The 144,179-nt window shown below is 33.5% G+C and overlaps 1 protein-coding gene across 1 annotated transcript in view; it reads left to right on the top strand.

The window, feature by feature from the left end:
* The first annotated feature begins 144,164 nt into the window (after window positions 1-144,164).
* Window positions 144,165-144,179, top strand: part of LOC145276657 (uncharacterized) — a 5,202-nt gene continuing 5,187 nt past the window's right edge. Inside the window, exon 1 of the mRNA XM_080127847.1 lies at window positions 144,165-144,179. This exon is cut by the window's right edge and continues 5,187 nt beyond it. Within this exon, the coding sequence (XP_079983973.1) occupies window positions 144,165-144,179 (15 nt within the window).

The following is a 144,179-nucleotide window of genomic DNA, read 5'->3' as shown; positions in this document are numbered from 1 at the left end:
GGTCACGAATAGGCTCCTATATGGTTGACTATTATAGAAAACTGATCACATATAATGATAGAAAATGTATCGAGACACAGGAATGGGTATGTTTGATCTGGCATAATGATGATTCATTAAAATTTAGGGGTCTGTGTACGCACCTGGTCCACAAAGTATAGAAATAAAAAATTAAAAAAAAAACGTTTACAAGTGTTTTGATATAGATGTTAAGAATACTTTGATAAGTATGTTTTAACTTAAATAGGGATGGTATAATAAAATTGTGAGGTCTGCGTTCGCACCTGGCCTCCATAGAATGGAAATAGGTACAAACTTTAATAAAGACTTTTCATATCTATCTGCGTAAGTATACTTTGATAATTATGTTTCAGTTTGAAGAAATATGGCATAATAAAATTATGGGGTGGTCGTTCGTGCTTGACCTCCATAAAATGGAAATATGTCACAAAGTTTAACAAGGTTTTTTAATATAGATCCACAGAATATTGTGATAAGTGTTTCAGTGTAAATAGGTATGGTATAATAAATTATGGAGTTTATCAATTTTATTTTTACTTTCATCATATTTTGCTTTGGTTTTGATACCCCCAAATTCGAAGCTATCTCTTTACAACCCTTCCGTTTCATAAACTATCATACTTTCATAAATCAGAGTCCATTTTCTGTAGGCTGTTTTTGAACACAATCAATGACGGGTACTTTTGCTAGTATATATATAAATATATATATTTATATATATATATTTCGGTTAGAAATATATTTTTCTTATTATATATCAATCCTTATATAAGAAGCTCAATGAGATTACAGAGCAATATATAGAATAAATGACAGAAATATATATATATATAAATATGTAGGAAATGATAATTACTGCTGGTCGCGATGATTATATATATATTTCTGTAGAAATATATTTTTCTTATTATATATCAATCCTTATATAAGAAGCTCAATGTGATTACCGAGCAATATATGGAATAAATGACCAAAATTTATATTCCAAAATTCATGATGTTGAGAATCTTATAAATTATTCCTTTAAGTCAGTTGATTTATACAGTTCCCGACAGTATCTCTTTCGTAGCACAAAATCAATAACTTCATTATATATATATATATATATATATATATATATATATATATATATATATGTTAAATACAATAGACGTTTATTTTTTTATTTGTCTATTAATTAGATTTTTGATTCTTAACAACTTCCAAGTACTTTCTAATCTTTCTGGATTCATCACCAGGGATAGATTAATATAATTGGTTTTGAACAATTTATATATATATATATATATATATATATATATATATATATATATATATATATATATGTGTGTGTGTGTGTGTGTGTGTGTGTGTGTGTGTGTATTATTTTTCTATTTATCTATTCTTGAACAGACCAATAATAAACGAAAACTTGAAATACTAGAACCTTTACAAATAAAAACTAAAAAGAAAAAAGCTACTATTAATAAAATAAACTTTACCATACATAGTAGCATCCTGAAATGTTTGTAAAGTTATGAAATAATTAACCAATGAAAAAATATACACATTATATATAAAAAAAGAATTATATAAATTGATAAAAACTAGTAAAATTAATCTATCCTTGACGATGAATCCAGAAGGATAGGAAAGTACTCAGAAGTTGGAAAGGATCCAAAATAGAATTAATAGACAAAAAACGTCTATTTTATTTAATGAAATATGCTTCAGAGGAAAAAATGCTGCCTGAATATATATACTAGCAGGTCGCCTGACATTGCCCGGTCATAAAATACGCTTAAATATGATATTTTGGTTAATGTAGATTTCGTATTTATTATTATATCATATTGGACCCAATATTGTAATAATTTAAAAAGTTAAAAAAAAATGACTTGTGCGACACCACCGAGAATCAAAAGCAGAATTTATAAGACAAAAGCTTATATATATACATACACACACACACATACACACACACATATATATATATATATACATATATATATATATATATATATATATATATATATATATATATATATATATATATATATATATATATATATACTAGCAATCGGTGCCCGGCGTTGCCCAGGTGTTTTGAAGTGTATGCTGAGGAAAAAAAAACGGTCAATTTTTTTAAACTTTGACCCCTATTATGACCTCTTAACATTTATCGTTTAGGGATCAAGTAAAGTTAATAAGTTAGATCCATGTCCAAGGAATCTATATCTAAAATATCACGTGTTCAGACCTTAAATTGTAGGAGGAGTTTGGTAGAGTTCTTAAAGGTCTAATTGTTGAATATTGACCACTTAATCGCCAAATTTCTGTCGAAAACCTATCACATCGATTTTACCAAATCTCAGTACCCTGTATATCAAATTTCGAATCTGTAGGCTTAAAATTGACAGAGTTTTAGCGTAGGGAAATGCACACAGACGCACAGACACACACAGACACTATCACTTATACATATATATAAAAATAAACATCATATATATAAGGATAATAGTACGCCATATATATAACAAAAGACCATTATTTACTGAAGTGAAAGGAAAACCCGGAGGAACTTTACCCAAAAATAAATCTATATTTTTTTGTGTGTATTGATAGTCTGGTACTTATACAGTTTAGTGACGACATTAAAAAATGGAAATATTGAAAAAAAAATTTTATTGTACGTAACTGTTATAGACTGAAGTTCTCCGAAAAAAATTTCACTTCATTTGATCAAGTAGTTTTTTTTTTACAGCGAAAAACAATGATTTATCACGGCTACGTCAACGTGGCTATTTTGGAAATGTTATTGCAGGCCCAGGAATTCCCCAAGGGCAGGTAACTGCCGTACATAGCAGAATACCTCCATTTTAGGCCAATCTAGCCCTTTTTCCCCCCACCAGAATGAGATTTTTTTTTTTTTTTTTGCGAAGACAGATGCCAGTTTTGGGGTGTTTTTTTGTTTTTTTTTAAATTTGTAACAGAAGTAAATAAACGAAGTTTCGAAGTTATCCATGCGTGTCCAACTGAGCATGTTTCGAAAATAATCTCGTATAAAAATTCTTCAATTCTTCAATTTCTTTGCATATTCAATAGTATTCTTATTTAAAAAAAAAAAAAATACGCAAAAAAATTGCAGATTTAAAAAAAAAAAGAAAAAAAACGTAAAAAAATTGCAGATGTGTTGTGCGCATCTCAATATGGCGAGAAAAAAAAAGGCTAGATTGCGAAATTTGGCCTAAAATGGAGGTATTCTGCTAGGTACATTTCCAAAATGGCCACGTTGACGTCGTCGTGATAAATAATTGTTTTTTCGCTGTAAGAACAAAACTACTTGGTAAAATGAAGTGAAATTTTTTTTCGGAGAACTTCAGTCTATAACAGTTACGTACAATAATTTTTTTTTTCAATATTTCCATTTTTTAATGTCGTCACTAAACTGTATAAGTATCGATAGTCTTATCAACACCCCTTTTTTCTATTTATTTAAAAAGAAAATACAACTTTATACAAATTCCCTATTAGTTTTTTTTTCGGTTTTCTTATACGATGATCATCTGTATTTAACTATTACGTGTAATTATATTCATACAGATATTCTATATGATTTATATTTGCGTAATATTTGCGTAGAAATGAAGAAAATCAAATTTACTGTGTATTCATCGTGTTGCCATAACAACGTGACGTAGCCAAGGACGGTAGTTGACGTGAGTGTGTGTGCGTGTGTGCGCGTGTTTTCCTGCTGTATTGTTTGTAGTAGTAGTAGTACTAATAATCTGTCCAGCGTTTGCTTTCAGAATGGCGGACGTTGAGTCGGAGGTTGGATTGTGATGTCTGTAAGTTTCGTATTTTTCTAATTTGTAAATGGCAAGTTAGAAAAAAATTAAACCCTTCCAAGATGGACAATAAATAAGACCAAAATATTTTATAGTAAAGTTAAGAGCGTAAGAACTATACTTTTTTAGGAGATGTGATTATTGGATTAACCAATCAGAAATCGTCTGTGGCACACACATCTCTGTTTTTATAGATATATAGATAGAAGATAGATAGAAGATAGATATAGATATATGGTCCAAAAGTAGGTTTACAGTTATTTAATATTTGAAATTCTTTAATTAGGTTATTAGAAAAACTTCAAATAGTTTAAATATTTGAAAATCGACACCAGAACAGCGGGAAATTCATTATACCTGTGAACATAAAACCAAATGATTTTATCTCTCAGATGCTCAAAATGTCCTTTAACATTGCAACATTCTTCAAATCTCTCCAGGACACTCTGACACAAAGTGCAACACAAATTCCGATCTTCATCAATTTCTGTGAATGTAACATGAATGTAATCTTTTTAATCATTTATTGTTTTTGGTTTCTTCTCATAAACGTGGTGGCCATTCGATGCTGCCCCTTCTTCCGAACCAACGCTGTGGAAAAACTTGGCTAAGGTAGTTTCTTACTCTAAACACATAATATGGTGATGCTCCATCCTGCTGAACGAAATGTTCATCAAAGTCAGGTTTAGTTCTGAGTTGTGGTACTACTACTTCACGAAGCATGTCCATGTAGTTCTCCCCATTTACAGGTCCATTAAAAAAAACGGGCCCAAGCTGTTTATGTAAATTAGATCTATATTCTGTGGAGGATTTATATTGCTTGTACATTTTAATTAACAGGTAACTTCAACCATATAAAAGGTAGTTTAATAACTGTAAATCTGCTTTTGGGCCACCCTATATATATATATATATATATATATATATATATATATATATATATATATTAAACATATATATATATATATTAAACATATATATTTTATTTTTATGATTTAATTTTTCCTTTGACGTTAATGCCTAAGCTATAAAGGCATGTTTGCTACAAGACTAAAAATCAAAACATGAATTAATAGCTACTACGTATCTACATATTTGTAGAGCAAAAGCTGACAGAGGAGTTTGGTAGGCAAAATTTTTTAAACAAATATATATATATATATATATATATATATTTTTTACACAGTGATCACCACTTATCAAGGCCTGGAAGCCACTCAGGGATAAGGGTTATTGCAAGTACATTACGTTAGTGTGGAGATTTGATGAAGTGTTTACTTAAGGAGGCGGTTCATTAGGAATTTGTTAACGTTGGACTTGAACACATCCAAGTTGTAGTTCGGTGGGAAGCAGGCAAACGGAATAGAGTTCCACAGGCGTGCAGTTCTAAGAAAGAAGCTTTGTTCATGGAATCCACGTTTTGATTTAGGCACAGATATAGAGTGGGGGAAATTTTTCACAGTGGATTCAGCTAGACGGGTGTTTTTCGTGAAAGATTGGCGAGGGGGGACCAGAGATTGGAGTTCAGACGAGCACCTGCCATGGAAATAACGATAAAACAAGGATAGGCTCGCAACGTCTCTTCTGTGGGAAAGAGGTTGCAGGGTAGAGAAAAGGGCATCTCCCACTAAGCCACGAAGTCTATTTTGTACTCTGTCAAGGCAGAATAGGCTGTTTTTAGCAGATCCTGCCCAGGTATGGCAACAGTATTCCATCCTTGGACGTACTTGGCTTATATATATATATATGCATACATAAGTATATATATAGAAAGATGTTTATGTTTACACAAATATTATGCAAGTATAAATCATGTAGAGTACCTGCATGAATATAATTACACGTAATAGTTTACTAAAGATGATCATCCCATAAGAAAACCGAAAAAACTAATAGGGAATTGATTAAAATGAATGTTTAAAAGAATATGCAAATTAGCTAGATCTTTTACAGATGAATGCAGTTTCACGACCCATATATAACAATATTGCATTTTCCTTTGAAATAAATAGAAAAGAGGGTTTTTAATATGAATATCAATACACACCCACAAAAAACTTGTAGGAGTATATATACATATATATATATATATGGGGGGGGGGTCATTCCAAAAGTAAAGGCTGCTATTTTTTAACTCAGAAAGTTAAAGAGCCGTGAAGATGGGAGTGGTACCATTTAAACGAGCGATCTCTTGTGCTCCAAAAATTTATTTTTCTACATAGTCACCATCATTCTCAATGCAGTTTTTCCAGCGATGAATGATGGCTGTGCATGGGCGTCCAGAAGTCAGTTCAGCATATGAGGGTCGTTACAAAACAAAGCCTCCTATTTTATTTTTTTTAACTCAGAATGTTGAAAGTTTATGAAGACAGAAGTGGTACCATTAAAACGAAAAATATTTGTGCTTGAGAAATTTATTTTTCTACATAGTCACTACCATTCTCAATGCACTTTTGCCAGAAATTAAATGACGCATCTCTGCTTCTGACGCACGTCCATAACAGGTGTTGTTTCTTAGAGTCTCACATCGTCAATACCTGCGACTGGGACATAAAAATTTCAGGTCATGAATGCATAATTTCAGTCATCATAACCATGCAATTTGCAATCCGTTCTAAACCATTCAGGTAGAATAAGAAAATAGGTAAGCTTTTTGATCAACGTTTATGTGCTCTTCTCAAGATTACATGATTATAAAACATAACTAAATTTTATGTCTAGAATCCTTATTCCAGTTTTGATGTAAATCTATTACATGATTTTGATTCTAGAAAATGTTTGAAATGTAAGGCTTAGGCTATATTACATTTTTTTTTCAGTATCCACTTTAACAGTACTCAGTATGTAAATAGAGGTAAACTTACCTGCATTTGAAAACTGAAATATTTCAGATTTGCATTAAATCTGATCTATTGTCATTAAACATCATTTAAAAAAATTATCTGTATTTCAGTTTCTTCCTAAGACTCCTTAGTTTTTTTAGAAAGAATTAATATTTAGAGAATTTTTCAGAAGTGATCTTAAATTACTATGGATCAAATTTAATTCAAGTCTGAAATCTTGCAATTTTCAAATAGGAGGTAAGCTAAACTAAGCTCTACTTACATCCTGTATACTGTTAAATGAGAACTGAAGTATGTAATATATGATTTTAGTATAGTGTACCTCTATAAAATAGTAATTATATATATGAAAAATATCAGTCGGATTTTTCGCCAGCAGACGTAAGAAGCACAGAATCTGCCAAATCGATATTTGATTCCGTCCGTCAAGTGAAGCACAATTTTTTTTTTTTTTTGCATAATTTTCGACTATGCTGAATACGGAAATCGCATTGAAATTTTATCGAAATATAAATAGTTGTTTTATGCATTGTATTCTTTGGCGGCCATCTTTTTTACGCGCGTAGATTTGTTTATGACGCGCGCACGCGCGTAAAAAGATGGCCGCCAGAGATTACAATGCATTATACAACTTTTTATATCTCGATAACTACTTATTTCTGCATAATTTCAATGCGATTTCCATATTCAGCATAGTCGAAAACCTGTACAAGTCGTTATTTAAAAATAAATTGTGGATGTGGACCTAATCTAGAAATTACCATTTTTTTTATTCAATTGTAAGGTTAAAGTACAGAATAGGTACAAAACACCCTCCGCTCTCCATGTTAAGAATGACTTTTTAAATAATAACGTTGTTTCAGCACGGATAAATAAATGCATGAGTACCCAATTTCTTTAATAAAGAAAAAGCATTCATATCTTCTTATGTAAAACCAACTCCTGTAAAAAAAAAAAAAAATCAAAGAAAAAAGTGTACTTTCAATTTTGTCAAAAAGGTTTTCTTAAAAAAAAACTACCGTAAAAAAAGCAAAAAAAAAAAACATTAATCGGTACTCATGCAGAGAGTGATCCGTGCTGAAATAATAACGTTCTTACTTAAAAAGCCATTCTTACCATGAGGAGGGGAGGGTGTTTTGTACCTATTCTGTACTTTAACCTTACAATTGAATAAAAAACATATCATAAAACTTTAATTAAACGTGGAAATACGATTTAAAAAATAGCGCGGATCACTCTCTGCATTAACACCGTTTTTTTGTTTAAGAAAACCTTTTTTAACAAAATTGAAAGTACACTTTTTTTCTTTTTTTACAGAAGTTGTTTTTACATAAGAAAATATGAATGCTTTTTCTTTATTAAAGAAATTGGGTACTCATGCACTTATTTATCCGTGCTGAAATAACAACGTTATTATTTAAAAAGCCATTTTTAACATAGGAGGGTGTTTTGTACCTGATCTGTACTTTAACCTTACAATTGAATAAAAAAACATATCATAAAACTTTAATTAAACCTGGAAATACGATTTTAAAAATAGCGCGCATCACTCTCTGCATTAGCACCAAATATTATTTAACCACGTTACCAATCCGTAAATTTTCTTCGCGAAAGCCTATACTTTTACCTAACAAGTTATAGTTTTAGTATTTTAGTAATAAAAAGTTCATACTTTCTCATATTGAAACAACTGTTTAACAAAACAAAACAAAAAAAAACAACTTCGACTTTAACTTTTATGCTTCAACTCAAACGTAAGCGAGCAACTTTTTTTTGCCTGATATAATAAAGAAAAAAAATTTTAAATCACAAATTTGGAAGATAAAAAATGAAGTTAAAATTTTAAAATAGGGAATGTTTTTTTTTTTTTTACTTATCGAGTAAACAGAAAATGAAATCTAATTCGCCTCGTCAAATCGTGGTGTATGAAATGAATTGAAACGGAAGTTTAGTTTACCAACAAAAACAGGTCGGCAGTCCGAAAAATATTTTTATTTTATTTAATATTTTAATATTTTTATAATTGGTGATCTTTATTTATTTTAATAACATAGAAACATCCCTCGACTTTAAAGATGGATTTGTCTAAAAATTTCAAATAAATTGGTAATGTAGAAATATGGTTTTATCGACTTTGAACGAACCAAGAATTACATTTTTATATATATATAGATTATAGTGAGATAATATTTTCAAGGCAATCCAAGCCAAAAAAGGTAAAGCTCAATATATAAAAATAGAGCAAAATATAAATGTAGGAATAATATTTAAATTCTTTTGATAAAAATATATTCAAGTTAAGAATTTATTGTTTGAAACAAGGGATATATGGAAAAAATTATATTTATTTCCTTAATATATGGATTTTAAAGAATGGCTTATATCATCAAAGGAAAAGAAATGCGGTCAGCAAAATGATCAGTTATGAATAGACACATATTTTGCTTTTCAGCGAATATATTGAAAATGTTATTAAAAAAACATTTAAAAACATATATATAGGATATCATACGGCCTAGGCAAGCTAACGTTGAAATAAGTTCAATTATTTGAGGGAAATTTCTGCCAAGTCGGTCGAATAATAACCCAAGGAAAAGATTGAAAGCAATAGAGCAATCCATAACATTTGAAAACAAAAATCCAAACGGATGTAACATCCAACTAATTGCATTTCATTTCCTCTCCTGATATAAGCCTTTCTTGAAAATGGATTAAGGAAATAAATATATTTTTTCCCATATATCCATTGTTTCAAGCAAACAATTTTAACTTGAATATATTTTATATATATTTTAATCCAAAGAATTTAACTAGTATTCCTGTATGATCGTAGAAATCTTATACAAAGGCTCAGAATACTTGTTATATATTATTAATTAGCTTGAAGAAGCTGTCGAAAACCCAAGAATTACTGTCTTGACTATTAAATATATTCAGCCAATGCTCAACTTTAACATCCTAAAGTATATTCTCAACCTTAGTGGACCGTTAAAATTATTGAGGAGGTGATCGTTAGTATCGATTTGTGTTGTTTTATTTCATTGATTACTTATAGAGGTTCATCTCCATCTGTGCATCTAGTTTGTATAAAATGATGCATGATCCCCAGTCTGTTCACACTCGGAATTGTTTTACCATTCTTAGCACGGACCGTTATTTATTCTATCACCAGATTTGTCTAAACACACACACACACACACACACACACACATATATATATATATATATATATATATATATATATATATATATATATATATATACATATATATACATATATATATATATGTATATATATACTTCATTTACTCACATAAAATTAATAGACAAAAGTATAAATTTATGCATAAAATTTAAGTATTTACTTCAAAAGTGCTCAATACGTAGATAGAGCTAGTTAGTATGTTATAAATATATATATGGCGATTAAGCTACACTGAATATTCCGCGTTTCATCCACTCTAGGACTCTTCAGGCTTATGCACGCATTTTGTGGTTGTCTGTCGTTTTTATATAAGCACCTTCTATTGAGATTTTAGATAGTCAATCAGCTTTCTAGTATCCACCGCGCCCTTCCTATCAGCCAATGAACATGCACTTACTGGACAAAGGCCTATTTGACCTCTGGTTGACCTGTTCCTTTGTGTGTGCTCTATTTAGCCTCGATATCTAGTTTCCTGACTTGTTTTAAGTCTAGGTTAGGGTTTTTTATGTTAGTTTATATATATATATATATATATATATATATATATATATATATATATATATATATATATATATATATGTGATAGTTTATGTATATTCATGTTTATTTAATTCATTTAGTTGTTTATTTTCTTTTGTTTTTGTTAGGTTTAAAATTATTTTGTGTCGCTATCCTAGAGTAAATTTTATCTGTGGAATATTCAGTGTAGCTTAATTGCCATATATATTTCATAACTTTCTAAGTAGCTCTGCCTACGTATTGAGCATTTTTTAAGTAAATACTTAACGTTTACACATAAATTTATACTTTCGTATATTAATTTTATGTGAGTAAATGAAGTAGTTATACTTAGCTCCTGAAACAGTTGAGCACTCTCAAAATAATTTATTTCACCACATTAAAAATAGATATGGAAAGAGTTAATTTCGAAACATCGCTAAAAAACATCCCCACACCTAGCAAGCATAGCTATATTATAAAATTAATTAAAAAAAAACAGATAATTAATATGCCGAATGCGATGGCGGGCAAATTTCTTCCCTAAAAATGAAAACGTAAACAAAAAAGAATTCTATCGTTTTAAAACCCTTAAAAATGCAAAAACAGTAGACCTTTTGATACACTACAAAATGACCTTTTAAACGTAATTAAAAACTTAGAATTCCACACTCAACCTAACAATTTCCAACGGAAACTACACAAAATCGTTAGAAACATAAACATCTCTAATAAAATCTTTGTAAAAGCATATAAAACCAGACACTTTTATAAAGTAGATAAACAAGAATATAACAAACTAATCACAGAAAACATTACAAAAAACTACAAAAAACTAGACACAAACGAATGCGACTACATTGATATAATAAATACTGAAAGTAAACAAATTACCGATAAATTAAAAAGTAGCGATAAAGTTGGCAAATTGAAACCTAGAGAGGCATACATTCTGCTTAAAGACCACAAATGAGACTTTAATAATAATCCCAGCATCTGCATGATAAACCCAACTAAGCCAGAAATAGGTAGAATTAGCAATACAATACTTTCTAGAGTAAACAAACAAATCAAACAAAACCTAGAATTAAACCAGTGGGCAAATACTTCCAAAGCAATCACCTGGTTTAAAAATATAGAAAACAAAGATAAATGTACGTTTATACAGTTCGACATCATAGACTTCTATCCCTCAATATCCGAAAAACTTTTTACCATTGCCTTAGAATTTGCCGAGGCATACACTGATATATCCTCGGAAGAAATCAACATCATTAAAAAATGTAGAAAATCAGTTCTAATAAATAACAATAACCACTCGATAAAAACTAAAATGACAAATTCGTTTGATTTGGCGATGGGTGCCAGGGACTCTGCAGAGACATCAGATCTTGTGAGATTATTCATTCTATATACCCTCAGAAGCATATTCGATACTACGGATATCGGCCTATATAGAGGTGACGGACTAGCTATAATAAAAAAAACTCCAAAAAAGTCAAGGGAGAAAACTTTAAGAAAATCATACACAAGGAAATGAAAAAATTAGGCCTAAAAGCAGACGTATCAGCTAACATAAAAATAACAAACTTCCTGGATATCACGTTAAATTTAGATAAAAACACATATGAATCCTACTTAAAAGATAACGCTACTCCAATATACGTCAACCCTAAGTTCAATCACCCACCATCAATTATAAAACAGATTCCTAACTCGATTGTAAGTAGACTCAGCAATAACTCAAGCGATGAAAATGCATTTAACAGGTCAACCAATATCTATGAAACAGCCCTAAAAGTAGTGGATAGAAAAATATCGATATCAAATATAAGCAAAAAAACACCAATAACTATAATAAAATCAAAAATAGAAGAAAAAGAACAATAATTTGGTATACGGCCCCATACAATCAAATGTTAAAAACAAAACTTGGCAAGAAATTTCTAGATCTTATTGAAAAACACTTTCCCACAACCAACCCCTTACACAAAATTTTTAATAAAAATACCTTAAAGTTATCCTACAGCAGCTGCTTAAATTTAGAGATGATAATTAAAGCACATAATAACAAAATATTAAATAAAAACAATGTAAACAACAACAAAATAAACAATAAAAAAGTAGCCACCATTACAAAAATAAAACTAACACTAGCAGAAATAATAACAATAATAATAATAATAATAATAATAATAATAATAATAAACCAACCCAGACAACAACAACCATACTAGAAATAAAAATAAAAATACTAATAATCAACAAGATAAATGCAACTGTAGACACCGCACACTTTGCCGACTTCAAAATAAATGTCTAACCAAAAGCATAGTTTATCAGGCCACAATATTTGTGAAAAAAAACACGAATAACAAGATATATTACATAGGTATGACTTCCTTAATTTTCAAAACTCGATATTATGACCACAAAAGTACATTCAACAACAAAAAACACCGTATGAAAACAACGCTAGCAAATAAATATTGGGAACTCAAGGAAAGTGGACATTCGCCGGTAGTCGAATGGCAAACAATAAGACAAGCTACCACATGTAGAGACCTAGACGACCAATGTAGATTCATGAAAAATTTGCTATCCTGTATTTTAAAGAACCCCAACATCTATTAAACTGTAGAAGAGAAATAACACATAAATGTGTTCACAGGATAACATTTACTCTAGGATAGCGATACAAAATAATTTTAAAACTAACAAAAACAATAGAAAATAAACAAATAAATAAATTAAATAAACATGAATATACATAAACTATCACACACACACACATACACACACACATACATATATATACATATATATGTACATATATATATATAAACTAACATAAAAAACCCTAACCTAAACTTAAAACAGGTCAAGAAACTAGATATCAAGGCTAAATAACGCATTTACAAAGGAACAGGTCAACCAGAGGTCAAATAGACCTTTGTCCGGTAAGTGCATGTTCATTGGCTGATAGGAAGGGCGCGGTGGATAATGGAAAGTTGATTGGCTAACTAAAATCTCAATAGAAGATGCATATATAAAAACGACAGACAACTACAAAATTCTGCATAGGCCTGAAGAGTCCTAGAGTGGATGAAACGCGGAATATTCAGTGTACCTTAATCGCCATATATATTTTATAACTTACTATATATATATATATATATATATATATATATATATATATATATATAAAATAGCAATATTTCTTTCAACTTAAAATGGCGAGTAATTGAGTCTTGCAAACCATATAAACCAGGAGATAAATTTTGTGCACTATGTACAAAAGAGACCCTAAAAATTTTAAAATACGAAGATATAAAAAATGCAACCACACTATTAAATTCAAGACAGGAACTAATATTCACATGCAGTCATAAACGTTGGTTTAAATTTAATAAATATAAACCACCTTAAATCATTAAAAATTACTTATTAGTAAAAATAGATTACAATTTTTTTTTGTGTTTAATAAATTAAGTTAGACTAATTATCCCCCTTGCGCCCTTAATAAAAGAAAATATGACTTATTATCCCCCTTACATTATGTAATTACACAAACAACATTCGAAATATAAACCGTGGCGTCTTTAAATCAAAAGTACGCTAACGGAAATAATTTATTGCACGGGCGTCCCCCCCTTTTTTAAAATTCATCATTCAATAAGGTGAAAAGCTATAGCAAACATATATATGAGTATTTTAACCATAGTTCCTGATTTCAAAAGGCGAAAAATTAAAAGGTAAATTTTTGTACCTATATTTTTATGTATATACCTGTATATCTATGTATATGTATGTATGTGTCTATTTTTTCATTATATACATGTATATATTTGTAATGTTGTACTTAAGGCAAATTTATAATTTAAATACAAATCTATATTTTACTCTATTTCTTTTCTATCTCTAACCCATATTAATTTCTTATCAATTTTAAATCTAGACCTTTTATTTCAATTTTTTTCAGATACGTCTGCCTTACTTTTAATGCTAGGTTTATTTATGGTGTCTTTTAAATTTAATAAAAACCATTCAAAATTTGCTGACGAGGAGACCTTGCTTATGAAAAAGCTATATGTAATAATTATTGTCCGTAACTTGATGTCTACCACAATAAAAAGCACTGTTTTCCGAAACGATCGTACAGATAATTGATTTTGTTGTTGTTCCTTTTTATGAAACGGATTTTTAATTTAATGATAATTTGATTTTTAAATTTTAAATTATCAATCACATTACTTAATATTAAATTAGCTCTAGGATATTTACCTATCGAGCTTATTATATATCTAAATTACAACGAGCTCTTTCTCTTTCCTGTATTTTAATTAAACTAGTAATTTCACTGTTACATTGAAATACACTCAGCTCTTTAGACTATTGTTCTAATCTCCTTTAAAATATATATATATTCTTAGATGTTTTTTAAAACTATATAAAAATATCCTTCGTTGGAACATTATTTTGTTAGTAAGTCTCCTATATTGCTAACCTGCAGAAGTTTATTTAATTATATGAACAAACAATCGTACCAATGTTCTTAAAGGGATCATAAGTTGTTTACCATGAAACACTGTTTCGAGGATTTAAAAACAGAACAGTATATTAAATCATTTCTCCCCAGCAGTTTTGATCAAACACCACCTCCCTCAAAATATATATGACAATAACTTTTTTTCCAAACAAATATATTTTCTCTTTTCTTGATTGTTGTTTGAATACATTTTACATAAATTTGGATGTTCATTTTATTCACATCTTTTCTTTGACTTTTGTTCATACCAAACAAAGCATATTTTATTGCCACCGAACCGTAACGAACTGCTGTGATATGAGCCACACAAACAACCTGATGCTTTTTATCATTATATTTAAATTTCTGTATACTGACTTGGTCGATGAAAAAGGATTAGGGAGGGAATTAAAAATGAATGTGGCCCAAAAGAAAAAGGCTATTAGAGTAGAACACTTTATGGAACCCATGGGCACATAGTGAAGAGGTGAGATTTTGCTATTATATTGTTAGGTCGGGTGTATCTTTCATAATACAGTGTGATGTAAACATTTATTAAAAAAAAAAATTTTGCTTGTATTAGCGTTTAAAATTTACAAATGTAAATTCAAATTTACACAATGTTATATCAAGAAAAAAATCTTTACTTATTTAAATGAAAGTGTAGTGTAAGACTCCAGTAAGTAATTATTCATGAAATTGGACCATATGTTAATATCGCTGTTATTAGTAATCTGCTTTCTTCCATACCATTTTTAAGTACATGACAGAAGCTAAACTAATAAATGCATTTTTTGTTTCTTTTTTTTTTTACTCTTTTTCACTCCATACAAACATATTGTTACACGGTGGTGAGTTAAGTAGCAAGATGTTTGTTTACAATACATTTAAACTTCTGCAGGTTAGTACAGTCAGAAAAGTAGGAAACGTGGAGGGAATGCTAAAGTGCGAGGAAAGAAACTATTAGTGTAAAAGGGCTAGGATTTTTTCTGTTTGCCAGGTTAGCCAGTACTATATATGTCGAGTGGCCCGTGTCAGAGTCAGTTGGGAGACAGTTCTGAGGTACGAGCAGCTATAAGAAAAAAAAAACTCTGCTCATTTACGTTTAGTCTTAGGCACAGAAAGAGAATAACGGAAATTGCAGATAGTTTTTGTAGCTAGTTGAGTGTTTGCCGCAAAAGACTTACAGGGAGGCGAAGGAGAACCATAGAGTGAAGCTCAGTCGTTATTGAATATCCGGTTTTCATAAATCATTGCATCATTATTTGCATTTTGTTCTGATCTTTGGCAACAAGAAGCAAAATTTTGAAGATATGTTTTTTTTAATTTAGAAATTGAACTAAAAAAACAACAAAACACATTTCTATTATCATATTTGTGAAAAGAAAAACTGAATCTTGGGTCAAAAGAGTTTATATTACTTATCTGTAGCGATATTGATATTCGTCAACAAATGTGTATTGATATCAATTTTCTGATTTGAATTGATTTCTTGATCAAAGAAAGAATTTTAGAAAACTGGTTCATTTAATCAGGTAAGGTTTGGAATTGCAGTAAAACTATAACCGATAAATCCAGATGACTACGCATCATGTGTTTGTAAATATATTTATCTATACTCCTTGGAAATTATTTTTTTGTGTGTATTAATATTCATATTAAACCCCCATTTCTCTATTTATTTAAAAAGAAAATACAACTTTGCTATATATGGGTTGTGGAATTGCATTCATCTGCAAAAAAACTAGCCAATTTACATAATCCTTTAAGCATGCATTTTAATTAATTCCCTATTAGTTTTTTCGATTTTCTTAAGGGATGATCATCTTAAGTAAGTATAACGGGTAATTATATTCATGCAAATTTTCTTCATGATTTATACTTGCATAATATTTGTGTACAAAGATTATAGTAAACAAAAAACTCTTTCTATATATATTTATGTATGCATATATATTTGTTTAAAAAGTCTACAGACATGAAACTTTATATATAGGGGATTTGAACCCATGTAAAACATTCTATTTGGGTTTTAGCCTAGAAAAATCGGTGCAAAAGCATGAAAAGTAAAGAAATGGAATTTGCCAGGTGAAGGTCAAATATGCATGAGTAACGTAATAGCTATTGGTTCATGTTATAATTTTTAGTCTTGTAGAAACCATGTCTTTGTAGCTCAGGCATTAAGGAAAAAGTAAATCGTAAGCTAAACGTTTTCGTTTCGATTCTCTACAAGAGACATGAGAGTCAACAAATCAGAAGTCCAACTTCCGGTTTGTTGGTTGTCATCGCTCTTGTGTGCTGCAACATTTTTTGGCTGTGGAAATAATTATATAATCTCTCACATTTTAAAATTCTTTTACTAATTGCTCGCTTTGTTAGTGTGTTGGATAGCATCGTCCTGGCAAGTATAAAATTCCTACTTGTGAGACATTGACTTGAGTTATAACTTGGTTGGATGACAACATCCCTTGTTCGAGACGAAGTAGGTCTGCTCCATAGATGGATTTCGCAACGCTTTGCTTGATCTGTGTTAATTGATAGACTTTCTTGTGTATGGCGCATTTGCTCAGGTGGCAGAGTGCTCGCCTTGCATGCAAGAGGCTTGAGTTTTGAATCCCGAGTTCGGATATCTAACTGATGTGCCAAAATGGGGGCGAAACTCGAGTTTGAACTTTGGCTGTCATGGCTTTGTGAGCTGCGACGTTGTTTGGCTGTGGAAATAAATCTCTCACATTCTGAAATATATATATATATATATATATATACATATATATATATATATATATATATATATATATATATATATAAACAACTTTGTGTGTGTGTGAGAGAGAGAGATAGACAGAATTTGTTTTCTATAGACTCCAAAACAGATGAGCTGATTCTTTCAAAATTTCACACGAATGTACTCTATGTGTTTAGGAGGCTTCAAAGAAATAATCTGAAGAAGTAATTTGATTCTGTATTCTTGAATAAAGAAATCTTCCTGAAAAAAAATCGTGTATCGTCTGAGCCTCCTCGGATCAATTACAGATATTGGAAACTATTTTCTGGATTATTCTGGATATCAGTTTTCTATTTATTTTATTTTGGAGTTCACCTACTTCTTGTTTGATTATTCTCCAAGAATTTGAGTTAATTTACAAATTAACTTCCTCATCTTTTGATTTTCTTTTTCTTGCTCTTCTCTTATTATTTCGTTTTTTATTTATATTTTATAGCATACAATACTTTTCCACAGGTCCCATATTTGTTAAACATTTTTAAACGATTTTTAAAGGATTTTTGGAAATTAAAAAAAAAAATTAGCTGTTCTTAAATTTTAAAAATTGTTTCGAAAAATTTTACTTTAAAATTTGAAAAAATATTTAATCCTCTTAAAAATTTTTGAATTAAAAACAATTTTTTTTAAATATTTAAATATTTAAAAAGTTATTTTTTATTTTATTGTTTTTATGTTGTTTTTACTCTCTCTTTTGTCTCCATTATATTACTTACCAGCAATTTTTCCATTTCTAATTAGAATGTTTTTAAAGTCTGTGTTCAATCTCTGTATAATATCGGCTTTTTCTCCTTTTCTGATAAAAAGCATTTAGCTTTGAAATGCCATGATCTAAAGAGGTTTGTCCCTTATTTCCCTTTCTGTAATCGTTACTGATTTGATAATATAATAAAATTCGTGTGTAACTTTAGTCTTTATCCTTTTAACTATTTCAAATTTTTTGCTCCTATTTAATCAGGTAAAGCTTTTTTATCTTGATAGGTGTGTCTTATCATCGAAAATTTACTTTTCAGCTGAATTTTATTATTATATATAGAGAGATAGATATAAACAAACTGCGAGATAGAAATAAACATACTGGAATAGATATGAATATATTCAAATAGGAAGATTTGTTGATAAGCAAAAATGAAATGCGACGCCTTTGTTATGTAATCGGTTGTATTTTTAGAAGGGTATCAAATATTCGTATATGTTATGTAATTCTTATTTAATAGGCTTAGTGTGTTCCTGTGTGTGATCATTTGTCTTAGAATGTTCATGTTGTAAGAGATGGCATATTGGCGACATAAACAGGTATATATAAAGAGAGAGAGAGAGAGAGAGAGAGAGAGAGAGAGAGAGAGAGTTCTGCATATATATAATAGACAGGTACATGTTACTGCAAGAGAACCAATTCAATGAGAGGAGATTTATGAATATCTTGATAGATAGACCGAGAGATGGTGCGTTCGACATTTACGTTTTGACAGTTGTGCATATAATATAAACACGTTACCTTTCTCTTTGTAATGATGAACACAGAAGATGCAGATACACAAAGATGATGACGTCCTTTATTCATGACCGGTTCATGATTTCGCTTGAGAAATTCAAAGTTTTTTTGCATGGTTATTTCTAAAACCCTCCTCGCTTCCAGAGGGTGCCGAGAATCGGTCTGAACCTCTCTGCTCCTCTGATCCGACTGATCTCACTTTCCCTAACTAACTTCGAACTCTTTCCTATATTGAGAACTCGTCACGTCATCGCATGATTAAACATGTGATTCTAAAGCACGTTGCATGACATGCATCACGTTGCCAAACTTGACACAACCCCGAGTTCAGTAACCTATTTTTCAAATAACATTTTTACAAAATATGTTTACAATTTCAATTGATGATTAAATTCCTTATTTAAATTTTCACAGAAACAAATTTCATTATTATATTCCTTTTCCATATACAGATATGTAAGCTAAACAATTGCAATTCCTTATTTCAATAACATTCTGTATTTATTTTAACTTATGATTGGAGTTTTCAATTCTAAATCTAGCTTCGCAAGTTCGAATCCTTGACTATCCTATTTCATATTTACATTTAACTAATTCCCTATTTTTTTACTTACATAAAAAAGGGGATAGCCCTTTATCATGTAACAGTCTTTGTTCAGTCTCAAAAGGCAATGGACACCCCCTGTAAGGATAGCTGCAGGTAGAATTGTGAGGCAAGGCTGGCACAATCCCAACCACACCTCTCCTGAATCAGTACTGCATTAGTCCAGTGGCAAAAAGAAGTCCAAGACAACTGGAAACAATGCTGAGATAAGCAAAGAGCACATGCAACACCTTGAATTACCAAATCGTCACCCATTTTAGAACTGAGCAGATTCAACGTTGCTTAACTTCTATGATCAAACGGAAACCGGTATGTCAATATGATTATGCCGTAGATGAGCAAAAATATCATATTCATATTTACTAGCAGGACCTGTGGAAATTCCACAGCAGCATCTTATGTAATATACTGCTGAGCATTCTGTGGATGGTCAGTATGAATGGAGACCCTGCAATATTATTGTACCTACTTACTATACCTTCCCACGGGACAGAGTTAGACACCAGGGTCATTTTTTAATGTGGAGAAAAGGTACAAAAATAAAAAAAAAAATGTCGCAGTCATGAAGGACTGATCCTCCACCGAAAGAGAACAAGAAATGGAAATGCAGCATCTGAAGAACAGATACTACACTTTGATCTTGACCAAAAGGGTATTTATTTGCTCCCCCACCGAGCAAATTAGACACAAGGCCGATTTTTAAAGTGAGGAGTGAAGGGGAAATGGGGACCAACTCCTCGGGGAGTAGGGAGCTGGATAGCGACAATTGGTATGAAGGGTTGCCCCTACATTGACTAAGGTCTTATATGTGGGGTGTTCCCCACATATGGTCTTTGCTTGCAGTATCTGCCGGAACAGATACTGCACTTTGAGATATTAAATCTTTTATTCATGTTAAAAAATACAGTCAAAATCAACGATGAACAAAAAACTTAGGCACATGGCCAACTCAAAAGGGGGGATTTTGGGGGTCGTTGGTCATCCTTGTCACTCCAGAACTAAAAAAGTCAAAAGTTTCTCCCAGCTAGTATCTTCTTTCACCATGATCTTGACGAAAAGGCCAAGAACCGATTATTATAGCTCTATTGTTAAAATTGTAAAAGTATTTATCTAAATACTCTGGTTAATGTAGTGTAAGAATATATCTGGTTATTACGGTTTACCTCCAATATTCTTATAGAAGTTTGTCATATATTTTCATTGTATGGACGTCCGGCTAGTGTGAAGAGAAACCCTACAATATCATTATACAACCTTTAGACACAACAGATACTACCCTTGGATCCTAGCCAGAAGATCAAGAAGGTACATTTTAATTTCACGTTCGACCCAAAAGTGCCATCATTTTTTTAAATTTAATTTTATTTTTACATTTTGTCTTTGGTGATCAGGAGATCCTATTTATTAAAAAGAGGGATAGAATGTGATAACATACTACGAACATCAAATTCGTGTATCTGTATGCTAATTTATTTAATTATATCTATATACTAATTTAATGTTCGAAGTATGTTATTACCTTCTATCCTCCTTCTTAATACATAAGATCTACCGATCGAATAATTTATAATCTGGAAACCCTGACACACGTTAAAGGTACTACGGTATCAATATACAGATTAGCTAGCGATAAATAACTTATTGTTATCTGTGCTCACCAGACAATGGCTGGCGATAAATAACTTATGAGTATTCTGACCTGTACCCGCCAGGACTGGTTGGCAATATTCCATGTTCATATAATTTCAGTATAATAACGGTTGGCGCGATTTGGAATATTTTCTTTTTATTTTAAAGTATGTTTATGATTACGATGATAACGGTCGAAGCAACAATCGTAACAATATATAGATATGGACTGTTGTATATATATGAAAGGATCAGAATAAAAAGAAACGAACAGAGACAGATATAAATAGATTAGGATGGGTGTGAAAGTGAAATGTATAGCAGGATTTGAATGAAGAAAGAGATGAAAATTAAGATCTTATAAAATCTGGGTATGTTTTACAATAGACAACAGAATGAAAAAGTTGTCAAGAAAAAAATAAATAACAAATAGTAATCCACCAAATAAATATAACTGGAACATGTATTGGTTAAATTTCTATCAATATTTTTATTCATTTTCGAATTTTGAGCTATTCTCAGATTCTAAAGGTGAGAAACAGATGTTGCCTTCTTTGTTTTCATTCTAACTTAAGCGCTCAGCACTAGTTGTTTTTCAAATTTAATAAACACTTTAAAATAAGTTAAAATACAAACAACTTATTCGGGTAGGTAGAAGAGTAACCTTTGGTATCTTTTTTTTGTTATATATTTGTTTTTAATCCCTTTTCATTATGTTGGTTACTATAAAACATTTCCTAAAATCGTATAGTTTAGTCGAGGATTGGATTTTATGTATCTTGCTCCCACGGAAGGAAGATGAGACACAATGTTGAAAAAATGAGATTTGAAAAGATAAAGCTCTAGGAAAAAGGGGAAAAGCACTCTAACCGACCAAAAAAATATCAATATTTTCTAAAAGTTTTTGAAAAAAGTTCCGGATCATTAAAACTTTGTCAATTTAACATTGTAATCCAGAAAAAAAGTCAAATCTTTGGATCAATGGAAGATTTCGAATTAATGGATTTCGTTCTCTTTCTATTCTATATTTTCTTAATATAATTATACCTTTTTTACTTTTCCCTTGTTTTTTTTTTACTCACGTTCACTCAAACAAGGCATAGCACGATTTGAACGTAAGGAGTTACTATTTGGAATCATGCCTAGGAAAGATTCACAAGATGTTGGTTTACGTTTCATTTAAACTTCTGCATGTCAGTACAGAAGGTAGCAGGAAGGGAATTCCAAAGTCTACCTCTTCGAGGTAAGAAACTATTAGAGTAGAAAGATTTCTAGCATTTGTGGACCTCCACAGTGAAAGGGTGTGATTTTGTTGCTAAGCGGGTTTATCGGGGATATGTAGATCAAGGGGGCACAAGTGCAATGAGTTCATCAGAGAACATTCCATTAAAATACTTGCACAACGATGCAACATTGCAATGATTGGACATGAGTTGGAACTCAGTTGATAAAGCAGGACCTATTAGATTGGAGACCCTTTTTGGGGCCCTATTACAGAGGGAGAGACAAGAGGTAGATTCACAAGCCCAGATGTGGCAACAATACTCTATGCATGGGCGAATGAGGTCCTTGTAGAGGTACATGATACTCTCAGGTGTGAGTAGTCTTATAGAACGATAGAGGGAACCCACCTTCTTTGCAGCAACCTCTGCAATGTCCTCAATATTTGTTCCAGTTCATATTGCATGGGAATGGTAAGGCGAGGATTTTGAATGAAGAATTCTCAGGTAGGATATTATTTGTCATGGATATCAGCTTCTGACCATTTGTTAATAGTCGTCTACAGGCAAACTCTTTCAATGTATCACAGATGTTCCATGTAACTAGTCAAGCAAGTGCCTCAGGCCGGGATCAAAACTGAAACACTAAGCTAACAGTTCGGTCTCAGTTATCTACTGAGAGTAAACAAAATGTTTTAATATAAACGCTGGTAAGTACCAAAGAGTGTTCCATTAGCTTTGCATTTATGCTGATCGCACAGCGATTTCACTTATCACAGTGTTCAACCGAAGAAGAAGGATGGCATATATAGTCATCCACATCATCTGTTTCGTTCTATCACAGCTCTTTATTATGATAAAGGTATAAGTCTATTTATAAAAGGCAGACTGTTTCGTTGTATCACGGCTGTTCAGTGTGACTAGAAAAGCAAATGCCTCAAGCTGGGATCGAAACTTAGACATCCAACCAACAGTCAATTAGCAGTCATCTACAGTGAATAAACAAAATCTGAATGTTTACATAAACATTGTCAATTACCAAAGAGTGTTCAATCAGATTAGCATTTATGCTGATGGCACTTGCTGATTTCACTTACCAGAGTGCTCAATCGAAGAAAGGGGAATGACACAGCCATGTCAATATAGTTTATGTTTAATTCTATAACTGTATTAGAGTTAAGCACGCCCTAAAATGGAGGGCTGTTGCCACTTCCTGCTTTGACAGGGTACAAAACCAGCTTCGAAATCTTGTGGAAGAGGACCTACATTTCCGTCCCTACATTTCCGTTCCTACTCCCTCTTTCTTATAGAAGAGATGTTGCGAATCTATTTCTGCTCTATTGCTATTTTCATATCATGTGCTCACTTGGACTTCTATCTATGCCCCCCCCCCCGTAAAACATTTGCAAGATGCACTTCTCTAACTACAACTACTGTTAACAATTTCCCTTACTCTCTATCTGTGCTTGAAACTAAACGAAAATTCCATGAGCAAAGTTTCTTTCCTAGAACTTTCCATATGTGGAACACAATATCACATAACTTCTTTCCAGCTGACTATAACATAATCGTTTACAAATCCAATTTAAACAAGTGCTTGTTGAACCATTCTCTTTAATAATTAAACTCGACTCTAGGGCCTCCATACCCGATCATCATGGTGTTGTCTTGCCGTCAACATGACACTCATTTAATCCTTATCCTCGAGTGACCTTTGCACTTTAATAAGTGGTGACCACACCTTGTAAAAAAATTCACTATATATATATTAGTGATTGGATGATTCCAATATTTTTTCCAATTCGATGGAAAACGGCACTAACCTTATGCGAGTTTAATTGGCTTTCTCCAAAGTAGAATAACAATAACAAAGACTTTCGCTGGCGAGGACTACTATTGACTGTAACCAGTTATACAATCCTTTTGAAATTTTTATCTCTACTTTTCTCGTTATGTACTGAATATTTGTTAATGAAACCTGTAGGAAATATGTTCCTTATTAAATTTTAAAGATTTTCTATTCTGAAAGAAGTTTTAAAAAATTTAATCTAAAAAAGTTATTTTAAAGTTTTTGTTAAAAAAATTCAGATTTTCTCATTATTCAGACCTGTATTACAAAGAGGGGGTTGCAAAACATGAGTAGTGGTGTGAGGAAATATACAAACTGAAACAGAGAGAATATTCAGATCTGTAATAATACAAAGAGGGGGTTGCAAAAATGAGTTATGGTGTGAGGAGAAAGACAAACTGAAATAGAGAGAAGGAGAGTTTTAAAATATAATCTTAAAAAGATAAGATACAAGTTAGAAAAGCATTTCATCCAAGGTATGAAAATTGTTAAACAAAATGTTTTTACTATAGGCTTTAAAAATAAAGGTACAAGATTCAATTTGAAATTTATTTATCTTCAAAGTGCACTTTTATAAATTTTACAAAGTAAGGTATAAAAATTTAATTTAAATTGAATCAATAAATTACCTTGGATTTATTTTATGTAATGTACATTTTGTTGCAATTCAAAAACATTATCTTTCATCTAGCAATTAATGATATAGATATAAAATTTTCAATGATTTTTTTTTAAAAAGTGCAACAAAATGTACATTACATAAAATAAATCCAAGGTATTTTTTTAATTCAATTTAAATCAAATTTTTATATCTCACTTTGTAAAATTTATAAAAGTGCACTTTGTAAAATTTATAAAAGTGCACTTTGAAGATGAATAAATAAATTTCAAATTGAATCTTGTACCTTTATTTTTAAAGCCTATAGTAAAAACATTTTGTTTAACAATTTTCATGCCTTGGATAAAATGCTTTTCTAACTTGTATAATATGAATATATATATATATATATATATATATATATATATATATATATATATATATATTTGATATTTTATCTCTATCGCTGCTATTATATAAAAGGAACTTTGTCTGTGTGTGTGAGAGAATTCGTTCTTTATGATCGTTAGTAACCAGTTTATCCACATAGTTGTTCATGTAATATTTATGACTCTATTACATTTATTTAATATATCTTACCATATAGTTTCAGGCAAACTATTGTGTATATATATACATATATGTACTACTGCGTAATGTTTTGTAACAATACAGGTTATCTCAGAAAAGTGAGTATTTAACGTTTATAATTTTTAAGTCCCTAGTCATATTGGCAACTTTGGAGCTAATTTTTTTTAAATTGACGTGGACACTAGGATACTTCCATTAAAAGTCAAATATGAACAAGTAAAATTATAGAGGAATAAAAGGCAAATCAAATGAGGTATAGGTAGTTTAAACAATTACAATCACTTTAACTTGAATTTGCAGTTTTACATATATAGGCCTATAAATCTCGTCATCCTCATATCTGCTATAACATTCCATTCATAATTGTCTATTTTTTCAATCTGTTTGAAGTCAATTATTCATATGTTTACCTTTATTTATACTCTTTGTCAATCAGCATGTGAGTCCATTAGGTAAAGAATTCGCAACATGTTTGTCTGCTTTATCGTTATTTTCATGGCAAGTGCTCGACTGAGCTCCAATCTATGGTCCCCCATCGCCAAACTTTCACAGTAACACCTGTCTAGCAGAAAACACAACCAATAATTTCCCCCACTCTTTATCTATGCCTAAACCTAAACGTAGATTCCACCATGAACAAAGCTTCTTTATAAGAACTGCACATCTATCGAACTGTCTTCCGTTTTCCTGCTTTCCTGCTGACTACAATATGGTTGTCTTCAAGTCTAACGTAAACAAGTTTTTGATAAGCCGTTCCATATAAGTTAAGGAATTTACCGAATTTCCATTACTAACGATTACTTTATTGTCCAATTGTCTACTGTACACTCTTTAACCCTTATCCTCGAGTGGCCTCTTGGCCTTGATAAGTGGCGATGCCTTAAAAAATAAACAAAAAACAAATATGACATCAGGCATTGGACCCAGAGAGTTCCACTTATAAGGTAGAATCTTGTTATTTTTGTGTGATGACAAGTTTTCATTTATGCAAATGAGGATAGTTTTCCATGGGTGAATTCTCGTTGAAATAAGAACAAAAATAGAAAATTTCCTCTTAGCAAGAGAGTAAAGGGGAGATAACTAGTTAGGACCATGCGAGTGCTCAGTAAGAAAAATTAAGTCAACATCGTTTGTGCCGGCTTACTTGATTTAGGAGATTAATACTTCAAATATTGTTCATTACAATTCAAGAGTCAGACTTCTTGATTTTTTTAAAAATTAATACTCTGTGTATATATTTTCATGCGCCTTCTTCTTTTCACTTCTCCTATAATTTAGGAAGGAGTGAGGTGTCCTTTAGTCCTTTTAGTTGACAATATTCTTCAGATCTACAAGATATTTATTTACAAAAGTGTATGACTACAAAGCAAAGTTACAAATAATTTGTTGCTGTTGTTGTTGTTCTTCTTCTTCTTCTTCTTCTTCATCATCATCATTATCTCTATCTATGTACCTGTTTTGGGATTTGTTCTCTTGGTACCAAAACCAACAAAGTCTAGGTCATTTCTGAAATAGTCTTTATGCTTTTTATTGTAGTATTGTAGTATTATATGAGAATACCAGGACAACGTCGAGTAACCTGGTTGATTATTATTATTAGAAAAATAAAACAATTAGATTTTGGAAAATGTGGATTTGGAATGTTTAGTCAGGAATTTTACTCAGAAATAAAATAAACAAAATCGATTAGGAATTTTAAAGTAGATTAGAATTTGGTTAGTTAAGTAAACAAAGTTTTAGTTTTCGTGAACGACATGTAATTTTGTCTGCTTTGCTGATGTAATAGTTAGCTGGCAGAGATCAAACTAAACAGTTGGTGAGAAACGCATGAACAAACAAATGTGTTGGAAGCGGAAAGGAGAATGAGTGAAAACGTAGAAGGAGACTCAGCATGGCAAACTCCGCCAAGGGAATCCATAAAACGAATAAAATCCCTGTAAAATATAACTCGTTGCTATAACGTTCTTTTTAGGACAAATAAGAAGGTATGCGGTTCTTTTGGTTTGAGACAGGCAGACATATTGTTATTGTTTGACTGTAAGAAAGCTGTCTATAAATGTTTATGTGTCATGTTTGTTAACTACGCGTACTTGTGAAGAAGCAGCCGTACACGAAATGAACTTATTATATACTGTGGTGGCACCCACTCATTTACATATGTGGATAATATTACACATAAATAACAATACTCGGTTAGCCTGAGTGTGTGTTAACCAGAAGCCACCGAAGGCCGAGAGCAGATATGTTCTCCAGCCAAGAATCTTACCTGACAACCATTATGCAAATATACTGTAAATATACTTTTCCTAATACACTTCTTGATCTACCTTTGTTTGTTGAGTCTTCATTGTATTGCCTTATACGTTATTTGGTTCAACCTGCAAACATAACATATACATACAACAATAAAAGAGCATATTAACCACCAGACGACACTGTACATATCACAACGTTAAAGAAACATCTGTTAAATAGATGTTTATATAATGTCACTCCACTACATAACAGTATGACGTGTTTTCTGTGCAGTTCTATAAAATTCACATTCTCAGGCTTTGCCTTCTCTTTTTGAGAAGAGGTTAGCTTATTGCTTATTGCCTGAGGAACCCTACTGGGGGATACCGACGGGGCTGCCCAGGCATATTTTATGGGATATCATGCTTCTCTATAGAAGTGCTTACTTTTCAATCCCACTTTCCGATTCTTTTGTCACACTCCTGACGGTGTGAGAGAAATAAATACTATCTATCTATCTATCTATCTATCTATCTATCTATCTATCTATCTATCTATCTATCTGTTTGTCTGTCTGTCTGTCTGTCACTGTATATTTATTAATTTCTATCATTTTCACATTTCAATATACAAATCAAATAAAAATCTCATTAAACATTGTCTTTGCTTGGCATAAATGCCCCCCCCCCAGCGCAAAAACATTGTACAGAAACGTTAATACAAAATTAATTTGATTCCTTATAACATTTTACTTGACAACATTCCTGTTTGATCTTGGTAGGAGGGATTTATTTTCAATTGCATACTCGGACAGAGAAGCAGAAGCAACATTACAGTATATGGATGGTTTTCTATCTTCCAAACATCATCTTTTTTGTTTCTTCTAATTTATTCTCAAACTGAAGCCTTTTCCTTTAAGTTCAACTCCGTCCCAAACCCCATTTTTTTTCATCAGTATTTCATTAAATAAAAACAGACGTTACACTCAGCTGTGTTAGAAGAAGCCCAATTTCTTGTTCAACTGAGGATTATCCATTGACCGCTCTTTAATTAGAAGCGATGCAATTGCTAATTAGCAACGAGCTGACAGCTTGATTACAGTTATTTGAAAACAGGCTCACCGACAGGTTTGCTGAGAAAATATAGGGTTTAGTAAAATTTGATGCTTGTCATGTCCCAAATGATTTTCAACTTTGGATTCTTGAATTATCAAGAGAATGCACTTAAATATGCCGAATTGGTATAAAGTTTCATTATAAAAATAATATACAGGTTGGAATGATAAAAGTGTCGCCCTAAAGAAAATAACACTGCAACTTTATTTTAAAACTCTTATTGAAAAAAATCAATTCAGGTAACTTGATTTGTAGTAGAGCTGATATCTATTCAATATAGCCACCTTCAGCCTCAATCACTGCCTTGATACGTCTGTAAATAGGAGCATGCCTTTTTCACAAGCACTAGTGAGAGCTTGTCGAATACTTGGTGGATGGCGACGATCAAACTGGCTTTGGTGTTGTAGGAGGTCATGTTGGTGATATTCTCAACATATGACCAAACGAAGTAGTCTAGCAGATTCAGGCCGAAGGAGGAGGGGGCATGTAAGAAAAGGGTACAAAGTCGTAGCACTCCTTCTGAAGCCAAGCCTGGGCCTCTTTGGAATCTGGGCTGGCGCCGAGTCCTGCTGCCACACTCAGGGTCTGCCAGCAGCCACCTGATTGCACTAGAGAATCACCATACTTTTTAGCACACCCAGGTACACTTTGGTGTTGACTTTCAAGTTAACTTCAGAGATGTAATGTGATATAATGTGGTCCTCACTTGACATTTTTTTTTCTTCCAATTTGGTGTCGTCTGCTTGCTCACACCTCTTTTTGCCGCTTTGTTTCTCAGTGAATAAGCTCATTCGGCATTTTCCAGGTCGGTTCTCGTCGCTGAGTGAGACTCACAGAAAAGCAGGATTTAAACTGCAGAATTATCGATGTCTCTAAAACAGAGTCTGAAATAGTATTTTTGTCAGTCACGTTTAAATATAAAACAGCATTTTCGTTCTGTGCTAATTTTTAATTTTGGGTTTCATTGAGGTGTCACAATCAAGTTTGAAATACTATTTTCGTTGCTGCTCTACGCTTAAGTTTGGAATAGTATTTTTATTGCGTGTCACAGTTTTTAAGTATCATTTTCGTTGGTGTATCACGATTAAGTTTTAAATAGCATTTCTGTTGGTGTGCTACCTTCAAGTTTGAAATAACATTTTCGTTGTGATTCACGTTTAATTTTTAACTAGTATTTTCGTTGGTGTGTTACAATTCAGTTTGAATTATCATTTTCGTTGGTGTGGTATTTAGAAATAGCATTTTAGTTGGTGTGGTATTTAGAAATAGCATTTTAGTTGGTGTGGTATTTAGAAATAGCATTTTAGTTGGAATTCCACACTTGATTTTCGTTGTATGCCATATTTTGAAATAGCATTGTCAATAGTGTGCAACGCTCAATTTTATAAGATTTTCATAGTGTGCCACACTTAAATTTAAAATTTATCGGTTGTATGCCACGCCCAACTTTGATGTAGCATTTTCGTTGGCCCTAAGTTTGAAATAGTATTTTCTACCGTCTAATATGCTTAAATTATAAAGTGTATTGTCGCTACACTGTAATTCTTAAGTATTCAATGTATGTTTTGCTGATCTGTCACACTTAAGTCTAAATGGACGAATCCTAAAATATCTTTTGGGGATGTAAGGAGGAGCTGATCTGTCGAAGCGATACGCCAAACTACTCTCGTTTTTCTCTATTTCTTTCTTCCTTTCTTTTTAAGTTTTTATTAAGCAGACATTACCCGAGTTCTTTGGTCAGCCACGAAAAGGATCTTGATACAATTTGATGGACAGCAGATCGGCCAAAATCGTAACTCTGTTTGTCTGTACAGAATTGCTGGACATCACAGAAACTGGACACACTATTGTTCCTCTGTGTACACTGCGTCCCTACGAGTATTGATCAGCTCATTAACTTACCCTACCCTAACAATAAACACTGTGCTTATTAGGCGGCCTGCTTTTGCTATCTTTACGCCGTTTAATAAGGAACAAGGCTGGGTTGTTGGTCAACAGACCAACAAATCCCGTTCTCCATCGTGCAGCAGAACATGTTGGCTTAAAGAGCATTGAAAACGGAATCAGTTTTTATTCACCGAGACGTCTCGGTCCTCCCACGTTAAAATTTGTTCTGGCTGAAGAGAATGTGCATCAATGAATATAAAAGCATGGCTGCTGATCCTTTGTTTTGGCCGAACGGACAAAGAACAACGAATGGCGGGTTCAGAAGAGCGTTTGTCATAAATGAACACCACCTCTTTTTCATTGTTGGCATTTAAGAGCAGACGCTAGTATTTGCTGCATCATTTTGATTTCGTTTAAGCTAGTTTGTCGTGGCGTGTGGTCGTGGTGGACAATGGGTGAAGGCGTTGCAAAATAACCATCTTTCTCGTGAATACACTAGATGAAGAAGAATAAAAAGAGATGCTGAATCATTATTGGTTTTTGCTTTTTGACTTGAAATATCTTCGTCTGTGGTAAAACAAAGAAATATGTGCCAATTTGTATTCAAACAAGACTGGGCTAAACTTTTTAAGCTTTTCTTTAAGTTGTGAAAGACGGAGGGGATAATTCTAACGTAGAACATTTCTTAGAGTTTCAAACTTCACTATATATTATGAAATCATATATATATATATATATATATATATATATATATATATATATATATATATATATATATATATATATACGACTGCCTAGCCGCACTGATGAGCTGTGATACAGTTAAACAGTACTCTATGTAAATGACTATAAATGCTCCTTATCTTGGGTTGAGCATATTAGGAAGTGATAAACGAACTGCCATTAGCATATTAAGCGATACTCTTTGTGTAAACAAATGGAGCTTAGACGTTTTGACAATGTTTGAACATTGCTAATTCACATGCTCATTATAGAAGCAGCCGAATAGCATAACGAAGTTTCAATCCTGGCTTGAGGTAGTTGTCTGCCCAGCCACACTGATGAGCTCTGATACAGTAAAACAGTACTGTATGTGGATGAGTATATATATATATATATATATATATATATATATATATATATATATATATATATCGTTGAGCACTTTCAGTTGAATTAAAGTCGGTCAATTTAGCTCTTATGCATAGATCATCGTGTAACGATTAGATCACTCTCTGACTGACGTAAATGAACATTTAAAATTTAAATGTTTAAATTCAATGCTATTTCATGCGTTTAATGGTAGCCGAATGGATACGGTCTCTGCTAATCGAGCCAGAGATGTCTCGTGGTGCGGGGTTCGAATCGTTCGGCTGGTGTTAATCGTGACACCCTGCACTGAAGAATCCCAAAAGGATGAAACACTAGTGTCTGTAGGTATTTAATTATTATAGCAAAAAAATAATTATGACAGCCCCTTTAAGAAATTCATTTCTCATCGTTGAGCACTTTCAGTTGAATTAAAGTCAGTCAATTTAGCTCTTATGCATAGATCATCGTATAACGATTAGATCACTCTCTGACTGACGTAAATGAACATTTAAAATTAAAATGTTTAAACTCAACACTATTTCACGCGGTTAATGGTAGCCGAATGGATACGGTCTCCACTAATCGAGCCAGAGATGTCTCATGGTGCGGGGTTCGAATCGTTCAGCTGGTGTTAATCGTGACACCCTGCACTGAAGAATTCTGAAAGGATGAAACACTAATGTCTGTAGGTATTTAATTATCATAGCAAAAAAATAATTATATATATATTACTGTAATTATTCTTAATACCTACAGACACTAGTCTTTCATCCTGTCGGGTATCATCTGTGAAGGGAGTTACGATTACAGCTGGTCGGGAGATTCGAACCCGGCCACAAAATCTTCTCTGATTCCATTAGCAGGGAACAAACCACACGGTCAGCGATAGCCACGAGAAATACAATTGAAATTAACATTTATATAAAGGTCAAGACAGTGAGAGTGATCTTATGATTATAACGTCATTATCTGTGCATGTAAGCTTAAGTGACTGACTTTAATTTCAACTTGGAGTACTCAACAATAAGAACTGTATATATATTATTCCTTAATTGGAATTTTTTTTTTATTTTGAGATGAACATTGTCTGAAGATAGCGGTTTCAATCCCACCCAAAGCGTGCCAGAGGTAATTGGTCAAAAATGTGGTGAGACGACGACAACTACGGATGGCAGTGATGGCTGAGAATGCAGTTAGGAGATTCGAAGTTCCTATCCGTCGCGGTTACCACCTGACGAAGGCCAGAGGAAGTTGGCCGAAACGTTGTGAACCAATAAAAAAACAAACAAGCAACAACTAATAAAGATGAGACTAATAGTCCGATATAAAAAATAAAATTAAAATAAGAACTGTGTTGTTAAAGGTGCTGCCATAATTATTACTATAATTATATTTAATACCTACATATATTAGTGTTTCGTTCTTTCAGGAATCATCAGTGTCAAGTTACGATTCCAGGCAGTTGTATGTATGTATATATATATATATATATATATATATATATATATATATATATATGCATACATATATATATATATATATATATATATATATTATATATATATACATATATATATGTGTGTGTGTGTGTGTGTGACCCGACGTTACCCCATTTAAGACGCATTTAGTCATAATAAAATGCTGCATTGCATCCTAGAAACAACATCATCACAATTACAACATCTTTAGAGGAAGGAGTTCCTATTTTTCCTTCTAGATATTTAGTCCTCTTACCACTACCAGTCATCACCGGGAAGAAATATTCAACAGATAATGTGTTTAAACTTATCCTAATTGGATCATAAACGCATAGACATAATATAAGCTTTCATTTTTCCAATTCATAAATAATTACGGCTCCCTAGTCATATTCCGCCTGTTCTGATTGGCTGAGTTCTTAACATTCTGATATTCTCGAATTTGATTCTTACCTATATAAATGAATGGTCATTAAATAATAAAACTTTGAAACTGTAAAAGCCCGCTCTTAAGTGAGAAAAAACTGGTGTACACAACACTATGAAGTAAATAATAATAATAATAATAATAATAATAATAATAATAATAATAATAATAATAATAAACTGTGTAAGCTGTTTAAGCTATGTGAGCAGAAAGGCGAGAATATACAACATATGGTCTGTAGTTGCGGGAAAGTAACTTAAAAGAACTCATTACATTATTGCGAAAATAGGGTTGAAATGCAGTGAAAAATGGTATAAGCAAGCTCGAGAAAGCGTGATCGAGAGTGATGATGTAACATTTTTATGGGATATAAAAAATTAATTGAAGCAAGGAGTACATGCTTTAGTCCTTGTTAGATAAAAGGAATACAGGACAATAATAATTGATTATAGCAGTACTAGCTGGTGGGAATGTGAAGGAGATCGAAAATACTAAGACTTGAAAAGGGAGATAAAAAAGATTGTGGAAGCTGAAGAAGGTAGAAGTTGTACCTGTTGTGATGGGAGCCCTGGGGAGTGTGACAAAAAGAATTTGACAAGTGAATTGAGAAAATTGGGATCCATTGTTGGAATGCTTCAAAAATTTGCTTTCTTGGGAACCGCCAGACCTTTATGTAAAGTACTGGAAGACAAAGAAAATATTGTGTCCGAGGTGTATATATTTGCTGATGATACAACACTCTATGACATGCACGAGGGAGGAACAGATGTATACAAATCCAAGCCAATGATAAAATCGTTAGAAAATGACCTTCAGACCGTGTTAGAATGAGGTCGTAAATAGATGGTAACTTTTAATACTAGTAAATCTAAGCTGCTCTCTTTTAACAACTACAAGATGCCTCTCAAACCAACGATATCCAAGAGAAATAAAATCCTGTCTGAGAATTCTACTTTCAAACTCCTCGGCATAACATTCACAGGCAACAGGAACTGGAACAAATGCATCGATGGCATTGGGAAGTCTGATGCAAAGAAGGTGAATTCCCTCTATCATGTTAGAAGGCCACTCACACCTGAGAGTATCCTGTACCTTTATAAAGTTACTCTTTGTTCATGCATGAAGTATTTCTATCACTGGTGCAAAATTAACTCAAAAAATTTCGGACATTCCCCTATTACTTATGAAATATGTATTTTTGATAAAATTAACTTTAAAAAATTCGGAAAGTCTCCTATCAGTTATAAAATACGTATTTTTGATAAAATGAACTTTTAAAAATTCGGACAGTCCCCTATTAGTTATAAAATATGTACTTTTGATAAAATTAACTCAAAAAATTCGGACAGTCCCCTATTAGTTATAAAATATATATTTTTCATAAAATTAACTTTAAAAATTCGGACAGTCCCCTATTAGTTATAAAATATGTACTTTTGATAGAATTAACTCAAAAAATTCGGACAGTCCCCTATTAGTTATAAAATATGTACTTTTGATAGAATTAACTTTAAAAATTCGAACAGTCCCCTATTAGTTATAAAATATGTATTTTTCATAAAATTAACTTTAAAAAATTCGGACAGTCCCCTATTAGTTATAAAATATGGATTTTTCATAAAATTAACTTTAAAAAATTCGGACAGTCCCCTATTAGTTATAATATATGTATTTTTCATAAAATTAACTTTAAAAATTCGGACAGTCCCCTATTAGTTATAACATATGTATTTTTCATAAAATTAACTTTAAAAAATTCGGACAGTCTCCTATTAGTTATAAAATATGTATTTTTCATAAAATTAACTTTAAAAAATTCGGACAGTCCCCTATTAGTTATAAAATATGTACTTTTGATAAAATTAGCTCAAAAAATTCGGACAGTCCCCTATTAGTTATAAAATATGTACTTTTGATAGAATTAACTTTAAAAATTCGAACAGTCCCCTATTAGTTATAAAATATGTATTTTTCATAAAATTAACTTTAAAAAATTCGGACAGTCCCCTATTAGTTATAACATATATATTTTTCATAAAATTAACTTTAAAAATTCGGACAGTCCCCTATTAGTTATAACATATGTATTTTCATAAAATTAACTTTAAAAAATTCGGACAGTCCCCTATTAGTTATAAAATATGTATTTTTCATAAAATTAACTTTAAAAAATTCGGATAGTCCCCTATTAGTTATAAAATATGTATTTTTGATAGAATTAACTGTGGCACTCGATAAGTGGTGACTAACTTGTAAAACAAAATCATCCTTATAAGTTAAACCATGCCTGATATTTGTACTATGTTTAGTTACAATTGGTCCAATGATGTGAAGATCAGAATGTACACAAACAAATAAAACAACTCGTTATAAATCAAGAGTTCCTATCCTCTGCGAATCTATGCATTTTCTGGTTATTTCGACATGCCTTCGTTTGGCTGTGGCTATTCTACTCTTACAATGATTTCTAGCATCTATATAGTTTTGCCTATTTGTACCTTATTCATAATGGACGAACCAGCAGATTGTATACTGCCTTTGTGCAATGGAAGTTGCTCAATTTAAAGGGAACCATTAGGGAGAATGGGGCTTGCTATGATACTTCCGAGTGGGAATGTGCTCTGCTGAACTCATCACATTTCTACCCCTTCGGCGTACGTACACTCGACCAGCCCATTTAGCAACAAAATCCCACCCTTCACTGTAGAGATGCTTAGATGCCGAAAAGCCTTTTGCTCTAATAACTTCTTCCTCGAACTGCTAGACTTTGGAATTCCCTTCCTGCTACCTGCTTCCCTGACTGTACTGACATGCAGAAGTTTAAATGTAATGTAATCCAACATGTTGCTCTCTCCCTTGAATGACCCCAAATAGTAGCCCCCTTTACGTCCAAGTTGCGATATGACTTGTTTGAGAGGGACAAGTGTAAATAAAAAACATAACCTCCTTGGCAAAGATAATAAAAAGATGTAGATATACAATGTGGTTCTTTTTACCTGTTCACCAACTTTATATTTCTCTCCCTCTTTCTTTCGACATTTTTTTCTCCCTCTCTCTATCCTGCGATCGTTCCGTCTTTTTTTACTTTGATCTTTCTAAACCTCTATTGATATCGTCTAATTAGCAGAAATGCTTGTGTGTTTCAAGTACAAAATTTATTATATCAAATTTCCTTCTTGACTTTCTTCCGCTAATCAGAATAGATCTAAAAGATACACAAATTTGTTCGAAGCCAAGACCCTGCAGCTGGACACCACGATGATTGGAAAGAAATTATTTCCAGCTGAAAATCTCTGGGCATTCATCCATATATGTGTGGAACTTCAAACTGTTTTCAATAAACATATTTGTTCTTGCGAATTTCCTTGAAAAACAAAATTTAAAAAAAAATAAGAAGGGTAACCTAAGTTCTGACGATTACAAACAAGTTTCTTAACTTTATACCGACGCAAGAAAAGAGAGTAAAATAAGGAAATGAATAACGTTACTTCTAGATGTCTTGTCTGTTATGATAGCTATTTGCAACAAATTTCTATACTGCAAATTTTTCTTCTGAAGCACTTAAGTCTAAATCAGAACTAAGATCACGTAATAGAGTTAAATAGCCCTGCTTGTCATACAGAGTAAATTACTTTGAATCTTTGTAAGCATAAAAAGATGTGTGTAAATCTCCTGTAGTCATAGTAAGGTGTCTACCGGAACCCTAATCCTAAACTTTAGAAAGAACTCCTATTCTAACACTGACAAAATTTTCAATATGGAAAGCTTTCTCATCTTATAGTTTCTTCCCTCAGATTGCTAGACTTTGGAATTCCCTCTCTGTTTTCTGCGTCCCCGTCTGTACTAACTTACAGAAGTTTAAAAGTAATGTGAATACGCATCTCACTACTCAATACCCCACATTTCACTATTAGACACGATTCCAAATAGTAACCCCTTGCATTCCAAGAGGCAATGTGCCTTGTTTGGCGTGAAAAACGAGTAAAAAATATCAGCATTTTCTCTTAGCAGTTTATTCTTCAGCCCCAATCTCCCCCGTCTGTTTTTAATCATTCTCATCTTAACACTATTTGGCTCATACGCATGCAAATTAGTTCCAACAATAAACATATCCAATTATTAAGACGCGTTCTTTTCTCTCTAAAAAGCGGTTGCCTAACATGCAAAACATCTAATACGTTTTGAAGTTGGTAGGTTTTTGTTATAATCTTTATGGTTACACCAAAGCCACCAAAAGTAGTCAAAATAAAAGGAAATAATTGTAACTATTCTAATAAAAGCAATAAGTGAAAACTAGGAATTGGTAAACTGTTTACTCATAATGGTCTTGAAATCATGTAAAAAATTGGTTTGTTCACATAAATTATCTGATTCGATTATCTATATGAATATAACAGTAGATGTATGTATGTATTTGCATAATAAACTCTTAAATTTTTGATCAGATAACACTGAAATTATCAGGAAATACTTATCATGCATCAAGAATGGTTTATAATAAGTAGGGCTAGGACAACAGCATATTCTTTTCATTGTTTTGACTCTTGAGTATGTATCCGTTGATATATGCTTTTTATATAGAGTTGATTAACTGTGTCTAACTGTGTCGGATATATACTCGAGAGTCAAAAACAATGAAAAGAATATGCTGTTGTTATAGCCTTTATAATAAGTGAAATCTTTGTTTGGATGAATGAAATATGTCGGCAAGTTGAAATGCTAAATGTTCATTTCAACTTACCGACATATTTCTATTACTTCTTCACATGCGCAAATTCATTCATAGCTTGAAGTGGTTTGATTCTAAATATTTCTAATTTATCTGTCGATAGCTCAAATGGTAGGAAAAGCGTTTGGAATTTTTTTTTTTTTTTTTTTTTACATTTTCACCCCAAACAAGGCACATTGCCACTTTGATGTAGGAGGCTACTATCAGGGGCAGTAACTGCTGGGGCACTATGTTGGGATTTGGGCAGCAAGATGTCGGTTCACGTTACACTTGAACTTCTGCATGTCAGTACAGTTAGGGAAGCAGGGACCTGGAATGGAATTCCAGAGTCTAGCGGTTCTGGGGAAGAAACTACTGGAGTAGAAAGATCTTTTACATCTAGGGATCTCTACTGTGTGAGGGTGGGATGTAGCTGCCTTTCGGGTTTGTCGAGGGTGTCTACGTCGTGGGGGCACAAGTGTCTGCAGTTCGTCAGAGCATTCACCATTAAAATACTTGTAGAACAGGCAGAGGGATGCAACGTTTCGTCGATGGGAGAGAGGCTGAAGCTTAGATGCCAGTTCAGGGCCTATCAGATTGGCGACTCTTTTTTTAACCTTGTCTAGGAGCGAGAGACTAGCAGCAGATGACCAGCCCAAATGTGACAACAATACTCCATACATGGGCGAATGGTGGCCTTATAGAGGTACAGGATACTTTCGGGTGTAAGTAGTTTTCTAGCACGGTAGAGAGAGCCCACCTTCCTTGCAGCGACCCTGGCAATGCCTTCAATGTAATTCTAAATGTTTGGGGTTTGCTTCTAGCTGATGAAAGCCATGTGATTTTTATTTCAAAACTTTTGAAATCAGTACTATAGGGTGGAACGATAAAGTTGTCGCCCTAAAAAAAACAACACTGCAGCTTTATTCTAAAACTTTTAATGAAAAACTTAAGTAACTTTATTTATTATTGGATCATCGAAATTTAGCACCGTTGAGTCTGGCTAACATGACATGTCTATTTAGAACTATATGTGGCAAGATAGGGAAATCTCCCTGCAAAAAGAATTCAGCATTGAAAATGCTTTTAGCAAATGCTTCAGCATACTCTGCTAACGGGACTTCTGTTCACAATCATGTGGCGAATCTCTGCAAAGTGAATATGTACATCTTTTTCATTCTCAATGGAGTAATCACACATTTGCATAAATGCAATGCTAATCCATACCGACTATTTTTACATGTATGATTTAATATTTCTGTTTGACAAACTTTTCCCTTTACTTTTTGATTTGGTAACAATTAAGTTTTATATATCCGTCAGTTCCAATAATTGGAGGAGGCTTCGGCGGGCATACATTGAGCTCTTCAAAAGGACCCATCAAAACGTATTACTTTTGCTGAAGACGATTCCTTTTTTTTATCTGATACATTTATTATTTGAATTTTAAAGGAAAAAAGTTGTTTTTACTCTTGACTTTATTGCATTTGATCTTCAAACATAAGCAAATTCACACACACACACACACACACACACACACACATATATGTGTAAGAACAAGTAGTTAATAAAACACGTTAAAAAACACTTTGAAAAAGATTTAAAAAAGCATATTTAATTTTAAAAAGGAAGCACAAAATAAGTGGATAGTCCTTAAACAACAGAGTTTCGAAGAAATATTTTCCTTCTCATCAGAGGGTAGGATTTAGCAAAATGCGGGATCGGATTTTGCTTGCAAAAGTATTTGATGAAACTACAAGTAAGTCATAGATCTTACTTGGTAACAAATAGTCAAGCAGAGGGAATAGGGTGAAGAAAAAGGTGATTTCACGTGAATGGATATATGTGTGTGTGTGTGTGTGTGTGTGTGTGTGTGTGTGTGTGTGTGTGTGTGTGTGTGTTTATAATTATTGCATTTTCCCCCCAAATAAGGCACACTTTGATGTAGGGGGTAACTATCTGGGGCATAATATCAGGAATACTGTGTAGGGAGTTGAGCAGCAAGATGTCTGTTTACATTATACTTGAACTTTTGTATGCCAGTACAGTCAGCGAAACAGGGACCCAGAAAGGAATTCCAAAGTTTAGCAGTCCTAAGGAAGAAACTATTATATTAGAAGGCTTTCTAGCATCTGAGGATCTACTGTATAGGTGTGGAATTTGGCTGCTTATCAGGTTTGTTGAAGGTATTTACATATAGAGTGTACAAGGGCTTGTAGTTTTTCAGAGCACCTACCATTAAAATGTTTGTAAAACAGGCAGAGGGCTGCAACATTTCGTCTATGAGACAAAGGTTAAAGCCTAGCTGACAGTTCGGGACCTATTATGTTGGCGACTCTCTTTTGAACTCTATCTAGTAGTGAGCGACTAATAGCAGATGCATCAACCCAAATGCGGAAACAATACTCCATGCATGGGCAAATAGTGACCTTGTAGAGGTACAAGATATTCTCAGGCGTACGTGACTTTCTAGCATGGTAGAGAAAGCCCATCTTCTTTGCAGCAGCCTTGTCAATGCCCTCAATGTATCTGTTCCAAGTCCTGTTCCCTGTGAATGTTAAACGGAGGAGTTTAAACGAAGTATTTTCAGGTAATGTATCATTAGCAATGGCTATTAGTGGTTGAGAAGTTTTCTTGTAATTATTAAAGGAAATAAGTTTAGTCTTGGCAGCATTGAATGTTACCATCCGTTTTTGTCTCCATTCCAGTACAGACTTTCAGTTACTATAATATTTTACTGAATTGCAAAATAACTTTTTTTTGTGTTTTCCAAATGATTTTTTTATTTTATTTGTAGTTTTTTTTTTTTAGTGGATTTTTATCCCAAAAGAAAAGATCTACATTGAACACTGCATTCTTATCTACCATAGACCACACCATTTCATGTGTCTAGTTTCTTCTCTTCTTTCGCTCTCAAATCTGTTTAATCTTCAGAAGAATGTTACTGCAAACTTGAAGACTAAGAAGCCAAAGAAAATGGCTTTTCATACTTAAGCATAACAGATAAAAGAAAAAATGTTTTTTCAAACTTTTAAAGATAATTCTTTTTGAATCTGAGGCATAACAGACAAAAGAAAATATCATTTCAAACATTAAAGACAAAAGAAAATACTTTTTAAAATTTAAGCGTGACAGACAAAAAAAAATTATTTTTCAAACTTAAGCGTGACAGACAAAAGAAAATTCTTTTTTCAAACTTAAGCATGACAGACAAAAGAAAATATCATTTCAAACTTAAGTATTAAAGACAAAAGAAAATACTTTTTCAAACTTAAGCGTGACAGACAAAAGAAAATGCTTTTTTCAAACTTAAGCATGACAGACAAAAGAAAATAGCGTTTCAAACATAAGTATTAAAGACAAAAGGAAATACTTTTTCAAACTTAAGCATGACAAACAAAGAAAATACTTTTTCAAACTTAAGCATAACAGACCAGTGATAATGCTTTTTTAAATGTGAACCATGACAGACAAAAGAAAATGCCTTTTCAAACTTAAGTATGACAGAGTAAATGAGATGCTTTTTCAAACTTAAGCAGAAAAGGTAAAAGAAATGCCATTTCAAACTTAAGCAAAATACACGAAAGAAGATTTTCCTTCAAACTTACATATTACGAACCAAAGAAAATACTTTTTCAAACACACATTTCAAATGGAGCATGACAGCTATAATGAAAATGATTATTCAAAACTTTAGTGTGACTGACAAATGGACGAGTAGACAGAACGTCTTACCAAGTTGCATGCATAAAATATCTTCCCAATATTACAACTGTTTACAAGACTATCCGGACATAATTTGAATATGTAAAAATGTTCAGTTCGTAACAAATGACAATGTTTTTTGGTCATTTTCCGCGATTTTACAATCTTGCCTGTTGCTATTCATACTAAGACATACTTTACTGACTTCTTAGTAACAAAATAGACACTTTGTTCGGCTCTGTACAAAACAATGTTTGCAATGTTTCATCCTGTCCATTCGGTTTTCTTCTGCTTCCGGTGTTTTCCGGTTTTTCTTGTCACTGTAAAGGATTCAGCTTGCAATAAAGTCTGTTCATGTTTGCTCAAAAGTTAGAAATAGAACAAAAATTGAGGAAAACAAATGAACTGCTTACAGCAAGGCCGACAGGGATCCACAAACAATAGCGGACAAGTGTCAAAAGTAAAAATCACACTTTAAAAACGTGTGTTTTGAGTTTTCAAAACAAAATAAAACAAGCAAAAATTTATTATTAACAATGAACAAAATTATTTTTCGAAAAAAAAAAAAAAAAAAAAAAATGGTTTTAAAGAGCGAAACTAACAATTTCTTTTACAGCTAAAAAACTTGGGAAACATTTATTTCCATTTTTGCTTGAAGCAAGTTTTTTTTTAGGTGACTTGATCATACACAGAACCGAGCCAGGTTGTCTAAGCAGGCGGAGCTTTTCTGTTTTGATATCATCGACAAAGGTCAATTTGTTATTTATGTTGTTTTTAATTTTATTCACCTCCAGCATACTGTCACTGAAACGTAAGGAGCTACTGTGATTAAAGGTCAGATTTATAAGGGGCGTTCTAAGTGGGGAGCTGTGGAGCAAATTGTTTGTTCATATTGCATTTAAATTTCTGTATAATGATAAGGTTGAGATAGCAGAGAACAGGTAAAGAATACCAAGAGTCATGAAGTCCGATAGAAAGTTTTCCGGCACCTGGGTGATCTCTGCAATGAAAGGGTAGGATTTCGCTTCTAATTTGTTTGATTTCGAGTATTTATATTGAGAGGGTATAAGTGCATTAAGTTCATTGGAGCACATTCTGTTGACATATTTGTAAAAAAAGAACAGAGTTGCCACATTGTGGTGATGGGATCGGGGCTGGAGCTTGTTAGACCAAGTGTGATCTGTTAGCTTTGAGACTCATTATTAAAATCTCAAAGAGATAGATTACCACTTATCAAGGCCCGTAAGCCACTCGGGGATAAGGGTTATTTTGTGTACAATAATCAATGGGATAATATCGTAGTAATAGTTGGTATTGGAGATTTGATAAAGTGATTTACTTAAGGGGGAGATTAATCAGGAATCTGTTTATGTTGGACTTGAAGACATCCAAGTTGTAGTAAGGTGGGAAACAGGCAAACGGAAGAGAATTCCACAGGCATGCACTTCTCAGAAAAAAAGCTATGTTCATGGAATCTACGTTTTGATTTAGGCACAGATAAAGAGTGGGGGAAATTACTGACAGTGGTTTTAGCTAGACGGGTGTTTATCATGAAGGATTGGCGAGGGGGGACTAGAGATTGGAGCTCGGACAAGCACTTGTCATGGAAATAACGATAAAACAAAGACAGGCTCGCAACGTCTCTTCTGTGGGAGAGAGGTTGCAGGGAAAAGAAGAGAGCATCCCCTACTAAGCCACGAAGTCTATTTTGTACTTTGTCAAGGCAGAAAAAACAGCTTTTATCATTAAATCTAGCTGTACTTAATGTATATTACAGAGTTTTATCATGCAAATCAAACAACACTTACAATGATATATGTTAAACAATGCCATTTTTTTAGTCATTTAGTTATTGGTAGATTTTGTATATTTTGTTTTCAACGGTTAGAATGCATTTACTTGAGAGTCTCATATATATCTGATATATAAAACTCACTATGTCTGTCTGTCTGTCTCCATATTTTAAAACTCTATCTCTTCCGAAGCTAAAAGTCGCAGAGTGGTGCTAGGGGCCTCAAATGATTTGATATTTTATGGAACTGTTCTTTCATGGGCCTTTAGCCGCTTAAAATACTTTTTAAGGGGTTAAAATCGAAGAAGTCGTTATACATTTTGTACATTCATCTAAGTTTATTTTAATAAATTTATATGTGTGTCACGTTAGTACAGTGGTAACGTCACCAGCTTTGAATGCTAGAGTTTTGCTTTCGGTTTCGATTCTAGCTGATGGCATTTTGATTATTTGTTTCAATTTTTGATGGCTTAATAAATATTGTAATTTATTCAATTTTTATTTTCATCATAATATAATATTTCTAGTTTTTGTTCTCGTCTTTATATATATATATATATATATACATATATATATATATATATATATATATATATATATATATATATATATATATATATATAGTAAGTTATAAAATGTATATGGCGATTAAGCTACACTGAATATTCCGCGTTTCATCCACTCTAGGATTCTTCAGGCTTATACGCCTGAAAAATCCTAGAGTGGATGAAATGCAGAATATTCAGTGTAGCTTAATCGCCATATACATTTTATAACTTACTAACTAGCTCTACCTACGTATTGAGCTCTTTTGAAGTAAATACTTAAAGTTTACGCATAAATCTATACTTTCATATATTAATTTTATGTGATTAAATTAAGTAGTTATATATGTGTGTGTGTGTGTGTGTGTGTGTGTGTGTGTGTGTGTGTGTGTGTGTGTGTGTGTGTGTGTGTGTGTGTGTGTGTGATATAAGTTTGTATAAAAGCATTGATACAAATATATGAGAGGGGGGTAGAATTAATTCAAAATTTTAGTGCAGTTAATTAATATATGAGTTATCTTATATTGAGCACCCACCCCATACATATATATATATATATATATATATATATATATATAAAAGCATAAACACAAGAACATGGGAGGAGCAGAATTAATTTAAAAATTCGTGTGCACTTAATTATTCAGCTATCCTCTAGTGAGCATGTACAAAGCTGTAAGTGTAGAAATACTCGTTCCTTGTAAAAGCCTTCATAATTTTCACTCCAATGAGTCTATGACATTCCGTCATTTTCTGAAATACAAGACACAAATTAATGAGGAATGAGGAACACAATTTTATGGCTTCCCCAAAATAATATTCTTGATTTTATTTCGTTATGTCTTCCCTATAAAGTTTTACTGCCAATCTTCTCATCCAAACGTTCAGTTTAACTCTAAATCAGAGGTCAGCAATTTTTGAGGGAGAGCAGATTGGACCAAAGACCAAATTTAATTCGCCAAATTCTTTATTAAGGTGAATCCACAAGTAGCTAGTTTCGTTAGTTGTTTTACGGTATATAAACCCTTTTCAGGTTATTAAATACTGATTATGATTATTTTCATAAAAATTTTTTATGCTTCGAGTTCTTTTATATGTTCAAATATTAATTCATAGTGATTGCTTTGATTCTCTTGCTTGACGGCATATCAACTCTTTGATCCCATCATTTTGGTAAAGTATTTCATGTTTTAAGTTTTTGATATTTGAAAATATTTATTCGTTGTGTTTGGTTTGGTTGATTTGCATCGAAAAATTGTTCCTTTTGTTTTATATCGAAGTAAAATGAAAAAAAAAAAAGAATTCATAGATAAATATATCAAGATATCATAACTTTATGTTTAATTTTTGGTCTATTCAATAAATATTCTCCAAATTTCAATTTAGTTGGAATATTAGTTTTAGGGAACATACAATGAACAAAACCTCCCATTTAAAATTTCAATTTTTCAGATTTTCATAAAACTTGACAAATAGTTATTTAACAACAATTAAGAAAGATTCTTTGAATTTTAGTTTCTTCGTAAGTGCCCTTCAGCTTAAGCCTTAAATTATAGACATTTTTTAGAATCAAAATCATGTAATAGATTTTGATCGAAATTGGAACAAGGATTCTAGACAAAAGGTGTAGCAGCATTGTTTGTTGACTTAAAACTTTGTAAGTGGCATAAAAGTGATGCAAAACTGTTCCGCCTGAGTAATTAATATTACCCGTCCTGGGATGGGTATTTTTTTAGTTTTTATATATATACTTTTCATATGTTGTTTTGCAACAGAAGTCTTCTAGTGTTTTCCGGGGAGTGTAATAACATTCCTAGTGGTTTTCATTTTTATTTTATCAGGCTTTTGCTTTGTTTTATCTTTAATTTAAAAAGCTGGATAAAACATCTCGCAAACAAGATTCAAATTTTATGATATTTGCCCCAAATGGGAGGTTATGATGGTCTAGTGGTTTACAACACCGACTGATGACCCGATGTCTCAAGTTCAAATCCAGTTTGTTACCTAAAGATTACTTTCGCTTAGGATGTTGGCAACCTTTAAGTGGTCCTTCCCATAATTTCTGATGTCTTTTTAGAAAGGGTTCTGACTAGAAAAATATCGAGTAAACCAATGCCAACAATAGAATCTTTGGATTCATAAGATATGATGATGATTAAATACTATGCAAACTTTTATTTTCTCAAAGGGAAAATTGTTTCCCTTAGACTGTCATTCAGCCAGAGCAGACCCACACAATTTGGTGATTTGTTAGTTATTGGATCTCAAGATATTAATAAATGTGAGATAATCTAATCTGGACATCATTATCCACCATTGGCTGGAAGAAATCTCTGGTATGGGCTGCTATTCCTAAATTATGACACATGCAAATTGTTACACCGGCCTTTCTAACAAAAGGGAAATTACACCGGTTCTCACTATATATATTGCCAGTAATACCTACATCGATCAAAGAAGCGACAGTACTACCACTGACTAGCTGTGTGTAAGCCAGTTATACCCGTTTCCTAACTGTGTACTTGTGATGTTAAATACACTTGTTCCTTAAACCAACATCGACTTGATTTTCTTCTTTTTACTATTGTGCCACGACACAACACTAATCGTGGTAATTAGAAAGAAAATGTGCAACAAGCAATTTCAAAGTGTTCCCAAACTATTGTGTTCATAGATTCTTTTCTTTAGGGCTCAATGGTTCACTCCAATATAGAATATTTGTTGAATGTTATTTTTAAGCTCGTTAAATCAGACAAGATTTAATCCAGTATCTTAATTACATGTCATGTGACAGATACACTGAAGTTTCTAATGACTATCATTTCGATCACAAAAAAAAAACAATAATTAGCAAACACGTTACAATCTGCCTAATAAAGGGTTAAATAGAGCAGATAAATTGAAACTTAAGGGGTCACAAAACAGTGGCATGTAAAGGAGGTAACATATGTTATGGACACAGATATTGGAGAGGCATCCAATCATATTCAAGCATTTTTCTCTTTTTTAAGAGTACTAGTTTATACTTGAGTCCTTGGGAGATGTAGTCAAAGAGGTAGTCCCGGGCATCGCCAGGTAATCATCAGACTTCCATCCGCCACTGGTTACAGAAAAAAAAACAAAAAAAACGGGTTAGTTGAGAAGGATGTAAAAAATTATGATGGACAAGAGAATATTTGTTTTATTAATATAAGCATTTAAACCTTGCCTTTTTCTATTCTATATACTTTTAATGCTTTTCTGTTTTCAAAAATAAGGTTTTCTCTTCACTTCGTCTTTTAAATACTGACTTTTCCACCGCACGAAATAATGAGACGCCACTTGAAAGACACTTCACATCATCCTACAAATAATTTGGATTGCATGTTTTTTTTGCTTTGACAAACAAACAAAATACATATGTGTGCGTATGTTTATAGCAATATTTAATAGTGTGATATATATATGTATATCTACGTGTGTGTATATATATATATATATATATATATATATATATATATATATATACTTTAGAATAAAATTATCTAACAATCAACTGGTATGGAAACTTGTGATTATAGGTCTTACGAAATATTATTGACAGTAATATCCCATCTAAATAAAAATTGCTCGATTTACAAGATAGAGCAAATAAATAATAATAATCGGATAAGGGTTATAATATTTCAAATGAATTCTTTGTCTTTTGATTTGAAATTTAACCATTTCACGTCATAAATTTTTAAATTTATTGAATGACTAAAATTTGATACACACACACACACACACACACACACACACACACACACACACACACACACACACACACACACACACATATATATGTGTGTGTGTGTGTGTGTGTGTTTATGTGTATATATATATGCATGTATATACATATATGTATGTGTATATATGCATATATATATGCATATATGCATATATATATATATATATATATATATATATATATATATATATATATATATACTAGTGTTGGGACGATTAATCAGAATCAGAATCGGAAATCGGAAAAATCGGAAGATTTGGAGGTATCGGAATCGGTAAAATTGATGCCTATTTTCCGATGCCAAAACGATTCTTTTAATTGTCTTTCTTATTTGATTTTTTAAAACAAAACTCTTCCGTTGCTGGTAATAATGATAAAACAATAAATATTTACTGATTTTCAAACTACCAGTAAAGCCAAAATCGATAGATCATCATCCACAAGATATTTTGACGTTTAGATAAATATCTGCATATTTAACATGTGTTTTTACGAAAATCAGGGGAAATAATAATCTTATAGTTAAATAATTAGAGATTTATAAAGAATCGGAATCAGTAATTGTATCGAAATCGGATATTTAGCACAGAATCGGGAAAAATATTGGAATGGTCCCATCACTAACACACACACACACACACACACACACACACACACACACACACACACACACACACACACACACACACACACACACACGCGCACACACACACACACACACACATATATACATATATATATATATATATATATATATATATATATATATATATATAGATATATATATATATATAAAACATATCCATGCGTGGGTGCCTCATCTATTCCAGAGTAAAAATAAATAAATAAATAAATCAAATCAGCTAATTTGATTGGTTATCTTAATTTTTCTCATCCCCAAGCAGATTTCCACTTAAATTATGTTAGGGTCGACTATCTATTTGTATATTTTACAATTTACTCATCAGGTCTATTCCAATCATATACCAATCTAGATGAGTCTATTTAAAACATCAATCTATCTTTGTGTCAAATTTTAATTAAATCTAACAATGTCACTTCATTTATACTTGTAAGTCAATTTACAATTGTCTATCTACATATCTCTGTATATCTGTTTAGATTTACCAAGTTATCCCTGTTTATTTATGTGTTCATCATCATCTTCATCATTTCTATCTCTCTCTCTCTCTCCCTCTCTCTCTCTCTCTATATATATATATATATATATGTGTGTGTGTGTGTGTGTGTGTGTGTGTGTGTGTGTGTGTGTGTGTGTATAGATAGATAGATAGATAGATAGATAAATAGATAGATAGATATCGCCCTAAACTGTCCATCCAAAGTTGAAGAATCATTGTTCGAATTAACAAGGTACTATAAAAAGTCTGACTGGGAATCCATCAAATATCAACTTAAAGATACTCTGTGTGAAAATATCTTTTCTCTTCCTGTGGAACAGTTCGCATATGAGATCATTGAATAGTTCAACACGGCAATTGAAGCGCATGTTATGGTAGTTCTATAGCACCTTCACCCCAATTGTTCACTCCTATTTGCGCAGCATGCATACGACAGATTTATCCGACATAAGTCCTGTACAAACAAATAAAAGTTCATAAAAACTAGAAATAATTGTAACAGCAAAATAGCTGCAGCTGAGACAACATATGCCGAAACCAGCAGAAAACGCATTGACACGCAGAAATTAGGACCTCGTGATTTCTGGAATATTTATAACAGTGTAATAAATAATGGGCAATGAACAATTCCCCATTATCCAACAACCTTGAGTTGCCTGCCTGGCAAGCGAGAAGGCTAACTTACTTGCCAGACACTTTGCCTCAAACTCTACTTTGGACCCAGCAAACCACTCCCTCTCAGATTTTCCTTTGCAGAAACCACACTCAATAGTCTGAAAAACATATCTTCTCAAGTTCGTGATAAAAATTTTCGACATTTCAAAGGTATGTAGACCTGATCTCATCCAGGCTATACTAGCAAACAAATATCTACTGAGGTTGCTCTAGTTCTCTCCAAAATTTTCAATAATTGCTTTTCGGAATCTTGCCTTCCTGACTGCTGTACCATTTTACAAGAGTTCTGTAAAATGAACTGACTCACTAAATTATCAACGTATTCGCCTCCTCCCTCTCTTCGCCAAAACCTTTGAGTTCTTAAATAATCAAGCACTAGTTCACCACCTCATAGATAATAAACTTCTTTCCAACTAACAGTATGGATTTAGGCAAGCCTAACTACTGCAGAAATCTTAACTGTAATCTCAAAATGTATATACCTTGCATTAGATAAAGAAGGCGAGGTTAGGGCAGTAGCCTTAGATGTATCTAAAGCCTTTGACAGGGTATGGCACGAAGGTCTTATGAAAATGAAATTATATGAGAGTATTGGGCGAATACTTAATATTAAACCGAGAAGAAAGTTATTGCAGAATTTTTAATTTTAATTTCAAACAAGTTTTTATTATAATACCTTTACTTTATTATCATTTTAAAGAGCGTTTTTCGCTCAATCTAAACTACAATCGTTTTAAAACAAATTATGTCTTTTTTTCATAACGTTGAAAACAAGATAGAAAAAAACAAATTCGCACAATTTTCTTATTTCAATTCAAGCTAGGCCGAAAAACTGCTGAAACAGCTCGCGATATCAACAAAGCGTTTGGCCCGGCAACCCCTACTGAACTCACAACACAATGGTGATTTAAGAAATTTCGTGGCGGTGACAAGAATCTTGAAGATGATGGACGTAGTGGTCGGCCATCGGATGATGACAACGATTAATTAAGAGCCTTAATCGAAGCCAATCCACACACAACTGTTTGAGAAATTGCCTTCGAATTAGATGTAACACATACGACGATTTCGAACCACCTAAGAGAGATAGGAAAGACAAAAAAACTTGATAAATGGGTGCCTCACGAATTGAACGACAACCAAAAGAAACACATTTATGAAGTGTCATCTTCCCTTCTCTTATGCAACAAGAACGACTCATTTCTCGAATGGGTTGTAACTTGCGATGAAACGTGGGTTCTTTATGACAACTGGCGACGCTCAGCTTTGGTTAGACGCTGACGAAGCTCCACTACACTTCCTGAAGCCAGAGTTGCACCAAAAGAAGCTTATGCTGACAGTTTAGTGGTCTGTGACCGGTCTCATACATGACAGTTTTTTGAATGCAGGAAAATCATTACGGCAGAAAAGTACTGTCAACAAATGAATGAAGTACATCAGAAATTTCGACAACAGCACTTCGCATAAGTCAACAGAATAGATCCAATTCTCCTCCACGACAATGTCCGACCGCACGTTGCTAAACTGACCTTGCAGAAATTGAACAAATTGGGTTATGAATCTCTGCCTCATCTGTCATACTTTCCAGACCTCTCTCCTACCGACTACTACTTTTTCAAGCATCTTAACAACTTTCTGCACGAGCTATGCTTCAAAGACCTAAGCGATATATAAAAAAAAAAACCGCCTTCAGTGACTTCATCTCCATCAGAACGCAAGATTTTTATGTTGCTGGCATAAATAAACTTGTTTTGCGCTGACAGAATTGTGTTGATTCTGATAGTGTTTATTTTGATCAATACATTTTCATTTGAGCCAAGGTATGTTCTTTTAAAAGTTAAAAACCGCAAGAATTTCCTTGTCAAACTGATATCAAATCCTTCTAAGATAAGAGAAGAATCCAGGTTGTACTCGATGTCCATACGTAAAACACCATGATATAAATGTAGATGTGCTTCAGGGGTCGATCCTTGGACCTTTATTAATCTTCTTATTCATAAATGACCTCTCTGATAAAATTATCTCCGAGATGGGTATGTTTACTGATGACACAAGGCTCTCTTACAGACATGAGGGAAAAACGAATATGAACACACATCTAAGGAAATGGCTGAAACATTAGAGAAAGAGCTACAGTCTCTAGTCGAATGAGGGACATAAATGGGTGGTAACTTTTAGTGCTTCCAAAACTAAGCTTGTTTCCTTTAATAATTATAAGAAACATTCTCAACCACTAACAGCTATGGGCAATGATTAGGGCTATGACAACAGCATATTCTTTTCATTGTTTTGACTTTCGAGTCCGAACATGCATAGAATATTGTTGCCGAATTTGGGTTCATGCATCTGCTCCTAGACAGGGTTCAAAAAAAGAATCGCCAACCTGATAGGTTTCGCTTTATCAACCAAACTCCAACCGTTGTCCCTTTGACGAAATGTTGCATCCCTGTATTTATTTTACAAGTATTTTCATGGAAGTTACTCTAACAATCTCCATGCCGTTGTACCCTTTTGACATAGATGCACCCGACAAACCCGACAAACCTGACAAGTAGCAAAATTCCATCCCTACACAGTAGAGATCCATAGATGCTGGAAAGCCTTTTACTAAAATGGTTTCTTCCCTCAAACTGCTAAATTTTGGAATTCTCTCTCGGATTCCTACTTCCTTGACTATATTAATATACAGAAGTTCAAATGTAATGTGAACAGATATCTTACTGCTTAGCTCTATATAGTTGCAAATTATGTCCAAACTAGAAGCCCCCTACATCCAAGTGAGACTATCTTTTATTAGGGTGAAATAACAATATATAAAAAAAAGATAGATAAATATGTTTTCGTACTAAAATCTATACAGTTGTGTCCGAAATTCACACAGGTGATTTGATGAGGCTTGTGAGTGACCAGCTACACCGTTTGGAACCACTGATAAATGCAGTCGGTGCAATGGCTACAAAAAGACAAGGCAGTCAATAGACCTCAGGTTTTTATATCTTTCTTCTAGATGCATGCCTTAACAAAGACTGATGGTGCATCTCTCCTGGTGGTTTAAATGCGAGAAAATGACCTGGAAATTTCTACATCCAAATAAATACAATGCCCGGTATTCCTATATTCTCATCTGACCAAACTCATCATTGCTTAATATCGATGATATAATGAGATCTGGTGTGTCAATATGATTATGCCGTGTATGTATATATATAAACGTATATATCTTTATATATATATATTCATCCACATTCATTACTGTTTCGCTGTTTCACAGCTCACCAGTGCAGCTAGACAAGCAACTACCTCAAGCCAGGATTGAAACCCGATCGCCTAAATGTCAGTCAGAGCTTCTACCCGTTGCGCTATGCGGGCTGTGAGTTAACAATGGTTTGACATTGTCCAAATACCTAAGCTCAATTTGTTTACACAAAGAGCATCGCTTCATATGCTAATGGTAATTTGTATATCACTTCCCAAATGCTCGACCTAAGATAAGGAGCATTATAGTCATCCACATACAGTACTGTTTCGCTGTTTCACAGCTCATCAGTGCGGCTAGACAAACAACTACCCAAACATATATATATATATATATATGTGTTAGTGTGTGTGTGTGTGTGTGTGCGTGTGTGTGTGTGTGTGTGGTCAAATTAGTCAAGTCTCAATTGTTAGATTTGACACACTGCTGCCAAAATTCCTTAGTCCAAAAACTCAACTCTCTGCTATTACTCTCTCAACTTCAAAAGCATTCTGCTGATCGAACTCACTTCTTCAAAATCCAACCTCAAAATGAACGCCCTCTCTGAAAATCGGGCCTCATTTACCGCCAACCAAAAGCGTCTCATTTGCATATCAGGTTGTAACATTGCAGGCATATAAAGAGATAAGGCGGCCATTTTTATTTCTTTTTTCTTTATTCATTTTTGGTCCACCCAGATTTGTACAAGCTGCACAAGGTAGGTTTGTAACAACTTTTTAAACATTTCAGACCATAATATATATTAGCAGGCCGCCTACCATTATCTGGTCATAAAATACACTTAAATCTTAATTAATTTATGTACATTCAGTATTTTTTATTAAGATCAAATTCTCTATTGATTATTATTTTGTACCAATATATGTAGTAATACTTTTAAAAGTAAAAAAAAAAGACTTTTGCACTGCAATTAAAATCAAAACATTCAGCCGTAGTCATTATTTAGCACTTCAGCTTTCATTACTACCATCTAAACTTTCGCCAGATGGATAAAAATAGCAAAATATTAAGCGACTTCAAGCTAAAAATTTATATGGACTCATGCTCAGAAACTTTAAAATTAACATAGTTCATGGTATAAATGTATATTTGCACATGCATAAAAGATACGAGTTTAGTCGACTTATGCCTGCAAATTTTCAATTCTTTCAATTTTGACCCTTAGCAGCTATTTTACCGACTAATTGTATTGTACCCAATATATTAGCAATGATTTCAATAGTACAAAGAAGTATATATATATATATATATATATATATATATATATATATATATATATATATATATATATATGACTTTGTTGCCATCAGCTAGAATCGAAACTAAAACCTTAAGCGCTGCAGCCTTAGTTGTTACTGTTTTATCTATAGACAGATAGATAAGATAGGTTCAAAATTAAGCGACTTCAAGCTATGAATGTATATTTGTGCATGCTAATGCTTATAAGCAACATATTTTATCAACTTATTCCTACCAAGGTCAACTCTTTTTCATTCAATTTTATCCCCTTAGCAGCAGTTTTACTGGTTAAACACCAAATCAAGTTTCAAGTCTGTGGACTAAAATTGAAAAAAGAGTTTGGTAGAGAACGTTCGACACGCACAAAGGTCACTTATATATATATATATATATATATATATATATATATATATATATACACGTGCGTATGCTATAAAGTTTTCATTCTAAATGCTACACAATTATGCACAATATAGAAAATATGCGTAAATAGACTTGAGTGTAATAGTTAAATGAAACCAATTATCCAAGAACAAACCATAAAAAATGAATGATTAATGAATACACGTTTTTCAAAAGAATATGTAAATTAGTTAATCTTTATGAAGTTGTTCGTATATCCATGACTGAGTATATTAAGAAATTGTTTTAATAATTTTTAAATAAGAAAAGTAGGTTTTTAATATCAATGTCAGAGCAAGAAAAACCCAATGTTATAGGTATATAGATATCATAACTAAACATATGTATATAAACATACGAGTATATACATATTTATATATACACATATGTGTGTGTGTGTGTGTGTGTAATAGATACTCCTAAACTATCACATAAATATGTGTACATGTATGTTTTTTTACTATTTGAATTAATAAAAAAGAAAATGATTAATTTGCAAACGTTTATAATGGAGTCAGAACCAATTTGGACAAAATAATAAAAAAAAAATGGCTGAGAATAAATATGAGAGTAAGATGTGATGAGATCTCCGAGTTGTTTTCTTTTCATTTCACAAACAAAAATATTCAAAATGGACATCAAATTAATACAGAATTTAACAAGAAAAGAAAAAAATATATGTGAATTATTGAACAAGACGCAGAAACGAATCCTATGACAAAATAAGATCAGCCATTTTGATCTGCCGCTCCATCCACAACAATCACGCACAACCAATTGTAATCTACTTGATAATGTTAAGAGCACACTGGATCATTTCTCCATATAACAGCCCGTTCGGTTCTGTGGAGTATTTTGAAAGCCGTTGGAGTGTTTGTGTTGAAAGCTATTCGTTTTACATATCTAAGTTGTTTGTATTATCAGAGATAATGGACATTGTCAAAATTGATAATATTAATATAAAAAAAAACTATTATGAACTTGTAAAAATGTTTAATTTTGTGGAGTTGTGATTCCATTTGTAACAAAGTACGGGCGCGCGTATGCAAATATCGATCCGATGTGAAGCAACCTCATGGCAAGGAAAAAGAAATACTATAAAAAAAGAGACACAGCATGTACGAGGAAACGATCATGTGAGAGATGTGGATGACGTTCGAGAGAACAGGCGTCAGAGCAGACAAGCACGTTTGTAGTCAGGTTTTATTTGGAAAAGTACCCGGATATAAATGTCCTTGTTAAAAGTAAAAGAAGTTGAGTCATTATTCGTCCTATGTTCGTTTATGATGTACTCTGCTACAACGTGTAAACGAGGATACAACGTTACATATTAAGGAGTCTTTAAAATGATTTTAATTTGCTAAAATTGTGTTGTTTACAAAAGTGTATATTATTTTCTTACTCTTTGTCACTCCAAACAACATATATGAACACTAGGATGTCATGGGCTATTATTTAGGATTATGTTTAACAGGTAACCCGAGGGAGTTCACCAACGATATGTCTGCCCATGTTACATTTAAACTTCTGCAGATTATTACAGTCACGGGAACAGGAATAGGAAACAGGGAAAGAATTCCCAAGTCTATCAGAGGGAAGAAACTAGAGTAGAAGGTTTTCCAGTCACAAGGCTTACAAATGTGTAGGTCAAAATGTTTATAGTGTTAATATGCATGTATAAATAATGTACATGTGTGAGTATGTGGCAGCGTGACATTGTATATGTGTATGTTGGTTTACTTTGTTCTTTTCAGTGTTGATAAAGCTTGTATGTGAGTCATGGGGTCCTTTCTGCTACAACTTTCTCCAAATCCCCTTTGGGGAGGTGGGGTAAAAATGTACGTTTTGGTGTCTTTAAGATGCGGTTGGTTTAAGAATCTCCAATTTTGTCTATTTGTCTCCTTGCTTTATAGGAGTTTTAATTTTGTGCTGGCTCGCATTGATATGTTACTTTTGAAAAAATTTTTATTGGTTGGAAAATATCTTTAGTTCACATTTCTGCAAAAACTTCTTTGCTTTGTGGAGTGAGGAGGTAAGTAGTCGCAATCTTATGCATAAAAAATAACTCCTGTTGACAGCTGGATAACAGATTCCTCATCGTGGTCAGAATTAATATTTAAGAGTGAGCATTTCTTTTAGACTCAGAAGAGTAATTCAAGATTTTTACAAATAATCATGGAATTGAGAGTCAACTTACTTCCAACTTTGATTTTGTCTTGTCACTGGGCAATGCAGATGGGGCTACTCAGACTTATTTAGCAAGGTAGGAGTGCTCCTACTTCAGAGATGCTGGCTCATTTTCATTATATCATATTGCTCTGTGGTGGAAGAGAAAGATAAGTACTCTCATAGTATGCCATATTGGCATCATCCAGTAAATAGAAATATCTTTTTCGAAACAATATCTGTGTTTTTCTTAGTAATCTTTCAGGCCACAACAGTAAATTACAATCTGTTATCCATAACATGGACAACATAATAATTCGTTTTATTAGTGTTACATTCACACATTCCAATAAAAATGTTTCAATAAATATCCCAAAAAGTATTCCGATAAATATGCTTTAATTGTTCATGGTATTTTTCCCTTTTTTGAGGTTGCTGAGAGAACTGATTTTACGTAAGTTCCCAACTACATTTCATCAACACTAAAATTCTGTGGATATCTTAACCATATCGTGGGCATAAAACAATTGATAGAGCAGCTGGTCGCACCACATGTATTTCTCATAGCATCAGATTATATTTGGTGCCGTAAGACCAGGATACTAACATTAGTAACTTCCCTGAGACATTGTGCCACATGATAAAATCATATAATATGAACACAACGTGGATATAGAACGATTAAGTAAGCAGCCAGTTAAAATGCATGTAGTCCTAATAGCTTCAAGCTACCTTTAGTATCATGCAACCCGGAGCACAGCATTGGTGCCTTCCACAACATAGAGAACCATTCGTATATTCATTTTTTGTGAACTGTTATCCTCATCTTTATAGCTGTTGTTGTTTCACCACTTTTCAGCCAACATCCTCTGGCCTTCTTCAGGTGGGTCGGAGCCCATGGCATAGTGGATAGAGGCATTGAGTCTCTATAGTTCCAAGTGAGTATATTCTGAAGATAATGGTTTCAATCCTATCAAAAGCAAGCCAGAGGATTAGTTAGCCAAAAACGTGTTAAGAAAATAACAACTATGGAAGGCAGTGATTACTGGGGATATAGTTACAAGACTCATCTGAGGAAGGCCAGAGGATTAGTTGGCCAAAATGTGGTGAAGCAGCAACAACTATGAAGATAAGGATAATAGTCTGCAAAAAATCAATACACAAATTATAAAATCTCATCTCAAAGGATTTCAAAAAATAAAAAATAATATATAGGACCATTCGTGTAGATAAATTGAAATATGTTTTCATAAATATAATTATCTAAGAAACTACAAGAGTTGATCTTCTTCTAATTGATGCATTGATTGCATATTGGTTTAAAATCAACATTTTTGAGTGAAATAAAGGCTTTCATTGCCCGACTAATCACATTTTTTTCTTACTCACATTCACCCCTAACAAGACGTATCACCACTTGGACATAAGGGCCTACTGTTTGGGACCATGCCCTAGGAAAGCTTAGCAAGATGTTGGTTTAGGTTACATTTAAACTTCTGCATATCAGTACAGTCAGGGAAGAGAATTCCAAAGTCTAGCTGTTCGAGGGAAGAAACTATTAGAATAGAAATATTTTTGGCATGTGAAGGGATGAGATTTTGTTGCCAAGTGGGTTTGTCGGAGATGTTTACATTGAGGAGATACAAGTGCAACGAGTTCATCAAAGCACCTTCCATTAAAATATTTGTAAAACATTCCATTAAAATATTTGTAAAACATTCCATCAAAATATTCGTAAAACATTCCATTAAAATATTTGTAAAACATTCCATTAAAATATTTGTAAAACATTCCATTAAAATATTTGTAAAACAGGCACAGAGATTCATTGTGGCGATGAGACAGAGGTTGGAGCTTAGTTGATTAGATTCAAAACTCTTTTATCCAAGAGGGAGAGGCTAGTGGTAGATGCACCAGCTCAGATGTGGCAACAATACTCCATGCATGGACGAGTGGTGGCTTTGTAAAGGTACCGGATACTCTCAGGTGTGAGTAGTCTTCTAGCTCGATAGAGAGAACTCACTTTCTTTGAGAAGAAAAGGCAACATAGTTTGTGCTTAATTATTAGATCAGCAAAAAACTCTTAATAAAAGAACTAACATTTTGAGAATTCTGTGAAATATTATTAGTCAATCTGAAACAGACATAGTGATGTCAACGACCGATTAAAAACAAATTTGGGTTGTAAATACCCCAGAATATTGAATATTTGATTTAAAATAAAATGATTTTCATTTTCCTCCTCTGCTTACATTTCATTTTTATCCTACATACGAGGGTCGTACCAAAGGTAAGGCCTCCTATATTTATTGAAAAGTTATGAAGACAGGAGTACCATTAAAACCAGCAACTTTTCTGCCTAATAATTTATTTTTCTACATAGTTACCACCATTCTTAATGCACCTTTGCCAGACTTTTTTGATGCCTCGGCTATAAAAGTTTAGCGCTTTGCCACTCACATCTCTGTCGCGATTCTGCGATCAACCAACCCATCTCCTAACTGTGCTGACATCAAATACATCAACTTCATAAACGTTCAACAGGCGCCGGTGAATATTGATCGGTTTGATTGTTTTTTGCATGGAGGAATTCAATGACAACTCTCTGCTTCTGGCGCACGTCCATGACAGAATTTGCTTTATTCGTCTCACATTTTCAATATCTGCAACAAAGAGATGAAATTTTCATGTTATAAATACATAAGTTCAGTCATCATCATAGTGCTATTTGCAATCCTCCCTGATCCATACTGGCGGAATAAAGAATAGGCGACATTTCTTTTTGAACGTCTCATGCAAATATTACTATGTTCGAAACTATTAAGACTGGGCATCTTTAAAACCGGGTGCTAGCATAACATATGTGTTGAAGATTTTTATAAAAAGTACTCAAAATTGTTATTTAAAAAATAACGATCGTAATTGATTTTCTAGTAATTCGTATGAGATGCTTTTTAAAATTTTCTGAAAGTTAAAAATCTTTTATTTATTTTGGTGCCATCTGTATCCATATACGATATTTAAATCCAGTAACCAATTTCTAATTAAATATAGTAATATTGTTAAAAACAAACTACACGTATACATCTAAATTTTAAGAAAGGAGACAAAACTAAGCACTAAAAAAAACATCACCAAATTGTCACATTTTTTTCAGTGTACGAGTTAACAGTTTTGGTTCTTAAAGAACTTATAGGCACAAAAACAAAGAATAAGAAACATAAAAATGGAAGAATTTTCATTAAATTGATTCATACAAAGATAGCGATGACATCGAATGAATTATTTTCGTTCTTCTTTGAAATATCTCAAAGAAAACTGGATCAAATGTTTCCCCTGTCAAAGAGATTTCTTGAAATTTGAAAAGGAAAATATGGTCTACCCAAACCCGGGTTGTTCTTTCTAAAACGTTATTAAATCTAAATTCCGGCTTTTTATCAGTTTTGAACACGATGAAAAGATATCATTTTGTCTCCAAAAATCTTTTTTATGCGAGTGTCTTAGTATAACTTTATCTTGGTGTGGATGCCCTCGCTATATTTAACCATCCTGTTGTGTTGTAAACGATAAAATAGCTGAAAACAATTGTTGCAGGAGCTGGACACTCGGTTGACCGGTCTTAAAACTTAAAACTATAGCAACCGACAAGAAGTAAGGACAAACACAGATGAACAGAGGTTTTATTTTTACTTTGGAGTCATCACTTATCAAGGCCCGAAGGCCAATCGAGGATAAGGGTTAATTAACCTAAGGTCATAGTATAATAATCGTTAATGGTGTAAATAGGTAGAATTTGATTATTTATGGAGCCAGCGGAGCAGTATTCCATAGGTGGGTAGTTCTGAGAAATAAGCTTTGTTCATGGAATCTGCGTTTCGATTTAGGTACAGATAGAGAGTTGGGGAAATTGTTGATAGTAGTTGTAGCTAGTTGAGTGTTTTTTGTGAAAGTTTGGTGAGAGGGAACCATAGATTGGAGTTCAGTCAAGCACTTGCCATGAAAATAACGATAGAGCAGGGGCAGGTTCGCAACGTTTCTTCTGTGGGAAAGTGGTTGCAGGGAAGAGAAAAGAGCATCACCTACTAGATTTCGAAGCCGGTTTTAAACTTTACCAAGGTTGGATAAGGAATACTGAGCAGTTCCTACCCAACAACAGTAATCCATTTTAGGGCATACTTAGCTCTTATACAGATAAAGAATGGCATCAGCAACGAGATACCTACTGAAGTGGTAGAGTTATCCAACCATTTTTCCAGCGATCTTGGCAACAGATTTGATGCATGTGTTCCATTTCAGATCAGAAGTGAAAGTCAGTCCTAGAAACTTGTCAAGACACGGAGCTTCCCTAAAACGAGAGCCTTTCATTTCAATAGGAACGTGATGAGATTGTATTTATTTGCACAAAACATTAAAAAGTAATAACAACAAGAGCTGAAGGAACTAGGAAAGCTGAGAAGGCAGAAATAACACCTCTAGAGGCAGGAAGAACAGAAATTACGTCTCTGGAAGCAGGAGGACAGGAATAATGTCTCTGCAAGCAAGACAGAAGAAATTAGGAATCATATGTATAACTAGATAAAATAAAGTAGGTTTCTTGACATTTCTCATCGTTCGTCTTGAATCTAACATATCGATATTTGATTGTACTTCCAATTATTTTAATCTTTTTTTACCACGTTATTTACAAGAAAATTAGTTATCTTCAGGAAGTATTTCCAGTGCGCTGGTTTCTTTTGGATCACCAGCAAATATTCAAAATTCATCTTTGCTATCGGCAACATTGTTTTGTAATACGAGTAAATCTAATACATTATTGCATTCATTATTTGTAAACAAAACTTTAATAATATGGCATTATTTTTTATAAAAATAAAGTGCAAAATATAAGAATTCTAGTAAAATTAAATCGTGCAAAACTTGCCTATTCACTCAGAAAAAACTATTCCTTAACGAATTCAAGAAACATTAAGTTTGAATTAACAATTAAATTCTTTATTAAATTGTAGAAAACAAATTAAATTAATGATTAGAAAATTAAATAATAATAATCAACCAAATAGTTTCCACATTATACTAACATATTCCATCGTAAGGAAACTCACCCGAACTTCAAATTGGAAAAGCCCAGAAAATTCAATACATTAATATATATATATATATATATATATATATATATATATATATATATATATATATATATATATATATATATATTTATATATATATATATATGCTAGCAGTTCAGCCCGGCTTTCTCGGATCCTATGTCCTATTCATAACTTTATGTGCATATATATATATATATATATATATATATATATATATATTAAAAGTTTGACTCATGTCCAGGTAATCTACATCTAAAATTTCAAGTGTTTAGACCCAAGATTGGCGGAGGAGTTTGATAGAGTCTGTAATAGTTAACTTTTCCAACTTGGACCTCTTGGCAGCCAAATTTTCGCCGAAAAACTGATTAAAAAGCTTGCTTCATGTCTGAATACTCTTTGTGTAAAATTTCAAATGTTTAAATCAAAATTGGCTGAGTAGTTTTCTAGGGACCGCAAAGGTCAAATCTTTTGAAATTTGACCCCTTGGCAGTGAAATTTGCGGCCAAACTCCGATTAAAAAGCTTGCCCTATGTCTGAATACACTTAAGTAAAAGTTCAAATGTTTAGAGCAAAAATTGGCTGAGTAATTTAGTAGAGACCATAGAAGTCAATTTTTTTTTTTTAACTTTGACCCCAATTTTGACCCATTAACATTTATTGTTATGGGCTCAAATCAAATTAAAATGTTTGATCCATGTCCAAGTAATCTACATTTAAAATTTCAAGTGCTTAGACTCAAAATTGGCAGATGAGTCTGGTAGAGTTTTCTAGAGATTTCTGTCCGAAAACCAAACAAAAAGATTTTCCCCAAATCTCAATACTCCTTATGTCAAATCTCGATTCTGTAGACTGAAAATTGGTAGGGAAATGTACACACACACACACACACACACACACACACAGACAATTTCACTTATATATATATATATATATATATATATATATATATGTGTATATTCATATATATATATATATGACACAATCACGGTGACACGCTGGTTCTCGACAGATCACCAAAGTTAAGCAACGTTGACTATTTGGGTAGTCTAGGCACTGTATGTACCAGAGGGTGCATTAATTCACTGGGAGAGATGCGCCCCCAGTCTGTATTAAGACATGTATTTAGGAGAAGGAAACTCTGATATATAAACCTGTGGTTTACGGTATACTCTGTCCCGTGGCACTCGTTTTCACCGACAAAGGTTAGCAGTAATACCAAAAAGTGTGGATAGTTCTACACAAAGCCTTCACCATTATAAAAAAAAAAAATCATCTGTGTGGATTCCGAACAACTTAATTGTTGTGGCGGAAGCTCATACGTAGAAATCGATAGGAGAGTTCATCATCATATATATATATATATATATATATATATATATATATATATATATATATATTCAGGTAGACTTTGATAAAAACAAGAGAAAGCTTCTGTTTCGTAATACCTTTTTTATTTTTTCAATTTCGCGTATTAACTTTTTTGTATATATATATATTTATGGATGTATGGTCCAAGCATTTTTTCTTCTCGAAGTGTCGGTGGTTTTTAATAATTCGTAAAATCGTCTTCGCATCATCAGGAATGTGTGTTAGCCTCGGTTAGGAATTATGGGAAGATTTATTTAAATACTAGTTGGATGCGAGCAAAGTTCCTTGTGACTGCTGGCAGCGGTGGGGGCGTTGGTGTAATAAAGGAAAGTGAGGATAGCATGCCTGCTCTAGAGTCAATGGCAGGAATGGGTGGGTGTGGGAGGAGAAGTTATGGGAGGCATTTGAGCGTATTGGTACTATTCTGATATATATATATATATATATATATATATATATATATATATATATATACATGAGCAAACAGTTATTAAAATATGTTAAAAAACACTTTGAAATGAGTTAAAAACATATTTAATCTGAAAAGGAAACACTAGATAAATGGATAGTCCTTAATCCGCAGAGTTTCGAAGAAATACTCTCCTTCTCATCAGAGGGTAGGAATTAGCAAAATGCGGGATCGGATTTTGCATGCAGAAGTATTTGATGAAACAACAAGTAAGTCAAAGATCTTACTTGAAAACGAAATAAGTTAAGCAAGGGGAATATGGTAAAGAAAAAGGTGATTACACATGAATGGATAGTCTGGTGGAAGATAAAAAATCCAGTGACGGTAAAATCCAAATGTAAAACTTCAAGAAAGTTAAAAGAATTTCCATTTGTACAAGTAAAATCCAAAGAAATCCCGTAATTGGAAGAAGATGGTCCATAATAATCCAAAGGAAGAAATCCATGGAATAATTCACAAAAATGTGTACAAGGAAAAAAATAATATTAATAAAAGAATTTCTTTTTACAAGGAAAAAAATAATATTAATAAAAGAATTAAGGACTATCCATTTATCTAGTGTTTTCTTTTCAGATTAAATATGTTTTTAACTCATTTCAAAGTGTTTTTTTAACATATTTTATTAACTGTTTGCTCATATTATAAGCTCTATTTCCTATTTGGTTTTATCGAGCTTTTATATCTGGCTGAGATAATTTTATAAATATTAATTCTTTAATATTTATAATTTACTTTAATTTCACCATATTGGATCATTTTGGTAAATTCAATTGTAATTTTCATTTTCTATATATATATATATATATATATATATATATATATATATATATATATATGTTAGAATTTGTGTTACTTAATAGAAGCGTTGGTTGAGTTTAAATAAAATAAATACGTATTAGATACATTTGAGGCTAAAACAACGCATTATTACAAAATAAACAGATATTTATTTTGTTTGAAATTTATATTGAAATTTATAAATATATTTCGAAGATACACTTCATCATCTTTCTTTCGTTTTTATTTTTGCCATGTTGTTGGAGCATAGAATCAGTAGAAATCAATCAAGACTGCACGGAAAATATATATTGCTTAAATGTAGGTATGAAAAGAACATTTTTTAGAATACAATTACAGATTTCGCCTTTATTATTTTTAGGGATATTTTAGCATCGCTTCTTTTCAAGACTATATCATTTATTTGACTACCGTCGGCAAGTTCGACAAAATAACTTTGTGGATTAAAGTTTGAATCAAAATTAATAAAATCAGATTCCTTGGTGATAACGTGCGCTGTAGCACCACAGTCTACAAGGAGATTTTTATCGTTTGTGGTATTATCAAACATGTAAATAGGAATGTATGTTCTTCCTCAAAGTTCTCAACGTGTTTTACGGAGTCTATTTTAGAGTGTTTATATCGATATTGGAAACTTTTGTGGTTGGGTCGTCTATAATTATAGCAGATAATTTTATCCTTTTTCTTGGGAAAATTACTTTTTGGGGAACACGTTGCGGTGAGGTGCGTAATTTGGTGGTGCCTGCTTTTGAGAAGCATTTTTGAACTTCATAATATTGCTGGAGTTATTATTGTCCATGAGCATACAATTAGTCTCTTCATAACTGCGCAATGCCACTTTAAATTCGCTGGGATTTATGGTTTTGTCTTTCTGAGTTATAACAGTTGTAAATGGTTTTAATTCGGCTGGAAGTCCCTTGAGGATCATTGGTATCAACAAGCTATTGCTTATTATTTCACTTGACAGTTTTAAGGCATTGGCGGTTGTTTCTGCCCTTATAACGTAGTCGGTAATAGTTTCATCCTCGTTACATTTCAGAGACGTTAGTTCTGTATATAGTGATATAATTTTCGGTTTCCCTTTTGATAAATAATATTCTCTTAATATGGTCAATGCTTTCCGTCCGTCATCCAATGCGTCTCTTATAATCAGAGACAGACTTCTATCGCCTAAGCATTGAATCAGTTCTGCAAAAACAGTTGCATTCTTTTTGAGAAATTCGGGGTCGTTAGGATTCTCTGTTGGAGATTGTATCACTTTGTATAGTTTTCGAATCCTTAGATATCCCAGAAATTTTACCTGCCACAATTCGAATTTAGATTCCAATCCGTCAAAGAAAGGACGATGGCTGGGCATATAACCTGTTAAGTTTTGAGACATTATGTTGAACAAAGATAGCGGCGTAATTCTGATCAGTCATTGGCAGTAACCAAGATGGCGGCCAAGAATCAAATGCAGTCCGTAGCTTAGTTAACGGGTAACTGATTGAATCCAAAATTCGACAATTTCTACCTTACTAAACAAATTAACCAACTAATACCTAACATAATGTTTCCAGTTTTTGTTAAAAAAAAAGTCACTTGTTAAACTCTTTTCTTTGTAAATTTCCTATTTGTCAAATAATTCTTTTTCGTATGTTTTTTTTTTTTTTTTGCAAACATTTGTTAAAAAAATGTATATTTGTGAATTTTTGTACATATATTTATATGTATTTGAAAAGTATCCTATTTTTATGTGTATATATATTTGAAAAGTGTTTATTTTTATATGCATAAAAAAAACTCAATGTGATTTTTAAAAAATGGCTTCTTTTTGCACACATTATACCAATATATTAATTTTTTTGGACCAAAGAGAATAAAGACAAATTCCTCCAAAACCAGAAAAAAAAAACAATTATCTTATTGGTTTATGTTTATTTGTTCATTTATTTGTTTATTTTTATTTCTTTATTTATTTTTCTTTCCTTTTCTCAAGTCAAACCAAAATTGAATCCGAAAGGATTTTTCCATTATATCAAAAAAGGGGGTGTGTAAAATGTTTTTGATTCCTAATGGGGGTAGTTATTTATTTGTTGCCCACCTCAGCAAAATGTGGCACAAGGCCGGAAAGTTGTGATCCAGCAGGCTCCCCTAAAGAGGGGTACTCCTGCAATTGTAAAAATTGCCTGAGTAACCCTGGCGGCATTCACCGGTAGTGGCGCCTCAGGCAGTAAGCAATGAACTTACTCCCCCAGAAAGCCCAGTGGCAAGGCCTAGGAGGGTAGACCTCCTAGGTATTACGCAGGCGGTGTACCTTAGTCCGACAGGTGCTGGGCCAGTTCCCAGCCCCTCACCTGTCAGGCTGAGTGTCAAGAACGGATCCTTGACAAGTACTACTACCCTGTCTCTCTGCAGCCGAAGCTGCGAGGAGGCACATCCCATCATGAGAGATTCATAATGGGGTATGTGACGAATGGATTCGCCAATCATTTTTATAACCACAGGCTGTGCGAAACAACCAATGAAAACCTTCTCAAAATTATTATAAAAATTGTCGAATTTTGGATTCAATCAGTTCGCTGTTAACTAAGCAACTAACTGGATTTGATTCTTGGCGGCCATCTTAGTTACTGCCAATGACTGATCTGAACCATGCCGCCATCTTGGTTACTGCCAATTAATGATCTGAACTACGCTGCCATCTTTGCTACTGCCAACCGCATTTGATTCTTGGCCGCCATCTTGGTTACTGCCAATTACTGATCTGAACTACGCTGCCATATTTGTTGAACATAATGTCTCAAAACTTAACACAAATAATTATATACACATATATAATTGTTTACTACAATAATTATCAAATACTTACAGATACTAGTGTTTCATCCTTTCGGAAATCATCAGTGCAGAGTGTCACGATTAACACCAGTCGATAGATTCGAACTTGGCAACAGAAGCCATCTCTGGCTTCATTATCAAAGACCTAATCCATTCGGCCACCGTTAACCACGAGAAATTCTGTTGCAATTTAAACATTTATTATATGATGATCTGCCCATAAGAGCTAAATTGACCGGCTTTTTTATTTTAACTGAAAGTGCTCAATGATAAGAAATGGGTGTATATATATATATATATATATATATATATATATATATATTGTTTTTTTTTTTGGCAACAGAAATCCAACAGAATGCTCAATTATAAGGAAAATCCGAAAATAAAAGCGTATTATTTATATTTCGTTTAGATAAAGTTTTAGATGAGACAAGTCATATATATACATGAGTAATAACTGAAGAGAGTTTGATATGAGTATTTAAAACGGTCCCTAATTATCTGGTTAGAAACCGACGGTAGCAATTGCTTGTTTCATGTAAAACTTTCTGTAAACAATATATATATATATATATATATATATATATATACTAGCGGGCTGCCCGTCGCTGCCCAGTCGTACAATACGCTTAAACATGATATTATAATTTATACAGATTGAGTAAGTATAATTATAGATTCAATCCTCTATAAGTTATTATTTTTTACGAGGAATAATTTGCCCGATGGACTAATTCGCGAAAAAATAAAATAAAATAGAATAATAATGATAATATAACACTAAGCTGTATCTCCAGATCATAATAAACTTTCTTTTTTTTTTTTTTTGAAAAAATGGTTTGCTGAAATTTTATTATCTTCCTTGACCGGTGTAACGTAAAATATTGCCTTATAAAAGTTTTTCTTTTTTTATTTATAAGAAAGAAAAGCTATTTTTAAGACAGGATTTTTTAAATGGTTTTCTGTACAAAACATATCTAAGATCACTGCTAGACATATGAATTAGCTTTGTGTGAAATTTGCAGAAGATAGGCTCAGCCGTTGCGGAACATTTGAGGAAGGAACACACACACACACAAAGTGACTTTTATATTATAGAATATATATATATATATATATATATATATATATATATATATATATATATATATCTTCTATAATATAAAGCTGAATGTGTGTGTGCGTGCGTGTGTGTGTGTGTGTGTGTGGTCACGAATAAGCTCCTATATGCTTAACTATTTTAAAAAACTGATTACATATAATGATAGAAGATGTATCGAGACACAGGAATGGGTATGTTTGATCTGGCAGAACGGTGGTTCATTAAAAGTGTGGGGTCTGCGTTCGCGCCTGGTTCACAAAGTATGGAAATAAAAAATAAAAAAATAAAAAAAAAACGTTTACAAGTGTTTTTGATATAGATGTACATAAGAATACTTTGATAAGTATGTTTTAATTTAAATAGGGATGGTATAATAAAATTGGGGGGTCTGTGTTCGCGCCTGGCCTCCATAAAATGGAAATAGGCACAAACTTTAATAAATACTTTTCATATCTATCTTTGATAATTATTAGTGGTGGGACGATTAATCGGAATCGGAATCGTTAATCGTAAGAATCGTGTATTTTGGGAGGTATCGGAATCGGAATCGCATCGTTAAAAAATACCTTAATTTTCCGATTCCTTCATTACGATTCTTTTAGTCTGATGTTGAAAAAAAAAAAACTATCCTGATATTTCTAACCGCAAAAGAGAAATGTGGCATGTTATAAAAAGAAACCAAAGAAATTCATTATTAACAGGGCAATGCTTAGTGCGCCTCCCTTACAAGGTTCATTCATTCAGATCTATTGTAATCAAAACTACAAAAGAGTTAACTTGAAAAGAAGTATGCAGGGCTCTACATTGCGAGTAAAAATAAAAAAACGCTTATCTTTTTGGCGATTGTTTTTTTTTTACTGACAAAACTTCTAATACTGAATGAAAATGCTTTTTCAACTTATATTTTCTTAAAATAAAACGAGCAAAGTCAAATTATTTAAACAGTAAACGGTTTAATAGAACAATGTACTTTTTTCTTTTTTTAAAAGAAGGCTTTTGAAAGAAATATCTCTAAAATGAAATTGATCACGTTGTATTATTTCGCAAAGTTTTGACAGTTGTCGGCTTCTTTTGAAGTTTAAAAAAAATCGACCCGATACCTATCTCTTCCAAACCTAAAGTTATTAAATAACCCCTTCGTTAATTCAAGGGTAATTAATTCAATTCAGTCAAGTTTTTATTTTTAATTTCATTGAAATAAAATCCATTTTTTTAATTTTTTTCTCCAGAAAGATAAAACCCTGAATTTGATTATATTAAAAGCAGAATAATATAATCTTTTTTCTAGAATTTTAAATTGAAAATTAAAAGTGTTTTGCGCAGTTTTTTGCCGAACGAAAAAGAAATTAATATATATATGTTTAAAAGGTTTTGTACCTATTTACTATGCCTCCCCACGGGACAGAGTTAGACACCAGGGTCGTTTTTTAACGTGGAGAAAAGGTACAAAAATAAAAATTGTCTCAGTCGTGAAGGATTTCTCCTCCACCGAAAGAGAACAAGAAATAGAAGTGCAGGTTTTGTAATCAATTAATTTTTATGTCTAAATAATATTTACGATTAATTAAATAATTTCATTTTAAAAAGTATTTATAAATAGAATTTTACTTAAGACTTATAGTTTAGCAATATTGAACCGCATCAACCATGTGTGAATTGAACACAGTCAACAAAAAAAAATTCAAAAGAAAATGCATATTTGCATTTCATTATGTAAACTTTTATACATTGGTTTCAAAAATTAAATTCTATAAGTTTTTTTTGTTAACTAACGGTTGGTACAATTTACCGCCCCATCCCTTTATATTTTTTTCTTTTTGTCTTTTTAGCGTTTTTTTTTTCTTTTTTTTTACACAGTGATCACCACTTATCAAGGCCCGGAAGCCACTCAGGGATAAGGGTTATTGCAAGTACATTACGTTAGTGTGGAGATTTGATGAAGTGTTTAATTAGAGGGGCGGTTCATTAGGAATTTGTTAACATTGGACTTGAAGACATCCAAGTTGTAGTCTGGAGAGAAGCAGGCAGATGGAACAGAGTTCCACAGGCGTGCAGTTCTAAGAAAGAAGCTTTGTTCATGGAATCCGCGTTTTGATTTAGGAACAGATATAGAGTGGGGGAAATTTTTCACAGTGGATTCAGCTAGACGGGTGTTTTTCATGAAAGATTGGCGAGAGGGGACCAGGGATTGGAGTTCAGACGAGCACCTGCCATGAAAATAATGATAAAACAAGGATAGGCTCGCAACGTCTCTTCTGTGGGAGAGAGGTTGCAGGGTAGAGAAAAGAGCATCCCCCACTAAACCACGAAGACTATTTTGTACTCTTTCAAGGCATGATAGGCTGTTTTTGGAAGCTCCTGCCCAGATATGGCAACAGTATTCCATCCTTGGACATACTTGGCTTTTATATAGATAGAGAATTGCATCAGTAGTGAGATATCTTCTGGAGCGGTAGAAGGATCCCACCATCTTTCCAGCGACCTTGGCAACAGACTTGATGTACGTGTTCCATTTCAGATCAGGAGTAAAGGTCAAACCCAGAAGCTTGTCAAAACACGGGGCCTCACCCAGACGAGAGCCATCCATCACAATTGATGCCAGCTGGGGATCAGAGCGTTGATGATGTAAGGATAGGAGTTTGGTTTTGGATGCATAAAAGGTAACCAGCCACATCTTCCCCCACTGAACCACGCGCTCGAGATCAGAGGAGAGAGAATCCGAGAGAACTTCGTCATTTACAGCCTTTGATGTGTTGCCGTAGATGGTCGTGTCATCAGCATAGATGTCAACGAATGATTTAAGTATGTGTTTAGGGAGGTCATTGATGTAGATCAGGAAGAGAGTTGGGTCCAGGATTGACCCCTGAGGGACTCCAGCATTTATATTGCAGGCCTCCGATTTTTGTCCATCTACCACTACTCTTATGAGCCTATCGGAGAGAAATGATTTAATGATAGAGAAAACATTTCCAGTTATACCGTAGCTGGAAATCTTGTGAAGTAGACCCTTATGCCATACCTTGTCGAAGGCCTTTGATATGTCAAGAGCAATTGCCCTAGAAAGGAAGTCTTTGTCAAGAGATTCACTAATCCTGTGGGATATAACCGTCAGCACATCTGCGGTAGATCTTGCAGAGCGGAAACCATATTGTGTGTCACTAAGAAGGTTATTCCTGCTGAGGTGGTTGACTATTTCTCTATTTAATATGGATTCCAGCAACTTACTCATAACACACAGGAGACTTATTGGTCTGTACTGAGAGGGATAGGACTTATCACCTGAATTCTTAAATACAGGGCAAACTGATGAGGTCTTCCAGGGGGTCGGAAAGCACTTCTCCTTAAGGCAGCGCTTAAATAGTTTCGTAAGTATGGGAACAAGTTCTGGTTGAAGCTTTTTTAACAATATAATTGGGATGCCATCAGGGCGAGTTGCCTGACTAGAATCTAGGTTCTTGATTAGCTTGGCGACCTCATGCACGGATATTTGTATGTTACCTAGTTTGTTCTGTGTTATAGGAGGAAATATGGGGAGTTGATGGCCTTCGTCGCATAGGGTAGAATTAGCTGCAAAGTTCTTTGCAAATAGTTTGGCCCTGTCTGACACTGACGAGATGACCTCTGGTCCATTGATAATGGTTGGGATAGAACGCACAACGCCAAAGTCCAAAAAAAGTCTTGCATGGAAACTTTTTGAAGTTGATGAAGATGATGAGTTGTAAGCCATTTGCAAAGTCTGTCAAATTAAAATATCGCGAGGAATAAAACCATCTAACATGACCACAACCAACATGTTAACACATTTAACTATGAAGCATCCAAATAAATTGGAGGAGCAAAATAAAAAAGAAAAGGAACAAAATATTACCAACTAGTCACTCAGAGCAGTTTTATTAGTGAGGGTCGAAATCGCAGTGTCTTTTTTTTTTTTTTTTTTGCCTACGTTACCATCTAGGTGTCACCAATTTTTTTAACCCTCCTTAACTTCAAAGAGTAAATACAATATATACAACTAAAAAAATAATTTTTAAAAATGCTGATTCTATTCATGAAAAATTCTTTTAACTAGAAATTAAAACTTAGGTAAAGATAGCTGACTGAAAGCAACAGGAGCACTGGTTAACTACTAAACCACGTGGAAAGGTGTGGGGGGAGTAAAAAAAGGAAATTAAATGATGATAATAAATTATGATAACCGTCTTTGAAAGGCACTAAACTCCTAAAATTTACTTCTTTAAAATTTTAGGCGGCACTCCCCGGCGATTTTAAAGCACTTTCTCTCTCAAAAAAAAAAAAAAAAAAAAAAAAAAAAAAGATTTAATTTTTAAGTTTGGGAAAGATATATTTATTATAACCGAATTCTTGTATGAAGACTGGATCTACTTTATTGGACGTTAATTTGTGAGATAAGTAATTTTTCAATGTTTAATATGTTTTTACAGTTTCAATTATCAATTAAATTTTTTTAATTGCGTTTATTTTTCAATTTAGTTAAAAAAACAGGGTTTTAAATGTAATTTCCAACAAGCTTCGAAAGAAGTCTAATATAAAATAACAAGCTTCGAAAGAAGTCTAATATAAAAAAAATCACTTAATTTTTAATTTCGACAACCCTGAGAATTTAATTATTAAAAAATATTGAAATGTGACATTTTTTTATTTAACATTTCTATTAGTTCAATTAATTTTCTTTCAATAATTCATTTCACTCAACAAACTTCACCATTTTTTAAAAATCTTTTTCTGTAATTTTGGTAATTATGTTTGCTAAATTTTATCTAGTATTTCATTTGTTTTTTATAGTGGTATAATTTTTATATGCGTTCCTTTGATATACCCTATTTCAAAATTAGTTTGGCTAAACTTATACTTCACGTTAGAAACAACGTGTAAAAGCAATGAAAAAGTAAGAAAAAATAATAGGTGTTAACTACTCCTTGTGAATTATGGAGGTCTGAAGAACTGTCGTCACAAATACAACTATCAATAGCCAAACAAAACATCGTTTTTGAAATTCCTTTAATTGTAACTTTTCGCTATACCTACCTTTTTGGTATAAAACACAAAAACTTTCGATTAATGGCATTTCTCATATATGGTCGTTAACTTTGGAAAGGTTATTTTGTATCTACAGCGCCATGTCAGATGGTATATTATTTTTTTTTCATTACGCACGTTCATTTATAAATTATTAAATTAAATATTTATCTTTTTTATATTTAATTAGTATATATTTTCTTTCTCTTACGCTATATTTTTTTTATTTAATTCATTAAATCTGTTAATTATGAGGACCAAAATAATGAATCGTGTGTATTTATTCTCTAATTTTCTTGTTTTTGTTCTGTTATATAAATTCTATTTTATTTGTTTTTTCTCTGAAGGATAAATTCTATTTTCTTTGAGTTTTTTTTCTGTATTCCAATTAAGTAAAATAAATTTTCTCTAAAATAAATTTTGCTAATTTTTCCGTTTAGTTTATTATATAATAATTTTATTTAAACCAAAACACGACGGTGTAGACATAAAATATCTCTTCCAAAGTTAGGGAACATATTTGGGAACTACCGACCAAAGTATAAAACTACCTGGTATATTTCAAAACAATAATTCCCTAGGAATCGGAATCGGAATCGTACTTGGTATCGGAATCGTTAATCAATATTTTCCTGGAATCGGAATCGGAATCGGAATCGTATAAAAATTAGGAATCGTCCCAACACTATGTTTCAGTTTGAAGAAATATGGTATAATAAAATCATGGGGTGTTCTTTCGCACCTGACCACCATAGAATGTAAATATGTCACAAAGTTAAACAAGGTTTTTTAATATAGATCCACAGAATATTGTGATAAGTGTTTCAGTGTGAACAGGTATGGTATAATAAATTATGGGGTTAATCTATTTTATTTTTATTTTCATCATATTTTGCTTTGTTTTTGATACCCCCAAATTCAACCCTTCCTTTTCATAACCTATCATACTTTCATAAATCAGAGTCTTTAGTAGGCTGGTTTGGAACCCAGTCAACGACGGGTACTTTTGCTAGTATATATATATATGTTTACAAACAAACGTTTGAGCCCTCTACGAGTAGCGGACGAATGTTTATTTAAATAATCGTTCGGACAGGTTAATTTCGGCCACCGATTCCGTAGTCAAGGGGTAGGACTGCCGACTGTCATCACGACGGTTCTAGGTTCGATCCTCGGCTTGGGAGAGGTGTTAGTCTAGCGGCACTGATGAGTTGTGAAACAACGAAACAGGTCTGTATGTCGATGACTAAAATATATTTTATAAAGCTCCCCTCTTTGGTAGAGCACTCTCGTAAATTATCTTACTCGCTACTTAATTTAGCTGAAATAATGCGAAGCTCACGATTTGTTTACAAACAAACGTTTGAGCCCTCTACGAGTAGCGGACGAATGTTTATTTAAATAATCGTTCGGACAGGTTAATTTCGGCCACCGATTCCGTAGTCAAGGGGTAGGACTGCCGACTGTCATCACGACGGTTCTAGGTTCGATCCTCGGCTTGGGAGAGGTGTTAGTCTAGCGGAACTGATGAGTTGTGAAACAACGAAACAGGTCTGTATGTCGATGACTAAAATATATTTTATATATATATATATATATACACACACACACACAGAGCAAGTTCATGTAGTGATTGCAGGTGATTAAATGACTTACTAAATAGTTTTCCAACGAATTAAAAACTATTAAAATTATATATTTTTTAAAATATAGTTGTAAAGGTTCAAAAACTTCGAAAACTTCATATATCTCTATAATTATAAAACTCAAATGTCCTTGGAACGATGTATGTAACCCACTTTTCAGTTTATTCGGTTGCGGGTGCGCGCATGAACTGCGCACTGAAATATTAACATTATTATTTCGAAATTATTATTTAACATTGGAAGAGTGGGGTTTAAAATAACTTAAACGTAATACAGAAATGAACGCTGTAAAAAAAAAAAAACAGATAATATTAACAATTGTTTATTTGGATAATTTAAACGCCAAAAAAAAAAAACCCAAAAGAATGATTGGGACGCTGAAATATTAACGTTATTATTTCGAAATTATTATTTAACATGGGAAGAGTGGGGTTTAAAACAAACAAAAAACAAAAGAACATTTGGGACACTGAAATATTAACGTTATTATTTCGAAATTATTATTTAACATGGGAAGAGTGGGGTTTAAAATAACTTAAACGTAATACAGAAATGAACGATGTAAAAAAAAGCAGATATATCAAAATTTGAATTCAACTATAATAAGTATTATGGTATCAGTTCACATTTGCCTATAAGTATGGCCAACCACTTATAATTCAGTAACTGTAAAAAAAATTTTCAAAAAGAATCAATTATAATAAACAGAACGACTCAAAGAAATCTATCTATATTCTTTTTTCATTTTAATATACTTTCATGGAAATGTTTCTGTTATGTCAAAAAAAAACTATTTTCTTTACGTCACAAGTGCCACGCTCATGCATGAATTCTATAGCTAATATAACATACTGACCCAAACGGGTCACGAGTAGTCTAGTATATATATACATATATATATATATATATATATATATATATATATATATATATATATATGATTATTTTTTTTTACTATAATAATTAAATACCTACAGACACTAGTGTTTCATCCTTTCGGGATTCTTCAGTGCAGGGTGTCACGATTACTACCAGTCGAACGATTCGAACCCCGCGACACGAGACATCTCTGGCTCGATTAGCGGAGGCTGCAACCATTCGGCTACCATTAACCGTGTGAAATAGCGTTGAATTTTAAACATTTTAATTTAAATGTTCATTATGTCAGACAGACAGTGATCATATATATATATACGTTATCAGTGAGATAATTTCTGTCGTAAATCTTCAGTAAGAAGAACAAAACAGAGAATATATGTTTTAAAAATAACGTATTTTGTCAGAGGGTATGTGTGAAAAAAAATGGGGTTTGCAGTATCAATTTTTCCAAACCAAGCGCAACTTTTATGAGAAACGTGACTAAGAAATCCATTAAATGTTTAAAAGAGAAACTTTGTGGCTAAGTTCAAACTTGATGCACCGGGAGATAAGTGGTAGAAAGATATTTATCAACCAGACGCCCGACTTCAAAAACAACCAATTCCGTTGAATTATGCTTTTCACATTCTCTGAAATGATGTCAAGAATTGAAAGACAAAACCTGGTTAGATTTTTTCCTCCATATCTCCGAAACACTAACCCAGACTAATTATAATCCTACGAGTATTTATTTCTGAAAGTTAGGTGCTCAAAATATTCTATATTTTATCTCCATCTCTCCCGACTATAATCTCAGTCTAAAAAGTAATCTTAGTACGCACCCCTTTATGAAAATCAAACATGTATAGAAAATAATAGGTAAAAAGGCATAATCTTATTCCATTTCTACTGAACACTACCCAGTCTAAACGTATAGAATCTTTTATTTATGATAATTTGCTTTATTGTTTGTGCGATTTTATTCATAAGAGTTTATAAAAAAAGTAAACACATAAATATTCACTTAAAAATGTTATGTTTTATTGGCTTCTTAAACTTAAAGATACCAATTCATTTCTCTCTCTCTCTCTCTCTCTCTATATATATATATATATATATATATATATGTGTGTGTGTGTGTGTGTGTGTGTGTGTGTGTGCGTGTGTGTGTGTGTGTATCTATATATATATACATATACATACATATTTTTTTTTCTGTGCAAATGTACATGTAATTACAGAGCAATATAGTGAATGAATGACAAAAGTCTATATTCCAAAGTTCATGATGTTGACCATATTACAATTTATTCCTTTAATTCAGTTGACATTTACATTTAAAATTGCAAATGCCAACTGAATTAAAGGAATAAATTGCAAGATGGTCAACATAATGAATTTTGGAATATAGCTTTTTGTCATTTATTCACTATGTATATATATATATATATATATATATATATATATATTATAATTTATTCAAAGGTAAACAGTTACATTTGGTCGCAACACAACAGCCATCTGTTTCAGTCAATGAGACTTCGTCAAGCAACCCTGAATCATTCGATGCTTTAGAAAAAAGGCTGAAACAGATGGCTGTTTGTAGCGACCAAATGTAACTGTTTACCTTCGAATAAATAATAAAAAAAAAATATTTTGCTCCTGTTATCCAGCACTAACAACCTTGTTGTATTCATTAGTCTCTACTTTTGAATATCTCAAGTCTGGATATACAGTGTCGGCAAAAAGAAAGTCCGCACTTGTAATTTTTTCAAAAACTGCAAATTTAAGCTAAATTTAATGTGACACACCCTATACCTCCTTTTATTCCTCTATAATTACTTACTTATAATTAATAATATTACCTGTTCATATTTGAATTTTAATTGAAATATTCCAGTGTTCACGTCAGTTTAAAAAATAACTTCAAATTAAAGAGGCAAAAAGAAAGTCTGCAGCAACAAATTTGCTTAAAACAAGCTTAAATTATCGCCCCTAAATCAGTTTAAAATATCCACCAACAGGCAACAAAGCATCTCTAATCGTAATTGTTGTTGTTCCAGGTTATACAATGTAACATTTAGTCTGTATGCCATGACTTTCTCTTAGTGATCGTCAGGAGATCATTAATCTCCACCTTTCTGGTTTATCCAATCGAAAAATCGGCTGCAGATTGAAATGTGATGAGAAAACGGTACGAAACACTGTGCAAAAGCACCAAAACAGTGCAGTGTTCGTGATACCCCTAAATCTGGTCGTACTAGAGTTACTTCTGACAGGGAATACAATGCTATCAAGATACGCAGCCTAAGAAACAGATTTGAAATGGCTCCCCAAATGTAACAACAGTGCAATCTTGTTAAAAAAGTGCTCTCAGTATACTGTCAAGAACAGATTAAAGGAATTTAATTTGCAAGGATAGGTTGTAAGACACAAGCTAATAATTTCTGTAAAGAACAGAAAACGCCATCTGGACTTCGTCAGATGCAATGAAGATCATGACTCTTCATATTGGTCAAAAATGCTTTTTAGCGACGAAAGCAAGGCTAGGCAGTGATGGTAAGCAGCAGGTCTGTCGGAAGAAAGCAAAGAATTTAATCCAAGGTGCTCAGTTTCAACACTGCAAGATGGTGGAAGTTCAGTTTTGGTGTGGGGCATTATAAGTACCAATGGTCCAGGGCCTATAGTTTGCTTGCAAGGTCGATGAAAGTACATTAATATGTTGACTGAGAATATTCTACCCTACTTTGGTCAGAATTTCGATGATAATCCCATCTTCATGCAGGATAATGCTCCCATTAAGACAGTTAAGCCCATCCAAAAAATTCTAACAAAAACCTAACAGCCAGCCATGGTTCTCCCCAGAATATGCTGCTGTCATCATGCACAGAAATCACTTTTTCCATAGCTACCAACATAATAGATGTACTGAGACTAAAGTTACTTTCGGAACTGCTAGTAACCACTGTAAAAGAGTAATAAAAAATGCAAGATAGCTATCTGCTCAGTCCGTTAAATCCAAAGTAGCTGAGCAGCGGCTTGGTTCCCACCAGTTTTGGCAAATAGCAAACAGGATCCTGAACAGAATCAACCATCATCAATGGCTATCCCAACCATCATCAATGGACCTGAGGTCATCTCGTCAGCATCAGACAAGGCCAAACTCTTTGCCAAGAACTTTGCAGCTAATTCTACCCTAAGCCATGAAGGCCATCAACTCCCCGTATTTCCTCCTTATAACAGACAACACACTATGCAAGATACAAATATCCGTGCATGAGGTCGCCAAGCAAATCAAGAACCTTGATTCCAGTAAAGCAACTGGCCCTGACACCATTCCAGTTATAGTGCTGAAAAAGCTCCAACCAGAACTGCCCCCATACTTACAAAACTGTTTAAGCGTTGCCTTAAGGAGAAGTGCTTTCCAACACCCTGGAAAACCTTATCAGTATGCCCTGTATTTAAGAATTCAGGCGAAAATCATCTCCCTCTCAGTACAGACCAATGTCTCTTGTGTGTTATGAGTAAGTTACTGGAATCCATATTAAATAAAGAAGTAGTCAACCACCTCAGCAGAAATAACCTTCTTAGTGACATGCAATATGGTTTCTGATCTATGAGTACAGCAGATGTGCTAACGTTTATATCTCATAGGATTAGTGAATCTCTTGACATAAGCTTCCTTTCCAGGGCAATTGCTCTTGATATATGGAAAGCCTTCGATAAGGTATGGCATAAGGGCCTACTTCACAAGATTTCCAGCTATGGTATCACTGGAAATGTTTTCTCAATTATAAAATCATTTCTCTTCGATAGGTTCATAAGAGTAGTGGTTGATGGGCAGAAATCAGAGGCCCACAGTATTAATGCTGGAGTCCCTCAAGGGTCCATCCTGGGCTCAACTCTCTTCCTGATCTACATCAATGATCTCCCAAAACACATACTTAAATCATTCGTTGACATCAATGTTGATGACACGACCATCTATGGCAACACATCAAAGGCTGTAAATAACAACGTTCTCTCTGATTCTCTCTCCTCAGATCTTGAGCACGTGGTACAGTGGGGGAAGAGGTGGCTGGTTACCTTTAATGCATCCAAAACCAAGCTTCTATTTTTACATCATCAACACTCTGATCCCTGTCTGGCATCAATTGAAATGGATGACTCTCGTCTTGGGGAGGCTACATGTTTTGACAAGCTTCTGGGTTTTACCTTTACTCCTGATCTGAAATGGAACATGTACATCAGGTTTATTGCCAAGGACACTGGGAAAATGGTGGGATCCTTCTACCGCTCCAGAAGATATCTCACTACTGATGCAATTCTCTATCTGTATAAAAGCCAAGTACGTCCAAGGATGGATTACTGCTGCCACATCTGAGCAGGAGCTGCTAAAAGTAGCCTATCCTGCCTTGACAAAGTACAAAATAGACTTTGTGGCTTAGTGGGGGATGCCTTTTTCTTTTCTCTGCAGCCTCTCTCCCACAGAAGAGACGTTGTGAGCCTGTCTTTGTTTTATCATTATTTCCATGGCAAGTGCTCGTCTGAGCTCCAATGTCTGGTCCCCCCTCGCCAATCTTTCACGAAAAAAAACCATCTAGCTGACACTACTGCCATTAATTTTCCCCACTCTTTATCTGTGCCTAAATCCAAATGTAGATTCCATGAGCAGAGCTTCTTTCTTAGAAGTGCATGACTGTGGAACTCTCTTTCATTTGTCTGTTTTCCACCTTACTACAACTTGGATGTCTTCAAGTCCAACATAAACAAATTCCTGACAAACCACCCTCTTAAGTAAGACACCCTATCAAATATCCAATACTAATGATTACTACGATACTATCTCATTGATTGCAGTACAAGCAATAACCCTTATCCCCGAGTGGCTTCTGGGCCTTAATAAGTGGTGACCTCCATGTAAAAAAAAAAAAAAAAAATTTGGCAATGTCAAGAGGTTCCTGGAAGAGCATGATATTCTGTGTTTGGATTGGCCTACACAATCTCTAGACCTCAATCCTATCGAAAACCTATGGCATTGCATCAAGCAACAGCTACGCAATGATAAAATTTCAAATTTGGAAGAACTTTGGACAGAAATTAAAGAAAAGTTGGATGCCTTTTCCCTGGAGTATTGCAGCAGTCTAATTCAAGGAATTCCCAAACTATTGCAGACTGTCAAATTGCAGAAGGGCTATGCTACTACATATTAACTAGTTCATTGTGTTCCCATTGTATTTGTGTTGCATTAATGTCCTAAAGTTACATTTAAATAACAATTTTCCATTGTGCGGACTTTCTTTTTGCCTCCTCAATTTGAAGTTTATTTTTTTAAATTGACGTGAACACAAGAATATTTCAATTAAAAGTCAAATATGAACAAGTAAAATTATAGAAGAATAAAAGCCCAATTAAATGAGGTATAGTTTGTTTAAACAGTTACATTAAATTTAACTTAAATTTGCAGTTTTTTGAAAAAATTTCAAGTATGGACTTGCCGCCTATGTATGTATATATATACATATATATATATATATATATATATATATATATATATATATATATATATATATATATATATATATCATAAAAAATCAACAACAAAAGTATCGTTTAAAAAATCAACAACAAAAACTATGTAAATATATATATATATATATATATATATATATATATATATATATATATATATATATATATATATATATATATATATATATATACAGTGATGATCATATTTATTGGCATGGTAAAATAAAAGTTAAATTTTGTCTAATAAATTCTAAAAAAGGGATTAAATTAAAGAAAATAACAAAGTATATTATGTATTTTTAACTGGCCTTTCCGATGCAGCAATCGGATTTTAGAAAAAATAAATTACAAAGGAACAACAAACATAATTGCAAAAAACCCTTGTTCAAAATTATTGGCACGGCTTTGTTTTTCTTTTAGTATCAGTATAATATCAATCAATTTCCGGTTTACGTGCTTTCTGAACTTTTTTATAGCCATATTATGCTTGTTTAACGCTAATTCAGTGAATAATTTTTTTCAGATAATTTTTAGAAGGCGATTTATTTAAACTATTATAAGTGACTAAATTATAATTTTCAATCGCCATGGTTAAAACTAAGGAACACAGCGAAGATGTCAGGAAGCTTGTTGTAGCATGCCATACCAATGGGGAGGGCTATGATAAGATTTCAAAGAAGCTAAACCTTCCCAAATCCACTGTTAGAGCCATAATAAACAAGTTCAAATCGCAAGGCCACGTTATGAGTTTAGAGGGTAGAGGGAGAAAAAGGATTCTTTCCCCAAGAGATGAACGGAAAATTGTTCGACAAGTAAAACAAAACCCAAGGATCTCTGTTGGGGAGATTGTTGATGAACAGAGCACCTCTGGAGTGAATGTATCTCGACATGCAGTTGGTAGAGTTTTGAAGAGAGCTGGTTTAAAAGCATGTCGTCCGAGAAAGACTCCCTTATTGAAGCCTATGCACCTGAAAGCAAGGCTAGCCTTTGCAAAACGTCATATTGATAAAGATGTTGCATTCTGGAAACGTGTTCTATGGACTGACGAAACGAAAATAGAGTTATTTGGCCATAATAAAGTGTCTTATATTTACAGAAAATCTGGCGAAGCTTTCCTGCCTAAGAACACCATACCCACAGTGAAGCACGGTGGAGGCAGTTTGATGTTTTGGGGATCCTTTGCTGCCTCTGGACCAGGGCGACTTGTTAAGGTCACAGGTAGCATAAAAAAGGAAGATTATGTTAAAATATTGCATGAAAACCTGAAAGACTCTGCTAAAGAGCTCTCACTTGGTCGTCGTTGGTGGTTCATGCAAGATAATGACCCAAAGCATTCGGCTAAACTGACTAAGAAATGGCTTGAGGACAATCATATTAATGTTTTGGAGTGGCCATCACAAAGCCCAGACCTTAATCCAATTGAAAATTTATGGAGAACATTAAAATTGAGGGTAATGCAAAGGAAGCCTAAGAATCTTATTCAATTGGAGGATTATTGTCAGGAAGAGTGGGCTAAAATTACTACTGAAGAGTGCAACAATTTGGTTGTAAACTATGAAAAGCGACTGAGGAAGGTAATCAAGGCCAAAGGCTATACAATTGATTATTAAATAAATCGTGCCAATAATTTTGAACAAGGGTTTTTTGCAATTATGTTTGTTGTTCCTTTGTTATTTATTTTTTCTAAAATCCGATTGCTGCATCGGAAAGGCCAGTTAAAAATACATAATATACTTTGTTATTTTCTTTAATTTAATCCCTTTTTTAGAATTTATTAGACAAAATTTAACTTTTATTTTACCGTGCCAATAAATATGATCATCACTGTATATATATATATATATATATATATATATATGTACATATATATATACACACACACACACACACACACACACACACACACACACACACACATATATATATATATAATGATTTTTTTGTATTTAGAAAACTAAAAAAATATGTCATCGTTTACACACACTCCGTCTCTCTTCCTAAACATATGTGTTAATGTGTGTACCTTTGTATGATAGTTGTAGTTTTATGGATATATACCAATATGTATGAGTGTTTGTTGGCCCACCACGTTAGAAAGGGCTGGTTAGATGTATTTGAATGGCCATGGCGAAGATGATTTCTAAACTGACCGTTCACGGGCAGCCGAATAAGCTTGTTAAGTAAGCACTCTTGAAATCAATTCACTTCATTGACGGTTTGCAGAGCTTATGACAGAGGACAGTAATCACAATGGAAAGGGGCCAAAGGGTGAGGTATGGGCCTGCGTTGACTATCCCTTATAATGGATTGGCAGACAAAGAGTGTGGCCACATCAAATGGGCTCATATGTTAGAGGACCTGAAAATGAAATAGGTCAAAGCTGATGTGTGTGTGTGTGTGTGTGTGTGAGAGAGAGAGAGAGAGGGAGGGAGAGAGAGAGAGAGAGAGAGAGAGAGAGAGAGAGAGAGAGAGAATTGCCCTTAGGGAGTTGCTAGATAAAGTGTGCCACTGATGGTCATTGGGTGATGGAAAGGAAGAGCAAGAAAAAGAGAGAATTCTAAAGGGATAGAAAACATAAAGATATAAATATTTGGTCAGCGATGTCAGACTCTGTAAAGAGACAAATATAAACAGAATCTGAAGAGAGTCGGACATAGGTGCCCAGATAGTGGCCAGATTTATTTGGATTTAAAACCGATGGTACTAATGTTTTTTTTTTCTAATCTTATGTAACACATATAGAAATAAATATTATGTACTTATTTTGATATTTTCTTAATAATCGATTATTTTGCTGGGGTTATCTCCTACTTACCTTACATAGGTATATATAAAAAATTGGCGTCTTTGAGACTGGGTTTGAATCTCATGACTGGAAGGAATTGTCACCTCTACACTGATAATTGCGTAGGTATGAAACACTTGGATTTGTAGGTATAACAAATAATTATTATTGAATTATAACTATCAAGCTCCTTTAAGAATGGACACTATCTGCAGAATAATAAATAAGACAATCAACTAGTATTTATGCAATGTTTACAAATTCCGCTTGTTAGAACACTCTAGATTGTCAAATGTATTCACCAGAACTTGGCGTTTAATAGTTCTTCATTCCCTTCATTCTCGCGTCAATTGTTTGCTGACCTTAGTGTAGAAGCTTAGCAAACTGAGCAAAAGGTGTCTTCATGATTGGGTTTAAATCTCAAGACCGACAGGAATTGTTATCCCTCCACTGATGATTGTGTAAGCATGAAACATTAATGTCTGTAGATATAAAAAATAATTATTATTTAATTATATATATATATATATATATATATATATATATATATATATATATATATATATATTACAAAGATAAATATTATCTTTATAGTAGAAGATACCACACTAATAGATATCTCTATATATTAGATAGGGCAATTAAGAAGCATGAACAAATTTATGATGAAAAAAAATATTAAATAAATTATAATATTCATTAATCCATCAAAAATTCAAACAAAGAATTATAATAATTAAAAATCCTTAAACCATGAATTTTCAAAGATAAATCCTTTTCATCAGAGGATAAAAATTGGTAAAAATTTATCACTGATTTGAAAATATCAAATACCTAATTAACTAATTTTGATTTTTTACACGGAAATCACCACTTATAAAGGCTTGAAGGCCAGTCGAGGATAAGGTCAAATGAGTGTACTGTAATCACTGAGATAACAGTGTATTAATAGTTACTGGCGAAAATGGGGTAAAAATAAATTATTTAGGTCGGCTAAACAAGAACTTGTTTATATTGGACTGAAGACGATCATTTGTAGTCAGCTTGAAAGCAGGCCAGCAGAACAGACTTTCACAGGCGAGCAGTTCTAGGAAAGAAACTTTGTTCATGGAATCTGCATCCAGATTTAAGTACACATAAGGAGTGGGAGGGGGGAATTGTTAATAGTGGTTGTAGCTAATCGAGTGTTGTTTATGAAAGTTTGGCACTGGAGAACTATAGATTAGAGCTCAGACGAGCACTTGCCATGAAAATAACAATAGAGAAGAGACAGGCTGGCAACGTCCTTGTGTGGAAAAGAGACTGCAGGGAAGAGAAAAGGTCATCATCTACTAAGTTTTCAAGTCGGTTTTTAAATCTACCAAGGCAGGATAGGGTGCCCTAAGCAGCTTATGGCTAAATGTGACAACAGTACTCCATTCTTAAGACAGACTTGGCTCTTGGAAAGTTACACACTTTTTGGGGTTTAAAGTTCAATTCAAGGGAAACACTTAAAATACAATTGCAAATTACTTAGGATTTCTACCCATGGCTGACGGAACGAGAGCATGCTATCTTCATGAATTAAATAAAGAATTCCGTTCAAAATTCAGTGCAGATTCCTGAGTTTCAGTTCAATAGGATACACCTGAAGAAGATTGAAGATTACATGGACCAAAACCTTGTGTAAATAACACTTAAGATGAGAACAGTATTCTGAATAATCTAAATAATATTACTGATCAATACATATATCCAAAATTCAAAAACTAAATTTGGAGCGTTTACGTTTTTTTTTTTTTGTTTTTGTTTTTACATTTGTGCTACCGACTGCCTAAAGATCTCAATTCTTTTTATGGATATCAATCTGCTAAATGGCATCCACTATTTTATCTACTAAAATGCTCAATCCACCAGTAGAGAGAAAAGAGAGAGAACTTGAGAGCAGTGATGTAAAAGGGGGAGTAAAAGTAAAAGAAATGAGAGTGAATGCAAGAGAGAGAGAGAGAGAGAGAGAGAGAGAGAAAGAGAGAAAGAAGGAGAAGTTAATATCAGTGATACATAAAAATGGTCCACAGAAAACCTGCATGTGAGAGAGAGGAAAGAGAAGAAGAGAAAAAGAAAATTTGTGCTTGTGTATGCATGAAGAGGAATTATGGCGAAATGTGAGTGAGAGATAGAGAGAGAAGGTTGGTCTGGGTCACATAGATTGACCACAGGACAATGCTGTGAGAGATAGTATGTGTGTGAAAGAGAGATAGATAGATAGGGAGAGAAAGAGAGAGAGCGAGAGAGAGAGAAAGAGAGAGAGAGAGAGAGAGAGAGAGAGAGTGTGTGTGTGTGTGTGTGTGTGTGTGTGTGTGTGTGTGTGTGTGTGTGTGTAAGAGATGGTCAGCTTTCTTGTAAGAGAGAGAAGGAGCGAGAGCTTAGAGATGCTTTTGCTATAGATGTCGTAAATGGACGCGAAAAAGACAATCATGATTGGAGAGTGCATATGGTGAGATGACAGCGGGGGCTGTAATAGATTCTGGTAGGCGGGAATCAGGTCATGAGTAGATTGGAAGTTCGGTTTTGCCCCTGAGCAAGGTTTCCTGTTGAAGTCTTTAAGAGAAAAGGAATTATAAAGGAATTCCCAATGGGAAAAAAGGATTTCGCACAAGTTAATCACTGACATGCACATGACGTGTTAAACATATGAATAGTTTACTTAAACAATTGAGTATCGATATGGTGCGTATGTGTACGACCTATCGAATTCTGTATATATTTATTTGTTAATCGAACTATGAAGTAGTGAGTTGCCAAATCTTCATATGCCTCTCTCTCTTTCTCCCCCCCCCACACACACACGTGCGCACACACACACACACACACACACACACACACACACACATATTAGTGTTGGGACGATTATTTGGAATAAGAATCAGAAAATTAGAACTTTTGAGGTATCGGAATCTGAAAATTTTGTACCTATTTTCTGATGCCATAAACGATTCCTTTATCTTTTTTTTTTATTTGATTTTATTTTAAACAAAATATTCCATTACTGGTAGTAATAATAAAATGAATATTTATTGATTTTTAACTACAAGTAAAATTAAACTTTATGGATCACCCCCTCCCATAAGTGTGTTTTTTGAGAAAATATAAACACATTTAATATCTGTTTTTACGGTAATCACGAAAAAATAACTTCATAGTAAAATATTTAGATATCTATAAAGAATCAGAATTGGGAATTTAATAAGGAATCGAGAATTGTATCAGAATCAGGAAAAATATTGTAATCATCCCATACATATATATATATATATATATATATATATATATATATATATATATATATATATATATATATATAATTATTTACTATAATAATTATTAAATACCTACAGACACTAGTGTTCCATCCTTTCCATCAATCAGTGCAGGGTGTTGTGATTAACACCAGTCGATAGATTCGAACCCGGCGACAGAAGCCATCCTTGGCTTCATTAGCAAGGATCTAATCTATTCAGCTAGTGTGAACCGGAAAAAAATGCTGTTGAATTTAAACATTTATTTTTAATGCTTTTTAACGTCTGTCAGAGTGATCTAATGATTCTATGATGATCTGCGCATAAGAGCTAAATTGACCGACTTTTATTCAGCTGAAAGGGATCATCGATAAGAAACTCGTTTCTTAAAGGGACTGACATAATTATTTACTATAATAATTATTAAATACCTACAGACACTACTGTTTCATCCTTTCGGGAATCATTAGTGCAGGGTGTCATGATTAACACCAGTCGATAGATTCGAACCTTGCGACAGAAGGCATCCATGGCTTCATTAGCTAGGACCTCATCCAATATTGTTGTGGTGGCAACCACTTATTTGCATATGCGAATAACATAACACTATAAATGGCAAGCCTTGGTTGGCCTTGGTGTGTCTTACTCAAATGCCACCAGAAGTGACGCCGAAGAACGTACATGTCCTCCCACCAAGACTCTCTGACTCGACACCGTCATTTGTACATATTGTAAATATACCTTTTCTTTAATACACTTATTATTGCGTTATCTTGTTGTTTGCGTCTTCATTGTATTTCCTTACTAATTATTGTTCAACCTTGCAACCACAACAGTTGGCGACGAGATATGAAGCGTCAAATATAACAGTTTGACGAAGAACTATTTAAAAAAAAAAAAAGTACAACGCAAAGGTTGACCATTTTTTTAAGGAATGCAAAGTGTTGACGAGCAAACGGATTTTACGCTAAAGAGAAGTTTCAACTCAAGTGAAAAAAAAAAAAAACTCTAACGTGGCAAAAGCGACAATTTACGCCGTTTTCTGGGAATCCGACCTGCAAACGAATGTAAAAGTGAATTTTTGTTTGTCGCTACACGACAAATCTTACTAAAGGACCAACTTGCAAACGAAAAGCGAACTTTGTTCTGTCGCAAAAACGACAGGTCAGACCCGTATTACGAAAAGCAAGGAAGTAACCTACGAAAAAAGTTCACCAGTGGATTCTAATTACTGTTCTCCGTAAACAAAACAACAACTAAAGGACTTTTTAATTAATGTTTTGGTTGACGTCGGTACTAAAAGGAAATACCACAGCTAAAACTAAAATTCAAGGAAAGGATTTTTTTTCTTGAAGTTGTCACTGAATAACGGATAATACAGTAAAACGTCACGAAAAAAAAAGGTAATCTCAATTTAAGAGGTATTTTAATTACTAAAATACTAGAGAAAAAAAAACTTAAAGAACTAAATGTACTGCATACATTTATTCAATTGTGACTCGATTAAAAAAAAAACCCAAACTTTTATTTTGTGGAAAGAGTTACTTATTAGTAAGTGCCTAAAAACGGAAAGTCAATTCCATTTCGTGATTCCAGATAAACCTGTTTTATTTATTTTTTTTGCAGCGTGACTCGCAAAAAGAATATATTATTGCAAGCAGCGATATTATTATTGAAAACAGGAGCTTACAGCAATTTGCTTTTTTTGTTGTAACCCAAACCGGTGTATAGTGTACATGGTACAATATTTTTTTTAACTACACACTAAAAAAAAAACAAAAAAAAAACATGGAAGACTTATCAAAAATGTTCATGCAATTTTTACAAGCACAGGCTGAGCGGGATGAACGCAGACAAGCTACACAAAACGAGCTTTTGCAAACACAAATACAGGCACAGGCTGACCGCGAGGAAAAGAGAGAGGACAGATTATTTAAATGGCAGCAGGAACAAGAAGAAAAGCAGAAAATGGCACAATTAAAGCAGAAAAAACTGCAATTGGAACAGGAAGAAAGGCATAAGAAACTACAATTGGAACAGGAAGAAAGGCATAAGAAACTACAATTGGAATATGAAGAAAGACAAGATGAACGTTTTGTTAAAACACTGGAACTACTAAAGAGTAATCGAGAAAATGTCGACAGTGTTAATTTCTCCCATACAACTATTTTTAATAGCATGGACACATTTCATTATGTGCCTGAGGAAGAGAAGAATTTTGAAGCATACTACACAAGATACGAGGATGTTTTTCAACTGGACTGTAAAAAATTGGCCAAATAGTCAGAAAGTGAGCCTCTTACTCAGAAAATTGGGTACATCAGAACACAGCAAATTCGTAGATTACATATTACCTAAAAAAAACTGCGGAATTAGAGTTCATGGAAGCTGTAAAATTACTAAAAGAATTATTTAATCCAAATATATCTCTTTTTCATAAAAGATGGCTGTGCATTAATCTAAGAAAGATAGACAACCAAGATTATTTGACATACGCATCAGTTGTCAATAAAAACTGCGATAATTTTAAGCTTGCAGCACTAACGGTAGAAGATTTTAAATGTCTAATCTTCGCTCAAGGGTTAGTTTCCACGAAAAATGCAGAAATACACAGACGAGTGTTGTCTAAGCTCGAATCTGAGCAAGATTTAACCCTCCAGAAACTAGCAGAGGACTGTGAAAGGGCCATTACACTAAAATAGGATTAAAAAAATATAGAAGAATCCGGAATGGCATATGTAAGAAAAGTTAGAAAACCATACGCACCAACCAAGAATTTTACAAAGAAAAGCAATGGAACGGGATATTCCAAAGATAATAACCATAAATATAGTACAGAATATAACAAGCCTCTTCCTAGATATAACTGTAAGAGATGTGCAGAAAAGCATTGCGAATCAGATTGTCCTTATAAGAAGAAAAAATGCTACATTTGTAAGAAGGTGGGACACAAAAGCGATTGCTGCAGATATAAAGATTACACCAGAAAGAGAGTACAGCAAACAAAATCAAATACAAAATTAGACAAAGATCGGCGAAAATACGTAAAAGTGGAAATATTTAAAACATCAATAAAGTTACAACTCGACTCCGGCTCCGATGTTTCTATAATAAACCTGAATACGTGGAAAAAGTTGGGAAAACCGGTCATGATGAAAACTAGTAAAGCAGCCCGGACGGTAACTGGTGGGGGTATAAAATTTGAAGGAGAAGTTGTCCTCCCGATAAAATTGAAAGGGATTTCGAAGAAATTAAAAATATTCGTACTAAAAAATAGTGAAAATCTGTTTGGAATAGATTTAATTGAGAAATTCGGACTATGGGATAAGCCAATCAATACATTCTGTAAAAAATTAGAATGTTCTTCTCCAACAACAGTAAATATAAAAGACGATTTAAAAGAATTATTTCCTGAGGCATTCACGACTAACTTAGGTCGCTGCAATAAATTCAAGGCCTCGTTTGAACTTAAAGAAAACGCCAGCCCAATTTTTAGAAAAAAGCGAAATGTTCCGTTCGCTGGGTTGGAAAAGATTGATAAAGAATTAAATAGATTGGAACAGACGGGAATTCTATCAAAAATAGAACACAGCGAGTGGGCAGCCCCCACCGTATACGTAAAGAAAAAGAATGACGAAGTTAGAGTGTGCGCAGACTTTTCGACCGGGGTCAACTCCCTATTAAAAGATCACCATTACCCCCTACCAAGCCCAAAAAGAAAAAGATATTGAAATCTGTGTGACTTCAAATCTTGGGAGGGGGGTGTTGTGGTGGCAACCACTTATTTGCATATGCGAATAACATAACACTATAAATGGCAAGCCTAGGTTGGCCTTGGTGTGTCTTACTCAAATGCCACCAGAAGTGACGCCGAAGAGCGTACATGTCCTCCCACCAAGACTCTCTGACTCGACACCGTCATTTGTACATATTGTAAATATACCTTTTCTTTAATACACTTATTATCGCGTTATCTTGTTGTTTGCGTCTTCATTGTATTTCCTTACTAATTATTGTTCAACCTTGCAACCACAACATATATATATATATATATATATTTACGAGAAAGTAAACACTTAGTAAGGCTTGAGGGTCTATCAGGGATAACTGTAATTACTTATCCTATATTTTTCCCGAGAGTTTAAATGAGCATATGCACACATATATTAAACCCAATAAGGCATACGTGGTATACACCTATCTTTATTATATAATAAAAGCTATATTCCTCCTATATCACAGAGATAGCTTTAGTTCTCCCCTTCCCTCCTCAAATAGTCTTAATATTTTATCTCACACTGCACAATTATTTTGCTCCTAATATAGTTATTGCTGGACGTCGCATCCCTATTATCTTACCTAGCATCTTCTCTCCTTTCTGATGAGAAGCATTAGGCTTCGAAATACCATGGTATAAAGAGATTAACTTATCCTACACCCCTAATTGATGTATCATCCTTATTGAATGAACAAATAAACCTATATACATTAGTATATGCTTTTATATTCTCGTTTTCTTTTTTTATTGATAATCTATATAAGCTCCAAAACAAATTGTTGAGCTTTGCATTATCCCGATAAGTTTTCTCTTAAAGAATCGATTTTATTATTACTTTTAACTCACCCATATATATATATATATATATATATATATATATATATATATGTGTATATATATATATATATATATATATATGTATGTGCGTGTGTGTACAAGTTATAAAAGGATTTCATCCAAGGCATGAAAATTGTTAAACAAAATGTTTTTACTATAGGCTTTAAAAAGAAAGGTACAAGATTCAATTTGAAATTTATTTATCTTCAAAGTGCACTTTTATAAATTTTACAAAGTAAGGTACAAAAATTTAATTTAAATTGAACCAAAAAATTACCTTGGATCTATTTTATGTAATGTACATTCTGTCGCACTTTAAAAAAAATCATTGAAAATTTTATATCTATATAATTAATTGCTAGATGAAAGATAATGTTTTTAACAATTTTCATGCCTAGGATGAAATCCTTTTCTAACTTTTATCTTATCTTTTTAAGATTATATTTTAAAACTCCCCTTCCCTCTATTTCAGTTTGTATTTCTCCTCACATCACAACGCATTTTTGCAATCCCCTCTTTGTATTATTACAGGTCTGAATATTCTCCCTGTTTCAGTTCGTATTTCTCCTCACACCACACCTCATTTTTTGCAACCCCTTCTTTGTAATACAGGTTTGAATAATGAGAAAATCTGAAATTTTTTAACAAAACTATAAAATAACTTTTTTAAATTAAATTTTTTTAAACTTCTTTCAGAACAGAAAATTTTTTAAATTTAATAAGGAACATATTTCATATAGGTTTCATTAACAAATATTCAGTACATAACAAGAAACATAGAGATGAAAATTTTAAAAAGACTGTATAGCTGGTTACGGTCAAAGTCTTTGTTATTGTTATTCTATTATTATTATTATGATTTAAAACAGTTTGTGTACTGCTCTTTACGCGAGGACTAATATATGAACAAATATTAATATAAATATATTTTAAGCATTAACATGTTTCATTTAAAAAATTTTTAAACAACTGATCAAGTTTGTAAAAGCACCTCTTTAAAACAATAGCCGCGTTTTATTCATTAAATCGAGCGAAATTGAAAAAAAAAAAAACTGCCTCAGAAGAAAACGAAAAAGAAAAGAAAGGTGAACTTGTCAGTTACCCGAGAGATGAACGTCCGGTGAGCATGCATGCAATACCATTTCGTCATTGTACAAGGCTTTTTAACTCGTTGACAAAACGATGAAAACGCTTCTCAAAAGACCGCCATTTTTTGTTTTTCTTCCCGCTGATTGAGCTGAGGATTACATTAATTGTCTTAATGACAAGCCAATTACTTGGTTTGAGACTTGTTTTCTTTTTATTAGCCCTTATTAGCCTTTCTTTAGCTTTTGTATCAACTGTTCTTGTTTTTTTTTCTTTGTACATGTTTTATTTTTTAAAGTATTGTTTTTGTTTTTTGACAGAAAAGAATAGTATTTTTCAAGTACACACAGACGAAATGCGCAGATTAACCGATTGCATGACTTTAGTATATTGATCTATATAAATAAATAATGAAAATACTTTTTCGGATTATGTTCTATATGTGCAAATAATATAGAGTCTCCATGAACATACATCTACAAACACATTGAAAAGGGTTTATTTTCTTGCAGGAAGATGTGACACAAGATGGGAATTGGGAGGAATCAACCCAACGCTCCCAAAGGAGGTGCACATTGGCTGCCTAGGCAACCCCGTCGACATTCCCCGGTAGAGGTATTTCAGGAAGCAAGCAATAAACTTATTCAACCCCTGGAAGATAGGAGGCAATCACCTGCGAGGATGGACCTCCTAGGACTGCACAGGACATCAGCTATTACTCAGAAAAGGCCATTTAAAACAAAATTGAGAAAAGGACATTTTAAAATGTTCCATATTCTGTTGATGTTTGAGCTTGGTAAAATGATTTTTACGAAACTCTTTTGGTCTACAGGTTTGAAACTTGATATATAGAGGATTTGATCAGTAGAAAAAAATCGATTAACTATTAAGCTGATAAAAATAGCTGCCGAGTGGTCAAAATTGAAAATAAAATTAAACTTGACAGGCGTTAGTTGACTATGAACGCTTTTGTACGCATGCGCAAATATACATTTATAGGTTACATTTTGTTATTTTTTAACTTTTTATATGCAGATGGACGATGCTCAGAGTGTAACTAATAAGGCAGGAGAAGTACATGTTTTTGTTTCAATTTTAGCTGATGGCAACCAAGTTACATTTTTTGTACTTTTGAAATCATTCCTATACATTGGGTACATTAGAATAATTACTAGAAAACTGGCTCTACAATAATAATTACGAAATCTGCATGAATTGAAATATCATATTTAAGCGTACTTTATGATTGAGCCACGCCGGAGAAAAAATGCTATATATTCGTTACAATATAATAATCAATAGAGGATTGGCTATAATAAATACATAATCTGCATAAATTAAAATATCATATTTAAGCATATTTTATGACTAAGCAACCCAGGCTGTGTGCTAGTTATTTATATAAAAACACCTAAACAAAGCCTCTTTAACAGCACAAAAATATTGCCAGCACCCCTAAAATGCAAATCTGCATAACAGGGACGTGCCGAAGCTGATGAAAACAAAGTTTCCGGCCATGGTTATAGTCTGTGATGTGGTTTCAAGTGAGGGCCACATCATGCCACCTCACATCTTTGAAGTCAGTTTAAAAGTCAACACCAAAGTGTACCTGGATGTGCTGAACAGTGTGGTGATCCCCTGATGCAATCAGGTGGCCACCCGCAGACCCTGGATGTGGCAGCAGGACTTGGCGCCGGCCCACAAGTCCATAGAGACCCAGGCTTGGCTTCGGGAGTGCTACAACATTGTACTCTTCTCTCACTGCCCCCCCCCCGACCTGAATCTGCTGAACTACTTCGTTTGGTCATATGTTGAGAACATCACCAACATGACCTCCCACAACACCAAAACCAGACTGATCAACGCCATCTGCTGAGTATTCATCAAGCTCTCGCCGGTGCTTGTAGAAAAGGCATGCTCCCAATTCCGGACTTTCATCTTGGTGGTGACTGAGGCTGAAGAAGGCTACATTGAATAGATGTCAGTTCTACTAAATACTCAATTTACCTGAATTAATTTTTTTCAATAAAAGTTTTAAAATAAAGCTGTAGTGTTGTTTTCTTTTGGGGAGACATTTTTATCGTTCCACACTGTATATATGTCTTAAACATTAGCATGTTCAGTGTAGAGACTATGTAATATTTGTCTATATAAATAAAATATTTGTCTATATAAATAAAAATATTTATCTATATAAATAAAATATTTGTCTATATAAATAAAATATTTGTCTATATAAATAAAAATATTTATCTATATAAATAAAAATATTTGTCTATATAAATAAAATATTTGTCTATATAAATAAAATATTTGTCTATATAAATAAAAATATTTGTCTATATAAATAAAATATTTGTCTATATAAATAAAAATATTTATCTATATAAATAAAAATATTTGTCTATATAAATAAAATATTTGTCTATATAAATAAAATATTTGTCTATATAAATAAAAATATTTGTTTATATAAATAAAATATTTGTCTATATAAATAAAATATTTGTCTATATAAATAAAAATATTTGTCTATATAAATAAAAATAATATATTTTTCTCTTTTTTATTGAGCATTCTTAATGACATCATTTATATTCACGAGTTTTCCCTCTTGAATACCTTTAACTAGGAATATCAGCTCTCTCATTGTTGAGCACTCTTCAACGTTGGTATATTACATATAAACATGGAGAAAATTAACTTCCACACATCTCTGAAGAACATCCCAACCACCAATAATTGGAATTACCTGCTGGTCCTTACAATAAAGATAGAAGAATTACTGAGACGCATGAAATGGAAAGCAATGTTTTTTTTTCTGAATAAATCCGATATAAACCAATTGATTATAATAAGGATTACTTCGGGTTTAGAAATCGGGACACTGCACCTCGTGTGGAACAACTGGATTTATTTGAAAAGGATGTTATTAATATCGTCAAGGAAATCACCTTCCACAAAACTAAAAACCGCTCCCAAAGAAAATTAGATCTTACTGTCAAGGAAATTAATAACTCCAAATGCATTCTTGTTAAAGCAGACAAGACGCAAAAATTTTATAAACTCAATAAACAGGAGTACCACAAGCTACTTGAGCAAAATATTATTAAAAATTATAGAAAGTAAAAATCAGACCTCATTAAGAAGATAAACCGTGATAGTAAAATAATAACAAACAAATAAAAAAATAAGTAGTAGAGTTAGCAAACTGAAGACTAATGAAGCCTATATCCTTCTTAAATATCATAAACCAAATTTTATTAATAAACCAACAACTAGATTCATTAACCGCATTAAACCTGAAACAGGAAAAATTAGCAAAATGATACTAGAAATAATTAATTACCAAATTAAATCTGCATATAAATTAAATCTCTGGGTAAACACTGTTGAGACGATTAGTTATTTTCCAGAATTGAAAACTAGCATAATTGTTCATTTATTCAATTTGAAATTGAAATTTATTATCCCTCGATTACAGGTGATAGATTTTGCTTCAATTTTCTCTGACATCACTAAGAGCGAAATCGATATTATTAAAATATGTACAAATATAGTTTTAATCAGTAAAAACGAGCAATGGACCAAAAAGAGACAGGTATGCTCCTTTTATGTGTCCATAGGTTCCCTGGACTCAGCAGAAATGATTGACTTAGTGGGCCTGTACATCTTATATAATATTACTAAAACTATTGAAGTGGTCACCACAGGCCTTTACAGGGATGATGGCCTTATGATCGTAAAAAACTCCAATTGCTCAAAATGTGAAAATATAAAAAAACATACTTTCAAAGAATTAATCTTACAGTTGATGTTAACTCTAATATTAAAGTAGTGCATTTCCTTGATGTAACCTTACATCTAAAAAAAAAAAGAATCCTACGAACCATATAGAAAAGATAATGCTAATCTATTATGCGTTCACCCCATGTCTTTTCTTGGATATTATCCTGTGGTCAGCTGGGACAGCAAAGTCTATGATTTGGCATGACTTTTTTTCTTGTTAATTATTATGACATCCAGTCTACTTGCTTGGACGGGTTTATCCGTTTGTATGTCCATGCCTCATAGGGTTTTGTGATTCTCGTTTTCAATTACTGTTGCTGGCTTATGCTTGTACCATTTGTCTTTGCATTCAAGATGCAGTTGTTTGCACAATTTCTAGTGTACTGCACTTCCAACTTGGTCATGCTGTTCTTTTGGGTTATTTTGCTACATTCACTTACTATATGGTTTATCGTTTCGTCTCTTTGTCAACAGAGTCTGCATTTTTTGTTTCCTTGTGTTTTGTCGATCTTTGCTTTGATGTGGTTGGTTCTTATCGAGTTATCTTGTGCTGGAGTTATTAAGGATTTAGTTTCTCGGTTTACGTGTCCTTTACGCATCCATGTCCAAGTGTTTTCGTTAACCTCATCTGTTTTATCCTTATGAATCTTCTGTGTAGTTGTTTTTCTTCCCATGTTTCTTTTCTTGTTTTATCCTTTCTCTCTCTGCTTTCTGTTTTATTGATTTTTTTTTTTTGGTTTTCCTCGCTGCCATGATCATTCTTTCAGTGTTTTGCATTATGTATTTTTCTAGTTCTTTTTTGTATTATTATTATTATTATTATTATTATTATTATTATTATTATTATTATTATTATTATTATTATTACTTGTTACCATAACTGATATTTTTATTCTTTAGTTCTAATTTAAAATTTTAGGTACTTGTACAGTTTAATCAAGACATTAAAAAATGAAAATATTGAAAAAAGGTTATATTGTACGCATCTGTTTTGGACTGAAGATCTCCGAAAAAAAATTTCATTTAATTTGATCGAGTAGGTTTTTTTTTTACAGCGGAAAAACGCGTTTTTATAAGAGCACGTTGAAGTCAGCCATTATGGAAATTTTTAACGCACCACGGGAAGATAACTCAATGTAAAGCGCCAAGACTCCCTCCCCATCTTTATTACTAGCTTTTCTTCCTAAAAATCGTCTTGATTAAAATGTACAAGTACCGTATTATTTATTATTAGCAAGTCTGAAGAAAATGTAACTTACAATCCATACGGATTTTTCATGCCTTATTGATTGAAATAGATATGCTTTTATGTACCTATGTGCGCACATGTATATCTCTGTGTGTATGCGTCTGTTATTGTATACATGCGGATATGCATGTGTGTATACGGTTTATATGTAAGTTCTATATCTGTGTCCACCCCCTCTCTTTTTAACTAAATTCTTCCGTTTTCAATATAGATTTCTTGTTTTGACACCTTCCCCTCCCTTTTTCATAGATAACTCAACGATGTTCATACTCCTTCCATATCTTATGGCGTTAGTTTTTCTGCTTTCTTTTTTCGTTTTTCTTCTTTTTTTCTTTCTATTAAGTTTTGCCGTCTCTTCCTGCTGTCGCTTTCAGTGTCTAAAATATCATTTAACTCAAACCCTTCCTCTTTATATTAACGTTTTATTTTTTTACAAAAATGTCTTCAATTCAATGAACAGAGAAACACAAACTTTATTATGTTGCCTGAAGAAACCTTGTGGTCTTGACCGACCACTTGTCTGAAACATCAGCATGTCAAGTGTAGTGACTATATAATATTTGTTTATAATAAATAAAAATAATATCTATATCTATCTCTATCTCTCTCTCTCTCTCTCTCTCTCTCTATATATATATATATATATATATATATATATATATATATATATATATATGTATATATATATATATATATATATATATATATATGACATCTTACCTTTACACTATTACATTCATTATGTAGAGAATTTTACGTATTATTTAGATTGTTCTGACTACTAGTATATTATTTAACACAATATGGGGACCATTTATTATAAATAGTATACAACACACACACACACACACACACACACATAGATATATGTAGTAATAATATGTAATAAAAATAATGACACAAACTGCATGTAATGATAATTACTATAGGTGTACATCTAGAAAACAAAATAGATTTTAATAAATACATCTTGGTATTGTCCGCAAAGACCTGTGGCGTAGTGGATAAAGTATTTGGTAAATTCAGTGTAAAATTACATTCTTCTTGAAGCTGGAGGCTCAATTCAAGGGAGACACTTAAAATACAATTTTGAATTATTTATGACTTTCACTCAGTCATGGCCCATGGGACGAGAGCATGCTACGCCTGTGAATAAAATGAAGGGTTCCGTTCCAAATTCTGTGCAGATTCTCGCGTTCAACAGAAAAATTTCCGAGTTGGACAAGATACGCCTGAAGAAGTTCGGAGGGTACATCGGCAGAAATGTTGTACGAATTGCTTTGAAGATGAAAATAGTAGTCCGAAGAACCCCAAAAAACATCACTACCATGCTTATTGTCTCGTTTCTGAAAAATAAAATATAATTGTTCATTAATGATAAACAGCTGCTGCGAGATTTATTTCCTTCCCAGATGTGGCATAGGAACGAAAGGTGTGGGAAGGGCAGAGAGGTAACGGCACTTCTCTCGAAAGCTCGCTGTGGCTCTGCAAAAATAGCCATGCATAGATACGTTCATAAGAACCGATAGAAGCGCCTCAAAAAATCGGAAACAAACAACCCTTTCTGAAAGAGAGATGGTAATGTCTGGAACGCTATAACACTTAGGACTGACCCAGACCATAACCCACTGCGACGAAAAAGAGCCTGGTATCTGCTAAGATTTAAATCAATGTCGAGAGATCAGTTAATATTATATACAATGCAACCGTAAAAATATTTGCATTAATGAATAAAAAACTAGAAATGTGCGATCACGTGTACAAACATGATGATGATGATGACGATGACGATGATGATGATGATGATGATGATGATATCCCTTAACCCTCCGACCTTATCAGGGCGCTGCATTATTCCATGCATCATGTTTTAAACAAGAATAACTTTTTCGAGCACACAAACAGCATCTGATATTAGCAAATGGTCACCCATTTAAGTACTGACCAGGTTCAACGAGGCTTAACGTCAGTTATGTAACGGAAATGGGCGAGTCAACCTAATTACACCGTATAAATAAACTAGATGGACGCCCGGCGTCGCTTGGTCGTACAATACGTTTAAGCATGATATTTTAATTTATGCAGATTGCGTATGTATTATATAGAATCAATCCTCTATTGATTATTGTATATTACGAGGAATAATTTGCCTGGTGGACTAAATCGCCAAAAAATAAATAAATATAAATAATAATGATAATGTCGTTCATCAAATTGTTAAGTTGCCTTATTCGAACGGTACCATATTAAATCCAGCCCATATCGGAAAATGCTGCGGATGTTTATCCGATGTATATACTTACAATTTAAAACATACTGGTATATATAATCAAGTGTGTATATGCGTAGTTGCGTTGTGTTGCATCGTCGTGTGTTTGAGTATATACATGCCTATGATTCTTCTTTATTTCAACCATTATGTGTGTTTGTACGTGTGTGTCATATGTGTATTTATGACATATCTTTTAAACTGCGTCTCGGGGGGGGGGTTTAACTAATCTGCTCTCTTCGACGTCTGAAATCCAACTCAACGATGCTCCAGCAAACCGGGACACGTGACAGACGACATGCCAACCTCTGGTCAACTGTTCGAATACCTTCCGGTGCAAACTTGACAGGTCACTGAGTTTGACAAGGTTTGGCATGTTTTGATAATTTTTCAAAATATGGCGATTCAAATCTCCGTTTTACCATACAACTTTACATAGATAGATAGATAGATAGATAGATAGATAGATAATTTACTCGTCTGCTCGGCCAACTATATTACAAAATTGAGTCCGTGTTTGTTTACAATATCACGTCAGCTGATATTTGAGCCTGACGATATCCTGGAAAAGTCACTTCTGGATAATGTTTAGTTTTAAAATATGCAAACAAAGAGATAATTTTGCAGCAATTTTAAATGGTATCTCTTCTTTCATCGTAACTTGAACTCCTTAATAAGAAAAAAAATCAAAATAAAATCGTAAGGTACACCTGGGTTTGAACAAGGGATCATTCGATTTGTAGACGAATGCTCTACCAGTGAGCTATGTCTTCAGATGACTATAAATCTGTGTTTTAAGAAGAAATGGTTTGCTGAGATTTTATTGTTTCCCTTGGCCGGTATAACGCAAAATATTTCTTTGTAAAAATTCTTCTTTTTTGTCTGTAAGAAAGAAACACTATTTTTTAAAATCGGATTTTTTCGAATTTCGAAAATAATTTGCTGCGATTTTATTATTGACGTGGCTGGTGTAATGTAAAAGATTCCGCTGTAAAAATTATTCTTTTTTATCTATAAGAGAGAAAAAACTATTTTTAAGATCGGATTGTTTCGATTTTCGATCATTATCGGAGGAATTTCTGTACAAAACATATCTAAGAACTTTGCCTAATATAAATTAGCTTTGTGCGAAATTTGCAAAAGATAGGCTCAACCGTTTCGGAAACTATAAGGAAGGAACTCACACACAGTAACTTTTATATAAGAGTGGAGATATATGTGTATAATACAATGTTGTCAATTCTTCCGACCATGTTTCTCAATTGATGCAATTGCCCTTGACATATCAAAGGCCTTCGATAAGGTTTGGCATAAAGGCCTACTTCACAAGATTTCCAGCTACGGTATGACTGGAAATGTTTTCTCGATCATTAAATCATTTCTCTCCGATAGACTCATAAGAGTAGTGGTTGATGGGCAGAAATCAGAGGCCCGCAATATTAATGCTGGAGTCCCTCATGGGTCCATCCTAGGCCCAACTCTCTTCCTGATCTACATCAATGATCTCCCAAAACACATACTTAAATCATTCGTTGACATCTATGCAGATGACACGACCATCTATGGCAACACATCAAAGGCCGTAAATGACAAAGTTCTCTCTAATTCTCTCTCCTCTGATTTTGAGCGCGTGGTACAGTGGGGGAGAAGGTGGCTGGTTACTTTTAATGCATATAAAACCAACCTCCTATCTTTACATCATCAACACTCTGATCCACATCTGGCATCAATTGAAATGGGTGGTTCTCGTCTAGGGGAAGCTCCATGTTTTGATAAGCTTCTGGGCTTGACCTTTACTCCTGACCTGAAATGGAACATGTACATCAAGTCAGTTGCCAAGGTCGCTGGAAAAATATTAGGGTCCTTCTACCGCTCCAAAAGATATCTCACCCCTGATGCAATCCTCTATCTATATAAAAGCCAAGTACTTTCAATGATGAAGTACTGCTGCCACATCTGGGCAGGAGCTGCTAAAAACAATAGGCTTAGTGGCCTAGTGGGTGATGCCCTTTTCTCTTCCCTGCAACCTCTCTCCCACAGCTCCCATAAGAGAGACGTTGCGATCCTGTCTTTGTTTTATCGTTACTACCATGGCAAGTGCTCGTCTGAGCTCCAATCTCTGGTCCCCTTTCGCCAATCTTTCACGATAAACACACGTCTAGCTGAAACCACTGTCAAAAATTTTCCCCAGTCCTTATCTGTGTCAAAATCAGAACGTAGATTCCATGAACAAAGCTTCTTTCTTAGAAGTGCACGCCTGTGGAACTCTCTTCCGCTGCCTGTTTCCCACCTGACTACAACCTGGATGTCTTCAAGTCCAATGTAAACAAATTCCTGATGAACCGCCCCCTTAAGTAAGCCACTTTATCAAATCTCTAATACTAACGTACTGTACACGAAATAACCCTAACTCCCGAGTGGCTTCCGGGCCTTGATAAGTGGTGACTACCTTGTAAAAAAAAAAAGAAAGGAAAAGTCAAGTACACTTTTGAAGATTGGTAGAAACTGCAGTAAAGTACATTTTATTATGTTTTTGAATTTTTGAGATGAGTATTGATTATTTGGATTATTTGGATTATTCTTCTCATCATGAGTGTTATTTTAACAGCGTTCTTCCCGGGTATTTTGTCAAATTCCGGAATGACCCATGGTGTAGTGGATAAAGCAATTGATTACATTCAGTTATACATTTACACTTTTCTAGATATTAAAGGTTCAATCCTCAGTGTGGACGACACTGAAAATACAATTACGAATTACTGATGACTTCTACCTAGTCAAGTTTGACGGAAAGAGAGCATTCTATCCCCAATGATTAAATAAAAGGTTCCATTCGAAATTAAATGCAGATTCCCATTATCAACAATATGTACCTGAAGAAGGTCGAAGGTTACATCAACCGAAACATTGTGAAAATAACATTCACGATGAGAACGGTATTCTGAAAAGGCCAAATAATGCATAGTACGTTTTATTATTTATATTTTTATGTTATTTTCGTTTTGTCAAATTCTTTTACACTTAGATTAAACAAGATGTATACACACACCCAAAACATCATGGGCAGACACGCCCCTAAAAATGAAACAAAAATATTTAGATCTAAATCTACTTGTTATATTATGTTTCATTGATTTTATTTTGTAGTTCAAAAGAATTCTTCTGTATTCTTTCCTGAATTTCCAACTAAAAGTATTTTTTGTTCGGTGCTTAAGAAAATTATATCCAATTTTTATTTCTCTTTCTTGTCTATTCATGGTAGAAAAGGGGAATAAAATCTGGCTTTTGTTTCTGTATCCTCACATAAATATCGAAGATTTCGCCATTGTTCTGGGACCATGTCGCCTCCGGAGGCGTCTTCAATTGACGGGCCAATAAGAAGCACAAGAGACACACAAGAGATTGCGCCACAATGGAATTGAATGAACTGCATGTTAAGCACTTGACTCTTTCAGCCGACCACTCTAACAAAACACAAGTGTATACTTAAATACAGGCCTACCTGTCTTAATTCGACTAAAAAAAAAACACAACAACCTTAATAGGCTTTCATCAGATACTTAGTGGCGATGAGCACCATGCCGTGAGTTGCCCATGTGACATCCAAGGACAACCTCACCCCCCCCCCTCCGTCACCTTGACGGAATAATCTGCGTAGATAGATCTGGTGCCATAGGGCACAGAGATTGGATATTTCAAAAGCGAAATGTTGCAAAGCGGATGAAGTGTCGTTCGTTGGACGCGATAGGTAGGTGGCGGTTCAAAATGGCGAATGTTCAAGTATAGAATCGTAAAGAATAGGTTTGAATAAAAATGGCCCCAGGATATTTTAAACGCATTCATAAGACCCTTTGTCATTTTGTTATTACGTTTTTTTTTTTTCTGTTTTTGTTTGCATATATTTCTTTGAACTTCATAATAATTCATTTCCTTACCTTCTCTCTTTATTTATTTCTTATCCCCCCTCCCTCTCTCTCTCTCTCTCTCTCTCTCTCTCTCTCTCTCTCTCTATTACACACACAGACATATGTGTAGCTTGGTCCGTATATATGTGTATATATATGTTTAAAGAGAGAGAGGGAGAGAGAGAAAGAAAGAGAGAAAGAGAGAGAAGGGAAGAGAGAGATATTAAAATAAAAGGTTAATCCACGATAATGAAACCATGGTACGCTTCTTATATATGTAACAGTTTTTAAATCATAAATGGTACTTTAGGTCTCACATTTACGATCTAGCATTATATCGATTTCTTTTGAACACGTCACAACCATATATATATATATATATATATATATATATATATATATATATATATATATATATATAGTGTCCAAAAATCACTGAAGGATTTTGAACTTAAATAGTTGTTTATTTTCTCAGTGGTCCTGGCAATGCTCTCAATGTAATTGTTCCAACTCATGTTTCTTGTGAACGTTAGGCCGAGGAGTTTAAATGATGTACTTTGGCTTTGTAAAGTGTCTTTGGCCATTGCTATTGGTGGAAGAGACAGTTTCTTATAATTATTGAAGGAAACAACTTTAGTCTTGGCAGCATTGAATGTGACCATCCATTTATGTCCCCATTCCACTACAGATCGGAGGTCGCCCTCTAGTGTTTTTGCCATTTTTTTAGATATGTATTTACTTGTTTTCCTGTCATGAATATTACGAATAATAGAGGTCCAAGGATAGACCCCTGAAGCACTCCCGCATTTATATAATATTGTTTAGATGAACGACCATCGAGGACAACCTGGATTTTTCTCTTATCTAAGAAGGATTTAATTATGTTAAGTATTCTTCCAGTGATACCGTATGATCTGATTTTCCTGAGAAGACCTTCATGCCATACACTGACAAAAGCCTTAGATATATCTAGAGCTACCGCTCTACCCTCCCCTGCTTTGTCAAGTGAATGGTATATACGCTCATAGATTACAGTTAGGATGTCTGCCGTGGAACGTGCTTGACTAAATCCATATTGTTGGTCGGTCAGAAGTTTAGCATCTGTAAGATGATGAACTAGAGCTTGGTTAATTTTGGAATCTAATATTTTGGTGAAAAGTGGGAGGAGGCTAATGGGGCAGTAATTTACTGGATCAGTTCTTTCACCAAAATCCTTGAAAACTGGTACAACAGAAGCAGTTTTCCAGCAGGCAGGAAAGCAAGATTCATTAAGGCATTTGTTGTAAAGTTTGGATAGAACCGGAGCTACTTTGGTGGAGCACTTTTTTAATAGCACAGCCGGGATGAGATCAGGTCCACATGCTTTTGAAGTGTCAAGATTTTTTATGATGGCATGCACCTGAGAAGGGGTGATTTTCAGATCATCTAGTGTGGCGTTTGTCCGCAAAGGAAAATCAGGGAGGGGGTGGTTAGCAGGATCCAGTGTGAAGTTGGAGACAAACCGACTGGCAAGCATGTTAGCCTTCTCGGTTGCTGAGCAAACAACCTTTTCAACATAGACTCTTTAAGAAATCCCCACAAGAAAAAGTCGGGGCTAGTCAAGTCTGGGCAACCTGATGCCCATTTGATATTGCCATAGCGAGAGATAATGTCGCCAAAGGATTGCCTGAGAAGCTCTATGGTGTCTCTCGCTGTATGTGCCGTTGCCCCATCTTGTTGGGACCATAATCGGGGCCTATTTTGAATTTGTTGGCGCAGGAAGTCTGTAATCATAGTCCGATATCTCTATCGAGTAACAGTGGCAACATTTTCTTCTTGATCTTCAAAAAAATAACGTTGAATAATCTTCTTCTTCGTTATTACACATCATACTTTGCACTTTATGGGATGCAACTGCTTTTGATGAATTGTCGTTGGATTTTCAAAGCCACAAAATTGGTAATTGTGTTTGTTAAAAAAAAATAGGCTTCATCTAACAACTTTTCCAGAAAAATGGGGTAATTTCGGACAAGTTCTTGCATTTTTGATTGCATATTGAACCATTGTTGAAAATTGTACAAGCTGCACTTTATAAGCAAAGAGTTTTAAATTGTGCAAAATATTGTGTAGTAAGCTTCGACATATCCCAAGTTGTTTCAGGATGCTGCTCCATCTTCTCTCACACTCTTTCCCTATTTTCATTTGTGATGATGTTTCGAAGTCTGCCAGCTCGCGGAAGATCAAGTATAACTCCTTGGTCTTCAAATCGGCGCACAATGTTTCGAATTGTGTTGTTACTTGGGCTATCTCTTACACGGAAATGCCGTCGATAAACTCTCAAAACAATTTACCCCTGATTTTAGTAAAACAATTTCACAACTTGCCTCAGACCATGACATTCTCATCACCATGCTTGACTGTAGGCATGACACACTTATCTTTGTACTCCTTACCTGGTCGTTGCCACACATGTTAAGGCCATCAGAATTAATTAAATTTCATCTCATCAGACATGGTTTCTGTAATTTATAGGCTTTGTTGACATGTCTTCAACAAACTGTTTGTGGGCTTTCTTGTGTATTGCCTTCAGAAGAGGCTTCCTCCTGGGGTGACAGCTATGCACACCAATTTGGGGAGTACAAAAACGTGTCATGCCTACAGTAAAGCATGTTAGTGGGAATGTCATGCATGAGTGAAGCAGTTATTGGAGAGTTACATTTAATTGAAAGAAACATGAACTCCAACATTTACTGTCAAATACTGCAGCAGAGCATGATCCCCTCCCTCCAGAGACTGGGTCGCAGAGCAGTGTTCCAGCATGACAATGACCCAAAAACACACACCCAAGACAACCACTGCTTTACTGAAGATGCTGAGGGTAAAGGTGATGAATGGACCAAGCATGTCTCCAGACTTGAACCCAATAGAACATCTTTGAGGCATCCTCAAGCAGAAGGGGGAGGTGTGCAAAGTCTTAAAAATCTACCAGTTTCGTGACTTCATAATTGAATAATGGAAGAGCATTTCAGTGGCTACATGTGAAGGTAAGGCAGTTTTGGATAATGATTTTGGGTAATGATGAATATTGAGAGCTGACATGTTGTCTGTTAATATTGACAACTTTTCGTAAGGGGTGGACTTACTTTTGTTGCCAGAGATTTAGCTTTTAATGGCTATATTTTGAGTTATTTTGAGGGGAAAATAAATAAACTCTGTTATATATGCTGAAGACAGACTACTTTTCATTGCGTCAAAAAATAATTTTTTCAGTGTTGTCCCATGAAGAGATATACTTAAATATTTGAGGAAATGTGAGGCGGGGTACTCACTTTTGTGATACACTATATATATATATATATATATATATGTGTGTGTGTGTGTGTGTGTGTGTGTGTGTGTGTGTGTGTGTGTGTGTGTGTCTGTGTGATAAAAGTATTAAATAAAGTAAGAATATACCTAGTTACAGGTTATAGAGTTCAGTGAATCTTTTTTGCTGTCATTTCTAAGATTGGGCATATCGTAGCCACACTAATAATTACGAAAAACCCTGTAGCTAGCGTCATGTTGAATAGTCTTGAAAAAGGGATGGTTAATTAAGATGCAACAGCACGAAGAATCATCGAAGGAATGTTATCTGGTTCATGACATTTGTTCACATCTACGGCCAACAGTAATTTCTCAGTCTCCCCAGGGCAGCAAACAACAGGTGAAATTGATTTGACTATCAGGTCTAGATTTAGTGACTCTCGGCCATCGTCTTCCTTGACTATCTGTTCAACTGCATTGGCAAAAAACGATGCATGCTAGTCAGGCTGATCAACTACTTCTCCATTAGGACTCTTCAAGGTCACGATTTGATTGTTGAGTTTGTGATTTCGCCTGCTGACCCTCAAATTGCCGGCTGCTTTTTCGAGTCAGATGCTCAACATGCGGTTAAAATATAAAATTGTTGAATTCAAACTGAATTCAAGTTTAATTTGAGAACACTTAAGGAGGTTGACGAAATCGCATACAGAGCAGATTTTTGTATGTAGCCGTTTATTAAAAAAACTATATAAAGAAATTAGATGAGTGAACATCACTTCTATAACCTGTAAAATCATGGAGACGCTGCTAAAACGGACAATAATTACTTATCTCACGTCAACTTCAGCCATTTCAACCTACCAGCATGGTTTTATGTCAAAACGCTGCTGTCTTACAAATCTCCTCATGATGGAAGAGCGAGTGACGAGGATAATTGACTCGGGTGACACGATGGATATAGTCTTTTTTAGAATTTACCAAGGTTTTTTACTATTTCAACTACCGTCTGTTCATGCAAAAACGTTTTGCATATGGTCTAAACAAATCGGTCATTCATGGGATTCGAGCATTTCTGGCGAGTTGTACCTAAGGAATCCTAATGACAGCCTGTCTCCAAAGGTGGGCGCTAACAGTGGCGTTCTACAAGTGTCGGTGCTTGAACCAGCCCATTTTATCCTATTCGTCAACGACATGCTGGATGCTGTTGGTGGTAATATGCTGTTCTTTGTTAACGACGTCGAGCTGATGTCCTGCTGTAAACAGATTGGTCTTCTTCGGTTGAGGCTTCAGCGTGTGTGGAAATAGTTGGCCTCATGAAATCTCAGCATCAACGTCGACAATTTTGCCACATTGCAGTTGGAAGTTGCAAGGTGTAGCCTTTTTCTCATCAAGCGGTCCTTCACTAATCTCACTCTGGAGATCTTCCTCCCCGTGTACATATTGCTCATCCGACCTGTGCTGGAATATGGCATCCAGGTGTCATCTGCATATCTTGTTTGTGACATTCAGCATCTGGAGCGAGTGTAGAGGCTGACAACCCGGTCAGTGCTAGGTTTTCATGACTTTCCTTATGAAGCCTCTCCTGCAGAAGCGCTAAAGACTGAGGGGCGATCTAATTTTGGCCTATAACCTCCTTCATGTCCATTACGATGGGATCTTCTCCTCATCCCGGAATCCGAACGGGGACTGAAAGAACACAACCTGAAGCTGTTTCACCAGAGATTTCGGCTAAGCCACTGCATCAATAATGGATCAGTTCAAGACGAAGCTAGACAGGTGCTGGTCAACTGTATTTCCAAACGTCTAAATTCAGGGCGGCCCTCCCTCCCTCCCTCCATCTGTTTGCTTTTTTTTCTCCATTCCCGCACCCTTCTTAAGAACAACGAAACATGTAATGCAACTTATGCCGAATTAATTGAATTGAATTTTTCTTCACTAATTTCAGCATAGATATAGGATTGACTAACTCCTATAGTAAAAATACAAAAATCTAGGACACTCTTAAAAGACTTGGTTTTCACTTAATACAAACAACTTCCACAACAATAAAACAGACATTAAAAACTACTAAGCACTCTCCCAAAACCCTCACATCCAACGCCGGTATATATTCCATGCCATGTAACGATTGCCAATAAGCATACATAGGCGAGACACAGCGTAAATTGAAACTAAGACTTTACGAACATAGAAGAGATATAAAGAATGGTAACGCCCTAAATGCACTCTTTTGCCATTGGGCGGAACACGATCATTCATTTAATTTAGATCATGTGAAAATTATAAAATTTGTGATAGATAGAGCCAAAAGAAAAATTTTAGAGTCAGCACTGATATTAAGCACTAATACTATTATGCAAAGAAAGGGCTTCTACCATTTAGTCCCTAGTATAGGGAAAATAATAATCAAAGAACAAAATATAAAGACAGATCCTGGTTAATTCATACTATTGTTCAAAACTGTTTTTCCTTAAATAATTTAAACCAAATGAATAAGATTAGAAAAAAAATAAAGCGTGTACATAGGTATTTAAATAACGTATTTAAATAACGTATTTTAAATAACGTATTTTTAAAAGTGTGTATATAGACATTGAAAAACCCAACCTTCCCATACACACACATTTATAGTTTTCCTTCCGGATATGGGTAGGATTCTAATACTGTTTCTTTTCACTAAAGTATGGTCTATGATCGTTTTCTTCTGCATTTTTCCTTTTAAGATCCTGAGGATGTCCCCTGCAATAGGGACGAAACGTTGATCACCATTTTATAAATTAATTCTGTTTTTCTTTTTTCAAAACAACATTATATATATATACATATATATATATATATATATATATATATATATATATATACACACACACACACACACATATATATATATATATATATATCCAGGGTGAAACGGTAAAATTGTCGCCCTATAAAATACATGATTCCATTTCTGTTTGATGAAAACAGGTGTTCTTTTTTTTTGTTGCAGACCATCAACTAGTTGGCTAGTTGGGTAAAAATACCAAGAACGATAGGAGCTTTCTATCATTTCTTAAAGTGACACAGTGTCCAGTGAGCGAAATTGGAGATGCGACGCTGTACAACTCATACTCTCTACTTACTCAAGTTATGACAACAGGACCATTGCCATCACCCTCAAAAGGAAACACTAGATTGTCACGAATAACAGACGTACTCAGGTTTACGAAAACAAATTTTTCGGCCACTGTTATGGTTTTTGGTGTGGTCTCGAGTGAGGGCCACACCATGCCACCTTACATCTTCGAAGTTGGCTTGAAAGTCAACAACAAAGTGTACCTGGATGTGTTAAAGAATGTGGTGATCTCTTAGTGCAATCAGATGACCTCTGACAGACTTCCGGTGTGACAGCAGGACTTGACGACAGCCCACAAGTTCAAGGAGACCTAGTCTTGGCTTTAAAAGAAGTACGGCTTTGTACCATTCTCTCACTGGCACTCCTTCTCCCCCGACCTGAACCTGCTGGACTACTTTGTTTGGTCATAAGTCAAGAATACGACCTCCTACAACACCAAAGCCAGCCTGATCACCATCATCTTCTGAATAGTCGCTGAGATCCTCTTGGCACTTATGGAAAAGGCATGCTCCCAGTTCCAGATCTGTATTGAGGCGGTGATTGAGGCTGAAGGCGGCTACATTGAACAGATTTTAGCTCTATAAAATAATCAAGTTATCTGAATTGATTTTTTCAATAAAAGTTTAAAAAAAAGCTGTATCATTATTTTCATAGGACGACAACTTAATCGTCCTATCCTGTGTGTGTATATATATATATATATATATATATATATATATATATATATATATATATATATAGTCTGTTTATAATACAAACATTATTGGTTATATATGTGCATAGCCGTTTCAGTAGAATCCCAATTGCATAGATTTACATCAAGGAAATCAATCAATACAACCATTGTATATATATATATATATATATATATATATATATATATATATATATATATATATATATATATATATATATATATATAAGTGGCCTGACAAGACCATAGGAGAGACAACCAAGCAAAAGCAAAAACAAACAAAAAAACTAAACAAAATTTACCTCAAAGCAGAAAAACTAAAGCTGGCTTGCCAGGACACTATAGCTACAAATGTAGGCAAATCTAGACATATTTTATTGGTTTCAAAATATAGGTTCTTTTTTACCAATTGCCATAAAATTTTAACCATAGAATAGCAATTTTTCATGTAGTTTCGTCTCATAGAACCAGATATGAGCATTTCAGTATTCAATTTGGTTACGAGTATTAGCTTTCTAACGAGCCTTCATTTGTTAAATTCTAATCAATAATCGCCGAGATTTCGAACTAATAAAATTGCAAAAAAAAGAAAGCTGGTATATCTATCTATGGACATGTCTATACTCGTAGACAAATTAAATATTGAAATAATCATATCTTTGATTTTATGGGACGAAATTACATGAAAATTTGCAAGCTTTTAAAGATTATAATGCTATTCTACGATTAAAATTTATGACAATTAGTAAAAAAAAAATATTTATATATTTTCAAACCAATACGCCCATGGGAGAGAGGGGTGCCCAGTTATGTGGTCAGGATTGGGTCAGGTAGGAGGCATATATATATATATATATATATATATATATATATATATATATATATATATATATATATAACTATTTCATTTATTCACATAAATTTAATATCCGAAAGTATAGATTTATGCGTAAACTTTAAGTGTTTACTTCAAAAGTGCTTAATACGTAGGTAGAGCTAGTTAGTAATTTATAAAATATATATGGCGATTAAGCTTAATCGCCATATATATTTTATAAATTACTATATATATATATATATATATATATATATATATATATATATATATATACTAGCATGGGTGCCCGGCGTTGCCCGGGTGTTTGGAGGTGTGTGTTGAGCAAAAAAAAAAGTGGTAGTAGGAAGGCAGGCTCGAACCCGTACAACGAAGAGAGAAAAGAACAGGGAAAAACCTGACGTCTTTGCTGTTACGGCCACCGCCAAACCGGAAGTGACGTAGGTTTAAATTAAGGCTAGACAATCGAAAAGAGGGGATGACTTTCGAAAATATCGGTGAAAAAAAGCAACCTCTCCCTGTAGAAAAGTGCCCAGTTGAGGGTGAAGAAATTAATGTTTTTAGCCAATTTTTCGGTATTTGTCGTCTGCAAGGTTGAGCTTCAAAACAATACTGATCTTGTGAAAATTCATCGCCTCTGTGGAAAGTTTTAGACAGACATGTAAACATACATACATACATTTATATATTAATAGATCAAATTTTCGACTCAAACCGATTAAAAAGCTTGCCCTATCTCTGAATACCCTTTATGTAAAATTTCAAAGGTTTAGACCAGAAATTGTCTGAGTAATTTTTACCCCTATTATGACCACTTTACATTTATTGTTTTGGGCGCAAATCAAGTTACTAAGTTAGATCCATGTCCAAGGAACCTATATCTAAAATTTCAATTATTTAGACCCAAAATTGGCGGAGGAGTTTGGTAGAGTTCTCAAAGGTCAAATCGTTGAACTTTGACCCCTTACCAGCCAAATTTCTGGCCGAAAATGGATTACAAAGTTTTTCCCAAATCTCAATACCCTGTATATCAAATTGCGAGTATGTAGACTGAAAATTGACGGAGTTATTGTGTAGGCAAATATACACAGATAGACACACAGGCACACACACACACACAGACAGACAGACACTTTCATATATATATATATATATATATATATATATATATATATATATATATATATACTAGCATGGGTGCCCGGCGTTGCCCGGGTGTTTGGAGGTGTATGCTGAACAAAAAAAAAAAAAACAACAAAACGGTCAATTTTTTTAAAACTTTGACCCCTATTATGACTCCTTGACATTTATTGTTTTAGGCTCAACTCAAGTTATTAAGTTAGACCCATTTCCAAGGAAGCTATATGTAAAATTTAAAGTGTTTAGACCCAAAATTGTCGGAGGAGTTTCATAGAGTTCTCAATCGTTGAACTTTGTTCCCCCCCCCCTACAAGCCAAATTTCTGGCGGAAACCCGATCACATAGATTTTCCCAAATATGACTACACTGTATATCAAATTTCGAGCCTGTAGACTAAAAATTGACAGAGTAATTGCATAGGGAAATGTACACTGACAGACACCCAGACACACAGACACGTTCACTTTTATAGATATTCAAGCATTTCAGCCCGGCGTTGCCCGGGTATTTGGAGGTGAATATTGAACAAAAAAAAATAATAAAAGCAGTCAATTTTTTAAACTTTGACCCGTATTATGGCCTCTTAACATTTATTGTTTTGGGCTCAAATCAAGTTAAGTTAGAACCATGTCCAAGGAACCTATATCTAAAATTTCAAGTGTTTAGACTCCAAATTGTCAGAGGAGTTTGGTAGAGTTCTCAAAGGTCAAATCGTTGAACTTTGACCCCTTAATCGCCAAATTTCTGACCAAAAACCGATCACGTCGATTTTCCCAAATCTCAGTACCCTGTATATCAAATTTTGAGTATGTAGACTTAAAATTGACAGAGATATTGCGTATGGAAATGTACACACACAGAAACACAGACATGCACACAGACAGGCAGACACTTTAACTTTTATAGATATACTAGTATTTCAGCCCGGCGTTGCCCGGGTGTTTTGAGATGTATGCTGAGCAAAAAAACAAAAGCAAAAAACAAACAAAAACGGTCAATTTTTTAAAACTTTGACTCTTTTTTTTACCCCTTAAGATTATAGTTTTGTGCTCAAATCAAGTTATTAAGTTAGATCCATGTCCAAGGAGCCTATATCTAAAATTTCAAGTGTTTAGTCCCCAAATTGTCGGAGTAGTTTGGTAGAGTTCTCAAAGGTGAGATCGTTAAATTTTGTCCCCTTAACAGTAAAATTTTTGCCCGACAATCAATCACATCGATTTTCCATAATCTCAATACCCTGTATGTCAAATTTCGAGTCTGTAAACTAAAAATTGACAGAGTTATTGCGTAGGGAAATGTACACAGACACACAGACACGTTCACTTTTATAGATATATAGATATACTAGCATTTCAGCCTGGCGTTGTCGGGGTGGTTGGATATGTCTGTTGAAAAAAAGAAAAAAATGTGGTAGTAGGAAGGCAGGCTCGAACCCGTACCGCTAAGGAGGAAAAGAACGGGGTAAAAACCTAAGTTAGATCCATGTCCAAGGAACCTATATCTAAAATTTCAAGTGTTTAGACCGAAAATTGTCGGAGGAGTTTGGTAGAGTTCTCAAAGGTCAAATCGTTGAACTTTGACCCCTTAATCGCCAAATTTCTGGCCAAAAACGGATCACATCGATTTTCCCAAATCTCAGTACCCTGTGTATCAAATTTTGAGTATGTAGACTTAAAATTTACAGAGTTATTGCGTATGGAAATGTACACACACGGACACACACAGACAGGCAGACACTTTCATATATATATATATATATATATATATATTTATTTATGTGTGTGTATAGGCTGTAAGTGCGATGGCTAAAAATTCTGTATTTCTTTATATTTGTAAAATTGTCATATGAAAATAATCTTAATTTTTACGCATTTTATCAATATAATAATAAATATAATATGCAACTTTATATACTGGACATTCTCAACTTTGTACAACTTTGCTCATTTCAAGTGCTCTCAGACGACGCTTCTATTTCTTGACGTGTATCTTGGCTACGTGTCAAATTGTACATTTGAAATAATCAAGAGAATTTCTCTATTTTGTTATCAATATACGTACTTTAACGCCTTTTCAATGATCAAATGTCAATCCGATATCTTTCTCAGTTTCTAAAAAAAACAAATGCGTTCAGACTTAATCGATATGGATTTAATTGGAAAATCTAATTGTTTTATTCATTTACTTGCATATGTGCACGGGGAGTTTGGGTATATTAAAATGCATTTGATGGTATATATCGCATATTCTGGTTGATTAAAATATTTGACTAGATGAGAGTACAAAAGTAAGGCTTTTTATTGTCTGATACTTAGCTCGGGCTTATTTAGTTCGAGTTTTATATATACCATTTATTTTTAGTGTGTAGATATACTTTAAGTAGTTGGTTCAATAAAGTACATTCGTATCAGTAAGCCTGGTATGACTTTGTTGATCGGTTTGATTCATTCTTGCAGAGTGAAAGGAACTCCGTAGAGAAAGCCAACATCCTCAAGTTAAAGTGGTATTATGGATTCGAACTTTGCAGTTGCACACTCAGATTATCGGTCCGTGTCGTTATCCACTAAGCCATTAATATTGGTAATTCAGCTATGTTAGCTTCTCGTTAGTTGGTTGGCTGTCAAACACAAAAGTTGTGCATCAGATTCGTACTGATTCGATCACCAGTCTAATATCTGAACTCGCCTCTTCTACTATTTCTAAGTGGAACGCGCGAACTCAATTAACTTGTCAACATGTATGTGTATATATATATATATATATATATATATATATATATATATATATATATATATATATAATGAAAGTAGAGAAATATGTGGGCTAAAGGAATGAGATCTAAAATAAAAAGAGTAAGAATTATGATAAATGTGTTTTTTTTTTCGATATTTCCTTTTTATTAAATTCCTTTTTTGTGGCTAAAAGTTCTGACTGAATTATACATACCCTTTTCTACAGTTTTTCTCGGCTGTTTTTTCTTTTCAATATAAACGTCACGTGATCTAAAGTGGAAAACAACAACATCAACAAAACCATAAAGCTTAGAACAAAATAAAGAAAACAAGGTGTAAAAAAAAAACGTATAATATGACTGGGAATAACATTTGCACAATCTGCCATTTTGTTTTTCAGTCTCGAAACAATTCCAGTAAAAACCAAATGAAAAAAATTCTGTTTTTCTTTCTTTTAACAACTTTTTATACTTTGTATATTTTTTTATATTTCTCTGATATTATTCTGCTTTATTTTTTATTACTTTTTTTGTTGACATTTCAACCGCTTTTCAGACTTCCTATATTTTAAAGAGAGCGTTATGGTTAGTAAACGATTATATTTCATTTCTAAAAATAACCATTCACACTTACTTTTTACCTTCATGGAGGTTGAAAACCTATTCAAGGATAAGGGTTCATTAGGTCCATAATCACGAATCATTATCAGTTTAGAGATTTGAATAAGAAGAATGAGAGTGATTGTTGGAATGGACTAAGTCCCAATACAGTGGTTGGACAAAATAATGGAAGCACCTTGTGAATTTTGCATCAATTTTAAAACACCTACAGACATTGGAAAAAATACACAACCCTTGGTTACGTCTTTTGATTTATGTTTTTTTATTACATTTTCACCCCAAACAAAGCACATGATGTGGAGGACTACTATTTGGGACATAATTTGCAATGATATTTGGTAAAAAGTGGAGCAGAAAGATGCCTGGTTACATTACGCTTGAACCTCTGCACATCAGTAAAATCAGGGACGCAGGGACCTGGAAGGGAATTCCAAAATTTAGCAGTTCTAGGGATAAATCTATTAAAGTATAAAGGTTTTCTGGCATCTGGTGATCTCTATTGTGTAGAGATGGGATTTTGCAGCTTGTCGAGGGTATTTTTATATAGGGCAGACAAGGGCGTGTAGTTCGTTGGAGCATCTACTATTAAAATACTTGTAAAACAGGCATAGGGGGGAAACGTTTCTTCTATGGGACAGCGGTTGGAGCCTAGCTGACAGTTCAGGATCTATTAGGGTCGCGACTCTCTTTTGAACCCTGTCCAGGAGTTAGAGACTAGTAGCAGATGCATCAGCCCAAATATGAGAGCAATACTCCATACATGGGCGAATGGTGGCCTTGTAAGAGTTCAGGATACTCTTAGGCGTAAATAACGTTCTAGCACATTAGAGAGAGCCCACCTTATTCGCAGCAGCCTCGACAATATTCTCAATATATCTATTTTTACTCATGTTCCCTGTGAACGTTAAGCTAAGGAGTTTGAGCGAAGTACTTTCAGATAATGTATCACTAGCCATAGTTATTTGTGGTTGAGAAGATTTCTTGTAATTATTAAAGGAAACAAGCCTTGTCTTGGCAGCATTGAATGTTACCATCCATTTTTGTCCCCATTTCAGTACAGATTTGAGGTCTTCCACTAGGGGTTTCGCCATTGCCTTGGATATGTGTTCATTCGTTATCCCCTTGTGCCTGTTATGGGGCGTGGTGTCGTCAGCAAATATACTTATCTCAGAGACAATTTTATCAGGCAGGTCATTTATGAATATCAGGAAAGGTCCAAAGATAGACCCCTGAGGTGCATCCGCATTTATATTGTGACGAACGATCACCGAGGACAACATGGATTCTTCTTTTATTTAAGGATTTAATTATGTTAAGTATTCATCCAGTAATACCATATGATCTGATTTTCATGAGAAGACTATCGTGCTATACCCTGTCAAAAATCTTAGTTATATTTAGCGCTACGGTTCTAGCCTCTCCTGCTTTGTTCAGTACGTTTAGAGATTACAGTTAGAATATTTGCAGTAGAAAAGACTTACCTAAATCAATACTGTAGATCGGACAGAAGCTTAGCAGTTGTATGGTGGTAGACTAAAGCCTGATTAATTATGTACTCAAATATTTTGGCGAAAAGAGGGAGGAGACTAATGGGGCGATAATTTAATGGATCAGTTCCTTCACCAGAATTCTTGAAAACTGGTACCACAGAAGCAGTTTTCCAGTAGTCGGAAAAGCAAGATTCGTTAAGAAATTTGTTGAAAAGTTTGGAGTTAACAGGAGCAACGTCAGCAGAGCATTTTTTTGATAGTACAAGCGGGATGAGATCAGGTCCACATGCTTTTGAGGTGTCTAGTTTTTTGTGATATCATGTACTTAAGAAGGGTCGACTTTAAGATCATCTAGCGTGGTTTCTGTCCGCAAAGATTATTGTAATCCTTAGTAAAAACAATTAAAATGACAGGTCGACCAGAGTTCCAACGAGTGCAGATTGTTGGAGTTCGTATGGTAGGCGCTAGTTTAACAGAAGTGGCTGAGATGATGGCTATATCGAGAGGAGCTATCCTGAAGGTGATGACAGCCTTTGAAAAAGGGAAAACTTTCTCTGTTAAAATTCTGGAAAAAAGTCAAAACTGTCTGAAGAGATTTTTGTAGGAGGCTACGTAAGGATTGTTAAGAAATAGCACAAAAGCACGTCACCAAAAATTACAGTAGAGCTTAAAAATCATATGAATTATTACGTTTCAACAAAAATTGTTCACCAACAACTTAACAAGGCTGGATTTTTATAGAAGGACTTCTATCAGAAAAATCACTATTTTCGATTTTCCCATTATTTTATCGGGCCCCATTGCTTATGATGAGGTTTCATGACAAGAACATGTTTTACTAATAATTTAATTTTTTGAACAATTATTATTCTATTTTTATAAGTAGGATCGATCAAAAGTTAGCTATATTTTAATAGCGCACAATCCACATAAGTGTTCTGTGTGACTAAAAAATGAAGTCTAAAAAAGTAATTGCACTCTAGTAGACTCGGACTTGCAAATTTTCGATTAACATTAATATTAGTTCAAATATGACGACTCTTAGTGATTATTTAGTATTTTAGAGACGTTGATAATCCATTTTCAACTACTGTCCCAAGGACTGAGTTCTGAGAGTTTAGGGGGCCTAATTTTTAGGATTATTTGGTCACAAAATGATGCTACATTTTGAACTTAGTTTAGGAGCTTTGTATTTTAATTTACTTTTCTGATATATAATATAGCATTCATTCATTATATTTTACATCTAAACAAATGAACACATATCCAAGGAAATGGCAGAAACACTAGAGACCTCCAATCTGTAGTGGAATGGGGACAAAAATGGTTGGTCACATTCAATGCTGCCAAGACTAAGCTTGTTTCCTTCAATAACTACAAGAAACCTTCTCTACCACCAATAGCGATGGCCAAGAACACATTGCCTGAAAGTACTTCTTTTAAACTCCTCGGCCTAACGTTTACAGGGAATATGAACTGGAATAGATACATTGAGAGCATTGCCAAGGCTGCTGCAAGGAAGGTTGGCTCCCTCTACCGTGCTAGAAAACTACTTACGCCTGACAGTATCCTATACCCATAAAAGGCCAACATTCGCCCATATATGAAGTACTGTTGTCACATCTGGGCTGGTGCATCTGCTGCTTGTCTCTCGCTCCTGGACAGGGTTCAAAAGAGAGTCGCCTACCTGATAGGTCCTGAACTGTCATCTAGGCTTCAGCCTCTGTCCAATCGACGAGATGTTGCATCCCTCTGCCTGTTCTACAAATACTTTAATGGTGAATGCTCTGACGAACTGCAGACATTTGTACCTCCCCGACGTAACTACCCCCGACAAACCCGACAAGCTACTAAGTCTCATCCCTTTACAGTAGAGATCCCTAGGTGCAAGAAAGCCTTTTACTCCAATAGTTTCTTCCCCAGAACTGCTAGACATTGGAACTCCCTTCCGGGATTCTGCTTTCCCAACTGCACTGATATGCAGAAGTTCAAGTGTAATGTTAACAAACATCTTTCTACTCATCTCACTTCATAATGACCCCGCTAATTAGGTCCCTGATAGTAGCCCCCCGCTTCAAAGTGGCACTGTGCCTTGTTTGGGGTGAAAATTGAATTTAAAAAAAAAAAAAAAAAAGAAAAGAAAAAAAAGTTTTTGTTGGTAACATTTCCGATTATTCCTTTTGACATATAATGTTCTTTTACAATCAACTTTAGTAATTGTCTATGATTACCAACAATGAATAAATGCAGGTGTTGCAAGATGTTATTATAATGTATGTGGCGTTTTCATAATCAGTATACCTTTCATTATAAGACTTTAACTCTGTAAACGAACGTTGTAAACGAAAGATCCATTTATAATTTTTTTTTTCAAAATGTATATTTAGCATTTATAGTCAAAATAACTGTGTGCCTTTTCACTTGATGTATATTTAGCATTTATAGTAAAAATAAATTGTGCCTTTTCACTTGATGTTTAATTATAAGGCTGCAATTGATCAATCTGAAATATAGAAAATGTAAAGTCAACTAATATTCCTGCTATAGTAACAATAACATATATATCCTCAGATATCTTACGCAAAGTTCTCTCTCACCGAGAACAGCAAACAATAAAGTTTTATATCTGAACAGATACTATACTTTACTTCCGGCCAAAAAAGGCCAAGGAGACAGAGTGAACGAAAGTAAATAAAATGAATCCTGGACACAATATTTATTTTTGTGTATTACTTATTTGATTTTTACTGTTCTCTACTCTATCGGTATTTTAAAGACAGATGCTCGACTGAGCTTTAAGCTATGTCCTCCCTCTGTAAAACATTCAGAAAAACACCTCTTAACAACAACCACAGTCAGTTTCTTTCTCTAGAACTGCCCGTTAGTAGAACACCATATGCTGTTTCCCAACTGCCCGTTAGTAGAACACCATATGCTGTTTCCCAACTTTATAACATGGTCGTTTTCAATTCCAATGTAAACAAATTCGTATTGAGCCGCTTTCTTTAATAATCAAATTATGCTCACCCACTATCATTACCAATCATCATCCTCGAGTTGATTTTAAACTTCGATAACTAGTGATACCTTAGTAATAAAAATGCCTTATGTGATTTTCTCTTCGTATCTTTAGTTGCCTAGAGATTCTATCGCTTCTTTCCAATCATAGCTTTTAACGCGAATAGATCCAAGCTATGGCACATGTCTAAGAAAATGTATTCGTCCGCCACCGAAAAGCTGGCACCAAGTGAACAATAAAGTTAACAGTCCTCGAAACTCTTTGAACATTCCGCTGTGGGATACGCTTCATTAAGTTATATAGCGTCTGTGCGGAATGAAAGCTGGAGGATGATTGCTGCTTTACTGTGGTAGCTGTGGAAACATCGGGATGATAGGAAGACTTCGAATAGTAAAAGAGAGTAAGAAACGTATATTATATGATACATTACCAGAACAAAAAAAAAAACAGATAAAAAAGTGAACAAAGAAAAAGAAAGCAAGAAACGTTGGGTGTGATAGAAAGAGGAGAATGTAAAAAAAAGCAGAGAAAGAAAATGAAAAATAGAAAAAGAATAAAAGAAAGAATCAGAAAGAAAACGGAAGTGTAAAACGAAAAAGTACGTGGAAGAAAAAAAAAAGAAATGAAAGTGAAAAAAATAATGAAGAAAAAAAAACGGAAAGAATGTCAGAAGGAAAAAGAAAATATAAAAAGAAAGTGAAAAAAAATGAAAGAAAAACAAAAAGGATGTAAAAACGCAAAAGAAAAGAGAAAAGAAAATGAAAGTGGAAAAAATAATGAAAGAAAAAAAACCGGGCAGAATGATAGAATGAAAAGAAAATAGAAAAAAGTGTAAACAAACAACAAAGAAAAAAAAACGGAAAAGAAAAATGGAAAACAATGAAAAATAAAAAAATGTAAGAAGGAAAACGGAAAAAAAATGAAAAAAAGAAAGTGAAAACAAATAAAAAACGGAAAATATAAGAACAAAACAAAATGAAAAAGAAAGAACGTGAATATAAAAAGAAAGAACTTGTCAGAAAGAAAGAAGAATAACGGAAATAAAAAAAACTAAAGCAAAAAAAAAAAAACAGAAAGTAAAAGTAATAGAAAAAAGAAGCTAAGTTAAAAACAGAAAGAAAGTAAAATTGAAAACAGAAAAAGAAAAACGCAAAAGAAAGAAAAAAAATTTAAGAGAGAGAAAAGTGAAATTTACATAAAAAAGATAAAAGAAAACGCGAAATTACAGGAAAAAGAAAGATAAAAGGAAAGCGGTAATAAGTAAAAGTAAGCGAAAAAAATAAAAGTGAAAATATCAAGAACGTGTTAGAGGAAAAAAAAAGAAAGAATAAACTTTAAAAAATGAAAAAAAAAACTTACATGGAAAAGAAAACGAAAAAGAAATAAAGTGAAATAAATAAAACAACGTGGCAGAAATGAAAATTGAATAAAAATATTGAAAGGGAAAAGAATAGAAAAAAAATCAGAGCGAAAGAAAAAATAGTGTAAAGAGGTGAGGTTTAAAGAAAACGAAAAAAGAAATGCGAAGGAAAACTGAAGACGAAAGAAAGAAAAATCATATAAGACGGCAAGTGAAAGAAAAAAGTGAAAGAATATGAGAAAGAATGTAATAGAATTTTAAAATGGAAACCAGTGAAAATATAAACGACGATTAAAATAAAAGGGGGGGGAACAAAGAAAATAAAAGCAAAAGAATTGGAAGAAAATTAAAAGGAATGAAAAAATATTGAAGAGAAGGAAAATAAATCAAAAGACGAAGAACACGTTGTAATAGGACTTGGGAATGATAAAAAATGAAAATAAAAGAAAACGAAAGTTAAAGATGGTTGTTTTCAAGTCCAATGGTAGAAATTAGATAGAAGAACAAGAGACAAAGAAACAAGGAAAAATTGAAGAGAAAGAAAACGATGAAGTTGAATACAAATGATCAAGGAAAGAACGCGGGATAATAAAGAAAAAAAGGTTAAAGGAAGGAAGGAATAATTGAAAGAAAAGGAAAGTGAAAAAAAGAAAATTTTCGAAAGTGAGAAAAGAAAAGAAAAAGAAAGAAAATGAACGGAGGAAAGAACGTGAAAACAATAAAAGATGGAGACTGCAAGAAAAAAAAGTGAAAAGTACTACAACGAAACAAAGCTGCGGACAGAAAAAGAAAATGAACAAAAGTGACAGAAAAAAAAGCAGAAGAAAGAAAACAAACAAACAAAAAAGAAAATGAAAGGAAAAGCAAGGGAAAAAGAAATGGTGGAAACGAAAAAAAAAACAAAGAAAGGAAAAAAAAATGAAATAAAACGAAAAAGAGAATAACAAGGAATAATGCGAAATAGAAATAGAAAGAAAGAGTCTCTTCACATGAGATCGTCGTTTGAATAGAATCAACGAAATAGAAAGTAAAGCTCACACGAAAAGAATAATATTAAAGATGGGCGGAAAAGAAAACCGCATGCGCGTGTTTGAGAGAAAATGAAGACATCGTCTCTTATCATACTGAACGACGAGGTGATGACCCCTTTTTTTCGTTTGCACATCAAAGCCGATCGAAGACCGCAACTCTGTGTCGGGGGACGATGAGAAAAAGTGCATCTTTCGAAGAGATTTAGCAATTTATTGGAACAGTGGTTATTTAATCTGCCTGAACAAAATTCGCTCGTAACGTGCGGCAACTAAAGTTATGTTTGTATGTGTGTACGGGGAGGGAGATAGGGGGCTGAGGGAGCCAGTGACCCTCTCCCTCTCAAACATCCGCCGCCCTTGCCACCATCTACCAACGGGAGCAGTTTGCACTATTTTTTATACAAAAAAAATTCTTGCAGAAGAGCGACCATCGAGGCGAATATAAAGATGTTTTTTAATCCGTTGGCTTCGAATGGATGCGAACGAATTGCTGGTACCATTTTGGGTAGACAGATTGGCGCCGCGGAGAGGCACTGGGTTTCTTCGGGCCTCCAAAACTGGAAAGTAAAAACCAGAATCTGTAAAAAGAGAACACAAAAGGCGTTGAAATATAAGTATGAGACATGTAAATAAAGGAACGAAGAAGAAGCAGCAGAAAGACCAGCAATTTTTTGGACATTCGTAAATAAACATATGATGAGGATGGTGATGGGGTGGTAATAATAATAATAATAATAATAATAATAATAATAATAATAATAAGAAGAAGAAGAAGAAGAAGAAGAAGAAGAAGCAGCGGCAGCATTGGTCAGGAAGGATAGAAGGACCGAGGGAGGGAGAGCACTATCTCCATTGGAAGAGTATACAGAACACTAGGACCTTGGTTGGGCCTTTTTGACACCCAGACCCCAGGGAATAACAAATGGCTGGTCTCCAGAGACCACCACAATATATTCAGGTTATACAGGATGAGTCACGGGAAACGGATGTTTTTAAAGAAAAAACTTGTGTCAGCACCAAAGTTCTGTGGATCTTTTAAACACAACGATTGCCAAAACAACTTCTAAACCGATGTTCTAAAAACATCCGTTTCCCGTGACTCACTCTGTAGTTAGGGAATGATCGCTGGTGATGATCTGTGTAAAAACGCCTAGAGACTACTACTATTGCTACTACTACTACTACTACTACTACTACAATAATAATAATAATAATAATAATAATACCACCACCACCACCACTACCACCACCACCACCACCACCATTACCCCCATTTTCTCTGATGTTTGATTCTTTATATTTCTTGTCGATGGCCTCCATTGTCTTAACGATTGCTTTTTTTTCACAAAACCTAAAAATCCATGATATATCCCTCTATTTACTGTTCTTCGTCACAGTTTAAGACGAAATAAGAAATAAAAAGCGTGACTCAGGGCATTTTCGTATTGTGTATATTGCATGAATAAAATCTAAAAGATAATTCGGCTTCGTCTTATTCATTCGTCTCTTTTCTTTATCGGCCTCAATGAAAAAACATTTTATGAACTTTAATCTCTGCATTGTTCCGTATTTTTTTCGATCCGTTACACACGCGAAACGTCTCTTCACAAAAGAAAATATTTATATGCACACACATTATTTTATGTATCTACATAAAATGTTCTGTATCTATTTTCAGTATTTACTTCGATGATGCTCAATACATAAGTAGAGCTGGGTAGTAAGTTTTGGAAATATATATGACAATTTAGAACACAAAACTTTCTATGTATGTATGTCTCTCTCTCTCTCTCTCTATATATATATATATATATATATATATATATATATATATATATATATATATATATAAATATTTTTATGGGTACATAGTTTTATAACACCTTTGAAGAACACCGAGCGTAGTGCCATAATTACTTTCTGAGGGTTTTGTTTTTTTCTTCTTCTATAGTTTAAACATAAACCATTAAAAAGAAAATTTCGAAAAGAAGACCAAAATCCACTTCTAAAGTATATTTATCCTAAGCATAAATTAGATAAAAAAGATAAATAAGAGGTGGGGCAGAAAAAAAACCCTATCAAGACGTCTTTCAGTCAACCCTTTTCAAGATTAACGTTGGCAACGGGAGTGAAAACATCGTTTAAAAACGTGGTCAAAATTAATAGCGAGGGTTAAAAAAAAAGAATGATATTTTATGGGAAATGGGAGAGAAAATCAGGAACAATCTCAGCGAATACCCATAAGTTCTAAATTATGGGTGTGCTCTCTTTATTATAGTAGAATACCCGTCTCACTGCGGATATAAGAAATAATACCAACGTTACTTTTAAATGTTAATGCTTTTTCAGTCATTTTAGGTAGGGAGTAAAGGTACAAATAGTTAACTTTCCAAAGCAATAATAATAAAATAGTATGCTTACGTCATTGACGCTGTTGCCTCAAATACCTATTTTGTAATTCATGATCATTAACTTATTAATTTATGATTTACCAAGTGCATACATATTATTTTCACTCATGCGTGTGTGCATATCATTTTATAAAAGGTATTAATATAATTTTTGAGCAATTCTTTTCTCTGTTAATTTTCTGTATTTATTTCATTTAAAAAGGTTTGAGGATAGTACGAGTTTGGTTGGGCACACATCTCTAAATAGTAAAGTTTACAGCAACAAAAAATATTGTGACTCTGCAACTCACCGTGTTGTCGAGCATATATATTCCAACATACATAACGATCGGTTCAATTATTCAGAAATTTATTTACTACAAAGATATACATAGATATAAGCATATATATATATATATATATATATATATATATATATATATATATATATATATATATATATACCTAACCTTACATGTATTCGCCCGCTGAATGTTAAAATTTACAACAACAAAAAAAAAACGATAATATCCCATGCTACTTATGATGTTGCCAAAATATAACTTATAACATTCATAATAATCTATTCATTAGTTTAGGATATTATGTAAATAGAAACAATATATACCGGTAAATATCCTAATTAGAACAGGTCTTAACTTGTCTTCATATTAGTAGGATTATTCCAATTAAATGTAGAAACGTTTACTCTTGAATAAGAATTGAAAAGTGTCTATGAAATTAATATTAACAGAAGAAAAATTGCTATAAATATTTCATATAATTATTTAATTTTACAAAAGTGCAGAAATATTATTGCTAAAAAATAATTTGTCATTTAAAATATTTTTTTTTTACAAAGACACCACTTATCAAGGCTCGAGGCCATTCGAAGATAAGAGTTAATGAGTGTACAGTAATCAGTGGGTAACCTCTGACCCACTGAAAAGACATTGCGAGCCTGTCTCTGCTTTATCGTTATTTTCATGGGAAATGCTCAGCTGAGCTTCAATCTATGGCCCCTACTCGCCAAACTTTCATGAAAAACACTCGTCTAGCCAAAACCACTACCAATAATTTCCCACACTCTTTATCTGTGCTAAACCTAAACGTAGATTCCATGAACAAAGCTTCTTTCTTAGAACTGCACGCCTGTGGAACTCTCTTCCGATTGCCTGCTTTCCAGCTGACTACAATCTGATTGTCTTCAAGTCCAACATAAACAAGTTCTTGATGAACCGTCCCCCTAAGTAATCCAATTTACAAAATTCCCACTACTTATGTTTACTACGCTATAATCACATTGACTAATGTATACCCATTAACTCTTATCCTCGAGTGGCCTCCGGGCCTTGTTAAGTGATGATTCCTGTGTAAAAAAAAGTCTTAATAATCATTAGTAGTGGAAATTTGCTAAATTGGATTACTTAAGGGGATGGCTCATCAAGAACTTGTTCATGTTGTACTTGAAGACAATCAGATTGTAGTCAGCTGGAAAGCAGGAAAACGGAAGACAATTCCATAGGCGTGCAGTTCTAAGAAAGAAACTTTGCTCATGGAATCTATATTTAGGTTTTAGCACAGATAAAGAGTGGTGTGAATTAGTGATAGTGGTTTCAGTTAGACGAGTGTTTTTCGTGAAATTTAGACCAGGGGACCATAGATTAGAAATGCTTGACGTGCATTTGCCATGAAAATAACGATAAAGCAGAGACAGGCTGTCATCGTCTCTTCTGTGGGGAAAAGGTTGCAGGGAAGAGAAAAAAATATAAATGTGAAATGTAAACTAACGTTGTCAAATTGTCAAATTTGAACGACATCTTGTTTCTGCTTCTTTTTTTTTTTTTTTTTTTTTGTAATCTCATTAAACCACCGAGAATGAGCCGGAATGTAAGTCCACTGTCCTCAGAGTTTTCAATAGTTAAAATGTTATCTTCGAGTCATTCATCAGCATCTAGGAACTTTTTAAAGTTTCGGTCTTCTTTTCTTTACTGTGTTCTTTTCGCCCCCAAACAAGGCATAGCACCACTTGGACGTAATGGGGATACTATTTGGGACCATATCTACAAGGGCACTGTGTAGGGAGCTTAGAACTTCTGCCTGGCAGTACAGTCAGGAAAGCAGGGATCCAGGAGGGAATTTCAAATTCTAGCAAGGAAAAATATTTGAGTAGAAAAGTTTTCAGTATCTGGGGATCTCTACAGTGAAGGAGTGGGATTTTGCTGCTTGGCGGGTTAGTCGGTATTAACGTCGAGAAGGCACAAATGCTACGAGTTCGTCATCTCACATTCCATTAAACTGCGTGTAAAACAGACACAGGGATGCAACATTTCGGCGATATGACAGGGATTGGGGTTTGGTTGATAATGCGGAACCTATTAGGTTAAAGACTCTTTTTTAAACTCTAAGAGCGAGAAAATAATAGCAAATGCACGAGCTCAGATGTGGAACCAATTCTCCAATGTATGGGGGAATGGTGGCTTTATAAAGATATAGGTTAATCTCAGGTGTGGGTAAAAAGCACGGTAGAAAAGCTCGACCTTCCTCGCAATAACCTTTGCATTGTTATCAATATATTTCTTCCAATTCATATTGCGTGTGAATGTTAAGTCACGGAGTTTGAACGAAGAGCTTTCACGTAGTGTATTATTAGTCATGTTAGTCAGTGGTTGAGAATGTTTCTTGTAATTGTTAAAAGAACGAAGCTTAGTCTTGGCAACATGTGATATTATCATAAATTTATGTCACCAGACTACTACTACTACTACTACTACTACTACTACTAATAATAATAATAATAATAATAATAATAATAATAATAATAATAATAATAGTTTTTCTCTAACGTTTCAGCCATTGCCTAAAATATGTATTCATTCGTATTCGCCTTGTGGCCAGATTCATCAACAGAATGGTCAATGTCATAATCAACTTTTTAGAATTTTCGTATCGTTTTGTTTTAGCTGGCGACATGGCATCCTGCAGGATGCCATTCACTTGTATTCTCAGACATTCCAACCAAGAGATTGTTTGAAGATTTTAACCGTCCTTTAAAATGCAATTGTTTGCATCTCTTTTGCGCTTGCTTCATGGAGTGCATTTGCCATGTTTTTTAAATTATTCTTCTTGTGTTCGGTTGGTTATTCTTCTTGTGTTCGGTTGGACCCATAATTATTGAAATAATAGAGACCTTCCTAAAATCCAAGTTTCTGTTCACGTCATAGGATTTTGATTCTTGTTATCTTTTTGTCTCTCAACTCTGTTAACCATTGCTTCTTTCTCCTTATCCCATATCACTGTGTCAGGATTAACATTTCCGTTTTCTATGCAGGTAGCTGTAGGAATCGCATAACCATAGTGTATGGTGTATGACATATTTCCAACTGTTTTTTCTGGTATATATTCCCAGAACTTGCTGCTACATTTTCTATTTCACTTTTTACAGATGGTCAAACGGACATATTTACATAATCCATTGCATCGCATTGCATACTAGCCATCTCCCGACAAACCCTTACAACTGGATGTTCGATTTGAGAACTCTACCAAACTCCTTCGAAAACTTTCGGTCTAAACACTTGAAATTTTAGATATAGGTTCCTTGGACATGGATCTAACTTAATAAGTTGCTTTTAGCCACAAACAATAAATGTTAAGGGGTAATAATAGGAGTCAAAGTTAAAAAAATTGACCTCTGCGGTTTCTATCAAATTACTCAGACACTTTATGGTCTAAACATTTGAAATTTTACATAAAGAGTATTCAGAGATAGGGCATGCTTTTTCATCGGTTTGGGTCGAAAACTTTTAGTTACCAATATATAAATGTATGTATGTATGTTTTCATGTCCGCCCAACACTTTCGACAGAGGCGACGGATTTTCTCAAGATCAGTATCGTTTTGAAGTTCGACTTTTCATACAACAAATATCAAAGAATTGGTAAAAAACATTGATATCTTAACCTTAGACTGGGCACTTTTCTACAGGGGCGGGGTCGTTTTTCCGCCGATATTTTTGAACGTCATCCTCTCCTTTCGATTGTCTAGCCTTAATTAAAAAAAATATCACTTCCGGTTTGGCGGTGGTCGTAACAGCATAGACGTCAGGTTTTTATTCCCGTTCTTTCATCCTTTGCGGTACGGGTTCGAGCCTGCCTTCCTACTACACTTTTTTTTTTGCTCAACATGCACATCCAAACTACCGGGCAACGCCGGGCTGAAATGCTAGTATATATATATATATATATATATATATATATATATATATATATACACACACACAAAGCGCACATAATATTTCAGCTTGTGTGAAAATCCTCTCAAGTTGATCCGAAATACAAAATAGTTCTTTAGAGAGAATGGAGTCCAAAATAAGTCCAATATATGTATGTATATATATATATATATTTGTTTTTAGACATTTTTTTTTCGATATTTGTCGTCTGAAAGGTCGAACTTCAAAACGATACTGATCTTGAGAAAATCCGCCGCCTCTGTCGAAAGTGTTGGGCGGACATGAAAACATACATACATGCATTTATATATTGGTAACTAAAAATTTTCGACGCAAACTGATGAAAAAGCTTGCCCTATCTTTGAAATATCAGTTATCGACGATAATTCTTGGCCTGAAGACGTAATCCCCCAACGCGGGTGATTACAGAAACATGTATGCACATATGTAGCCATCAATGTTTATATAAATAAATTTAATATATATATATATATATATATATATATATATATATATATATATATGTCTGCCTGCAGCATATATAAAAGTTAATTTGTTTTCCCCTCAAAATAACTGAAAATATAGCCATTAAAAGCTAAATCCCCGGCAACAAAAGTGAGTACACCCTTTATGAAAAGTTGTTAACATACAACACGTCAACTCTCAATATTTTGTGTGGCCACCATCATTATCCAAAACTGAGTTTACTCTCCTGGGCATAGAGTTTACCAGAGCTTCACATGTAGCCACTGGAATTCTCTTTCACTCTTCAATTATAACGTCACGGAGTTAGCAGATATATGAGACTTTGCGCACCTCCACTTTCTGCTTGAGGATGCCTCAAAGATGTTCTATTGGGTTCAAGTCTGGAGATATTGAAGTTATGTAAAGTCCCATGGGTTCTGAACTTGTTGCCTCATCTATAGATCATTAAGTGGACAAGAAATCCACGATATCTGAACTGTTCTTTGAATTGCAATTGAGCTGTGTAGATGTACTTCACCCGAAAATATGCCTCAACTATAAAGGTCTTTTTCTCAGCAGTCTATGACATCTCTAATGTCAAATTTGATAGGCTATTAGAACATCGGTTCTTCTCAGTAAATCTGGAAAATAAAAAGAATTGGGTAATTATTTCAAAAGTTATTCAAGTTTAAGTGATAGATATTTTGTATGTAACCCTGTATAATTGTCTCTGTATTTTTCGTGTCGACGAAACTTTGATAATTGAACTCCTCAGTGGGAACGATACTCAAAATACAATTACGAATGACTTAAGACTTCAAATCGTCGGAGAGTATATTACCATCGTTAATCAAATAAAGAGTTCCGTTCATGCAAATTCTGAGATCGACTGAAAGATTCCAGATTTCTTACAAGATACACCTGAAGAAAGTTTGAGGTTACATCGGCCGAAACTCTGTAAAAATAACACTCAAGGTGAGAATAGTAGTTGGAAGAATACAAGTAAAACCAAAATTATTGTAGTTTTATAATAATTGAGTTCAATTGAATAAATATTAGCAAATGATATAATAATTAAATTTAGATATCAAACTATATTGAAACTTATTAAATAACAGTTTAAATCAATGCAAAACAAAATGAAATTAAAACGATTTCCTGAACAATGCCGGATAAGTACATGCACTCTAATTTATAAAACTTGCTATGTTTGTCTGTCTGTCTGTCTCCTTTTTTTTTTCTTTCAAATGCATCTGCTCCGAAACGCAAGGCTGAAGAGCGACGGGAAGCGGGTTAAGTGATTACATCTTTAGTGGGCCGTTGTTTTATGGGGTTTTGCCCGGCAAAACAATAGCTACTAAGAGGTCAAAATTGAAAAAAAAAAAATGGAACTTGGAGGGCGTAAGTCGACTAAACGTGTTATTTGTACAAGTGCGCGAATACACATTTACATGTTCAAGACGGTTCATTTTTAACTATTTCTTATCCACCGACGAGAACTCAAACGGTAACGACTAAGGATGGAGCGCTATATGTTTTGGTTTCGATTCGAGCTGATGACACTGAAGTCATATTTTTTCACTTTTAAAATCACAACTATACGTTGGGTACATTGATAGAGAATTAACTATTGTGATAAATACGAAATCTGCATAAATTTAAATATTATATTTAAGCGTGTTTTCCGACCGGGCAACGCCGGGAACCCAGCTGGTACTTAAGAGGGGATGTGTAAGTCAAAATGAAAGAAATTAAAGGTTGGTGGAGAATCTTTTTTTTTTAATCTAGCAGTTCCGCGTTGCTTCGCTCGGGCCCTATGTACTGTTGATAAGGTTATGTGCATATGTATATATTAAAAAGTGGGAATATGTGAGGTAATGCCTTTCTCTATAATAGTCTTTCTTAACTACCATAGAGAAAAGACAGACAGGCATTTTCACTTTTATAGTTATACTAGCATGAGTGCCCGGCATTGCCCGAGTATTTGGAGATGTATGTTGAGCAAAAAAAAAAAAGTGGTCAATTTTTAAACTTTGACCCCTATTATGACCCCTTAACATCTATTGTTTTGGGCTCAACTCAAGTTATTAAGTTAGATCCATTTCCAAGGAACCTATATCCATAATTTCAAGTGTTTAGACCTGAAATTGTCGGAGGAGTTTGGTAGAGTTCTCAAAGGTCAAATCGTTAAACTTTGACCCCTTAATCGCCTAATTTCTGGCCGAAAACCAATCACATCGATTTTCCCAAATATCAGTACCCTGTATATCAAATTTTGCGTCTGTAGACTGAAAATTGACAGAGTTATTGCGTAGGGAAATGTACACAGACACACAGAGAGACAGACAGACACTTTCACTTATATATATATATATATATATATATATATATATATATATATATATATATAGAGAGAGAGAGAGAGAGAGAGAGAGAGAGAGAGAGATAGATAGATAGATAGATAGATAGATAGATAGATATGCTGACATTTTCCAGGATCAAACCATAGAATGTCGTTAGGAAATACATGCTTTTTATCTTTGCTCAAGCTATTTAATAGACTCACCCTTTCCACCTTTAATTTATAATGAACTAGTCGAAGAGAATTATGTTTATTCATAAACCGTTCAGTAGAAATACTTCGCTTTTGAGACGATTCGATTTTCACAAGCAAATGAAAATGAGAGTTGCTCGTATAAGTTGGATTATTTCGTAACATTATTTGACCACAACGAGATACAAATATTTATTTCGTTGCCCTGAAATATGTCTCCCTTTTTATCAAGTAAGTCATTTGGACTGAAGTTTTATTTAAACGCAAATTAAATATCAACCATACAGTGTAGTTAACAAACGATAAACCGAAAACAACGGTACTTATGCACTTGTATTGTACCGTGATGAATTAATGTCATTTAGAAAGCCATTTTTAACATGGGATGGTGGTTTTGTAACTATTCTGTATTTTCACGTCACAATTTAATAAAAAAGATATCGTGAAACTTGAATTTACTGTTTTAAAATAGCTCGGCACAATAAGTGCATAAGCATAGAAAAGACAAAACGATACTTATGCATTTTGTTACCGTGCTGAAATATTTAGAAAGCTATTCTTAACATGGGGAGGGTGTTTTCTCACTATTCTCTATTTTAACTTAATAAAATATACCATAAAACTTGAATTTAACTTGAAAATGTTATTAAAACAATAACGCGGTAACAAAAGTGCATGAGCATCGGAAAAGCAATCTACAGAAAATAATTTACGAAGCCATCAAAACTTAATTTTTTTTTTATCGTGGATTAAATAAAGGGGAACGTTTAAAATAAGGGTGCTTATGCACTTATGTTACCGTACTATTTTCAAGTTAAAGTTGCTGCTGGTGCACTTATTGATCCACGCTGTTTTTAAATAGTATTTTCAGGTTATTTTTACGATATCTTTATTAAATTGTAAGTACAGAATAGGTACAAAATACCTCCTTTACCCATGTTAAGAATAGCTTTCTAAATGTGATTATTTAAGCACGGATCAATAAGTGCACTAGTACCTTAAAGTTTTATGGGTGAAAGTGCATTGGAGGACCGCCCAAAGACTGTTAATGTGCACTGGTTGTCCAACCTGCAAAGGGTGTTTATTCCGAAAGCCGTTCTTAACATGGGGAGGTTGAGGTGTTTATTCCGGAAGTCATTTTCTTTTCAACCTCCCCGTAATCAACTTCATAAAGGTAAGTCTTCGGGTGGTCCCCAGTGCATTTTCAACGTGTTATGTTATTAAATTATTAGGTGAAAGTACAGAATAATTACAAAACGCCTTACTCTCTTCCTGTTAAAAATTGCTTTCTAAAATTGTCTTTTCTATGCTTATGCACTTATTGTGCCGAGCTATTTTAAAACAGTAAATTCAAGTTTCACGGTAATATAAGTGCATAATTCCCAAAACTAAAGTTCCAGAGTTCATTAATTAGTTTAAGTAATTCCAATTATCAATCTAAAAACAAGCTAACTGAAATCTTGTTCGTTCCAACTCGATATGCGCATTTGCTACTTTCTGTACTTGTAGTTTTAAATACTTTTTAATCTTAATTATTCGTCTTTTACGAGCTGTTTGACAAACAATATGGCGGCACGTTTGTTTCCCATGAAGAAGACTCTAGGCCGCCATCTTGTTTGAAAAACAGCTCGCAGAAAACGAATATTTGAAATTAAAGAAAAAAGTATTTTAAAAAAATGAACCAAGTAGGAAAGTAACTTATATTGACTATGGTCTCATTTATTTATTGTATGTTTTTGTCCTTAGTCGTTGGCTTCTCTGCAAAATACCCGAAAACATTACGTAATTATGTGTCATGTCGAAATTTTGTATTTTAAAATAACTGAATTTAATTGAAAGCAAGAAATGTTTTGTCAAAATGACCGATTGCGGTTATATTCCATGAATGTTGTGAACTCTTCTACATTAAAACATACGATAAAATTCTATAAATCGATAAATTTGATAATTTTATTTTTACTTTTCATTATTTTTCTATTGGATCATTTTTCGTAATTTTTGGAATTTATACTAATTTCTATCAATAGATGTTTTAAGCTGAAATGCGTCTGTTTTAAAACTCACTATTCTGCATAAGCACCGATTTGTGGTGTTTAAGATAGTCGACAGATCAATTTTTTAATGTTTTAAGCAAAAATAAAAAGCGTAATTGTCATGTCGAAAATAGTAATATGTCAAAAAAATTACTAAAATTCATCGAGTAGAACGGCTATCATGTATTTAGTAAAAAAAAAAAAGTCGGTACGAGTGCACTTATTTATCCGTGCTGAACTATTATTTAGGAAGCGATTCTTAATATGGGGAGGGGAGGATGTTTTGAACCTATTCTGTACTTTAACCTTACAATTTAATAAAGATATCGTGAAACTATAATTAAACTTGGAAATACTATTTAAAAATAGCGTGGATCAATAAGTGCACTAGCACCAAAAAGTCTATCGTTATAAGTTATCGAATGTTGGTGTAATCTAAATTTTTGCTTTCTGAGTTATGTTCCCTGTGTATGAACTCTTTGTCTACTTTATAACATCTAAGAAAAATGAAATTTGGCCTAATTTTCCGACAGAAATATTTTTGCTTATAAATACCTTTTCTACTATGAATTTTTAGATATTACTCTTTTCGGTATTTTTTTTTAGATTATGTCCACCTCCACAATTTTCTTTTAAATAACAACTTTTAAAGATTTTCGACTATGCTGAATACGTAAATTGCATTGAAAATTTGCAGAAATAATTAGCTATCGAGATATAAAAAGTTGTATTATGCATTGTATTCTTTGGCGGCCATCTTTTTTACGCGCGTACAATGTCAATCAAAGATGAGTAGATTTGTTTATGGCGCGCGCACGCGCGTAAAAATGGCCGCCAAAGAATACAATGCATAATACAGCTTTTTATATATCGATAACTACTCATTTCTGCAAAATTTCAATGCGATTTTCGTATTCAGCATAGTCGAAAACTTATAAAAATCGTCATTTAAAAGAAATTTGTTGAGGTGGACGTAATCTGAAAATTTACGCTCTTTTCTACACGACAGTTAAGTACGTAATATTGTTTTTGCTTTAAACGGCATGTTTAAAAATTCGATCTGTCGACCCTATCTTAACAAACATCTATTTATATTAATAAGAATAAAAGTTAAACTGATAAACACCGGTTTTAATGTTTTTATGTACTTTTTTGTAGATGAACACTAAATATTTTCATGCCGATGGATCAATTACTTGGATATAATGAATTATCAACAATATTAATTACTGCCCGAATATATGAAAATGAAGCTTATCCCTGTATAGAGGATTTTGCTCGGAATTGACAGATTAATACCAAGTAATTTACTTTTTGATATTTTCTTACTAATTCAATTAAGAAAAAATATTTTACTAATGTTCTTTAATCTAAAATAAATTATGTAAAACTCTTTAAATTATGTGCAAATGTTTAAGTGAAATGTTTTACACTAATCTTGAAGTTGATCCATTTGGTCTGTTATCAGATGGAAAATGAATAACCGTTTATCTTTACAAATCAAGAACGATAACTCTTTGTAAACTGAGCACAACGTTTCCTTTTTATTTATTTATTTTTTTTCAGAGATTGGCGCGCGATTTTATTATTTTTAGTGTACACATGCAATTTACCCTAATCCTACGCCCAGTATGGCAATACGACAGACCCCCCTCAAGTTTTATTCTAAAATACTTCTAAAGACAAACAAAACAACAACAAAAAAAACACGAATATTAATTGTTCCGATAATTAGCAAATTTTCTGATTTTTGTCGTAAAAGTATACTAACATGATTGTCATTTTTAACGTGACTAATTTACAGATTAAATTATAAAAAATGTTATATAAATTTAATTCAACTTTTTCATTCTTTGTACGTATATTGAAGTCCCAGATCGAAATAATGTTTTTCATGCATTATAAAACTACGTAGATTTGAGCCCCAGAAAATCATTGTCAATTTGATAATTTGGTACTTCTACTGAATTTGAACCTATTTCTACACTAATCTAAGTTTTAATTTTAGTTCGACAAAGTTGTTTAGTGATGTTCAAATTCTGTAGAAGCACCGAACATTTAAAAGTGAAATATTCCAATTTGTTTTTTCATATTTAAAATTTACGTATAAAAAAGCAATTCATCCATTTTCACTGAATTCACCGAAAACTAAAAAAAAAAAAAAAAAAAATTAAAAAATAGTAATTTTTGGCAGAACTCATAAATTTACACTAAAAATTTACGGCCATTTTAACATTGAACAGCAAAATGCCGACCAAATGTATTGTTGAAACTGTGCAATGTTTTTAATGTATTTAAAACTAATCTCTTTACATTGCAGTCGCAGAATTATTAAACTCAATGTTTCTGAAGCAATTGTTTATACTAAATTCAATCACGATTTTTACAAGTTTTATTTAAGCCGTTGACAATTGCAATGCTTTATTTTTATTTCAACATTGATTTTTCATAGTCTGATGAAAGTGAAAGTTTTTTTTTTCTCTTGCTGAAAACTTGTAATTCATCTTTTAATGCAAATATCGTGTTTATACAAAGAAGGTACCGGACTGAAATATTGTTTTTAGAGTAGAACCCTGGGATACGGTGGCCCTAGGATACGTTTTTTTCAGGTTACGATATGGAATAACGAGGTTTTTCCGGCCCCTGGTTACGGTATTTTTCCCGGCTTACGGTGTTATTTATAATGTAAGTTGATTATATACATGTGTATTATACACTGTATTGTATTTGTTACTAATTTTTAATATGTATTGGATTAAATTTTGCTTAGGCCCCGTCATGCGCTGATTTCACCTTATGATCCGAACCCTGGAACGGATTAATGCCATATCCTGGGGTTCTACTGTATTTAGAAACGCATTCTTAACATAAGAAAGGAAAGGGGGTTGTGACTATTCTGTAACCATTTAACAAACAAAAGATATCGTACGACTTGAAAATATAAAAAGATCGCACCCATCGTATCTTTTCTTGGCCTTCAGACCGGGATTTGGTCGCGAATAGGCCACCTTCGTGGCCTTCTGGCCAAGATCAAAGTGTAGTATCTGTCCGACAGAGACTACAAGCAAAGACCATATGTGGGGGAAACCCCACATATAAGACCTTGTTCAATCTAAGGGAAACCCTTCATACCAATTGTCACTGTCCAGCTTCCCTACTCCCCGGGGAGTTAGTCCCCATTTTCCCTTCACTCCTCACATGAAAAATCGGCCTCGTGCCTAATTTGCTCGGTGGGGGAGCAAATAAATACCCAGTATCTTTTCTGCATAAACACCGAAAAATAAACGCCATTAAAATCAAAACGTCTCGATCTTTCAAAATGTAACTGAACAATTCTTTAACGTAAAACAAATATGCGTAACCAAAAGAAGGGGTGCTTCTACAGAATTTGAATGGAATCAAACGGTAGACATTGTAGTTTTTGTGACATCAGCTAGTTACATAATATTAATGAAAGGGCCAATTATATTTTTATCAATAAGTAAATATGCATTGACTAATGTATATCAAACTCCAAAGCTATTACTGCACTGCAAATATAATTGTTTAATAGAATCAGTAGTTCTTTTTGATTTGATTTTGAATTACTATGTGGTATTACAGACTTAAATGAATTTCTATAAACTGATTCGAACGGGTGGATTTTAGTACAGCAATATGTAGTACAATGGCCCGAGGATACGCGTTTTTTCTGATTACGATGTGGAATAAGATGTTTTCGCGGTTTCTTGTTATGGTATTTGCCCCGCCTTACGGTGTTATTTGTTATTTGATTATATACATGTGTATTATATACTGTACTGTATTTTGTTACTAATTTTGGTGCTAATGCAGAGAGTGATCCGCGCTATTTTTTAAATCGTATTTCTACGTTTAATTAAAGTTTTGTTTTTTTATTCAATAGTAAGGTTAAAGTAAAGAATAGGTATAAAACCCCCTCCCCTCCCCATGTTAAGAATGGCTTATTAAATAACTTTATTATTTCAGCACGGATCACTCTCTGCATGAGTACCCTAATTTTTAATGCTGTATCCCGAGGTTCTATTGTATTTCATTAAGACTTGTAATTTTTCAACTAGCTGGCTTCTCGCTATCTCTTCGCAATTAGCGTGGTAACGAAAGTGCACAACTATTTTGTCTTATCGATTTAGTTTTACTCCATCGATTAGTTTTGTTTTTATAATTTTAAAGAATTACTTTAAAATTATAAAAACAAAACTAATCGACGAAGCAAAACTAAATCGATAAGACAAAATGGTAGTTGTACACTTTTGTTACCACGCTATTTTTAAATAGTTTCTTTTTTCTTTAGATTAAATTCAAGTTTCACGATCTTTTTATTAAATTGTTAGGTGGAAGCACAGAAGTTACAAAACACCCTCTCCTCCCCATGTTAAGAATGGCTTTCAAAATGTTATTTTAGCACAGTAACAAAAGTGCATAAGTACCGATAAAATAACTTAAATAATAATCATCAGACGAAATAAAACTGAGGTCTTTTTTCTTTAACGAAATTGGCTGTTATTTTATTACGCCATCCATGTGAACATAAAAAACCCTTTTAAACGGAATTTCTAGTGACAATAACGTCTTGAATTTTTTTTTAATGAATTGTTTATAACCAGAAAATTCGAATGACTTTATGCACAATCTTTGCTGCCTTTTATTTGTTGGAAACGTAGCCTCCCAATTATAAGTGGGCAACGCAGCACATTGACTTATTTCTAATAACCGCTAAGTACCAGAAATGTCGGAAGTAAATGGTTACAGCATATGTCGTGTACCTTGAGAACAGGTTTAAAATATCGTTGGTTTCTTAAGTATTGACTTTAAAAAAATAAGAACATCGGTTAATCTTTCTGAATATATCGCATATCCTTTTTTGGTACTAGTGCAGAGAGTGATCCGCGCTAATTTTTAAATCGTATTTCCACGTTTAAAGTTTGTTTTTATTCAATTGTAAGGTTAAAGATACAAAACACCCTCCCCATGTTAAGAATGGCTTTTTAAATAATAACGTTATTATTTATGTTTGGATCACTTTCTGCACCAGTACCTATATTTTCCAAATATTTTGGAACTCTTAAACATTCATTTCTGAGACAATTTGTCTGTAAATAAAAATATATTTTTTCAAAACTTTCTTTCCACCTCAGTATTCAGCATTAACTTGACGACTATATAGACTATATATTTCGGGTATGCTAGAAACGAATATTTACATTCGAGTCAGACAAGTAGTTTTCTGGATACTAAAATCTTTATCAATCTAATCCATCGTTTTTACTGAGGACCATGTTTTTTTTTTTTGCAACTGAAAAAATACTAATGTGTATTACAAAACACCATCGTCCTCCGCGTATTAAGAATGGCAAATGCCACTGGCATTTATTAATAGATTGGGAAAAAAATGCCTTACTATCAAGAAAACTACTTGTCTGTCCAAAATTTGAATGATATTCGTTTTCAGCATACCCGAAAAGCTTTAAAAGTCGTCATTTTAAAGGAGTGTTAAGGTGGAAAAAAAGTAAAAAATTGCCTAATTTCAAAGATATATCTAAAACATTAAAAATATTACTTTTGGTGCAGTCATAAAGGTAAAACATAAAAATGTCTACGGATATTTTTTATTATACACGCGCAGGGGGGGGGGCTGAGTTTCCCGAGTATAAAATACGCTTAAATATGATATTTTAATTTGTCTAGATATCGTATATATTATAAGCATGATTTCAAAAGTAAAAAAAAAAAGTATTTAGGTGCCATCAGCTAGAATCGAAACTGAAACTGTAGCATTTAAAGCTGGCAACGTTACCTCTATACCAACGCATATAAACTAAGATGAATGTACAAAATGTTTAACAAGTTTTTGCAATTTTGTCCCATTTTTAACCCATTTAAAAACAATTTTAACTGGCTAAAGACCTGTTAAATAACGACCCATAAAAAATCCGGTACTAGTGCAGAGAGTGATCCGAGCGTAAATAACGTTATTATTTAAAAAGCCATTCTTAACATGAGGAGGGGAGGGTGTTTTGTACCTATTCAATACTTCAACCTTACAATTGAATAAAAAAAAATCAAACTTTAATTAAACTTGGAAATACGATTTAAAAAATAGCGCGGATCACTCTCTGCACTAGCACCAAAAATCCAATCATTTGAGGCCCGTAACGCCACTCTGCGACTTCTAGTTTCGGAGGAGATAGTTTGAAAATATGGAGATAGACATAGCCGTTTATATATTAGATTTAAAATTAATATTGATAAGAAACCAACAATAATTCGGAACTTTTTCTTTTAGGCGACGCGAAATTGGCTGTAACCGTTTACTTCCGTCACTTCGATTATTAAAATGAATGAATATGCCGTATTGCCGATAAGTGTTTTGGAAGAGCACGCAATTCTTATTTTAATGAATGAAAACGATTTGTCTAAGTTTCATAAAGGTAACAAATTTTATCAAATAAATAAAATCATGCTAACTTTTATAGAATCACTCCCGTCTTCAATCAAGTGATATTGCGTTTTGAAGCATCAAGTGGACTTAAATAACTTAACCGCTAACCTCAAGTGCAACACGGTTTTGGTTAATGAAGTGTATTCTTTGGTTTCTTAAAACCAATCGATTGTGGATGGGAGTAATTCTATGAAATGATTAAGGTATCTTTAGATTCAATAAATAAACCATTATGAATTAAAGTTTTATTTAAAAATGTAACGCGATAGTAATTTAGAGATAATTACAATTATTAATCAAAATAACTACGATTAATTAATTAGCTGCAAAGTAAACTATTAAAAAATATTTGAACGATTACTATGCTAAGTGATACTAAATTTTTTTCTTGAAGAAAAAAACATACCATTTCATATTAGTGGTGACTTACCCAAGTCGGGCGCAAATCGCAAACAGTAAAGACCAAATCAACGCAGTCTCTGACAGCAATAAAATAATCTGCAATCGACGACGATGAAGGGGCACATTCCAGTATAGCCAACAAAACAAGTGATCAAATAACAAATGTAACCAAAGGGAAGTTGAGTTACTCTTCTACTTACCCGGAAAAGGGTTTTGTGTATTTATTTTGAAGCGTTTATTTACTTAAGATGATTATCTGGCGAGTCTCGATAATCGCTTAAAAATTGAAAATTAAACAAAATACTAGTAAAACATAACATTATTGCATGATTGGTGACTATTATATAAAAGGAACTGTGTGCGTCTCTGTGAGTTCGTTTCCTATGGACTCGAAAACGACTGGGTTGATTTTTATAAAATTTCACACAAAGGTACTTTATGTGCATGGCAGTGTTCTTAGATAGGTTTTGTGTCGAAATGTCTTCGATAAGTATTGAGAATAGGATGTGTTGAGAAGACTTGAAGCACTTACCTGCGACTCTCAGGAAGAGTGGCAGCAAAAACCTTTTGTGTGGGCGATGCCTCTTTTTATATTGGTAGATGTTACATTTAACTTATTTGATTGGCTAACTGGATTATAAGAGGGGTGGAGTGAACTGAATTTTGGTGGTGATTTCAGTTTGGGATTGGAGTTGAAGGAAATTGAATCGTTACCCTTATTACCAGACCGACAAGGTTCTACAATTTTTACCTAGTCACAGGTCGCAACAAACCATTGTTGCAAAATCCTTGTTAACCTCTACCTTTCAGTGGAGAAATTTTCCACACTTTGCAACACTGATCTGCAGACCTTGTGCATTTTTTCTCCCCTTTTTTTCTTCTGTTATTTTTTTATTATTATGGCCGCGGAACAAATGTCTTCCCTTGAGGATTCCTTAGGAATGCAAGAAAAACCGGATCACCTTCTTGAGGCCCTTTTGGATACGGAGGAAAGATATAAAAACATTATCGGATACACATTAGAAAAATTAAAGAAAAGAGTCGCAGTGGATGCATGTGCCTTGAAGAACACCACAGACAACATAAACGAGTGGCTTTCTAAAGTAGACCAAGTTCAGGAAAACTTGGTTAAATTCCTTCCTAGAGATAGGGTGGCACCGCATGCTTATGACCTTATCAAATTCAAAGAGGAGGTGAAAAGAGATTTACAAAACTTAACTGCAGAGGTTCACAAGGATGATTCTCCTCCCTTCATGCTCCCAAATGTAATGCAGCCATCTCAA

Source organism: Euprymna scolopes, chromosome 5, assembly GCF_053919585.1.
Source record: "Euprymna scolopes isolate OS-2025 chromosome 5, ASM5391958v1, whole genome shotgun sequence".
Classification (NCBI taxonomy): domain Eukaryota; kingdom Metazoa; phylum Mollusca; class Cephalopoda; order Sepiida; family Sepiolidae; genus Euprymna; species Euprymna scolopes.
The sequence above is the reverse complement of the archived record's forward strand: the minus strand, read 5'-3'. Positions and strand labels throughout refer to the sequence as shown.